Source organism: Platalea leucorodia (assembly GCF_965183815.1).
Source record: "Platalea leucorodia genome assembly, chromosome: 5".
Lineage (NCBI taxonomy): Eukaryota > Metazoa > Chordata > Aves > Pelecaniformes > Threskiornithidae > Platalea > Platalea leucorodia.
In genome coordinates, this window is record NC_138827.1 from 23,016,497 (window position 1) to 23,160,675 (window position 144,179).

The following is a 144,179-nucleotide window of genomic DNA, read 5'->3' on the forward strand; positions in this document are numbered from 1 at the left end:
ACCAAATCATCTCTGGCTCTTTTAAGCTCGCTCTCTCCTCTTGGCTCAGCATAACAGAGCTTCCAAAGCTTCAGCTGCTGTATAAACTTGCGTCCCTGTTTTTGGAGGTCTAACGTGCCTCCTGCTCCATTTTATTAAATGTTATGGCAGGTCCATTCATCAAACACATTTCCCTTCCATTTCAGAGCCAACCTTACATTTATAAAAATGTAAAGCTTTTATGCCTAACAGTTTACTCGGGAAGTTACTTAAGTCATTCCTGGTGAAAAGCACAGAAACAAAGCTGCCCGTTGCTGCATGGGTCATTGTTCACAAGTTATGTTTCTTTTGTCATTGTTCATTAGCACTCTGCATCCACAGTGTGTACCGTGACTGCAGCCTGTAAATGGTGGCTGTGGTGAAGAGTTGGGTGGTGCAACCGGTAGTGGTGAAATTTGTGACTCAACAGGGCAGCTGTCTGAGGTGGCGTGTCCAGGTCTAAGTCCTCATCGTGGTTTCCAACATCAACACCAGCCGACAACGGGTCGTTATTGCACGGAGGGTTTTCACTGTCTTCCTGAGGACTCATAGTGCTGTAGCCTAGAAAATAAATCAGCAGGACTAAGAATTAAAAGCAAGACTAAAAGGTCAATATTCCACAGTGCTGACCACTGTACCCTTCATGGAATCGGACACAGTCAGTGCTTTATAGAGAATAAAGCAATTTGTTTGTTTGTTTTTTCTATTAATTAAAGAAAATTAACAAAACCATCCTCTCCTGTAAGTTCATAATGGATCCCTTTCCCTGTCACCGTCTTTGTTTATAAACTTTGGGGACCTATGATCTGTACCACCCCAAAGAGTAAAAAACAATCATGCGTTCAACAGTTTGTTACGGTAGAATTGCTGGCACTGATTTTAAAAACAAAGCACAACAGAATTTTTTTTGGTGTGGTATCTTTTAAGATATTACTTGGATTTTTACAAACAGACAAGAAATAGGTGGGATCCACTACCATTACCTCTACTCCTATCAAACTACATCTTTCCTAGGAAGGATTGCCAGCTATTGCATCTGGAAGCAGCAAATCTTCACATCATCTTGTTGTATTATCACAGTATTGTATTTTTAAAAGGAAGAGAGCACTTTTCACCTGTGAGGGTCTATTTGCAAAAAACCAAGCACATGTTTTTAATGCTGGTGAGCTTTCCATGCAGTTAAAGCAATCTATTGCATCCACATGGGAAGTGTTTCACACAGCAGGTCCGTTAATAGTACCGACACTTCCAGCTAAGCACATGCACATAGTGCAATTAACTCGAGGCTCTCCTTTAGCTAAAATATCTGCTACTGGAGTCTGAGAAGTTAAAAAAAAAAAAGAACAACAGATCAGCCATCTACAGGAGTAACGAGAGGTTGCATTCACTGGGATATCCTAAGGAAATTATGTCACTGGAAAGCTAGCTAACAGCTAACCCTTGCAAGACAAGATTGTGCTTTCTCAGTGTGGAAGCTGTCTCATAACAGGTCCCTCGGAGATTTTCTGTCCCTTTCTTTTGAAGCAGGTGCTAGTAGTTACTATGAGATTTGGATTTACCACTGAAACCAGCTGTTACCACTCAAAATCAGTTTGCAGTACAAACAAAACCACCTCAGTATTTCTAAATGCAAAAACACAAACAAAATTTAAAAGGAAAAAGATCTTGCTTTAATTAGAAAAACAATCCTTCTCAGAAAACTTTGGCTAAGAGCTGAAAAACCACTAGTGCTTCTGAGCATCTCAGTCAGGTTTTCAGCTTGAGACACCTAAAAGAAGTGTGTTAAAAATATCAGGCTAAGTACCCAAAGCTGGTTCTCATTTCCCGTGGTCTGAGTCACGGTTTCTAGCTGGCAGAGAGGAATTGGGGGAGAAGACTGGGCAGCCCTTTGAAGAAGATAGAATTACAGAAACTAAAAATAGAAGCGCACATTTCAGAAATAGGTAGACAGTTACCCTGCTAACCTTGACATGTTGACTAAAAAGATGGGAAGGATTTGCTAGGACTACAAGAAATGGAGCAAAAGGAGCATTAGTCTAGCAAATCTGCCTCAGCACAGGTAATCTGGCCCCAAATCCAGGGTAATTCCTCCTAGAGCAAGATTGTCTCTCAGACATCTGTTCACCCACACTCCAAGCCTTTGGTCTTCAGATTTCCTGTCCCGCAGCAATTCCATTAGTGCAACCACTGTCTTAATAATTGAACACGTCTGCTGTAACATACCCAGCCACTACGACACACAGCTAGAGCTAACATCTGTGGCAGACTGCCTTGTCTAACCCTCCTCTTAATTTTTATTAAGCCTCCTCATGAGTCAACAGCATTACACCCTTCTAACAGCTTTCAAGATTTAAGAAGACTTAGTCTCAGGGCATGACAGACATATCAAAATTCCCTGAACCTAAACAGGGTTGAAGTGTGTGTGTGTGGCAAACACACATGGCTGAATACCCTTCGCTGCTATACATGTACACAGTTAATGGTGATCATTATTTGCTTAAAGGTGATGTAAGATGTCCTCTGCGGTGATGGTATGGACTGAATGTGCAACAGAAAGGCTAAGGAGGCACCTGACACATTGGTCTCTAAATCTGCACTTACTTACCCCAGCAAATGCAGGTGTCCAGCACATGCTGCTAGAATTTTATGAAAGATGTGCATGTCATGGCAAAGAGAAGAGCAGCAGAGAAGCTGGCCTCATCGCAAGGGATTTCCTTTCTCTCGTTAAGCAGGAGAGGTCCATTATCTCAACTGAACATCTAGATTGTTAGGGTTGGCGGTGGAATAAGGGTGTGGTAAACACAGTACCATTTCTGTTGGTCTGAATTCTAGTCACCCAGGAAGAACCCAAAAGCAGACAGGGGGAGCACGGCATTTAGCTGCTGCTATACTGCCACTCTGACAAAACCAGCTCCCTCGCTGGACGTTATCATCTGCTGAAGGGTGTCAAAACTGTGTAACTGTGAAGCAATAAGGAGCAAAGGTTTTTGTTTTGGTTTGGTTTTTGCAGCCTTATCTGCAACATGCCAGACACGTGAAGGAAACTGAGTAACCACAATCATTAACCTGGGGCCAGGGCAGTGATTCAAGGTCTTACCGTGGTCGCTCTCCGTTCCCGATCGCCCCCAGTACCGGCGTCTGCGTTCTGGGCTGTGGGCGTGCCGCTCTATTACTGCTGCTATAAATCGAGTGTTACTAACTGGGAGAGACAAAGAAACAGAACTGGTTTTAAAGAAAGTGCTTTTACTGAATTATACCAGTGGGACAAATCAGGCACAAGGGAATAGGCTTTCTGCAAACTGATTCTTCTCAAACACTCCTTCTTTTAAGAAGATTGTCAAGCAACAGAGGAGTAGGAGTAAAGAGACAGTGTTTAAATGTGGAATAGATCAAGATCCCGTCAAACTCATTCACCTCCTCTGCTTGGATTAATAAAGTTAGAGAATTACTCTGCCAATGCTAAAGAACCTGTGGCAGCACTGAAAGCCGACTCAAAATGAAACTAAAAAGGACTTGGAGAAGAAGTAGATGCAAGCCATGAAACTCAGATATGGTTATTTTTCAATCTTTGAGTGTTGACACAGTTTCAAATATTGGGTATTGTTTTAGTTCTGGTTTAGTGAGGGCCCAGAGACAGGGATCTGGTCTGACTCTGGAGTTCTCCCAGAGTTTAGGTGCACCGGCTGATCTTAGAGTACACCAGTATCATATGCAAAATGCCATTTTTACTGAGCGGTAAAGAAGTACAAGCATCCCAAATCAATGCAAATAAGATTTACTGCCACATTTGTTGAATGTACGTGCCAGACTTGGCCTCTCCTTTCCAAGGCTGAGCAAAGGTAGGCGTTTTCCATACCCTGTACTGTCACAATTCCAATTTTTAAGCTGATCAGAGCTATTTCTGGAAGTGGTATTGATGGGGGGGTGTAACAGGCAAACTTCCTCCACACATAATCGAGATTAGTCTTTTAAAAGTGAAAAATGTAATTTTTCAGCATGAGACTAAAGGTGCACTGGAAGATACAGTTTAAGTTAAAACACTGTTCTGTCATTTTCTACTGCTTATCAGCACAGGGCTTCCTCACGTATTTTTAATTCTAGCATATTAAGAAAACAAATGCCTCATTTAATGTAACATTTTTTTACAGCAAAGTGATTTGGTACTTACTGATTCCTCTGTCTTCATGGCTGTCATCGTCTCTCTCGTCCCTATCATTTTCCAGGTTCGACATACGCACTGACATTTCTACACACCATTACAAACAGAAAAATGCAACTGTTAAGAGAAAAATTTTGGATCATCTTACTAACGGCTGTCACCCTGGTAATATAGTGGAAGCACTCTGCGTTACTGTGTGAAGAGATGCAGTCTGAGCTTGGTGTACTCTTTTTCCAAGATAGATGGGGCTAGGGGTACTAAGAAAACGACACACCCCACCTCCCCCTGCAAGGAACAGGCTTTAGAGTTTTGAAGAAAGTGAAATAATTCAAAATAGAGCCAGGGTATAATAAAATATAGATGTAATTAGCCCTGATCACACTTCTCACCTCTGTATCTTTCTACCGGTATCCTTTTGCCCAAACACAGTTTTGTCTCTCAGCCTTCAGTCGTTTTATCTATGTAGATATTCCATGAACATCACATGGACCAGATGCAGGGAACACAAGTAAGAAAAGACATGTCCCATACAGCCCAAGCAGAAAGGGCGTGAAAACTGTAATACTCCCAAAAGCACCACTCTTGTGCAGAAATAAACATATGTGATCGGTGTGCTATGACAAGGTCCAGAAAGCTGTGAAGCTCGGCTTATCATTTTAGCTCTAGAAAAAGCGTAACTTCAGCTTCCTGACAAGAACTTCATGTTAAGGTTTTTGGGCAGACTCTCCTCGGGCGGCAGCAGGTCTGGCTGCACCCAGGAGAGGGCAGCAATACACAAGCACCCTGGGCGAGACCTGACTTTTATAAGGGTTGGCAAAATGGAAATAAAACGGGGTGAAGCATTGAAACAAAACCAAGGAGAGAGGTTTTGGATTTTTTTGTTTCGTTTTTGGTTTTTGTTTTGTTTTGTTTTTAATTCCCACCCTACTATTTCTCTCTCAAGAGTTATCAGCTCACCCTGCGCAGCCAAAGGTGACATGTGCTGGTGACTCCTCCGATGTATCTGGTGGCGATATGCATATACTGCTAGGACAAGCACCATAATGCAGCCCATAATGCCTCCAGCCACTGGGCCAACTGGTGCACTTTTGATCATGTTCAGAGTGATTACCTCATCTCCTAAATCAAAAGTGACAAAACAGAGGGGAAAAAAAACATAAATGCTCTGCAGAAAGGTTTAAATCAACATCTCTGAAGATTAGAGAAGATCTTGAAGGCTTTCTAGGTGCTTAACTGCGCACACACAGGACAGCACACTTTAAATAGAAGTTGTTCAGAGAGGGTACATCTTAAAGACAGGAATGTATAGCTACACTCAGCTACACATCAGTATTTTCAAAAATGTAATACACACAACAGGCCTGATGCTCCTTCTTTACTGCCTGATGTACTATTTGTGCTTACCACTAGCGTAAGAGAAACGTGGTATGTGAAGCATGCTCTGACACTGAAAGTGCATGTTATTGAACACAGTTAAATGCAGCATCTGTTCAGAAAGGCAGAGTTACCTATTGCTCCCAAGTCATCCACATAGGGGCTCTTCGCTCCCACAATGCCACCGAAGCATTCCTTCTGAGGGGCACAATAGGACTTATCCAGATGGGTCTTCCCATCACTGTCTACCATACACCACTCGCAGTCCAACACACCAAAGCAATCCCTGAAAATTAAAACCGAAAGAAGACCATGTTTACTTTTAAGTCCAACACTTCTTATTTGGCATAGCTCAGTCTATTTTAGAATCGCAGGACAGAGGGAGGCCAAAATCATCTGTAAAGCCTCACATACGTAACATTTGGCCACCCAAAAACTTCTCACTAAAATGCTCAAGTACCACAATGGAAGTTAGACAGGGAAGCTGCATCTTCAGCATGCATCTTCCAAGTCTGTTTGCTTTGTTTTTTTTCCTTCAGCACTCAGCCTGAGCAATGGAAGAACTTCCTACTTGTAACGCCTCCAATAAGGCATTTCTCAGCATGGTGAAGTCTGACTACAGTTCCACCCTTTTTCTGCAGTCCTTTGGAAGATGGAAGAAAGGATTTGGAAAGTCTGGTCAGAGCACAATATGTTCTAGCAATCTCAGTTCCCTGGAGATGGCTCATAACTAGCAAAAAAGAAATAAGCCCTCAAGCTTCTCTACGTAATGCCAGGAGTAGAACAGAGAAGCAGGAAACCAGAAGCTGACAGGCAGCTGCCATCTCTAATGTGCTCCAAAGCCACCACTGCAAAAGTACTGTCTACTTTCTGTGAACGCTTTAGTCCACACATTCCTCCAGAAGGCAGACAAACATAGCAGCACTATCCATTTTGCTAAAAGGAAGAACTTGTTGTCCTTTCAACAGCAAATCTTCCATTTGCACAACCCTCGGTTCTCCAAGTGTGATGGGAAAGCCATTCGTTTCCTATTAATGGTGTTATGTGACTCAAACGGGAATACTGAGGTCTTCTGTTTCTGCACTGCAGCATCATGTCATTGTCGGTGTGTGCTATAATATCTCGTTCTGGCATCACACCTGTCTTCCCTTCTCTCTTTTTTTTTTTTTTTTTTCTTCTTTAAAACATGTAAGGAAGAGCTACTTTTCACTTAAGTATTTCAAGAACACAAGATATTTTGAGGCATGGAAAACGCTTTACCCGCTTGCTGTTCTCTGATTGCACTGAGTGTTAATGCACTGCGGGAGAGCATCCTGCAGGCTCGGATCGATTGCTGTGAAAGTCATTGGCTCCTGATGAACTTCACAACTCGGATTCCTATATTGGGGCAAAAAGTAAAGCAAAAAGTATTATAAAAGCAGTCAAAGCACAATCAATGAAAAACATCATTTTTACCTATCGTCTGCTTAATTATGCTAAAAATACTGTCTATTCTATCCTGTATCACCTGTAAGTTAGCATGAACAAACAAGTAATTTTGTTAATTGACTTCTGTCACATGCTGTTCCATGAGAGGAGGGTCGTTCTTACCTGCTTTCGGCGTTAGTGAGGTTGCCAGTACATTCATTTACCTCCAGAGGGCACTCGCAAGGGCACTCGCATTCGTTCTGTTCCATTCTTCAGGGGCAGAGAACACAGAAAAAACGCATCAGACATTGTACCGTGATTTTAACCCCACAGTGCAGCTCCATACCAGCAGGTCACCATGGAGAACAGCATTCACATGGCTGTTCAGTAACCCTTCTCCTTCCCCCAGGAACACAGGGATTGCTCTATTCTGCACTGGGACTGAGAACAAGATAATAACAGAGCCTCTCTGATCTGTTACTCGCCCCCTGAAATTTAAAAAGCAGACAAGCCCTGGGTAAGTCTCAGATCTAGATCCAAGGATCCTTCTTGCCAGTGCAACAAACACGTAACGATGCTGGTGTAGACAAAACCTCCTGCAAGCACCAGGATCCCCTCAATGAAAAACTATGTCAAATCACATAAAATCATGGCTATTAATATGCCAGAACAAAGGGCCTGAACCACAGATAACTGCCCCTGAGAAACTGAATCTGTCGTGGTCTTTTAACTTTATCTACCCAAACATATCAAGAACAAACTACCCTGTGTTTTAATACACTGACAATATGGCAAAGGATTAGAGGTATGCTAAGTCACCATGCCTCTTACAGATAGCACAGGTAAAGTAACTATTTTGTTTTCACTTCAGATTTGCACTGCATGTTTTCATTTAGCTTATAAAAGAAATGTGTTTTTATAAACCTTGAATCAATAAAGAGGGAAGAAGTAAATGTCCAGAGCAGCCCGTTCATTTCCCATCTCCTGCTCACCTGTGGCAGTTGAGGCAGAGCCTGTCTACCATACTGCAGGCACAGAAAGCAAGTGAATCGCAGGTCTCATTGACGATTCCCACAAAGGCATTGGTGCCCGGGATTCTTGTCAGCCTGTACTTGGAGCAGTGACTGCCATGCACAAGGTTTGTCAGATCACCCTAGGAAAAAACCAAATAGTGTCAACGGTGTAGCAAGAAACCCATTGTTTTAGGGAGCTGAAGACTTTCCCCCTTCCAAGGAAACCTACAGAGCTGAGGGAACACAGATGCCTGGGAACGCCGCCTTCACAAATAAGAGGCTTATAAAACTGTTCATCAACCTGTTGAGTTTTGCTTCCAAGCTACTGCTGGGTGGAAAGACTTTGCTGAAGATAGAAAAAAACATGCTTAGCTTGTAAACATTACGAGATGTGGCAGCAGCATTGAGTCCAATATCCCACTGACAGCAGGTTACATTTCATTCCCTCACATCGCTCACCAAGCCATCCCCGCTGTGCCAACCATCGGTGACCTCCGCAAAGACGCTCTGCTCTGACGGGGAGGCACCAGCATGACTTGTTGAAAACTTCCTGGCACATGTACTATAAAAAAAAAAAATACACCACAGCACTGTACAGCTGTGATCTATTTGGTAGGCAGACTCATTCCTGATTCCTATTTGCATGCCACAATCTTAAGTTTTTGCTCTGTCCTATACAATTTCCTTTACAGTAATATGCTTTCTATTTTGCATTTCAAGTGTGGGGAAAATGTTTAAGCCTACCTGACATAAATCAACGTATTCTGACATAACTTTCAAATATTTTTGATGCTCACTTCCCAACTTCTCCTCCCAGTAATAATTGAAAAGTATTATTTAAATAGCGGCTTCTCCCACAGAGCTTAACATCTTTTGAATAATTCTGGAGTGATCTTGCAAGGACAGATCTGTGGCGCTGCAATTGGCATTCACGGCGCAGTGAGAGATGACAGCCCCTGGCTTAGACCTCTCGGCACAAGAGGAAGCTCAGAGATGACCCGCGGGGACCACAGAGCATTCACATCTCCAAAGACTGCAGTTTGACAAATGACACTCTGCAAATGCTCATGCAAGTTGCATCAGTAAATGCATTTATTTGGTCACCTAGCTAAAAGGTAATTTATTAGAGACCTTTACTACCGGTGTCACAGGAGGACATGACACTGGTCAGAGTTGGAAGCCAGAGGTCAGGAGACGATCCAAAACAAAAAATCCTAACTACTGCTGGAAACTCCTCACCCAGCGACCGAGAACTTATTTTCATGATGCTGGATGAGACTCTGCAGACATCAACCACAGTTGGCCAGCAATCACATCCATAATCCCTTGTATGTCAACTGACTCCTCATGCAAGCACAGTTTGTGCAGTCCAGATCACTGATTTTGTGTTTGGAGAGGGTAAACGGAGGCCAATCCACACGGAAGGTTGGCTTTGAGCCGCGTCTGCTGATCCTGGCAACAATTTGCGTTTCCACCAAAAGAAACCCAACCCAACCAAAGTACATTCAAAAGCAAAGTAAAACAGAAAAACACACTTACCACTAAGCTGGTATTAAATTTATAAAACCGCTGAACTGTTCTGTCACTGAAGCTGTTGCAGAGGTTTTTCTTGACGAAGTTTGGGTGGTTCAGAATGTCATTTGCTACCAAAGGCTCCTAAGTGAAAAATGGAGGATTTTATGCCTTTGAAATTGGACACAGACAGCAGCTTCTCTACAGTCCTTACCACCCCAGAAATTAGAAAAGGTAGGAATAAACCAAGAAAAAAGGAGCCAGACCTTGTGCGTGATGTGCTGTTGCTCCACCGGTGCATGTCCTTTGGGATCGATGAGGGTTGGGTGTGCCACAAGGTACCCTCTGTCCTCCATGATAAAGCACCTGCCCCACAACAAACAAAGCGCAGAGCCTCCCGTTAGACCTCCTCAGGCTTTAGAGAAATATGGTGAAGTAAAACATTAAATCTTAAATTTACAGTTAATTAAATTTAAATTTAAAATTTAAATTAAATCTTAGATTTACAGCTGGAGGAAGAATTTTTAAAGGCTTCCATTTATTAGAATAACAGGGCCGTTAAACAAATTCACTACAAAATGTCTTTAAAGAATATATCAGGTATTTCCCTGAAGCTTTTTAATCTGTTACTGTTACAGCCAGCCTGGACCATCAAGGACTTGAAAACGGAACTGATAGAAACAGAAAGAAAAACCCATCAGTGCGTTGTCTTGTCTGATCGGGGAAGATCCAGAAATAAATGAAGCATAATGAACTTGGAAAGCTTTAACAGTTTATTAATCTACTATGTTACTAATTAAACAGAGATTTCACACTCTCCTTTAATGACCTCCCGCTTTAGAATTCAATTTTAACTGGGAGATAAATTACTCCTGCTTCATTCTCAGCCTTCCCAACCTTTCCTCTCCCTTTTCAGCTCTTCCCATTAGCTTCCCGTGTGATCTCAGGGAAATGATGTCGGATCTGTGCCCCTATCTAGACAGGAGTGTGCTGGAAGGTTTTAATCCGTAACGTTTTCAGCATCTCCCGTTTCCATAGCCGCAGACAGCCGCGCTGGGGAAGGCGGAGGAGCAAGCGGCACCAGGGACGGCACAGCCTGTGCCAAGGTCAAGAGAATAGGTGGCCGCAGAAGGGAGACGGGAGGAGGTTAATGCGGCCACTCAATGCTCCCGAAGAGCTCAGCGGGGTAGCAGCCACGTCCCCCAGCGCAGCGGGGCTTTGGCTGGGCCCCGGCAGCTGCGCCGCTGCCCTGGCCTCCTGCCTGGGGCCGGCGGACACTTCGGGTGGCTTTAAAGTCTGCGATTCCCATGGCAGTCTGCTATGTAAAGCTCTACCTACATCAGCTCATGGAGGGAGAGAGCAGATATAATTTAAAGCAATCAGTATAGAATAGATAGGACTGTACACTTTAGGTATACAAAGGAGTCATGAAAACTTGGTTGGATTTTTTTTACTGCCCCAAACTGTTTGGGTTTTGCATTAGAAATTCATGTAGTGATGTTGCATTTTCTCTTTTTTCTGAAAGATGCTGTAGGAAACAGGAGAATGAGTAGGCTTGTGATTACCCAGAATGACCACAGAGAAAAAAAGCTTAGTAGAGAGACAGTAAAAAAACCAAATGGTTGCCAGATAGTTAGAATAGTTGTCTCTTAGTACCTGCGTGCATTTACGTGGAGGCTGTAAGCATTAGATCCGGCTTCTATGTTAGAATGGTCTAACAAACCATTTAACAACATGCTTGAAATTCCTCATTTAGGGAAGGTAGAAACAGAATAAAGCATCTGACCCCATTGATTATTAATAGTTTTTAACTGGGGTGAAGGAAGGCCAAACCAGAAATCCTGATTTTTTTTTTTTTTTTAATACACCATAAAATACATTAAAAAATACCCAAACCAAACCAGAAAAGAACTGGGATGATGACAGAAAACCACTTCCCTTCCCAAATTTAAGGTTTAAAAACAAACAAAGAAACAACAATGCCCAAACCATGTTATCAAGTTACTCCAGATCCAAACCAGCATCTACCCCTACCCCCCGCCCGCGTGATTTTTCAAAAAAGGGTAAAGGAAAGAGGAACAATTAAGATACACGTAGGTCTAAATAAAATTAGATACTCCAGATTGAATGAGACTTCTTCTGGCTAGTGCTGTGCTATGTATTTCTGAGAAAAAGATAACAAGTATATTTTAATAATGATAGTTAAAATAACTAGAGATAATACATCATTATTACATGCTCATAGTAACTAAATAGGTAAAATGAAAACAAAGAGAAGAGAATGGGAAGTATGTTCATTTAATAAAGAATGTTTTTTTGCCCAGGATTTCAGTGAAGTCTAAATACAACAACAACAAAAAAAAAATCAGTTATCTTCTGTTTTTTTTCTTATTCCTGCAGACTGTTTACTTAGCTGATGACAGTTTGGTTTTGAATAACAAAAAAGTCCACGTAATCTTTATAAGAAGAACAAGCACAAATTTTAGTGGAAATCAGAGAACGGACATTGAAAGTAACAGAATCCTAGAAAAGTTAAGTTGGAAAGTACCTCTGGGTCATCTGGTTAAAGATGGGGGTAGGGGAGAAGAAGTCTTTACATATTTATTGCCTGGAAGGAATGGCTTACCTTATTTTGTTTCCTCCGTCTTGGTTACAAACTGGCAGCAGGTCCATGAGAACTTTGTAGAAGTATCGCAGGGTGAAGTCAATGCCCATTACTGCCACCGAATGTCCTGAAGACATCTGCGCACTGCAAAGAGGGGAGGAGAAAAGGAAAAAGGCTTTCCTGGCTGTATTAATAATTAATATTTTAATTACTCAGTTCCCTACTTGAAAAGGGGACTGGCTTCCCTGGCATATAAGTGACCAGCTCAAATCCACACCTCCACACTGAAGCTCAGTTCATCCTGCTTGTGTTTAAATGAACAGTTATAGCAGCTGTAAACAGAGAGAACAGTGTCTTAACAGTGTTGGTTGGTTGCTGCAAATCCTGAAGTTGCTCCACATAAATTGCACCTCATACAACCACTACGTGGAAGAGAAAGGAGACAGCCCAGGACAGGATCACACCCAGCAACTGACCCTTCTCCCCATGGGCTGTTGTCCTTCGACGCTTACATATACCCCTACTACCTGTAGACATGTAATATTTAGCAACACAAATTAGGATTAAAAATTCCCTACCCATACAAATGAATGCAGGACACAGCTCCGGCATTTCTAGGACCCAAATTCCCACTGCCTTGTGGGGGGGTTACATTCTGCACTGCTCCTCTTTGCTCTCTCCCCAGCGTTAGGACCTGAATATGAAGCTGCCATAGAGATTTTGCTAAATCCCTAAAATTCCAAAGTGTAGGAGCAATTATGAATTTCAGCCAGAAAAAAAAGCTGGCCAAGGTACAGACATGAATAAGGTTACCTTGCACCGCATAACTAAGTGGTATTCAGGTGCTAGTTAGTGAGCACCGTGTTAAATGCTTCAAATCACATCCTACTAACAGGCCAGTTATCTGTGCTAGCTGGAATTAAACAGGAGCAATTCATGTTAACCTGACACTGCCTCCCACTGCCTACAGAGAGCCAAGTGACATTTAAAACCGTATCACTTAACAAATGTTCTGATTCAGTATCTTTCCCTAATGTAAGGCAACCATAAAATAAACGTTTAGGGAAAGGGCAGAACCCGGAGTCTCTGTGGATGCTCACCAGCAGTGGCAGCAAGAGCTGCTGTGAATTGCAATGTTTTGCCCACACTGAAAATGTGCTTGTGTTCCTATTTTTACACACCAGTTTGGGAATATACGCAGTTGCCTTAGCAACCGATACATCAAAGACCGACAAAACAGTCTCAGGCTAATGTATGGAAGTGTATTTTCTCACAGCTCTATAAAGGTAAAAAAATGCTACTTTTGCTCAGTTGTATCATTTTAACTTTCCTCACGATCAGTGAAGCAATTGCAAGAGGTCTCCTGGAAGAAGCACAGTCTTGACATTTGGCTGAGACCATTTGGATGCTGAAAGCTCCAAATAGAAATTATATTCTATTTATGTTATTATTTTCCCAAAACTTCCTGTCCTGGCAAATTCCCACCTTCCCCTCAGAAGAAACATCCAGATACACGAGATCTCCTGAATCAATGCACTTGAGCTAAGGCGCAAATCCCCACTGGGCAGCTGGGCATCAGAGCAGTGAGGTTCTGGAAAAAAAGCCTTCCAATATAATAATAAAGGAAAATAACTAATATTTATTATGGCAGGTTGTGAAAATTATTATATTATGTGGTGGTCTGCAGTAGCCTGAGGCTACTGAGCAATCCCTATCACTCCTACATTTCTAACACCCAAAGTCTCAAAGATTGCTTCCTGCAGCACTGAGATGGCACGGCCAGACAGTGTGACATCCCTGAAGGATGCAGAATGATCAGCTCATCCTCAAATCACAGGGCCTGCTATTTTGGACCTATGTGGGCCTTATGTTGATGACAAAGGAGACACCTTTGACTTACTATTTTTCAAAATTTACTCTTCTAAATAATTTTATCTCTGAAGATAGGAATAAAAATGTTTAGAAAAAGAAGATAACTGAACGGCACAGCTGGACTATACAAAGTAGAGGCTGCTGGCAGCTCCCCAATCCATGTAAAACCAACTCTGTTTACTGGACTGAAAAGTTTGTTTGCTTTTAAAGAGGTACAGTGAAGATGTAGTCAAATCTAATTTGCAGATTCATAAATATAGACTCTAAAAACCTGCATTTAATTTATTTTTAACATGACTCATTTCATGGAAAAGGAATGGGAAAAAGGATGACAGTGAAACAGCACAGATATGTTTAACTGTATGTGACAAGACATCAAGCTATGAAGTTACTGCTCTGTCCTAATAGACAAAAAGCCACTAGGAATGCTGTAAATATTTTAGCTTTGTTTTTAAGCATTAAATCCTTCTGGTTTGCTGATGCAAGCTGTATTAAATAACATCTTGCATGAATCTTCTATTCCCAGCCTCCAAAAAAGAAATGATATCTACACAAAAAGGGAATGAGAGGTAAGTGTAAGTTCCAGATAAACTCATGTTGTTATTTAAACCCACACAGCAGTTACTAATACCAGTATGCCTATTAACTCTACTGACTCCTCCCCCACCCCTCTGTTTTTTTTTAAACTAAGACCTCTTTGGGGATTATAACCGCATGTGACTATAAGCTTTAGAGGTCATATTTACCCAGGAATCACACTCACATCTGCCAAACTTTGTTTAACCATTCTTTAATCATGTTCTAATAACCCACATGAGCTTTAAGCTCTTAAAGCTAACTAAACCATCTCTTACTAGATAAAAATCAGAATTTTGATTAATTGCACTTCTCTTCTTACAGAAGTGCTTATTTCCCTTAAGTAAATTCCTCTGTGAGAAGCACCATGCAGGCGTTAGGCTTGATAATACTCCTGCCAAAAAAGACAGGCAGATGTCCTGTCGTGGGAAATCCCAAACAAAGCCGAGATGTCTCTGAGACGAGTAGAAAAGCAGTGTCCCAGGCTCTGCTGGCTTTGTGATCTGTATTTACCAGCGCAACGTTAGAAGTTACCTTTGTACTAGTGGGGTCTTAGATGGAGTGTGTGCAGAAGCCACATGCTCAGCGAAAGTCTCGGAAGAGATTCCGCGTAAAAAACAAAACGAGTAACTACCATTTCTGAAACTTGGGAGAGCTTATGCTAGAAAGGTTTAGTACATATTCTATAAACTGACCTCCTTTAAACGGCCTACATCTCACACCAAACCTCAGCCTTAGGCTGGGCCAGGAGGGAGCTGAAACGAAAAAAGTCTGGTCCTCAAGGAAAGGGTCATTCCAGTACTGACAAGATGTTCATAGAGAGACTGACTCCATTTCTCCTGGTGGTAATATTACACTGTACTGAGAATAAAGGAAATGCCAAGATTCTCTCGATCAACACTGAATGACAATACATTAGAATTTCCCCTTTCCTTTTTTTAAACCATAGAAGACTAATTAATAAAGAAAATGCTTCTTCCTACATGGCTATGATGTTTATTTTGGTTTTGATCCCAAAGGCACGGGCTACTGTTTCCACTCTGATTTTTTTCTGCAATCCTGTAAGGGCAGTTGAAGGTCTACAGGCTTCTCCTCAAGTTGTTCTTCCTCCCAAAAGCCCCTGTCCTTAAGTGCTGAATTTAAACAGCCCAGGCGAGGAGCTCCCCCAATTTCTTGAGTACGGACAGACAGACCTTTAATTAAAACTGCCTTGTGGACTGACCTCTATGTGCAGTTAAGCAGATCAGCTTTCACCTCTTATTCCCTTCCAAATATCACCCTGGTACATACAACTTCAGGAGTGTGAGTAACTTCAGGAAATTTAGAGATTAGCTGTCTTGATGAAAAAAAGTAGTCAGTCTGTTTGACTACTAGCAGAGAGGGAATATATCCCAAACTGCCTAATGAAAGCAATCCCTCTCCTCCTCCTAGGTCCCTGTCATGTTCATCCAGGAGCACATCCTCACCAATCAATTTTTTTTTCTATATGCTGTTATTATTTGTATATGAATAAAGCTACAGAATATAAACCTATTCACATACCATGGATTTTTCACAGTGTTTCAGTGTTTCCACTGAATCTACACAAGGTTATATCATGTTCTATCAAAAGCACTTTAAAACCAGGTTTGGTTTTCAGTTCTTGAACATGAAGGAGTTGCTAATTGAGAGTATTCTTGCTTGACATAAACCTCAAAACACCATTTACCTGGAAGAATGGACTGTGTGACTGATAGTAACGACGTAGCCTGCCCCTCCAACATCTAAGTAGGGACCAGTAAAGGTAATTAGTCCTGGATTAGCGACTGCATGCAAGTACCTAAGGGCAGCCAAAAGAAACACTCACAATTAGTAAAAAAAAAAAAAATTGGTTACTGCAAACTTTAAGACAGTATCCTTGATTTTGCAGAAACACAGACAAACATTGAATTCTGGACACTGTGAACAATGTGCTACCAAGTTAATGTTTCTTAATATTAAACAAGTATCTAAGTATGATTAGGACCCAAACCTAAACCAGACTTGCTCAATAAATGATTCCTCAGTACATACAACTGCATTAAAAAAGCTCAATTTACTTCTGCATAGAATACATTTAATGTCATTTTAGACCTTTTTCCCCAGAACAACTTATGACTTAGTGCCAGTGGTGTCTCAAACTCAAAGCAAACACTGGCAAAATTATTATGTTGCAAACACAGGAGAAAGGACGTCCTATGGGCAGAATTCACACATGAAAATCTGCGAAGATGTCAGAAAGTGATTACAAATTACACTCTCTTTTAAAACTTACTGTCAACATAACACGAACCACAATCATCTCAAGTATCTTTCTACTGTCATAAGAAAGTTTATAAAACATTCCAACTGTTGGAAACACTTTCGTGTATGAAAAACCTATTACTTTGCTTCCCAGTATACTAACCCATGAGTCTGGACTGCACTGTGAAAGTGACTGAATTCTACTCTATTCCTAGTGCTTGCACCTTCTTTCCAAAACACTGCCATTTGGCTCTATATAAAAAACAAGACACTATGGCATGCTGCATATGGAGGCTTTTTCAAAACCATGGTTTGAAAAAAATTAGTGGAGTGTAAAAGCAAAAAAACTCCCTCCCAAAAACAATAATGAAAATAATTTGAGAGCTTTTAAAATGGAGACAAGGGATTGTAAAAGCACATTCAGTTACAACATCAATGCACCCTGTTTATCTTACTACAAAAAGAGAGAGCAAAATTCCGTCATCTTATCTGGCAGCAAAAACATAAACAACAACAAAAAGGAAGAAACCCTGAAAAAAGCTAATCAGTAGCTATGGTAATGATTTTTTCAGGGAAAACATGGGTCAGGAGAGCTACAGCATGGCCAATGCCAGGAGCAATTCAGAGCCTTCCCGGTACAGCTGGAGGGTTGGGAGCCGGCGCTGGGTGGTGCCTTTCCCAGTGTCACTGTGCAGCAGCACCTGGCTGGCTCCTTTCAACAAAGCACACATGTCAAAACACACTCCAGAGCGCTCTCATGTCTCAGGCTCTCATTTGTAATGTATACAAATATTTTCCCAAATCAGATGCTGGTGCATAATTAATAGTGCACAGTCAAGCCAGCAAATTCCTCCTTTAAATTAGCAATGAAACCCGCTGTAAACAAACAAAAAGACTAAAATATTAACAACCAAAAATGGCACAAGGAGCTGAAAACTCTCCCGAATTAGCTAATCCCTAAAGGGGATGCTCATTTTCTGAATATTTATATTCCCATCTGCCATAGCAGGGACATGAAACAGAAACTATCACTTAAAATAAAAAGCATTGGAATTAGAACCGACAAAGGTTTTAACTAGCTGTATTTAAGTACCAAGCCTTTTACCCACGATGAAAACATTTCTAGTTAAATAGTTTATAGCTGGCTATAAAAAAAAAAAAAAAACAGGCTATGAAATCAGTACCAAATATTTTCCTTATTGCCCTCCAAGATTATCCAAAGCTTTGATAACGGGACCCTAAAAACTCACCATTGTCTCCTGGTGGGATCAAACGCTTTGTCCATGAGGGAACCGGGGTAAATTCGGAGCACCCCATTGGGGGTTGCTATGTAACGGCGCACAATAGAACTGTTCAGGCTACTCATTTCCATTTGTGTCATCCATTCATCTGTGACGTGACTGGTAGCCATTACTTCATTTCTGACAGAGAACTGCAAAACAAAGGCAGACCTAGCAGGGTTCCTCTAAGACTTGCATGAAAAGATAATAAGCTACTCGCAGGGTTTCCTAAAGAGCGATCGGAGATCATCTAAACTCAATTACTTGTTTAAAGTCTCCTCACACCAGATGGATCTGGCACATTCCAAGCAAAGGAAAAGCTTATTATAGTGAAATATTGTTGTCGTTATCTCTGAGGCTTTTAGCATTTGCGTTTTTACTTCACGTAAATATAAATACTGCTCCGCTTGCACACCAAATAGAAATTTCTCATTTATATGCCTAAGAACACAAAGATATTTCCGCTAAGAATTTACTGCAGCTTTAGTTTTTCTAGTGTTCATTTCAATAGCTGCTTATCAACTTTTTCCCCCCTTTTGGGGAGAAAGCCCTCTCCCTCCTCTCTCCACTCTTCGGGGCCTTCAAGCCCATGGCCATCTCTCCAGGCATGGGAACACCACTGTGAACCACCAATCCATAACCCTATGAGCATCAGGAGATCAATGTTTCGGGTACTCCCCTCCTAGATGAACTCGTGGGACGTGCAGAAACCAGGGTCTCCAGGGCTGACCAGAGCAGTCAGCATCGAGGACATACCTTAAGGCCAGGATTAGCAATCAGGCGCGTGTTGTCACTGAGGTATGCTGTGTAATGCTCCACCATCCGCTTTGTCTCGGGCTGGCTGAGATGTTCGTATGGAGAAGAGAAGCTGCCCGCAGAGAGCATTACCGTAGGGCTTTCTAAAAACAGAAAAATATGAGAAAGTTAAGGACAATGAATTGCACATATTGGATAGTAAATCCATTTGTACCACAAAAGGGTATCCCCTGCCTGTTCCTTCACTCTCCCACACTTCAGTACGCAAAGAACACAGCTCCCTCAGGTCACAGGTGGACTGTGAGCGAGAGTAGGAAACGTGAAGTTCTCCATCCAAACCAAAGCGCTTACCAGCACAACTTGCCTCCCCAGGCACTGACAAAACTTATGTTGCACGTGAACTACCTTTCTTGCTTCAAAATACAGAAGTCACAAAGTTAGTCCACTTACTCTGATCTCCATGTGTTATTTGGTAAACTTTCATGCCTTTGTTCTCAAAGTCTAAACAATTTCTAAATTACTACTTTTTGAAAGATTACAGAAGCTGTTTTCCCTTAAGAAAAGATTTCGTTCTAAAGAAGAAGATATTAATTGTCCATGTTTAGGTTAGATATGGCAGAGGAAAACGAAAACAAGCACTTTCAGTTACAGATAATGAACAAATGGAGAATTACAAGCACCGAAAAGGGAGCTTACCAATAAAAATGTAGTGTCGGGTGATTTTCAGAACGGACTAGAAAGTAAACTTTCGTTGTGCAGAAACTGCCATACCAGACAGCTTTTTCTTTTTAAAAAGAAAAACTATTATAATGATGCAGGGCTGAAGGTTGAGAAGAATGACTTTTCTGAATATTTGACCCACGGAACCTGATTTCCCTGTGTGTAATGGTCTCCAGAGGAAAAATTTCACTGGCGTATGTGAAGTGTTCTGCTTTTATTCACATTCCTCTAAAACACATCACCATACATCCAGCAACCATATGTACTGCAGTCATCACTTATGAACTTCTATTATAGTCCTTCATCTGCTTCCCAGACCAAATATTCTGATGTGATTGCGTTTTGCTTTGCATGAAGCTTCTCCACTTGTCAGCTTAGTACTGCGTTTTTTGGATATTTTCCATTTATATCTTGTCTTTCTGGATATAAGATAATCAAGACTAGGCACCACATTAAAGAAAGAAAAAACCCTGTATTTTAAACAATTGGCAAAGTAATTTCCATAGGTTTTGTCAAGTTCCTCCATAACTCCTCCAGTCTAATCTCACTTAGCTATTGTGGTACTGCAATATAGCTAAGAAAATATCACAAATGTGCCGCTAATCCACCATGAGACCTTCAAGCCTTGCTAAAAACAAAAGCAGTTAATTCAGAACTTCTTATAATACAGCACAGATTTTAGCAAAACCCCCCAAGATTAATACTTAAACATGAAAGCTTGCAACTTATGATGCTTATATAAAAAAATTCTATGTTCTTAGGATATATTATGTTTAAGTTCTCTATCCTTTCCAGACACTAGAACTTATACTGCCACGGAGACTCTCCCTCTTTCCAGTAATGTTTGAGCAACTACTGAAATTAGTCAGGTAGAGTAGAATCAGTTTAGCTTATCAAAAGCAGGAACACGTCAGTAACCTGAGCATTTTTAAGTAGGTAAGGAGGGTCTGCAAATGATCACACCACAGGAGTTCTCCGTTTCCCCCAACAGACATAACTTCTCAGTTCACATGGATCGATGGTATTAAATGCTTATGGTAATGAAAAACTTGCATAAATCCAAATTCAAAAAGTAATCCTGCACAGCTGGCTGGGACTTCATCCTACTTATGTTATTTGTCAATAACCTGCTTTACAGCCAAGAGAGGAGAACTTAAGCTTGGTGAGACATCTCTCACTCCCCCCACTCCACTTTCTGGGAACTTGATTGAGCAAGACTCACGGTGCATTTCTCTCGTACTCTGATGAGCAGTCTCACTGCCTTCACCCACGCAAGTGCTCCCCACTGAGCAGGGTAGCTATGATCAATGAAGAGGTATAAGAAGGTATGGCTGATTAGAGCAATCAGCCCTGGAAATAAAAGCATCTCAAAAGGAGAGTATTTCCAGTGTTTTGTGAGAAGAGTTTTACTTCCTACTGCCACACTCTACAGAAACATGCATGAGGTCAAGACGAACTGCAAGAAAGCTTTACCTAAGGTAGCCAGCTGCTTGAAGTGCAGGCAGGCGTTCGGCTGGCCCAGCAGATCCAGTCGATGATACAGGAGCTTGCTACTGGAGACAGTGTTGAGATTCTTCAGCTGTTTAACAGGTATTTCTGGCTGTATCACCACGACACACAGAATAAAGGATGTATCCTGGACCTGAAAAACAAGGGCAAGTCATCAAACTTAAACAAAATGGTGGAAGTGTTACAGAACTTATTTTCTATTTAGCATTCATTCTCTTTTCTTTAATTGCCCATCTCGTCCAGTTCTGGAAGGCGGCACCACACTTCACCATATTCTCAAGGATCACAGCTCCCACTCTCTCTGGAAACAGACAATTCCCTTTCAAAGTAGCTAATATGGACTCATTTGGCTGCTCATGGCTTGGACAGGTGCACTCTTTGCTGAGTAAAAAACTGGCTGGATGGCTGGGCCAAAGGAATTGCGGTAAATGGAGTTAAATCCGGTTGGCAGCTGGTCACAAGTGGTGTTCCCCAGCATTCAGTATTGGCACCAGTTCTGTTTAATATCTTTATCAATGATCTGGACAAGGGGATCGAGTGCACCCTCAGTAAGTTTGCAGATGACACCAAGTTGGGTGGAAATGTTGATCTGCTGCAGGGCAGGAAGGCCCTGCAGAGGGACCTGGACAGGCTGGATCGATGGGCCGAGGCCAACTGTATGAGGTTCAACAAGGCTCAGTGCCGGGTCCTGCACTTGGGTCACAACAACCCCATGCAATGCTACAGGCTGGGGGAGGAGTGGCTGGAGAGCTGCCCAGCTGAAGAAGGACCTGGGGGTGCTGGTCAACACCCAGCTGAACATGAGCCAGCAGTGTGCCCAGGTGGCCAAGAAGGCCAATAGCATCCTGGCTTGTATCAGAAATAAGTGTTGCCAGCAGAACTAGGGAAGTGATCGTCCCCCTGCACTTGGCACTGGTGAGGCTGCATCACGAATACTGTGTTCAGTTTTGGGCCCCTCACTACAAGAAGGACATCGAGGTGCTGGAGCGTGTCCAGAGAAGGGCAATGAGGCTGGTGAAGGGTCTAGAGCACAAGTCTTATGAGGAGCAGCTCAGGGAACTGGGGTTCTTTAGTATGGAGAAGAGGAGGCTGAGGGGAGACGTTATTGCTCTCTACAACTACCTGAAAGGAGGCTGTAGTGAGTTGGGGGTCAGTCTTTTCTCCCAAGGAACAAGTGATAGGACAAGAGGAAATGGTCTCAAGCTGCGCCAGGGCAGGTTTAGGGTGGATATTAGGAAAAGCTTCTTCACCAAAAGGGTAGTCAGGCACTGGAACAGGCTGCCCAGGGAAGTGGTTGAGTCCCCATCCCTGGAGGTCTTTAAAAGATAGGTAGATGTGATGCTTAGGGACATGGTTTAGTGGTGGACTTGGCAGTGCTAGGTTAATGGCTGGACTTGATGATCTTAAAGGTCTTTTCCAACCTAAGCGATTCTATGATTCTATGACTCGATCCTATAGAAAATAGAGTGCAGATAAAAACTTTCAAGCCGTATTGGTCTCCATGCAGGGTAGAGACTTTATCACAGCAACTGAGCTCCATACATGCACATTCCAGTCTGTAACTATTCTGTATGTACTGAAGCCACTAGGTTGTACAAAAAAAATACTTTTCCACAGTCTATGCACAAAAGAAAAATATTTAGTTTTCAGGAAAAAAGACTGCATTAAGACTTTCATTTTGTTCCTCAATTTGCAATAATTTCTAACACTGTTTCATGGGTACTTTTTGAAGTGTCATAAACAGAGGAGAGGCTTCAGGTTCACAGTTGATAAAAACACACTGGTATTCCCATTATGAAGAATACAGACAAATTAACTCTCAAAACCAAGATTTTATCGTTACCACTCTTAATTGTGTGCTGCATATGTCACATGCTTTACTGGTTTGTATATTTTTAAGTATCCTATAGTACATCAGACTAACAAAACTTGGAGTTGCCCAGCTGCTCTGCAAGGGTGTTTGATATTTAATGTAGCATTACAACATTAGAAAATTAGCTCCAGACACCCTCCTATGTGAATTTCTGTTACACAATGACAGACTTAATCTCTTAAAACTGCTCAGCTTGAACTTTTAGGTTGGATTTAACTTAATGCTGTGAAATGATCCACAAGTACCCTCCTAAGTTGGCTGGCACAAAGAAGTAGCCAATTATTTCTGGCATCAGAGAAATTCACCTGGATTATATTTAACCTTAGATTCCATCTTAATCCCTGGGTCAAGATTAGTGTTCAGATATGTTCAAAACTGAAGAAAGGAGGACAGCTGTCAGAAGCTCTCTTAAAGCTTTTACAACTACTAATATAGCCTGTTGCATACACATCGTACTCAGTTTCAATGAAAGCTTCGATAAAACTAATGTTTGTAAGAGAAGTGTTAAATTACAGCAAACATCAACACTGGCTACTGGTACAGTTCTGCAACAAGATAGTATCAGAATGAGAAGCTGACATTTTCTCAATTGTATTAATTAATGGATCATACTACTCTGCTGCAAACATAACAGCAGCATTAAGCAAAAGAATGACTTAATATTAAACTTTGCCTCAGCACTGTATTGAAATGTGGTCTCTGGTAGTTATTTGTGTCACCTGGCTTGCAGTACGACATCCAGAAGAGTATAGCTTTAATTCCATTGGGAAAGCACGAATATAATCTCTATGTAACTGTACATTACATATGTCTTATGAAATGAGTGCCTTCATGAAGAAAGAGCACACACGCATCCATACAGACACATCTCTGAAGATGACACGGTAACAAACCTGAAATGGTAATTTCATTGGTTCTTCACTGGAACAAAACACTCCCACCTTCATGCAGTTTCTGAGTAATTCAAACCTTTAATACTTTAATATGTAGCAATACTTCATGCTTCACTATATTCGATACATTAACGTACTCTTCAATATATTAACTTACTCTATGCCATCCTGCAACAGTCTCACTTTTACTCCTTACCATTTTCCAGGCATAGCTGACATTGTAGGCTTCTTTTCCAACTTCTCTCAGTTTGTTTACATGCCAAGACAGTGAGGAGTTCACAGGAACAGTAATGATCTGGCTGCCCAGGGGAATGCTAGATTGGCAAATATAACATACAGCATTTTATTAAACACTGAAAAGCTCTGATGCAAAACCCATCTACTGTACATTTATAAAAATATTTTAAGATATGAAGAGATTAACTGTTATCTGTCTTAGGTGAAGAAAAAGTGTTTGTATGCTGAAATTGCATTTGTGTACCACCACATTTTGGGTTAAAACACATACTCAGATAAGACAAAGGAAAAACCCAGACCAAATAGTGGAAAATCTTCCTGACATGGAAGAGAGACATTAGAAAGAGTATCCCCCAGATCAGCTGCGGAAACCACTGCTTAGCACACCAAATGATAAAATGAATAAAGTTGGAGGAAAAACCAAACCAGAACTGTTCTGCATTTGGGGCAGAGGGCAGGGGGAGGGGGAAAAAAAAAAATCCATCCGAGTACCCAGATATTGTAGGAAAAGGAACTTTACCTTATATTCTCTTAAAACTCCTCTAGAAATAATTCTGATGCCCTAAGGACTGCTAATGTTTGGACTTGCATCCCAGTCCCTTACCTAAGGATGTTCTGGCGCACCAGCTCAAATTTAGGAATGTTCTCATAATGGATAATATCTGTGTGGAGCGGTGGTTCAGACAACAGGTAGGGCCTGGTAAGGGATGGGTGCATAAGAGTGTATCCTAAAAAACACACAAAACCAGACATTGAATGCATTGTAACAACTGAGTCTAGGATGAATATTTACAGGAAAAAAAAAAAAAAAAAAAAAAAGAATACAGCAACTACATACAATTTTTACAAAGGTTTAACAAATGTGAACAAGTGAACAAGCAATATTATCATCAAAGAAGTTGCAAACTAACAACTTGGTAAGTTGCAAATGAAAGACAGCTCAATGAACCAAGCAATAAAAAGAGGCTGGGGTCAAAAGAGCTGAACACACATATACACCAGTTTTGCCTTTTGCCCCACACATACAGAAAACCTCTATGTTACACATGTAGAAAATCTCAACAGCAAGCAAGCATTTCCACATCGAAACTCCAGTACAGAAATTTCAAGTCATGAATCCACCTACAGTCTCCAGCTGTCTGGCAACTCTCAGGCAAAACTAACCAAACAACATTCAATTAATCTTTTAATAAATATTATCATTCGTTACTTATAGACTATTTAGAGACATGAGAATTTAGAGTTTCCTTTTGATGGTTAATCTCAGTGGGACTAGAAGAGATTATCTGAGCCAAAAAGTTACCTTTATTATCAATGAGGAAAGTGTAGGAACCCAAGGAGTCTTGGTAATAGGTGACATCTTCCAAGATATATGCGAGATTAACATCTACTCCAACAATCCCTAGCAGCAGGTTTCCAAAGTAACACGGTTTACTTACAGTCATTATCAGGCCTTAGAATGAGAGAAATAACATAAAACCATCCGCAATATCATCTAGTTAATTATTTTTAGAGGAAACAGAGCATGCGCTTTATCATTTCAAAATATTATACAGTTAAATTTTATATAGTATTCCTTGCTGGAATATGGACAAAAACTGGCACGCCTACAGAGAAGCTGAGGAGGTTATCTGTCATGTCTGGCTGTTTTTAGCCACTCTCCCTAATCAGTTAATTTCTGTGTTTCTGATAGTGACCTAAGGTACATTTAATCAATTTATTAAAATACACACCACAATTAATGTTTTGGGGTTTTTGTCAGTCTACAAGTGGATGCCTTACAGATAAGAAATGCATTTGCATGAAAAGCCAAGATAGTATTTTCTTCCTTTAACATCATTTAAGGCAATTCAAAAAATAGGGGGAGGAAGGAGGAAGAGAATTTGTACTTGTAAAGCAACAATAGGGATGAATTATTGCTCATCTAATTGCATATTCAGAATATTAAACCTCCTCTGCTTGACTAAATCCCTATACAGCCACTGTATTGTGAATCATACCCGTAATTACAAAATGGTTTGCGACGCATCTTGTGCCTGAGGTAAGAACTCGCAGTAATACCTTATTCCTCTTACTTTCTACACCACTGCTATTTGGAAACTCAGTGACTCTCTTCCTTCAAACCAATATAAAATTCATTTGCATGTACAAGCTTTTAAGTACACTTTGATATTTATGTAAGACAAACCTCCTCTATTGCACCATTTCTAATCCTTCTGTTGCTCAAATTTTCCATTATGCTTGGATATGGCTTTGTGAGAGAGTAATAATACAGCTTAATTACCAAGGTTAGGAAATGCAGAAAGCAGCAAGCATTCTGACTCAGAATGCTCAGGAATAGTCTTGAATTTGTTTTGGGACTCAACACACAAGGCAAACATAGAACCTAAACTCAGCAGCCCTTGAAAACTATTCAGCATAACCCTCAACTACTCCTACATACTAGCCGAGACAGAATACGCAAAGTCCTGAATGAAGAAATACAGAATTTGCTCAATTATCAATGCAATATAAAATCACTGATGTATTTCCTAACATCACTGTGATGGTCACATCTCTTTACAGAGCACTGGAACAGTGCTAGAGAAATGTCAGGTGAGCTGCCCAAGAGCTAGCAGGGGTAAACCCTACAGCTCCGACCTTCCAAGCATGTATGCTGAGCTTTAGGAAGGGCACAAGATCCCAAAGGTAAAACCAGCAGCAGCACTGCAGCTTACAATTGATGACACTTAAGCAAATGCTAGCTCAGGCAGTGGGACCCACGGCTGGGTGTGTGTCCAGCCGGCGGAGCTCTGCCAGCACTGTGGGAGCAGCCTAAGACCGCTCCCTACCTCCTGAACCTGCCCCTGGCAAGAACCCAAATAGGATCACCCTGCACTGCATGCTTATCCTCAGCACAAATTAAACCGCCTAATTTCTTCATTTCTTACACGTGCATCATCTTATACACATGCTGGTATGCTCCCAGAAGTCTCTCGGTATCTACACCTTCACTCTCTCCCATTACTGGATGTAGTGGTGAGATCAGATCAAGTTGAACACACAGTGTTTGGTAATGTGGCATCTAGTTTTAAGGGAAAAGCGCAGATCCACACACTTTCCCACCACATCAGCATAAATTAGAAACTGACGGGAGAACCAGACTACAGACATCTGCTGCGTTAAGATATTCTTCAGGATGCATCCAGAGTCTGTGGAAAAATTGTCATCAGGCTTCCACTAAATTCAGCGTATCCCTTGCTCCAGACTGTCTGAGCCATCACCAGCCAGCTCAGCCTTCCTGTCCTGTCTCGTGCTGGGGGCAGACCAAGTGTGCTGAAGCTAAAGGAAGAGCTAAGGATAGCACATTTGGGATAATTTGTGCCATTTGCTAAGCTGGTTGCCTTCCCCCTCTTACAGAGGTCTGACTGCCAGTGTCCGGCATCCCCACCTTTACAGCCCAGCAGTTGGGAACGGATGCTAAACTAGTTGTGAAGAGCCACTGCTTGGGGTGCAAAGACAGAAAAAACAGAACTCCAGCAGGAAGGATAACTCAAAAGTCACGTGCATGGCTCCACAGGAAAGGGAGGCTCAAACGATAATAACTTTTTTGCTCCTCCACTGTGGGGACCTATGCAATTCCCTGAGTCTACCTGTAAGACCTAAGAAGTACTGAAATAACGAACGCTGTGATGGTGCAGCATGGTCATGGCTGTCATTTCAACATGACAAGATTGCTTCCCTCAAGTACAAAGAATTTTTCTCCACAAATTAAATTATGGATGCTGTATACATACACATATATATGAACAAATTTCATCCCTGAGAATCCAACCTGAATTGATGTCTTATTATCACTTTTTTCATAACTAGATCTTCTGCAGATAAAACACCCTACTAGCATGAAAGGCTAATTTTACATTTGCCTTGGGAACACACCTAAAAGCATCACCTTATAAGACTACAGTATATTTAGGAATATGTAAGCAAAAAGGAACCTTATCTCTTACATTTCTATACCTACATTCAGTGTACGCACTTACCATCTCCCATTTCATCTGAGAAAGGCAGACTGAAGACTGCTTCATCGATCATTCGGTTGGGGAGGTTTGTGTAGAATCGGCCAACTGTAGTTTCCAGGTTACTCAGCTGGTTTAGGACCATCATGCTTCCCTTGATCACAGGTAGGGCTGTTCGGTCCGGCACCCCGTACTTCACTGAGTTCTGCTCTGCCAGGTCTCGCAGAAAGGCCAGTTCCTTCAAACCTGTCACTCCCTCTGAAACAGAGATGTGAGAAATAGAAGGAAGGAGATAGAAGCAGCTTACTTTCCATCAAGACTTCTGTATCTTACTCCAAAGTATTGTCAATAAAAGCAAAATGATACATATGCTATACTGTAGGACTGAATATACTATAGGCTTATTTAAGTGATAAAGTGCTGAAAGACTAGTACAGTTTTAGGAAAAGTAATTAGCTAGTACAAAATTTAATAAGACTGCATCTCACATACTATTGCACGGTTCAAAAATTTAACATGCTGTTCACATCACCACTTTAAACAAGACCTTTTAACAAAGACTTATGTGGCCCATAAATCCACAGGACAGCTCTTTGTTCTCCACCGGTGGCTAGTCCACATAAAGGACCGGGAGCATATTATACGCCCTTGGAGATAACAGGCTTTGTTCTTTAGCTTAAGCATTAAAGTTTCACATTTTACATAAGTCCCAGGCTCAATGCCTGCAGACAAATCAAAGACTTTTGTACATATTAGGTCTCAAATGAGTATTTAAATTTACAGTCAAATGATACATTAGCTTAAGTATTAGTTTCCTTGGCTAGAGTCCGTGTGCAATTTTTAGCAATACAACATAGAGCCTTCTTATTAAAAATGCTTTGCTGGAAAAAGCACAGGATCCCATATTACTGTGTGCATGATCTTCATATTTAACTTCACTTTTAAGTCAGGTCCTAAGTTATCAAAGCACTTCAGATAACGTTTGATGTTATATTCATGCTCCTTGGCTAATGACTGAAATAGAAGTCACATATACTCTCATTTTGCTGCACCAGGAAACACAGGCAGCGTCAGGAAGGTTTACAGTTGCAATAGTTATCAAATTTAATTCAGTCTGGTTGTCACTAGACAATTTAGGCAACAATATTTTATATCCTGAGCAGCTGCACTGTGATATATAAGCACATAGTGGCACACAGTTTTATACACCAAAGAGGTAACATCTGGATGCAGCCTCTGGATTACACAGGCCAAAACCCATTAACAAACTGCTCCCGATAAGGCATGGAATTACATTTGGATGAGCTTAATAAACTAGCTGCACAAGGAAAGAGAATTTTCATCCACTGGAAATACAAAAACATTTCTTACCATTCATAAGTGCGTAAGTAAGAATCATTACTGAGTTATTGAGGAAACTATTTTCTTCATTAATGACACGTAGAGTAGCTTTTTTATCATCTTCTGATGAATCTTTTGATGTAATCCCCGCTGAGAGATAAATTATGACCATATCGGTATCTAAAAGGAATTATATATATATATATATATATATATCAGAAAGTGCATTAGATTTTTAGCTCAGGAAAGTCATGTGGTAAGAGCCCTTACATCTGCGTACAACCTACATTGCTAACATCTTCATTTGTGAGATTCACAGGAATCTACAATGGATAAACACACTGCAGTCCTATGAATTATATCCTTTGTTAGTAAACTTCCATTCACAGCATTTAACAAACATCTGTTTGATTTGGTGCCTACCAGCTACCCAGAAGCACTGTGGCTTGTTTCTCCTGAGCAGACCTCACAGGCACCTTCTGGCCTGGCTGCAACCAGGCTGGAGTGCACAAGACCAGCATGCAGTGTCCTGCAGAAGCTGCTCTAACTCCACGGAGAGGGCTCAACAAAAGCAAAAAACCTGCAAGTTTTGTCTCCTGACCTGCTGTTCTTCTCCCATCCTGCAATTCTACAGAGCAGAGCTGCGCTGCATCCCAGGGGAGCATCTGATTGTATTTCCTACATGAGAAGTACACAGTGCTTTCCCAGCCATTCCTGCTGCAAAAGCTGTGCAGGGGGCTTGGCACCGCTGTTGTTGCTGATCACGGGGCCCTCCTCATCCTCCCTTCCAGTACGATTTGGCCGTGCAATCAGTCCCTGCTGTAGCACAGTGGTGAGCACCCCAATAGGCATACATGAGAAACAAAATCCTTGCAAAAGACCTTTTCACCCACTACTCCTCCTTTGCACCTGCATTAGCACTGCGGCAATTTAGTCCCTGACTTGCAACGCAATAGCTGGAAGACGCCACAGGATGAAAGGCACCCGGTGCTTTCGTATGGTGTAGGTTAGAGCGTAATGCTTGAGAAATGTGACAGAGCACACCGCCATTCATCATCGGCTTGTTTCGCATGAAGTTGAACACGTTTTTCAAGCTGAATATGTTCTCAGCGAACGGCCTGCCTCAAAGCCTTTGAACATGGAAATTCAAATCATTGCTCACACATCATCCTGTTTCATCATATTATATCTCAGTATTAAAAGTATTTTATGCATATAATTAAGACACTCGTAGGGATCATACACCACCATATAATCCGAAGCACATAAGGTTAGTTGGTTATGTCCCACCTTTGTTGTCTCATCTGGTTTGTTTTTTGTTTGGGTTTGCTGTTTTTGTGGGGTTTTTGTTTTGTTTTGTTTTGTGTGGTTTTTGGTTGTTGTTGGGTTTTTTTGTTTGGTTGTTTTTTTTTTTTAATAGGTATGAATGCTTTGACTTGTACATTTTGTCACCATGACTTGAAAAGCTTTTCAGCCAGAATTGGCTTTTCATACAAACAAGTCAAGGGGAGCTGTTAATTTTGGGGGAATTTCTGCCTTTTTTTTTTTTTTTTTTTAGAAGCTAAAACTAGGGAAAAAAACAAATCCAGGTTATTAATAGAGTTTTGGCTGTAGTTTAAGGAAAATTGTTAATGTGTTTCCTAGGCTACAGCATAGTTGTTATATACTGCAGCCAGGCATGATGCTGCAGTCTAAAACCCTTTGCTAGCAGGAGTAACATAAGACAGTCCTAAGTCTGCACTAGAGACCAGTGCTAAACAGGGCATCTTATCATTCAATAGCTGATCATCCTACACTATTTGATACACTACCCTTCTGATAGCTGGAAAAGGCCCTTATATTCAGGGTACCATTACCGCACCTATCTGTCTAGTGTGTGTGTGTATAATATACACATACACTGCAATTTTATACATATATATATGTGTGTGTGTGTATGTATATATATAGACACCCCCCCCCCCACCTACTTAACCACAGTGTTTTCAAGGAATGATGGTACTCAGTGGCAGAGCATCTTCTTATGCTTTGGGATGAAGGTCTGCTGAGCAGGACTGCAATAGGAACCGGCATAAGGCAGGAAATTCAGACGTGTTCAACGGCACAATTCTTCCATCTCATACCAGTAGTTCCCTTCTAACTTTTCCAGTGCGAATTCGGGAGCAAGGCTGTATCTCAATAGCTTCCCCGGCACACCCACACATTGTTCTCCCGGAACAGGATGTCAGAAAATTAACAGTGAAATGAATGATATTTTTTTCTAGGTTTATTTTTCTTTTTTAAAAAGATGAAAAGATTATTTACAAGAGAATGAGACATGTTTTGTAAACATCCTCTTCTCAAACCTATTGTGTTTCACCCTTTGAATTCTGAAATTTGCTATATACGCATTAGGTCTTCAAAGTCTTCCACACTCAGAGAAAACCTAAATCCAAGGCATTTGCCTTTTCTTTTAACTTTCTGTGCTTGTGCCCCAAAATAGTTGTTTGGTATGAAACTTATTAAAAGTATGTGTTTTCACATTAATGAAGAACATGCCAAAACTTTCTAATCCTAATATACAAACAGTGCCAAAGATAAAAGATATGCAGGAGGATGCCGCAAGACTCTACAGCTGATGTTCTTGGAATAACTACTGATGACTAATGCATCTTATTGCAGCCAGCTTCAGCAGCACTGGGTATTTTTTTTTTTTTTTTTTTTAGAATGTTGCAACCCTTTCATCATTTTGCCAGAGGATGCTAAAAACCTGCCCTTGACAACTCTATCTTTCAGCTAAGCAATGTACAGTCAGATAAATGTTTCACTGTATGTATACCCTAAAGTTCAGAAGTTGGCTGAACCTTTAATAGCAAAAGCACCATTTTATAAACCGAAGGAGTCACACGAAGTAGGAGCACATTCCTTAGTCTTTCCAAAGCACTTTCATTCTTGGACTTTACTTTTTCACTTTCACCTGTTCTGTACAGCATCTGAGCTGGTGCCCTTCAGGATACCGAAGAATCTGCACTCACTGGAGCAGGCACAGGGCCAAGCTATGGGATCTGCGTTACATAAATTGACTAAACTGATAGAGATCAGTCTGCTTTCTCCACCCTGCCGCGGTATTGGCAATGTTACTCGACTCCAATGAGCACTCAGAGCACAGCTTCAAGAATTTGCTTTCCACGGCTTCCTGGCAAGCAAATGTGCCACATCCATCTTTTCCACATCTTTTGCCACATCCTCATTACAAAAAACACACAAAAAAAACCCCAATCTTGGGAATGGGAAGGAGAAAGCCCATAATACATACACCAAAATTCAGGAGGATATTCTTAGATGAAGGAAAATTTAGCTAGGCTAACCTCACATTCCATAAAATATCACCCATAATTAGTATTCTCAAAACCCCTTTTTCCCTGAGAAGCAAGGCCACTTCCATAGGATTGCAGTTAGGTGGACTATCCATACACGTATGTTTTAGTAATAATTAAATGAACCTGCAGCAACAGGAATTTTCATTGAAAGGACCCCCCTGCACACATTTGGGAAATAATTCAGCTATTAGGCAATTCAATCCTGCAATTTCATATTACAGTTCAAAAGAAAGGAAAGTCAGCAAGTGAAATAAAGTTGAAAAAAGGTAATAGCCACATTCAACAGTCACTCATGCAGATTCCAGATCAAGTAAATGCTACTTAATAAAAACGTGTGCTCCCTCCCCCTTTTTTTGTTTTCAATATCCAAGACACTACACTCCTTTGGCCTCTGTCAAAGTGAGAATCTCAACTAAGAAAACATTTGCAAGCCTCAGAAACAATCAGGATTGCACAACAAGAGACTTACTTCCTTGGAGTTTTGTGCCATTGTTTGTATTTCTTATCAACTGGAAAGCCTTTTGAAATCCCACTGCATGCTGCGTAGGGCTGTCAGATGACTTTATACTGCTAACGAAGGTGGACATCTTCCTTTTTGTCTCACTAGTGGCAGGAGACAGAAACGTCTTATAACACTGATCCAGTGAGCAGGTTCTTACTGTGTCTGCCACGGTTAACACAGAGATCTTGAAAGAGAAGAAACTATATTGGATTACCTTACCATTTATAATTCTTCGTGCACCGATACAGAAAACACAATGATGAGCCAACTGAAGAGATTCCGTGGATTTAAAATTCAATTGTTAAAAAATAAATGCTTGAGGCATAAATCCATCAAATTTGAAAAGGATTAGACTTATGGTGATTTCAAGAGAGAGAGACTTCAGTCTTTGTTTCTCAGACGAAGTCAGCTTCACTCTGCTCATACATAATAGTTAATACACTGTTCTGGGCAGAAGCCTAAGTGAACTAGAGATAACTGAAAACAAAATCAGCAGAGAGCATTTTCAGGAAAGGCTTGAGTGCCTATAGAAAAGTGGAGTGCATACAGAAATGGGAAAAAAAACCCCAAACCTCTAGAACTCTTCACAGGCAAAGCATTATGTTGTTTTAATGTTTCAGTCAAAGCAAGCCAAATCTACCATCAATTTTTATCCTGTGAATAAGTTAAGGCATATAGTGCTAACACTTGCATTAATATACACATAACATACCAGTCTTATTAAATGAGTGGCATATTCTATTATAAATTATGACTGATGCAAGACAGTCATAGAATAAAGCAGTAATTATATACCTGTATAACAGGTTTCATAACCACTGAGCTACTGACCAATACATCTTAAATGTATTTTCTACATTGAGAACAAATATTTGCCTATATTAAGACAAATACTTTTGATGCTTAAATTTAAGCACTATTAATTCTGCTAAAGTATAAGCATTATTATACTGTATTACAACACTCTAAATGCACAGAAGTTAGAAGTGTTTTTCCCATACTATTAATGAGAAGACTTAAGGCAAAGATTATGATCAGCTGTCCTTCAACATGATTTGACTGAAACTCCCTTCCTATTACATAAAAAAACCCAAAAAACAAACAAACAAACAAAACAAAACAAAAACCCACAGCAGAAAGAATGATCAAGATCCTACTAACAGAGAATTCCTGAAAGTAAAGACCAAACTGGGAACTGCTTGTGGTCCTAAAGAAGCACCTTATCGGCCCCTGGTTGTAATCCATACTTAAAAAAATTACAGGTTAAGTCACTTTCTCATTGTCACGTAGTTTATCTATGGCAGAGCAAGAAATAAAATCTAGATTTCTTGGCCCTTTGCTTTAGCCTTTTCTTGCTGGTATCACGTTTGTCTGTGAATCTTCCAAACAGTAATTATGTTTCAGCTCATCCCAATATAGCAGTAGAATAAATCACTGCCATTTTCACAAGCAAGAAAGACAGCCTCAGAGGTAAAATTGTTCAAAATGTAAAAGTTGTTCAAAGCAACCTAGAACTTCAGAAGTCATCAGGCTCGGAGCATGGTTCTCCTAATTGCACACTGCATCACACCGCTGACCATCACCTAAAGTCTCCGCCAAGATGAAGAAGCCTTTAAACATTACTCAGAAACAAGATTTTGCCTTAGATCAGTGGTTTTCACTTCTTTTTCAGCCTGTGGATCCCCAAATGTTTCCCCTGCAGTAATACAGGCTTCCAAAAGTGAGTTCAAGTCTTCATCACTCATTAGAGGTCGACCACAGATCCCCATGAGTCCATGGACCACAAGTTAAAAACACTGCTTTGGATGAAAATTTAAAACATCGAGCATGGTTAAAACCAATGAAAACATGCTCATTGCTTGGAGAAAACTTACCTTATCATGTTCATCTATAGAGCTCAGAATAACCTGAGCAGCATCTTTGGCAATCTGAAGCTGCGTCTCTGTGACCGAAGCCCCATGGTCCACAATGACAACGATATGCTTGGACTGAGGTCGAACAGTAGAAACATAGACAGGCCTGAAGGAGAACAAAACCCAAACCACTGTCATGAGTCATCTTGTAATTTCCACTAAAAAGTTTACAAGTGAAAATAGTTGAGAATTAAAAACAAAAACACCCCACAAAGAAGCAGTGAATTATAACAGGAATTTTTGCTTGCCTTTATGAAAACTTCTACTAGGAAAGACCAGCTGAGAATCTGAACATACAGAAAAGGACCTCGCTTTCACTCTCTTTCTGATTTTTTTTAACCCAAATCAGGTGTCAGATCCTTCTCCCTCTGTCACAGCAACTACTTTCGTCAAGGAATAAACAATTTTGCTGATGCAGCAGCAGTGCCTGAGATTACTGTTTGCAGCAGCTCATATCAAGTTTTGGATTAAGCGTTGACAAGCAAGAAATGCCTCATGATAAATGTTGGGTGCCGGGAACCTTACTCACATGTAAAAGTAAGTGCAATAGTGGGTATTTGCTGGTTACATGACAAGTAAAAACCTGTGCAACTGTGCAGAGTTGCATTAGCATAGGGTGGTTGGTTTACTGTAATAAGGGAAGGCTTCTGGCCAAGAAAGGGTTTTCTCTTGGTGCCCTGGAATGCATTTCACATGGGTTGTGCTCCACAACCCCTTGGGTCTGCGGTTTTAAGCCCCATGGCCAATCTGAGTTAACTCTAGTGAAAGCTCTTGGTGCTGCCATGTGTTTGTGCTAACATCCGAAAACCTATTTTCAGTGAAGAGGTGCTCAGATCCAGTTCAATCTTGTGAGAGATGTGTGAAAGATTTCACAAGCTCTCATGCCAAGGTTTCAACCTGGAACAAATTAGGAAGATCTTCAGCAAGGAGGAAGAACTAAAAAAAGACAGGACTCTCTTCCCTCTTTAGTCCAGACCCAAAACTAGTTAGAGTCAAGTGTGAGTTTTGGAATCTACATTTTATTATATCAAAGGCAGCCACAGAAACCTTATTAAGAGTGAAGGAAATGCAAAAGATTTCAGACAAGGCACTGCAATAAACAACTGGCACAAATCAGTTCTTAATTGTAGAACAGCCTGCAGCTCTACACTGGTATTAATACCTAGAACTTAAATAGGGCCTTTGATCTTCAAAGCACTTAACTATTAACTAATTAATTCATCCAAACTACCCTCTGAAGTAAATATTAGCAAAAAGATATCCCTTATTTAGCCATGGAGAAACTGCGACCAAGACCAAGTGATTTGGATGAAATCACCAATGGTTTTAGTATCAAAATGCTGATCAAGACTGGGGTACCCCCAGTTCTCACGTCTTCAGACCGCACCTTTCCAAGACCACAGAAAACTTAATCAAGCCCAGACGCTTCATGCTTTGATGACGCATAGAAGACAACATCTGTAAACATTTGATTGCTCAACACTGACAGGTAACCAAAACACTTCTTAGTCTCTGTCCACTCAGCTACATAGAAACGTACCTGGATGGGCTGATACTTCCTCCGCATAGATTGATTAACTGGTACAATTAGGTAATGTGTGACCAGAGATACTAAAGCCACTGCACTTTCTTAGAGGATTCCACCCTTGAGTCTTTATCAGTCCCGCAGTATTGACAGCAAAAGCTAGGGAAAAAATACTGCACTGTAACTGCTTCACTTTACGCCTACAGAACAGGAATATTCCTCTGCGCAGGAATATTTAATCCTTTTTTCCACAGTTTTTTTTAGTAGAAACAGAAAGTTTCCACTATTGCTGCTTCCCTACTATCCATGACACGACACTTGAACCTTGGGTGGAGACTGGAAAAATGTTCCTACCTATGCCCTTTCCAGTCTCTAATCCTTCCACTCCCCTCCCCAAAGCAGTGCACCTGCGAAAGCAGTAGAATACATGTTCACTACTTCATTAACAGGGGTCAAGTATGAGTCAAATACAAGACAAATTTTGCCTATGGTCTGACCTACAATTTACAAGTTACTGCTCTTTATAGCTTATTTGATTTGGGAGAGGTGAGGAACTTGTACGTAACTTTACTTTACACCTAAGCTTCTTAAAAGCAAAAACTCATGCTTTAAAAAACAAACCTAAGAAAACCCAAGGGACCCCATTAAAGTTACTCGCAAATGTTGTTGTCTTGGCAAAGCATAACGCTGAAAGGAAATCAGTGCTTGAGGAATCCAATTTTAGTGCTTTGCCCGCTAAACTGTAAGGAGACAAATCATACCTGCTGCGGTGTTCATAACTGCCTTTGCACCGGAACTTGTGGGCTGGGAAAACGGTGAAAATGCCTTCTTCCGAGCTGAAATACTGCCATTTAATTCCCGGGTTAGACTTCAGATTATCGGCAAGAACTGAAGATTGGAGAGGAAAAAATGAAAAATGAAGTAGAGTCACAAAGGGAGGTCAAACTTGGAGGTATGTTTACTCAAGGCATCTCTCATGTGTGCTTGGAGAAGAATAACCAAGGTCCCAAAACGAACTACAAGTAGCTCTGTTTGAGGACTGATAGATCTTCATGTCTGATTTGCAAACAGTTAAAGTCTTTTGGAAACTTAACACTGGACTTGACAGATTTTGTTTAACATGTGATGACAATTCCTGAATCTCTGAAGTGTAACTGCAACCCAAGAAGCCAAGGCAGGAGCAAGAAGGAAGAGATTAAAGCAATTATACATTTACATGTAATGATAAACACATTGTCCACATAGTTTTCATGAAGAAAAAAAACTCAATGTTAAAAAAAAAAAAATCTTGTGTTCTTTATACTGAAATAACTCCAAAATATTAAGTAGGTTTGCAGCTTACAGCTCTGTAACCCAATCTGTTAACATTACCTGTTCTGACATCTGTTTAAAAACATCTACATGAACATTTAGCAATAATAGTTTTACACAGAAATGTGGGTCGAGGAAAAATTCACAGCACAGAAATTGTTGAAAAGGTTAAAAAAAAGGGAGAATTTTTCCTCTTTGTTCATCGTTCTCTCTCCTGTTTGTGTAAGAGTAGATAGGTACAGCTCCCACTCTTGGGACTCAAGAATTTCCCCAGGTTTCTCATTATCCCTGTGCCATCATTAACAAGGCTGTGGGCTCCTCATGTATTGCTTGTTAGGAGAAATAGCCACTTTTCAGGGAAAACACAGCATCTTCCCTCAATGGGTTATGCTGTGGCCACACAAAAGCACTACCTGATGGGTGGTGGCTCCATGCTGGTTCCACCCATCCTCACTGTGAGCACCTCCACCAGGTTCCCATTTTCAAGATCATAAAATTCAGAAAGAATGATAATAACAGTTCTTAGCAGCTCTATCGCACCTTTCCTCCAAGTCTCTCAGAAATTCCTCTGTGGCAGGTGATTATTAGTTACTCATTGCATGGACAAAAAGTGAAGAACAAAGAAGGTAAATGACATGTTCCCAAGTCGTGTAGTCAAGCAGGAACTGAGCTCAGAATATAACTGTAGGGTACAGATCTCAAACCCTCCTGTAGTTTATAGGCCACATTAATTCTCTTTAAAATGTGCTTACTTTCCTATTAAAATAATCTTTAAGGAAGTGCTACTTAACACTAACAATAAAAGTCTTTCAAAACCTATAGCGTAGTGGTACTAACAAAACGGATTACATTAGTAAAAACACAAAACACCATGAAAACCAGCAACCAAATAAAGCAGCTACCCCAGGGCCGAGACCGTCTGCACTAGTAACTTGTAAAGATATTTAATACACCAAGCTAAACCAACAGAGTGTATGGATATTGCGGAAATCCCGAGCACTCAGAGCCCAGGTGGGGACAATCATGTTTGAATCACCCAAGGCAGAGGAGGCATTGGGATTTCTGCCTCGTAGTGCGATGGATGTCCTAGCTGCAACCCAGCATGTGCACTTCAACTGCTCTCCCTGAAAGCCTGGCAAGGTGAAGGAATCAGCATTCATCCCATGCATTTGCCAGCTTTGCCACATCGGTGACAGTAGGCAGCAGTAGGCTTGCTGAGTCTCTTAAAGCAAGAGGAAAGCCACTCCCAGGAGAAAGGGAACAGAAAGTCATTAGCATTGGAGGCACAAACCCTCTCATCATCACAGCAGTAACAGGATTATATTCCACTTGGGGCAATTCATCATCTCTGCTTGCAGCAAACTGAAAATAAAACTTGAATGTTTGAATTCTTTAGTTTTTACCTAACAGTTAAAATGGATCATATCAGCTTAAAATGCATTTAAAAAAAAACAAACCAAGCCAAACTTATTTTCTTGCCATTTCTCCTTTCATGTTCTTTGATTATAAAACTTGCCAGAACTGGCAGAGGGCAGCTCTGATTTACGGTGCTTCACCTTTTGCTGAGCATTTACTTTTGGCATTTCCCTTAGGATTGACAGCGAAAATAGGCCAGACAGTTTCATCTCCCAAATCTCACGCATTATCAAATACACCAATATTTGGGTTGGAAATCACTGCAAGGCACATTTCAAGCCTTAGCCAGACGTTCTATGACAAAATACCAACGTAAAGTACAGTTTAAGTTCAACATCCTCAACAGTTTAGCACTTTCTCGAGTTTCCCAGACTGGCTGTGGCTACGATGTTCTCTCCACATTCAGCTCAGCGTAATTACCCTGTAAAAACCACTGTCTTGGGGGTTTTTTCCCCCCCTTTTTGCCACAGTTTTTTATATTTCCACAGTGCCTAAAAGTCCCAGGGGAAGTCCTGATTGCACCCTGCTGGACTCTGTACAAAGATTCAGCTTTGCACGATTGTGGCTTTGAAGAATTTGGTGCCTCAATGGACGAGATGAGGAGGAGGACTGAGGAAGAAACAGCAACAAGACATGAAATAGTTGATGAGGGTTTTCCCAGTGCATTAATGACTGAGTCGGAGACCAGAACTACACTCTGCTCACACCTCTTATTTTCTCATCCTTTTCCAAAAAATACCAATTCAACCCCAACAAGGATGCCAAAGCTTGTTTCTCCCTCCCCCCTGTGCCTAGGTAAAATCAACCTGGTAATGCTCTTGGGAGCAGGAATCTTTTTGTCAGGAACTTTCACACTTTCAAAGAAACTACCCATGACCTTGCAACCGAAAGTCAAACAAATTTGTGAATATTGTTTGTTTCACTCAGGTTCTCCCTAAATTTCTCTGAAGTCCTTGTTTTGGTTTTATACCTGGTGTGATACCAGTTTAGCAGTGCCATTTCCGATTTGTACAAAGAGCACATTTCTGTGGTCACAGACAATGGTTTCTGTGTAGCAGGGACACAAAGCAATGTGAAATTTTAATATTGCCAAATTTAGGCACCACAGAAAACTTTAGGCAAAAATCAGTTTTAATTAAAACCAAAATAAACCTAACCCACACGCAGTTTCTAGCTTTTATAGCCAGGACTACCAGAAATTCCTCTCCTCATCCCCCTCCAAAGCACCCATCCTCTTTTCCTCTCTGAAATCTTGTCTGGGAAAACCCAGATTCATTCTGAACTCATTGAGGGTTTGGCAGCCTGACCCTTCAGAGAAGGTGCAGCACCAGTGCTCACAGCCCACACAAGCTCTCCTGCATGGGAGCATGTTGCATGGCCACAGCTGTGGGAATCCAGAAAAGTATTTGATAATGCTTTATTAAGCTGCAAAGAGAAGTCTGGAAAAAATCCTTTAGAAGTATCAAAACCTTGGAAGAAGAAGAAAAAAAAAAAAAGGAGAAAATCATAACTATTTAAAAATATGTTTTTTTAAACAACACTGTCTTTCAGCAGTGTATGACAATCAACATTATCCATTCTACTGCAATACAAAAACTTACGAAAAGCTAATACAATTACACTTTGACATAAATAGGGCCATCAAAATCCAGGCACACTGCCACTACAGCTGAACTGCTGCTTCACGTGATTGTACTGCCTTGCAGGCAGGGAGCGTGAAGAGAGTATCGAACATTTAAATCCTTCTTTTTATGTCTAGCCACCAGAATTTCATAGTTCTGGGGGAGAAGTATGGCAATTGTTTTGTATAAAGAGGCTGAATTTCTGGTATTTAAGCTTTTGTTATGGGTTACAGAACTTGAAAAATGTATTTTCAAATCAGACATGTGAATGCTCAGTCAAAGCCTGGATGAAATAACTTGTCCAGTTTAATTTCACCAACAGCATTAAAATAAAGGAGTTTATAATTAAAAGGGTTTTCTTTTTAATCATTCATATATTAAAGATAAACTTCTCATTCCCACATGGCCATGATTTGTATTTATTTCCCCACAAGAATATCTGGATTTAAAAATGTTCATTTTCCCCATAAAACAATTAGTTTTGAACCTCAAACAAACTCCTTACAGCCTCGATGCCTCTCTCTGCTGTTCTGCCTTTGCACAAAGTTCTGCTCACGTTTTCCTTCAGCTAGTATGTTAGTTCAATAATGCCCTCCCCAGAGACTACCAACTTTATCGTAACTCTGCCTGTTTTTTTCTTCCTATGACCACAGTAGACAATCTCTCAGCAGATAAGCCATAGCTGAAAAATACATACTTTTTCTCTTTAAGTGCACCTTTATTTTCCATCCACTAAAGCTGTAAGAACTCCCTGCAGATATTTCCTCATTTCTTGGTCCCTGCCAGGACACCCAGCAGATGCTCTTTTTTAGCCTAACCTCACTCACCCTACACTTTCCACTCCCTCAGCTGTTTGCCTCTACTTTATTCTTACCTCCTCCTTCCAGAAAAGTCAGCCTCTGGACAGGTTACACAATCAGAAGACCCCAAAAGATACTGTAAGGCAAGTTGCCTGTCTAGCTTATAGCTAAAGGCTAAATTTGACAAAATTACACCCTTGGCAGCACTAGCAGAAATGTGTGCAGGGCATCTCACTGGTACTCACTTTCTAGGCATCTATATGCTTGACCAAGACCTGTGGTTTCCATTTTAACTCAAAAGCAATTTATTTTTCATTTTCTGGTCAGGTTCAAGTAATTTTTGTAAGTACATAAGGTACCCATTTCCCTCTTCTAACACAAATCACAAAGTACTTTGCATTACTGAGTATATGTAAAGATTTTGCTTTTCTAAAATGAACATCACCACCAAATAAAGACCCAGCCTCGATATCATGCTACTTGGAGGAAGCCAAGAGTCCAAGTCTTATAAATGCAGAAATCTTAGTGGTAGCTCTTAATTCCAGACACAGACTGGGGATATAAATGGCCAACTGGGAGCTGCCCAGGAGCTGGCATTGCCAAGTCACTCCAAAACCTCTGTCCCCTCCACTTACAATGCAGCACTATCTGACCCCAAATACTGCTGCAGACAGAAAAAGTTGGAAAGTATTAACATGAGAGTATTTGAAATGATCATTCTCTCCAATTATAAATATCTCACAAGGCAAAAAGGACTTTTAGAAAGAAAGCCCTATGTGATAGAGTTTATAAAACTTCAAAGGGAATGCGATATGATAACACTTAGCACTTCTAGATACCACTTTACATCTTCAAAGCATAGTCAAATCATTAACTAATTAATCTTCAAAGAACAGCACAAACAGTCAGTGGAAAAAAAAAAAAAGGAACTACTGAACATAATTGCTCATTATAAAAGAGTTTCTTTCAGTCCTCTTCTTTAGCATTACATTTATTGAGCTGCAGACCTCACAGTTCTCACCCCATGAAAGAAGACAAGTTTCATTTTCTGTGCAACACACATACTGCAGTTCTTCTCTGACAAGTACCTCCATTAAAAATAATCATTGTGAAGCCCAGAAAGTGTTCCCCAGAAACAACAGCAAAAAGCGAATATGGTTATTTTACAAGTAAAGACATTCTCTAACTCTCCAGACCTACAAATCTGATCCAGGATTTTCTGAGTCAAACTGTATTCTGGCTCACGCGTTTTCCCCAGAAATAAAAGGCTCTGCAGCTCAAATGCAATTAAAATTCTGCTGATGGCATGAGCCAGGACAGAGCCCAGCTTGCTCACTGGGAGCTCTTTTGACGCTGAAGGGCAAAGAAGTAAAAAAACCTTTCATTTTAAGGAATGAGCCCAGCTCCTTTGATTAAAAGGATTTGGAGAGGGGGGTATTAGCTCATCTGCTCGAATACTTCCCAACTATTTTAACTCACCTGAGCTATCAATTTCAAGTATAGCAATGTAAGGAATATGACCAAGGCACTCAACATTTTAAATAATCAACACCCCGAATAAGGCCCAGACAAAATTTACCAGGCAGCTTGGTACCATCTCTGCATATTGCTGGGGAAGAGCACTCTGCTAAAGCTGCCTGACTTGAAACAGACATTTTGGTGCTTTGAAGGATGAGAAGGAGAAAGATTTACTGGTTCCTTGTTTATTCAAAAAAGAAAAACCCTGAAGGAATCCGATAACATAATGCACTGGCTCTGGGTAAGATTTTGTCATCTAATAAATAAAGGACTATTCATACCAGTGAGGACAGATCTCTTAATCTAACTAACTGAAGCCTGTGATTCTATCTGAAGAATAAAGACTCTCTCCTTATCTATTTTGTAGTAATGGCTAACAGTAATCCAATTGGAAAACTCAAGCCAAGATAAAGCAAAACCTTTTCATGACATTAAAAAAAGTCACCTAATATCAAGTGGCAAAAGCATTATTTTGAAGGGTTGAGAAAAGAGACGTATATCCTCCTTCTTTCCTTCCCCAAGATTAGTGTTTATTTTCTCTTTATATTATAAAAATCCAATAGAAAACTGGGGAAAAAAAAAAAAAAGTTCTTTATTTTTGAAAGTTTCATCAGCTACACTTACCCTTCTTAACACATTGTTCAGACTAGAGGCTGAGGTGGTTGTCTGCATCGAGGGCTCTCCCAGGCTCTGCTCCTGTGGCTCGCCCAGAGTCTGCGGTACAAATTCCATTCCCTTCCAACACCTACAACTTTGCCACTCTCATCCCACTTTCTTATGCTGTGCACAGAGCAGGCCAAGATTAACATTTAAAGAATTGAGATCGATGCCCAACACAGCAGAGTTTAAATTTATGTTTTGCTGAGAGCTTTTTATAGGCCACATTTTTTAAACTGCAAAACTCATGCCAGAAAAGAGAGATACTCATGGGAATTTTTTTTCTTTTTTTTTTTACTTTAAGAATGAAATTACCAACCCATTTGGGAGACAACCTGGTTGACGGGCAGGCCAGGCTGGTTTTGGAAACTGTGGGCAAACTAGAGAAGAGTATGGGAGGTCCTCTTTCTGGGCTGGAGGAGCAGTGGGCTTTCAAACCCTTTCTCTAGGAAGCTGATCCACTTGGGGTCCTTCCCATCACACTGTATCCAGTGGGAAAGACAGTATAACATGATTTTTAGGAAGCTGTGGCTTCCTATGCTGCCTTTAAGTCTAAACAAGCAAAGCAAGGCAGGAGAGAAAAAACACAATCAAAATACCGAGATGTACCAACAACTCTTAGGCTTTTTAGAGCAGAAAAATAATTCAGGCTGAGGTAGAGTCTGAATCGAAAGTGCAACAGATATTCCTCAGTAGGTCTACATGAGGACATTTAGAAGAGAAGCAGGAAAAATATGAGATTAGAGAAGCTTTTTTCTTGTTTGATCTTCATCCTCTTTCAAAGGCGGTTTTACTTTAGGGGAAAGGGGAAAGTACATATGTAGAGCAGGGGAAAGTGGGAACCATCATCTCACAGACTTTCAAACACCTTCGCACAAGGAGGCAAGGACTACAGTTACTCCTTGTAGCTTGCCTACAGAAAACTTATCTTCTTATTTCACTAGGTGTGTACCCAGTATCAACTTCTGTTTCTCAAATAAACCTGTTTCCATCTCATTTTTCTGCACCAATCCCCCCTTTCCATTCCATTTCTCTCTTACAGGCATTTTCTCACTAATAAAAAACCTCCGCCCAAAGGCTGTGTTTCTGAGAGCTGCTAACAGGAAAGCCAGAGGAGAGTCCGCTGTCAATAAATCCTGAAGAACTTCCCTGTTCTTACTATCACTCCACTTCCCTCTTCTCTTCTGCTGCCCTTTTCCACCAGTGCCATTTTTTGAAGGTACTCCTTTCATCAGGAGGCTTTCAAGCCAGAGGCAAGAGAAGAGGAGGCATTGCAGTCTTACTGTCGAGCCAGGACAGCAAGAAGCTTGAAGACGCGCTCACTTTGTTTCTGTGAGAATTCAAACGAGAAATTTAAAAAATGTTTAAGGGAAACTATAGCTTATTTGTCTTCCACCACTCCAGAAGAAGGAATTTCTTTAATACTTTTTTTACATTCATCTTCTACTGTAGAAAAAGAATGGGTTTTTTTACTTAAATAAAAAACATTAAGTGATTCATTCAATGGTTTGCCTTTATAATAGTGCCTGAAAACTTCCTTTCAAAAATTATTTTGATTAATCAACAACAGCACAAGATTTTAAACATTATTCTTATTAAAATAAGTTGTTTGCTTGTTTGTTTGTTTTGTTTGTTTTTTTTGTTTGTTTGTTTGTTTTTTTTTTAATAAAGGGATAGCTTATGTGTAAAACAAAGCCCAGCAAATCATGGTAAGTGAACAAAGACTGCCTGTCTTTAGGATGGAAAACACTACACAAATTATGGTGATGAGACGTATGTCAGGAAATTAGCTTGTCTGGCCAGCACCTGTATTCAAGATGTGGTATACAGTGGATGAGATGGAAAGGAACCTATGGGGACTGTTCATTTTGCTTTTGGTTCGTTTTGACTTTTTCTTTTTAGATTTCATTAGAAATCCAGAAAGCAAAGCTATAAGAAGAGACAAAGTAAGACAGGCTAGCGAGAAATTTGGGGTTCTTTCATCCTGTTTGTTGCAAGATACACAAATGCTCTCTGCATGGTGAAGGTGAAATGGCAGGTCTGCCACTTTAGCAGTCAAGTTAAAAAATAAATCAGTATTTCATTCCAAAAGACACATGAAAATTAAAATTAAAAAAAACCCAAACCCAAACCCCAAAACATTCTCAAGTCTGCATTACTTGTCGTCCCCCCCCCCCCCCCCCAAATCAACAAACAAAAACCCCCAAAACTTACACTAAATGAAATCCACAACCAAAGCCTATAGTGTTCTCTAATTTACAACACTAAGGCATTGTAAAAGGCTGAAAAGTAAGATGGAACAGCTGGACAAAACTATGACTAAAAAAAAGTTAAATCCATGTATTAATTCAAGTTGACTAGAATGCAAAAATAATAAAACCTAAAAAAAATAAAACCTTTCTGCATTGAAGGACCAAAAGCTGAATTTTTCAGGGATAAGTCATATGTATTTTGGTTCTAAGCATATTTCTAGCTCTTCAAGTGTGTCAAGCAGATGCACTGACTGTCAAGATGGAAATGCCCTGACAAGACAAAGAAAAAACATATTTTAGGATGTCCTTATATTTTGTAGGTTTTGCATATCGCTGCAAACACAGCCTCACATTAGCTGAACTCGGCTAAGAAGATCAGAGAAACTTCTTTGCATGGCCCCTTCAGCAGCTGACACTACTGATGCCAAAGCAGACAGGCCTAGGAAGGAAAGTGGCTTAGGGGAAAAAAAAAAAAAAAGAAAGAAGAAATAAAAAGTGCATAAACTACAACAAAATTATCCATGGTAGGCTGGAATAAAATCTTCATGACATTTTTTATAAAGTACTTTAGTCTAAGGGCATTACTTTAGGTATCATCTTTCAATCATGAAATCTCAAATTAAGAGCAGTGTGACAGTTTCAAGGAGAAATAAAAGCTTGTTGCTATGGCAATCAATGCTAATTCTCTATGCCAAGGAAATGTTAAACTCTAATGGAAAAAACCCCACCCTACAACCAAGGAAAAAAAGCCAAAACTATACTACTTACCAGAATTTAAGTCACGTCCAGGATTGAAGGCTCTACTATTGACAGTGGTAGACAGTCTATCACAGCTAATAGTTCTAGAAACGTTGGTGTTAAAATTTCCATCAAATCTGAAATGACAACAACAGGATTGGCAATCTAACATTATCTATTAAACCTACACAGCATTTACAATGGAAATGCATCTTTTTGAAATGTCAATGAAAAATAATTATTTTGGAAACTCCAACATTATTCATATTTTAAGGGTCCAGGAAAAATTGTGAAACCCAAAACTAGGGGGGATAAGCTCATCATGGCTGGATTGCATCTGCTCTCTGCAATGATCTGTTGCATTTTCCTCCACAATATTCCTTGAAAGACAGGATCTTAAGAGAGTGTGCTCTTTCATCTAGATTTAAAGAGTAGAGGTTCCAGCTTGGGATATGTGCGTAGCATCCAGGCATGCCATCAGAAAGTCTCTCCTCCTGTTGTTGAACCAAACTTTTTCTTGCTACAGACTCTTTCACCGGTACTATTATTTAGTCTTTTACTTTTAAAAAAAATTATTCCAAGTGTCTTGCATGAAGAGGATTTCCTCTTTATGTCTTTACAAAAAAGATCTAATAGAGCAAATGTAAACCTGTTTTCTGTAGCAAAACTTGAGGATTTATATTCCAAATAGTGGAAGGAACTTGACAGTCTGAAGTTTTGTTACATTTTGGTTAGGTTAAATAATTCAAATACATTCATAATTCTAATGCAAAAAGTATTCTAGTGCATAGTTCTAATGACAATAAAATGTAATTAAACCAATGCCTTAACAAAATTTAAATAAAAAGGGTTTTTAAGGGTTATAACGAACTGGAAACTCTTCTGAAGCTTTCAAGGACTTAAATGCAGTTTTGTATCATGTACATAGCCAATTTTATTTGTTAACATCTTTGTGACCTTTAACATTTTGATGACATTTGACTTACGGTCTGATTATTTTAGTACTTCAAAAAATGATTTATTTCCTATCAAAGAATTTTTCTACGATCAACCCGTTCCTAAGAAATTACAAACTGCAAGCGAGGTCTGCATAAAACCCTGTCGTGGAAGAAGAGCCTTAGTAGCCTTTCTGGCATGAAAGCTGATAGGAAACCAGTCTTGGAGAGAAACTGGGCGGAGTAGGGGTTTGTTCAATACTGTCAAAACTAAAACAGCAAATTACACAAAAATGAGCTACATCAAAAGATACTGACCAACTTACTTAATGGCACATCAATCACTGGCTTACTTCTATACAGCATTCACCCAGTGCCCTTCTAAAGCTTTCCATTTACCTCAATGCACACATATATTACGTATGTGCTTAAGGTTCTTTATTTAGTTGCTTATTGTCAACTGCACTTTGTTGCTTAAACTGCTTAAACATAGATGTATATGTACACATACAAACACACCCACATATATATGCTATCACATAGCGGAGGCCCAAAATATTGCAAGCAAAAGCAGTATGAAAAACGAGCACCATTGTTCTGGTTGAAGATTTTAATTAAGAAATTGAAATCCAGTAACTTGCAAATACTTCAACAAACATGGTGCCCAGTAAGAATGGAAAGACACCGATTTTCTGGTTCTGTCCTTACAGAGTGCGTGCTGTAAGGGCTGGGGTTCATAGACACAAGCAGACAATAAAACAATGCACTTCTAAATCATCCCCTTAAACCAACAATTAACAGAAACAAAAACCACAGACAGATGGAATTGGTTACCACAAGGAAATTTCAAGTCATGACCACAGGAAGCAAGCCTTTATAAGCAAACTGAAACTCTCCTAATCCAATATATTTTCTTTCAGGCCAATTCAAAATAATTTCATCCTATGCGGAGGTAGCTGCAGCTGCCCCAAGCCACCCAGATGCAGGATTTGCTGAGAGCCTCCATCTCTTGGTTTATGGGGTCCTTGCACGTGGGATGCAGGAGAACCTTTTATGTAGGAGAACCTTTTATGACTTAGAAGAGACCTGTGAAAACTAACTAAGAAAAATATTTGTCCATAGGCTTAAGATCATCACTTCTGTAGGCGACTGGATCCACTTTCAGAAATTTTAGCATTACAAAACCAGACAAATGCTCCTGAGAGGAGTGCTGGAGCTCAATTCGAGCAGCACTGCTGTTGCATACACAAGCCAGGAGTTTGCCTTTTGTTCATGATTCACGCCAGTATAACCATATTTAAGGTTGGGCTGGTTTTTTGTTTTGTTGTTGGTTTTTTTTGTTTGTTTGTTGGGGTTTTTTTGGTTGTTTTTTTTTTCCTTAAAGCAGAGGTTTAACTTCTGTTATCGGTGAAGAGTATAGCATAGCCTTCTCACAAGTTTAGAAATTTGCCCTTCAAGTATAGGAGTCATTCCCTTACTATTAAACTCCTTAATGATTTTCTCAATTACAAATAAGTAAAATAGTCTTTTATACAAACGCATAACAAAACCTCAGACACTGACTTCTTTGGTCTTAACATCAGATTAGATTTTATGATTCTTGTAGAGTCGTAAGAAGTCTCATTTTACATAGCTAGAGCCCATCAGACTAGAGCTCTATTTGAAGAAGCTCTAATCAAATTGAATGTTTGAATATGTAAAAAGCAATCATTATCGATTACTAACTGCCTAATTTTAATATCTTCACTGCCACATAGAAATATCAATGAAAACAACGTCTCCTTAAACTGGCATGCTTTAAAATTAATGTATATCCATAAACACTACATGCATCTTAAACTAACTGCGTTATTCTTAAAGGAGATGAATGAGACTACCAGTGAACAGTTAGAGTTACTGAGGCACCAACATTTTTTGATCCCTTCTCAAACCTAGACTTAAAGGGAAAAAAAAAAAGAAAGAGAGTCACGTATATTTGGAAATAAATAACTGCCCTCCATACACTTTAAAAATTATGTTTAATAAATGCAGTTTAAACACAGCTCTATCAATTTTGGACAATATTTTTAATATACATATATCAATACTGGGGGGGGGGGGATTTTTAAGTTGCAAACCTTCTACCGTATAGATGCAAATGTACATGGAGAGTGCAAGTTTTTGCATCAGGGAGTCCCAGAGCAGTCTGTACACAAATTCTCCCATCTCTTTACAAATATTTTACACACCTCAGTCTTTTGACACAGTCAGGTTACCAAACAAACACAAGCGTTTAACTCCGCTTGCCCTCTTCCTAATGGTGGAGGGCAAGCCGAACACAGGCAATTGCCAAACACAGGCAATTAGGAACTTGCTCATCACTGGAGAAACATCTTTAATCATGGCAGCTGCTCAACGCATCAAAACCACTCAGCGATGAGCAAGGTGAAAAATGCCGTATACAGCAGGAACAAGAACAGGCAGCTAAATTCCTTGCTCTACAGAAAGTACTGTGGGTTCCTTATTGGACGCAGATGCTTGGTGCTTTTGGTATTTTATCCAAAACAGCATAATCAACAGCACTCCATTGGTACTGGTGTCTTGATTCAAGACTCAGATAGGGGCAAAGAGCTTTTGATGATCTTCTGCATTAGCCTCACTCTTCATAGCAAGGGAGAAACAGACAGACAGACGGATAGAAAGGTCTCCTGTCCTCTTGATCAGACCCCACCACCATCAGGTTGTAAGATCAGGAAGGGATGCTATGTCAGACACTGAAAGCAGCCAAACCGTGATGGCGTGGAGCTCTGCATGGGCTCATCCACTCTGCTGGGAGCTGCTTGTTGAAATTATTGGCAACCTGCTCTCTGAAAACTCCACAAAGTCCTCTCCATCAAGGAAAAGGCTTGACATTTCACAGGAACGTAGTTCTCAGATCAAGGCTGTGGCTTTTCCTATCCCCATTAAAACGTAACCACTTCAAAAAACTACAGCTCCTACCAAGCAAGTAAAAATGTTGTTGATTTTTTGTTGGCTAAAGAATCTGAAGACTAAGATTGATTGATAAAGGATGGGTTCCACAAAAAGCATATTTATCTTTGGGCAAAACCAGATGGAGAGGAGCTAGAGACTGCAAATTAAACATCTCCATGCTAAAGAAATATTTCCGAGGAATACTAAAGAACAACCTCTTAGGGAAAAATAATGACTTTTCAGGATGTTAACTAATTGTCCCAGTGCTCCCATCAAAATCTATTAGTGATGGCAACAGGATACCCTGTTAGCAACTAACATTATTCAAGTCTCAGAACACGGGCAGTAAATGCTAGGGTTTAATTCAAAATCATCTGGAATCTTCCTCTTCTCTGATTTTATTTGATGCCAAAAGTCACCGCTCACACTCACTCAAAGTGACATGTGCATCCTGACATGCAGTTCTCACACTACTCAAACTACTCACTTCAAATGACCTGGCAGAGAAGTTGTATGTACCTTGATTCAAAATGTTGAGTGTATTGCTACAGCACTTCTTCGTACACACAAAGCTGCCAGACTGAATTTCAGGTGTCTCAGTCATGATAGATATTAACATGGGGTTTCAAGCAGATGAACACCAGGTCCAATTCCAACATGCCTTCTAGGAAGGCAAAAATAAAGTTATCACCCTCAACTGCCCCACCACGGGCGCTCCTGCAGCCCCAAACCGATCACTGTGGGGCAAGGGGATCAATGTTGCAGCTATAAACACCCTGTTTACATTGCACTTTCTACTGGAGCATGTTGAAGCCCTTTAATACAAAAATTAACAAAGTCTGTCAGCTTTTCTCGGTAAGAAAGTATTATGTTACCCATGAGGAAAATGAAGACATAGATGCCTGAACAATCTGCAGCAGAGCTGAAAAAGGAAAGCAAGAAATTACTGCAGCCCACCCCACCCCTCTTTTCTCTTGCTACAGCACGAGTAGCAAAAAGAGAATACAGTTAATGGGAAAATGATATAAATAAAATATGCAGAAGAATAATTGTTTTAAACGCCATAAATTAAAGACCAGCCCTCAGACAGACCTGTCATCCTAGAGCAAGGGCTGCTCCAGACTAAGCTATGTGGGATATCGACCTCAAATCTCTTTTCAGGTGCAGCTTGCCTTAAAACTGACTTTTTGCACCTTGCAATGGACTGTTTTTAAATCATGACTGGTTCCATGATACAAAGACCCTGAGAAGAGACCAGCTCCCATCGCAAATGTACGTCCTCAGAAAACCAAGATCAGAAACTGGACAAAGACAGTACTGTGGCAAATTTACATTGCAATATTTGCAATCATTTTAATCACACTGGAGAATTTTCCATGTGCTTCTTTTGGGTGCCTCTAAGTCATTTCAATTAAGAATGCTCTATTAACCTATTTGGCAATCTTCACTACTAAAGCAACAATTAAAAGTAAAGCCTCAACACTGCCATGTGGCATTTGCAGTAAATGCTTATATTCTTGGTTGTAATCACTGGTTTTACCTTTCCTACGGTGTATTTATACCTTCCACGTTTTCCACACAAGTTTCAAACCGTACAAATCTTCCCATCACTTGCTTTGGAAGAAGTTAAAAACCCAAAAACTTTAATATTTTAAGATTTGCAGACAAGCATTGATCACCACCCTTTCTCTGCACAAAGGCAACTTGATTTTTACCAGTTTCTCCCACTTCTGCAGCAGCAAGACTATGAGGTGGACGGTAACAGCAATGGCTGACTGAGGTCTCCTCTGAGATTTGGCCCAAAATGTTCTAGGTGGTAACACCACAGCCAATACCTAGAAGTCCTCCAAAATCCTTACCAGAAAAACAACAAAATCTGTATTTAGATGTAATTAGCTTTTGTACTTACTTATATGAGAGCAAAACACATTGGCTCAAATTCAGTTTCAAGACAGGCCCGCTCACCCCATCCCCCTTTCCCTGCCTCTCTCCAAAAAGCCCTTCCTTCTGGATTCACTTTAATGAACAACTGATCGAAACTGCATCCCGAGGGAGCAAACAGAGCTGCGACTCCCACTTTGATCTCTTCCCCATGGAGAAACGCACTCCCTGCCTAGCTTGCAAGATGTTCATTTGATTGACGTTTGCTCTGATGTGCAAACTGCTTTGAACTTCAGACATTAAATTCCCATCAGGCTGCACTCATTTTTATTCTCCTTCAACAGGATTTACAAGCAGGAGATCAGCAAGTGTAGAAGATAAAATAAATTTGCAGAAGCTTTGAATCTTACATCAAAACAGTGCTCAAGTGAGTTCCAATTGGATTTTGTTCGGCCTGAATTTACAGTGTAAATCAACCTCTTTTGTACAGTTTCAGTTTAGGGAAAAATGAGGGAGCTGCGTATAAAAATGACGCTTGAGCAGCTACTGAGGGGTTCTCATTGTTTTAAGACTCATTTATTTCCCTGCCTTTCCATTCATACAAATTTAAAGCTAATTTTAGTATGCAAATGAAATTACATAAGTTCATTGAAAATTCAGCATTTCCTTTGAAATTCACAACTGGGCATGTTTTCTTGATTGTAAGGCAAGATTTTAACTCATATTTTGCATACTTAAATAAATCCTTAAATATATGGTTCCCACTGCTTCTAAACAGAATGCTGGAAAACAATGTTTTTATGAAAAAGTTCAACAAAAAAAAGCTACTGATGATTCAGTTAACCACTTTCTTCTGGCAAGGCACAGAAGTTGTTCCAATTATTTCAACTACTGCTTGAAAAAGTCAAAGTATACTTGCTCTCAGGTGTAAAGAAAGTGTATTACTGGAAAGAGGACTGCAACCCAGTAACACAAACTATTCCAAAACCCACTTTTTCATGAAGGGCTCGGCCACATTTACGAAGTAAAAGCAACAGGCCAAGAGAGCAATTTCCTAAATACCTGCTACAGTTTATGGACAAAACTCGGTCATGCCAAGACTAGCACTATGCATGCTCCCTACATTTTCTAGAAACCCACATGCATTAGTGTAGTCTGATACTCTGCAAGAACAGCAAATACGTCTTAAATTTCATTTAGTGTGGCCCACCCACTTCTCCTCTGGAAGTGCAGCTCTTCAGATATTGCGGCAACTGAAGGAACTGAATGGGATTCCCGTTATCGTCCACTTAACTGCTCCAGAGAGGAAAGATAAACACAGAAAGAGCTGCGATAAAATTGAACTGCATTAGCAAATATTTAACCATTGGTTAAAAAAAAAAAAGAAAAAACCAGACCACTTCTGAAGAAAGTATCACAGTCAGGGAGTAAATGATTTTCAAAAATAGGTTTGTAAACTCACTTATTCAAACAGCTCTATTAATGTTTGTAATGCAACACTGCCAAGTAGTATGTTTTACCAACAAATATTTCTCCATTCCATCTCCTTTCACAAATTCAGATAAATGCATTCCCTAAGCTCTTATCAGCATAGTTAAATAAAGAACAAAAATATATTTCCAGCCACCTTGAAACATATATGTTAGCAGCAGAAGCAAGAGCATTAATGGATGGCAATGCACCTCTAAACACATGTTTTTTGGAGACCTGTGACAACTCTCCATAAAAACCAGCAGTGAAATTCATGTCTGTTCTCCAGGGTAGAAGCAAAGAGAAAGGGGGATGTTTCCACCGGCATACATGTATATTCATGTCCCATCTGCAGGTGTAGGGTTATCGGGGTACCACGGTTGGCCACACCACCCCTCCCAGCAGCAAGGCACCATGTGGGGCAGCTTCCCAGCACTGCGACTCTGCCTTTTCTCTCCCCACTCAGGTCCCAGCCGCAGGCAACTCAAGGAAACTGTTTCCTACCTTTTCTCACAGACACACGAGGACACGAAATGCTGTAGCACATCAGAGTGTGATGGGTCTTAAAACTGGGCAGGAGAGGAGGAGGATCAAGACTGGGTTAGGGAAGATTTTTTTGTCTCCCTTAAAAGCATCACCTCTGTTTTTTTGTTGGAAAAGCTGCACAGGCAGCTGCGTGTTTCCTCACAAATGCATCTGAATAAGAAGTTATAGCCTCTTTTTTTTTTTTTTTGTGGAAGGTAATCTTACTGCAGATATATAGGGCTTTGCTATGTCGAGAAAATCACTGGAGTGTACTCCACCAATTCTGCAAAGTACCTACTCTGTAAGGTGGCACCAATTCGGTAAAGTATGTACTTGCAACTGTGCCTTCATGTGTACTTACTGTGCGAACATACTTATCTGGCAAAACTAGAACTACATAAAGCTACTTCTGAAAGTCTTGTACAAAAGGCATTTTGTATACCAGGTAGATGACAAATACTCAAACATAACACACATTATCAAACTACTTCTTTCTGTTTGTGTGGAAAGAGTTTTTCTTTCATCTGCAAATATTCAATATAAAACACCTAGTTGATCTACATGTTGCCATCCAGTCCAACACCAGCTTTATGAAGAAAGCTATTTCAGTTGTCATTCACAAGTTAGACTATGCAGACCTGCAAAGTTGCAACCCCATGCAAAGCTAATGCTTCCAAACCAATGCTTCCAAAACTCATTTCTTAAGTCCCTATTTAGACACTTTTCACAACTGACACGTATCCTGTAAGTTCCCACTGAAGGTGCAGGGAAGCTGCAGGTGCTCAGTACTTCTGATAAATAAACGCTGTTTTTTCTTTCCCTTACCCTCTTGCTGACACTGCTATAGCCCCATCTGCGCCCCACGCACATCAGGCCATTTCAGTTCCAAGACTTCCTAAAGACCTACCGAGGGCTTTCTCAGGAATGAAGCACCCCAGGCATCACAAACAGGAGACACCGTCTTGTACACAGAGGTATTTATCCTCTTAAGAAGCAAGACTTTAATTAAAAAATTGTCTTGTAAATAACTACCCAATTCAATCATGATAGCGAATGTCTGGAGACAGTATGAAATCTGCTTCTCATGGCTTCTTCAGCTGCCTTTATTAGCGAGGAAACACAAAGCCTTATTTTTCCAGCAGGGATTTCTTCAAGGATTAGAAGATGCATGTCACTTGACATCCATTTTCCTTATCTCCCATCAGTTTACCCATCCGTTTTGCTAAGAGCCTGGAGCACTTCATCCGTATTAACTCTGTCTGGTTGGAGCAACGCCTCTTCTCAACTGCTATAGGCGCTTCCTCGATGTGGCACAGAGCCCTGGGAAAAAGAACAAGTCTCCAGGCTCTGACCCCACAGACACAAATACAGCCCAGATGGTAGGGCAGATACCGGATCTTCATACCATCCGCTTCTAAGCTTGTCTGAAAGCTACGCTCTCTGGTTGCTCTTCTCAACTGTTGTCTCGCCCTCCATTGCCATCATGGTTTTTTCCATCCCCAAACCTTGATTAAGTAGAACTGAAAAGGCAAACAGCTACATCTGAAGCAAGGAACAGCAAAAACGAAAGAAAAACAGATAGCCCCTGCTCTGTTGCTCCAATTTAGCAACCCACCTCTACTTAGCAGTACTTGCATATATACTTAAGCGTGTGATTAATTTCCATTTACACGGGCACATGCTTAAATGCTTTGGTAAACTGGGTGAGCGTAAGTGTATGATTAAATGTTTGTTGAATTAAGGCCGATGGAAAAAGTCCTTGTCAAAACCACTCAATGACCACCAACTGCACTGCCTCATCAAGTTGATTTTGCATATTCTAATTTATTTATTTTCAGCAGTTTCCAAAACAAGGTCCTTCCATTGCACAAACCTACCTTGGTGCGCAGAAAAAATATGCGATTGCTAGTACTTAGACTAGTTAGGCCAGTATATGTTGGGTACAATATAGCAACCGAAAGCACAGTCAGGCTGTTAATTTTAATTCAGAACTAGTCACTCTGGACAGGAATCAGAGTCACATGGAAACTTACTCATCTGGGCTCTTCACTGTAGAAGCCAACACCACACAATGGCAATAAAATAAATATTGTTCTCCTTGTCATATCTCACTACCCAACTAAATGAGCAATTTAAATGCCAGGTTCATTTTATGTCCCAGTTCGTGCTTTGTTAGTCCTATTTTGTATCATTTATTTCTAGTCACCAGGTGTGGTATTCTCACAGTTTCTCTTGAGCAACATGGCAAACTCTCTTCTAAGCCAATGCTCAGATTTTCAAGATAAATACAAGCAAATACAAGGCCACACATGGATAATTTTGTTAAGGCTAACAACAAATATAAACTAAATAAAGATATCAAGCCATTGAAATGCCCTCAAAATAAATCCTCTCTCTACACAATAGTTCATCATCTCTACTTTACACAGTGTAAATACCTTCCCACGTAATTTTTCCAAAACAAACCCAAACTTGCTGCATTCCTAAAGCGATGTCACTAAGCTAGACAGAGGTGTAAAAGGCTGATGGAGGAATTGCCTGACAACATGAAGTGCCCTCAGATTTACAAATGTCATTGTGTGATTAGAAGCTGAACACTGTGTGATAAACAACCTTAAATATTGTGGGACAAGCCTTCAAATCTACCTTAAAAATACAGCCTGAAGATAACGTGCTTCTGCCGCTGTTCTTGTACCAAATGTTTACTCAAGTAAAGAGGCCACATGATGAAAACACCTCTCTACACCAAGAAAAAGAATACACAGAGTTGAGCAGTTGTAACACGAATATTTCACAACCCTCCTGAAGAAAAAACACAGCCCTAAGAACACACACATTTTTAAGTTACTATCTAAAGCCAAGTATCTCCTGAAAACAGCAAATAGCACAGACAAATCTGTGTCTTTTTCAGTATGACTTCTTCTATAGCAGCAGCTAATAAATGCTTTAAACCAAACTATTATAATTATTGTTGCTCTAACTCCAGCACTCTTCTGCCCAACACTAACACACATCTTTTAAAAGTCAAGGATAAGCTGTCACCAGCAGAAGTACACCTAATTTAACTTCTCACAAGTGCAGGACTCTTCATAGCCGGACCAAGTTACTTCAAAAATTAAAGGTGGAAGAGTTCAAGTAAATCAGTAGCCTTCAAAATATGATCACAATATCCAGGTGGGAGATATTTGTGTCCGTGTTTTAAAAATAATTCGTAAATCAACATTCAAACACTCATAGGTGTGTTCCAGTTCCCCAAAATCTGACCATTAAGGCAGGTATCTTAACTTTTAGTATTTTCTGTCAAAAATCTCAGTCTATGTATTTCTCTGGACAAAAAGAAAAAAAAAAAAAAAAGCTATTTCCAATACACCTGCCTGCAGACACACTCACCCCGCTGGTCATTTCATCCCTTTTAACCAGCCCTAGAGGTGACCAAGGGAGAGAAACAGGGATCCTAACAAGCAAGTAATCTTTTAATTTTTATGGAAAGCTTCTGCTTAAAAAGAAAGTTATCATCTCATTTTGGCATTTATATTAAAAATTAATCTCTTTTCTGGAGAGGCAGGGAGACAAGGTCAGGTTTTGAGGCAGCTGACAACACTGAGCAGCGGAACGGCATGAGGTGCCCTCCTGGCATTTCAGGAACAACCACCTCCTGCCCATGTGAACCGTTTTACTTTCCCCTTTAGCAGGCCTGTGTCAAACATAAGACCTAATAATGCCACCTCGGATATCAACATTAGCTTTTTTCCTGACATTTTTAACAAAAGCAGGGAATCTCCCAGAAGGGAGATGCCACAGAGAAGGAAAATAAAAGGAAGTGCAGCAGGCAGGAGAGGCAGAAGGGGGACAAATGACAAATGAAATGATGGCAGAAGTACATAGACAATCGGGCAATTAACAAAACACGGCACCAATAACAACTTCAAAGTTAAGTTTCACACAAAAAACGTGTTTTTGCATTCTTTCTTTGTATGACTTACAGACAATTTCCTAAAGACAGCAGCAGGTATATTTTGGATGGTCTGATAAGCCACTGTTCTTCAACCATCCATACTCAACCAGGTCTTGCCAAAGTGCTGTCTGGAAGATCCCACAGACTTATAGACTGGTCTGGTAACCACTTCAGCAGATTTAGTATTATCAAGCCAAGTAACTAAATAATGAGAATCGTATTGTAGAGCCTGAATGAGGAGCTCTGCAAATAGAAAATTCACCTCTCTGCCAGCCGTGACCTCCGGTTCATTTTTTGAACCACTTACTTTGAAGGATCCTTATGCAAGTCCACCATGGGTAAAGAAATTTCTAAAGGACTTCCAAGCTACATAATTTTGGAGGAGAAAGTGAAAAAAAATTCATGAAAGTTTCCAGACTAAGAGCAGACCTCTCTTTTTTTATGAGAAATTATGCAATACTGACAAGGGGGTTATAAATCTCCTCATTCCTCCTTCTCTCACTTGGAAGGTGTTACTGCCGGCTGGCAGTTCCTGCGTGGAGAGATCAGAGGGCAGAAAGGTTTTCATCCTCAACTAGTTCTTGACCTTTCTACTAATGCTGCCAACAGTCTGGCCATTGAGCACCCGATGTCCCAGCATTTTACGTACGCACCTTGTCCAGTAGGAACTGCACCAAGACCACTAAATCTATGCACAATCCAACAGCAAGGTACCCCTTTCTCTGGAGCCACCTGAGGCTTAACCCTATCAAGGTTTCTTACTTTCAAGCCAATCAAAACAAACACAAAACAAGCAAGTGGCCTTTCTCTCCAGACACAGATTCATACCATGTATTTGAATGCAGTCAATATTTTAAATCCTTATATAAACAAAGGTTAATGCCATAGTTCAGAAAAGAGAAAAGCACGCTGTCATTAAGAGCTGTCATATAGAGTAGGATTGCAGAAAGTGCTTTTAATATTTATTACCTAAATTACCTTCCTCTCTCTAAAATGTTTTTAAATCAGACTGAGATATAAACAATGAAAATATACTCTGTACTCAAAGTTTGCATAAACTGAAAGTTACTCTTGTTCTTTTCTAGCACATATGGAAGTAAATGTTTAAAATGTTGAGGACTTAAAAGAAATTGTTACACTTTTATTGGAAAAATCAGACTTTCTATCACACCTTCCTACAGCTGGGAAACCCAAAGAAGTTTCTGCAAATATGCAGCATAAGAAAACATGATTAAAGACAACCAACTGCCTGGATTTAGACTATTCAAAACTCCTGTCTTTAAAAACAAAACAAATTGAAAATGAACAAACTCCATTTTCAAGTAAGGTACTCCATTTCGGTAAACCTCTGTGTGTCAAACAGCAGCATGTCAACTTGATTAACTGTAATGCAATATTTTTAGCATGTGATGTACTGACCAACTCGTGATTTTGGTTACTGCGCTTCAAAGCTGGGGGGGGGTGGGGTGGGAAGAGTCCCATGACCAGCTTCGGAAGAGTTATTCAGAGTAAGCACTGTCCCACTGCAAAAACAGTATCTTGGATATAGACAGACTCATTTTGTATAAAAGACTATGCCATGCGATTGAGGGTTGAACAAGCTTTTTTCCTTTTTGTTTCATTTTACAATCCATCACAGCTGAGTCCCAGTTCTTGCTTGGAGCACCTCATTAGACGTGTGTATAGTAGAAATGTAAAAGAATATGAGGACAAGATAAGGAGTGCCTTTGGAGTATTGTCTTCCCCCTTTTTCAGAGTTATCAGGAGTAGAAGAAAATACAGACTGTTTTGTAAAGAAATGATCTTTTTTCTTCACATATTAAATGACAGCATAAGTAATTTCAGAATTTAATACTTACTCCATCATAGATGGTGGAATAGTACAGCAGTCTTGGATTGCAGTCAAGGGCGATGTGAGATGAGCAGTATATGATGCTTCCACTACTTGCTTGTTACGATTCACAACATCCAAGTAACGGTTAAATTTCTCACGAATTTTTTTTGCCAACTGAAAAAAAAAATAAGAAGAAAGATTAAAATTAAGCCAGTTTCTCTGTATTACCCTGTTCTTTATTAACCAACCTAAATGGAAAGTAAAAACTGCATACATTAAAGATAATAGTTGTCTGCTTTGCTTATTGTACTTCTATTTTGGTGCCTTAAGCACTGTGAAGTCAAGTAATTAATAATATTGGCCACAGAAAGCAGTCTATACAAAAAGATAAAATACATTTACCATCTAGCTATGGGTACTTGAACATAGAGTTTTGCATGTATGAAAAGTGAAATTTCCATTACATCAAACTTCCCTTTCATTAAGAACTGACACCTGGATGTGACTCCACCTATGCTACTGGCTTACCACTGAAGCTCTCCAATATGATTCTCTTGCAAGGGCTGACAAGGACACGATGGAGACTAAAATAAACAGGCTACAAGTCAATTTAAAGAAGCTCTATAACAGGACACCTAAGGAAAGCCCAAATAATAGTATTGCAGAAGATCTCACCTACAGAGAAATCTCTTACTGCTTCAGGAGCAAACAGCCAACAGTACATCTGCCAGTGCACTGAATCTATTTAAGGGAACAAGCTCAGGATGCGGGCAACCCCAAATACTGCCATGCATATTTCTCTGTTCATCAACAGCCTCCTCAGTCAGGTGGATCTGCACAGAAGTATTTCACAACCCCTTCCATGTAGGTCTCCTCATCGCAATCTGGGCAAAATAAGCCATCCCAGTTCTTGCTTTTTTCTTTGTATCCCCTGCTGCTTTCCTGGGGGGCACCGCAGGCTCTTAGCTGAGCATCTTCTGAGTGATTTCGCTCGATGATCTAGCGGCTCACTGTGGCTAGTCATAAACTACAACAGTTTTAACTACAAACTTCAATGACAAAATGAGAAATCTGTAATTGAAATTGTATTATAACAGAAAGAAAATAATGACAACCACCTCTCACAGGTGAAATTCTTCCACAAGCCTTTTGTTGTCAGAGGTCCCTCTGATGAAGGCAGCCACTTACAAATCAGGACAAGGTTTAGAGGTTACACTATTACTTGTAAGAGCGCATGATCATATTTCTCTCCTTTCAGAAAGTGAAAACAAACAGACTGTCATCCCTCCCCAGCAATTCGGAGGCCTTTAAAAAAATTAGTGTGCCTAACTTTAGAAATAGCAAATTGGGTACTTCAGCCCTCCTCTTTAAATATTTCTTAAAAAAAAAAAAAAAAATCAAGTCAACAAATTTTTGCAAACAAATACTTCTGAGTTCTGCATCAGGGCTTGCTGGCATGCGATTCAAAGGCATGGTCATGCCCCTGCCTTTTGCAGGCAGAGCCCCATGCTCTCTCCATGCCAGGCAGATTCAAAGCAGTCCGAAGGCACACGGTGTTAACAAGGGCAGGGCCTGCTGGGACACATCACAGGCCTATTGAAGCTCCTGTGCTGTCGGGTAAGAGCTCACTTGTGTCTAGTTCATTAGGCACTTCACAATGAGTCTGACTAATGACTTTCCAGGGGAAAATTGGAAGGGAAAGTTTGAGGCTGTTATTTAAGTAAACGTGATAGTAAACACAGTTACTAGGAAGCATCAGGTTTTACAAGAAACATTTACTGACACTTTTGCTCCTAGTCTTTCATTCAAAGTGAGAAATTAATGAAATGGATCAGGCACGTACAAAATTTGCTCTGGCACATTCGGTATCCTTTTCACACCAACATATCTATTACACTTAATCATCCGCCAGATGCATCCTAAATGAAAGAGAATAATCTCTAAGCAATATACTGCGGTGTTGGATACTCAGAAATATTGCATTTTGCATTTCTGCAAACTTTTTTCAGAGCTACAGTTAGCTCATTAATTCATAACACTCATCTCTCCTGCTCCCTGTACACTCCAAACTCTGTGGGGATGATTTAACAGTGCCGCTGCATTTGTGTGCTGAGAAACACAGTCGGTTGTTCCAGATCCCCTGGACTGACAAATGTCTTTCCTAACTATTATTAACAGGACATTTCATCATGATTTACTCCGTTATGCAAATAATGAGGCCCACACTGATAACAGCATTGCCTTTGCCTCCATTGTTCTAGAAAATGCTGCAGCTCAACGACAGGTCTCCTAGGAGCACAGGTTTTAATAGGACCTTGCTCAAATGACTTGCAGAATTATACATAATTAGTTTTGTAGAATGATTTATTGCCAAGGCACCAGAGGACTACTAATGGTCTCCTCCATGTTAGGCATCCAACACTATTAAATTGTTCCCAGTTGTTCGATAATAAGCTGCTGGGTAGTTCCTTTTCTATTTTGCGGACAAGTTTCTTTTTGTCCGACTGTACTCCTCAAATGTGTCCTTGAGAAGTGTATTTTTCTGGAGGGTCTCAAACATACACAAGTCAAATTTCCTAAATCAAAGCATTTAAGTTTCATGGTTACAAAGTTCCTCTCTCAGTCTGGGCAAATGAAATACCTGGGCTTAAGCACTACATAAACCAGATACTTGAATCTATACACTTGTTTCTTGGTTTCCCTACCAGAAATCATAAAAAGGGGAGAGAGCCTAAGTTTGCTGAAAAAAAGGACCATGCGACCATCGTTAGCAGTAACAAAACTAACACGGAGCATCAGAGCAAAAGGACTCTCATTTGGAATCACTGCTTTTCTCTGATAAATGAATGCTGTACAAGATGAGGTTTTGGTGTTGGTAAGTTTTCACCTTCCAGGTTGAACGATAAAAGCACCCCACAGCCTTTGAATTTTACCCTGCTGTGCGGAGTCTGAAGATCTGACAGATCTGTTTTACAGAAGAGCCCATACCTCAGAAGGTGATAAAAAGTAAATACTTAGTACCTAAACTGCATCTCCCATCAAAAAACATCTGAAGGGCTCAAAGTCATTACGTTACTTTTATTAAATGGGATTCAACACTTTGGTCGGGGCAGAGACTCAAGTGCATGTCAGCAACAAGGGACCCGAAGCCTCCCAGGGCTACACAGACATCTATTCCCTGCCCACGGACATAAGCACAGTTGGAAGAACTGAATTGTCTAATCTGAAGAACCCTAAAAATACTGCCCTCTGATAGCAAGAGAATACTCCCAACAATCAAAACCATTTTAAAAACAGCTAACTCAAAAAAGTCACCAATGGCAAGATGATCCAAAAGCAATTTTCCATTGCAAATTGATTACAATGAATAAACCATTTTAAGAACCTAAGGGTAACACACCAATCAGCTGAAAAATTACTAAAAACAAATGGTTCTAATTCATCAAATCGAGAAGTATAATCCAGATGAAGCCTAACAAAACTAAATTAATTTTTCCTCCATAGTTGGGCTTCACCGGAGCACAAAAACCCACAACAGTGAACAGGCATTCCAGCTCTCAGTGATTAAAACAACAGAGGAAAAAAGAAAAAAAAAAAAAAAAACCAAAAAAACACCATACTTCCTAGCTCCTCATCTATGCCTTGCATGCTCATGCATGCATGCACACTCACATCATTAGCCCAGAAACATTATTCAGTTTGGAAAATGATGCACTCAGTTGCTAGAGCCTGTCAGAATAAAAGCTGCAGGCTTAAATCAGCTTCTCGTTTTTCTAAATAAAAACCTAAAGTCTTTAACAGAAGATCACTATTTTTTTCAACATATGCTTTTTTTAACCTGCTCAGAGCTGAATAGCCATTGCATACTGATGGATGCAAGACCCACACCACACTGGTTAAAAAACCTCAAAGGCAGACAAAGAAAGAGAAAACAAATAATGAAAGGACAGAGCATTGAACTATGAAACCATCCTAACATAATTGTTTAAAACATTTTTAAGGCGAAATGGAAAATTGTGTCCCAAATCAGGCCCATAAAAGGGGCAGGTAGCTTACATCCCACGCTTGGGTATACCCCTGGGTAGGTACCAAGTGTGACAGACATTTCCTGCTCCCACAGAAATGCTCAAATTCACCCATTTTAATGGAGACTAAAATAAATCTGGATACCTTGAGATTGACACAAAATGCTATTATCCTCGGGTCAATTCTCAAAGTGCTCTTCACCTCATTTTAAAAACAAAAGAGGGAGAAAAAAGCCTTGCTCAGCATTGCTCTCATCTTTTTCAGATTTCTGTATTTTCTCCTTAATTTTCAGGAACCAAACAATAAGAAATGAGTGCTCGCTCCAAACAATGCAGCCATTAGCTCTATTTTTTTATATATATATATATTTTTGGCAGCTGGCATGCAGCCAAAGCATTTCAGTTTGCAGACAGGTTGGACGGTAACACCTGTTTCTATTACCGCAGAACCCATGGGTAATGCACTTCAATTGTCACCATCTCCACTGACAACCTTTCATCACAACATCAGTGAGTTTCTCTAATTTTCCCAGAGACATTTTCCTCATTTGCATAGTTCCCTCGAGCTTTTTTTTAAAGCTTCATTCCCCTCAAAGCTCCACAGCTCTGAAGTCTTCCCTTTTCAGGGAGCACTGAGGGAAAGCAGAGCTCCAAGGTTAGGCTTTATTTCTGGCTGTATCTTGAAAGCCAAGGTATTTTTAATGTTTTCAAGGCTGTTTATAAAATATGTATCAATGAGGTTGACAGGCATGGATGCCACAACAGACTCACAGCCAGGGATTTAACACTGCCGGGCTCCTCAAAAAGTATTGGTTACACATTGAAGAGTTTAGTTAGTATTTTTATTTTTAAATCCCCTCTGTGAACCAGAAGAACTTGGAACAAAAGTACCTCTCTCCAACCTCCACCAGGCACTCCGCCCACTGTATCACAACTTAACGCTACTGTGCATTCCCAGATTCCCATTCTAGAAAATTTTTAACATATTTATTCCTAACCTGCTTGGGTCTTGAAGAAACCACTGCTTCCGTACAAACCCAGAAGAGCACAGAGGTCAGCAGGGACATGGCTTGAGAAAGGATCATAGAATCGCCACCAGCTTCTTCCCACACCTCTGCTTTAACAGATTCAAACCATTCCTACTCCCCTGGATGACACTGGAAATACACTCTTGAGCATTCAATCAGGATGCAGGAAACTACTTTCCAATGTGCATTTCTTCAAAGAGACCAGCACTCATTTGAGGTTTTCCACTGGCCAGTAACTTTGGCAAGGCTTCCCAACACTTACTCCAAGGAAGGTGTCAAACATGGTGCACAACAAAAACTAGAGGAAGGGCCACAATTCCTGGAAGTCATTCTGGAAATACGTTAAACACAGTATTCATCGCTTATCACGAGGCTCACAATTAATCAACATAGTAGCCTCCTGTAGCCAGGGAGATACCATGCTCAACAGCAAAATCTAGATTTTTCAGCACACTGATATATATCCTCTCAAAAGAGTTCAAAAGCTCTTTACCCAGTCCAAAAACAAACAAACAAGATGCCCAGCCCAACCTAAAGCACAGCACACCGACATGCCAGCTAGGTCTTAATCACCCTACACCTCGCCAGCCAAGAGGAGAGCAATTATTCAAGTGCAGAGCTTTCTCTTACTGCTTCTACAAAACCTGAGCAGGCAGAGCAGCACCCAGGGCAGACAGTCAGGACCCTGTCTCTACTACGAATGTTGCTCATGAGAGCGACGTTTGGTTTCTCTGAGGCTGCCGTGCTGTTTTTGCAGGAGTGAGGCGCTGGATTGGTGTGACTGTCAAAGCTGTCAGCCGTGGGCACCAACTGCTGACGTGAGACACCGTGAGGCAGCGGGACGGTAGCCAAAAGCATCCCTCCTCCCACCACAGGGAAGCTTTCTTCTAGTTTGGTGACAGAGGGAGCAAATGCCTTCATCTGCTTCACAGGTACTGGCACTGTTAAGCCAGGCGGGCTTTTGATGGCCCATGTCCTTCACTAGCACAAGGATTTCTGCAGCAAGCCTGTCCTTCCAGACTGAGGCACAGCTTACTTTTAGAAAGACATCCCATTCTGGTAAAAAATAAAAAAGTAAAAGAAATCAGGTGATGAGGAGTCCTTTCATTAGCACAACAGCAAAGGAGCTCCTTAAATTCACATATCATTAAGTATTCTTTTAACAAATACATTCCCTGAAGACACAGAGAACATCTTGTGCGTAGCTGGTGTCTGACGTGATGCTGGCCTTAGCAAGGAATACGTAGAGAACAAAACATGGTAGAGATAGCTGTGTCCTGTACCACAACTTATTAAAAACCCCACAACTAATAGAATACAAATCAACTGGCAAAGAGAAACAAGAACGAACAAGGAATGGCTATGGCTCTGAATGTAATCCCATCACCTGGCGGCGGGTAACAGAGGAAGCAAAAAACTGAAAACCAAACCAAGAGAGGTCTGGCTCTGAAGTAGGCTTAGAAAAAGTGGTGCATTATCTAATGAGTTTCACACAGGCTGTGTGGAAGTCCTCCAGAAACCCAGAAGATGACAGCAGCCTAACAGCATAAGGATCCACTGAAAGAAACCCATAGTAATAATACCACTTGGGATTTTTATTTGCCTTAGTCTTATTGCTTTCCATGTGCCACAAAGTCAAAAGAGTTTGCAAAACAGCTATTTAATCTTTAAAGAGAGCTCTCCCAAATTCAGTGAGTGCCTGTGTCCGATTCAGTTTGGAGGGCACAACTTCCACTCTTTACCATATTTTCAGAACTAAAGCTGATGTTGTCTATAAACACTACTTCCATAACAGTCATCAGAGAAGAGCCCTTCACAAGCAAATGAACATGTGCACTTCACTCATACAGTGCTATGTATTGAAAAGTATCTCAAAAAATGAGTCCTGCCAGAGTGAAAAATCCTCAGCAGCTGTATCCCACTTGTGCAAAATTTCTAATTATTCTGATGCCAATGAATAACACACACTTCACTGAACTTGCCCAAGTATGACAGCAAAGTCAATGTATGAAATAATTTTTGTCCATCAGGAGTATAAGAGCAATGCAAAGCAAAACTCTGAACAGTGGATCTTTCAGCCTGTAGTCAGACATGGGGAAAAAAAATCCCCAAATTCAGATCAAAAGTTCTCTAGCAGACTGACAACAAATATGTGTAGGTGTTCTTTGTAGCAAAGTTAAGGAGAAAAAAAAGAAAAAAAAGGAAGTTTCACTTTAGATTAGGGAATGTATCATTTGATTTCTGTTTTTTTTTTTTTTTAACCATTTGATTTAGAATCATAGAATTATTTAGGTTGGAAAAGACCCTTAAGATCATTGAGTCTTAGCTTTTATAACTCTGAAATATCATAGAATGGTTTGAGTCGGAAGGGACCTTAAAGATCATCTAGTTGCAACCCCACTGCCATGGGCAGGGACACCTTCCACTAGACCAGGTTGATCAAAGCCCCATCCAACCTGGCCTTGAACAGTTCCAGGGATGGGGCATCCACCACTTCTCTGGGCAACCTGTTCCAGTGCCTCACCACCCTCGTAGTGAAGAGTTTCTTCTTTATACCTAATCTAAACCTACCCTCTTTCAGTTTAAAGCCATTACCCCTTGTCCTATCACTCCATGCCCTCGTAAATAGTCTGCTATAAGGTCTCCCCAGAGCCTTCTCTTCTCCAGGCTGAACAACCTCAACTTTCTCAACTGGTCTTCACAGGAGAGGTGCTCCAGCCCTCTGATCATCTTTGTGGCCCTCCTCTGGACTTGCTCCAACAAGTCCATGTCCTTCTTATGTTGGAGGACCCAGAGCTGAACGCAGTACTCCAGGTGGGGCCTCACAAGAGAGGAGTAGAGGGGGAGAATCACCTCCCTCGACCTGCTGGTCACACTTCTTTTGATGCAGCCCAGGATATGGTTGGCTTTCTGGGCTACAAGCGCAGAATTAAGCATTTCTGAATTAAAAATATATTGTATTGCAAGAAGAATCCTTGTATTACTCCAAAAGACATTTTTGTGACAGACACAATTTACTCAACCCCAAATCATTAAAGATTTCAGCTTTCAGGGATTTTGTTTTTAATATACCATTTCTCAAAAAAATACTTTTGTTAGCCTGGTTCTATTAGAAGCAAAATTGCATACCTGTAAAAATTAGTGTTTTGCCTCACAATTCTGTTCCTGAACCTCCCAACTAACTTCCTTCGATTTCTTAGCAGCTGCTAGCAGATTTATACAAAACTGATTCTCTAGGTTATTATTGCTATTTTGTGGAAGAAGGAAAAGGAATGACAGTCTTCTAGCTCTAAACACAGGAGTTCAATGGAGAGCAGGATACATTAAACAAGGAAAAAACTAATGACAAAAGGCATATCTCTCTGCTTGTGCATTCACTTATTCTAAATTAAAATCCTCCCTCTGTCCCTGTCCTTCCCAGACTTCAAACAGGAGTGAATATTCCCAGGAATATTCCAGCAAGGTGATTTTCAGCTGACATATGCATATTTACAATTGACCATCTCAAGTAATTTAATTACTTTATTTGCTACTGCTTCTTTCACCAGGATGCATGGACAGACAGAAATAGAAGAAATTATGAATTTCTCTCTGCAGAGATGTCATTGCTGCTGTGCTCCAACTTCTCTGCCAGAGTTCAATGCACCAAGACTTTTCTGCGTGAAGCTGGTAAATATGCTCCTGCTCAAGACTGTGTCACTGTCCTCTCTCCTCTTTGGAGCCCAGTTTCATATTCTCTATACTGCAGAAACCAGTTGTCTGGCAGGATGCTGAACACACACTGACTTCCTTGAAAATGGCTAATCTAGATTTTCCACTAATAAAATTAACCATTTTCCACTTCTATATCACTAGTTCACACCACTAAATTTTCATATTGTATGTGAGTTCTCTGATATTGAAATAACTTACAGGAAAGGAATCCAAGTTATTTTTGGCAATCGCCATCCAATTTTTAATAAACTATTCAAAGCAAAAAAGGTTTCATCTGTTACGTGCAATAGTAATTCTATAACTGTAGACCTTAAAAGTGTAAGCAGTTTAACGTCAAAAGGTAAACCACTCCTTGTGTGGCATGAAACAAGCCAAGCGTATTAAATAGTTAGGCCTGAAGGCCAACAGCTGTAGTTTTTCACTTTCTCAATAAACTGAAAGTCATTATTTACACAGTTTGGTATTAAAAAAAAAAAAAAAAACCAAAACACCCCCCACAACAATTCAGTGGTCTGCCAGGAAAAAATCCCAGCTGACATAAAACGGTAATTAATTGCCTTCGGGTATCAGTTGCTAAGAAAATGTTAATGAATGACAAAACCAGGAATGAGCGACAGGGGATTTAATTTGCTTACATTTGTTTGCATTTGCTCAAGACGATCCTGTTCGATGTACTAGTCTTACTCATAAAACTCTGGTTATATTGCTTGTGATTCATTAGGGCTAAAAGACCTGGTTATTAATGAAACAGAAGTGCTCAATTATTCTCCTATCCACTTCACTGTTGAGCTTTTAACCACAGTAATTATGCTTCATCGGGGCCTCGTTTTTCTCCTCTGACAGCTCTGAATTCATCACACTACCTACAGTGCTTAGACTGTTATTTATATCTACTTAGGGTGAATATGTACATCTGCAGCTGGGAAAAAAAGCAGCGTCTTTTCCTAAGTGGAGAATCGATAGTCGAGACTTCAAAGAAGTTTTAATCCAGTTTCTTCGTTTCCCAAAAACACTTTTGGCTTTCAAAAGCCATCTGATATGTATAATCTAGCCCACATGGCCCTTTCGTGGTGTGCAGACCACCCAGAAATACTCAAGAAGAACGTTACCCTAACACAGCGTCAAAGCCAGAGAACCCGTCTTTTAAGATGTCGGGATGGTTTCAGATTTAAACTTTTAAACTCGGGCAACAATTACCCTTTCATGGTCCCTCTGCATGCAAGCACCCACCTGTGCATGCTCAGAGGGAAGCCAAAGCCTCCCAAGGGTAGACAGTGGGCTCCAGCATCACGCCACGCGTCTCCTGTCTGTACCGCTAAACCATCACCATTCATGCACATCCGACCTTGGGCACCACATAAACCACCTAGCATCACCAATAGCATGATGCCTTTCCAAGCAGCAAATTTATTCTATGGGATTGTAATTTGGGCATCCTTTTTTTTTTTTTTTAATAGAATATTTCACTGATACATCAACAAAAAAAATTGATGCCCAAATTAGTAATAGGAACACACATCAGAATTGTATAAGCTAATAACAATGATACCAAATGAACTACTCGAATACACAGCCATATGTATCTGGACCCCCCAGATCCAGATGATGAGAACAGGATGTCGTTATACTCAGTTCCATATAAACTCTTCTTAATTATGTGTTCTCCAATTAGAGGTTGTCAAAAAAGAAAAATAATTTGGGGGGTTTCTTGGAAGAGAGGAGATTTAAAAAAATAATTGAAGGGTTCTAATACAACATTAATGGTACATCTGCTGCCCCCCATGTTATGACATTCATACTGGTGACTGCTTAACAAAAACAAACAAACAAAAACCCCAAAAAACAAAGCAGAAGCCAAGCAAACCCAGGAGAGAATAAGGATAATTATTAGGGCTATGGAAAGTCTTCTGCACAATTCACTTGAGAAGCAAAGTGCGAAAGGTGGCATAGCAAAGGCAGGCAGTGGAATCAAAAACAAAGGAGGGAATGTCCTCCTGGCTTATTTACCCTTCCCCATATTTTTTTAACTCTTGTATTATAGGTGATGAGCTCAACTGTGATGACTGAAAATCAGAAATGTGTTTCTACAGCCAAATTGACTATGTAGGACAGACTCCCACAAAACGATCAAGCTTCAGGAAAAACTTGCATCAGATGTCTTCTAACTAGCCAGAGCTAGGAAAAACCTCCTGTAAAGCATAACATCTATTACTAGGGTTGAGACAGTAGTGCCTCCAGGGCCAAGCAATTGTTAATACCAAAATTGGTGTAATTTACCAGGATTAGTACGTTGTTCTGGTTTCTTCTGTTGCTTCCCACACCCATCTGTATCTCACCAAATAAACGTCTAAGACAGACACAAGCAGTACCAAAGGTGAACTTGGTTGTTTTTTTCCTAAACATAAACATTGCCATTTTTATGATAGCACTCACAGGAGATTCATCTTAAAATCTGTATGATGCCAATCTAACAGTCTAATTTAAATATGAGATCATTAGTCACATGCTCTTATATTTATCAAAGTGATCTGTTAATATAGTTACACACCTCAATTTAATGCCAGTGTGGGACAAGGCTTGTACACTAAAGACTTGGTTTTTCTTTGACAGAAATCCAGTGTTCTTGGAACTTTTCCTGAACTATTCAATTTTCTGAAAATTAATTTAGTTCCCACATTGACCAGAATCCCATCAAAAGCCACCATATTTGTTCTGAAATAGGAGAGAAGTTGAGCCCTGCTTTCCAACCCAAACTCTCCCAAAGTTTAAATACAGTGTGCAGGGATTCAAAATCCCATTTGATCCATCTCTGCTTTGACTTTTTCCTTGGGGGGGGGGGGGGGAAGTCTTGGAATTTTACTATTTAGAGTAAACACAACTTAGAGTGTTAATTTGTTTATATTACACGACCAGTTTTAATGCACATGAGCATGCAATGTACTGATGTGCTCTTGGAAACCACCAACAGCAGCTCATGTGGTAATCAGGCTACCTGCGTGGCTGGGGAGCAATTCCCTGTTCCCTGTGGAAAGCTCCTCTGAGGCCCTTTTGTTTTTACTGAACATTAAAACTGGCTTGATAGGGGTCTAGGAAGGTCAGGTTACTCACTGAAGGTTGTGCAACTGAGTCCATGGTTAAACTGGAAGGAAAAGCCAGTTCTTTGTTTGGGTGCCCAGGCTGCCCAAGCAGGGCAGCAGCTGCCTCTTCTACCAAAACTCATCACATTTAGCTCGAAGGCACAGTTGTGAGCATATAGAATTGGTACCTTAATTTTTTTAAAGAAGAAGGCAAGATCTATTTGATCTGTTTTAAAATTGAGCCAAAATTAATTTCCCAAATGTATGCATGTATTAAACTGCAAACAGCCCATGTGTTGAGATATATTATCTCAATGTTAAATTGAAGAGTTAAATGTTCAATGTGTTCCCATAAGAAAAACGCACACAAAATTACAGAAAAAACTCAACCACAACTGTTATGCATAAGGCTGTAGCTGTCCCATATTTACACAAAGCAACTGATACCATTTCCACATTCATAAACAATATTAGTGTTTCTGCTTTGAATTAAAACGATTTTAAAAGAGACACTTCCAACACGAGAACTAGTCAATTAACGTTAGATACTACACGAGGGCCCCAGCTCTGCCTCTGCTCTTTTGTTTCTAAGGGAAGAACCCACCCAAAGCAGATGGAAAGCCTTTTCATGGCAATGCAAAACTCTCAAATACATTATCAGCCCATATAACAATAAATGGAATAGAATATAAATGGAGATGGGCTATCTGATGTGTTGGACACTAGGAAAGTGGCCACAATAGATCCAGATAAACTGTAATTCCTAAGTTGCCTCTGCCTTTGTAATGCTGCCAGTAGACAGCAGAAGGTAGGAAGGGGCTTTCGGACTCACCTGTTGAACTTCACTTTCTCCATTCGATATTTTCTCTGTGTACACAAAGGAGTTGAATATCCTCTGCAAGAAAAATCAGAAATTATGCATAAGAGACCTTTTGTCATAAATATCACATCAAAGCAGCTCCAAAAGGCGCATGGGTCACAACAACCCCATGCAACGCTACACGCTTAGGGAAGAGTAGCTGGAGAGCTGCCCAGCTGAAAAGGACCTGGGGGTGCTGGTCAACACCCAGCTGAACACGAGCCAGCAGTGTGCCCAGGTGGCCAAGAAGGCCAACAACATCCTGGCCTGTATCAAGAATAGCGTGGCCAGCAGGACCAGGGAGGTGATAGTGCCCCTGTACTCGGCACTGGTGAGGCTGCACCTCGAGTACTGTGTTCAGTTTTGGGCCCCTCACTACAAGAAGGACATTGAGGTGCTGGAGCGTGTCCAAAGAAGGGCAACGAAGCTGGTGAAGGGTCTGGAGCACAAGTGTTATGAGGAGCGGCTGAGGGAGCTGGGGTTCTTTAGTTTGGAGAAAAGGAGGCTGAGGGAGACCTTATCACCCTCTACAACTACCTGAAAGGAGGCTGTAAGTGAGGTGGGGGTCAGCCTCTTCTGCCAAGGAACAAGCGATAGGACAAGAGGAAACGGCCTCAAGTTGCTCCAGGGGAGGTTTAGGGTGGATATTAGGAAAAACTTCTTCACCAAAAGGGTAGCCAGGCACTGGAACAGGCTGCCCAGGGAAGCGGTTGAGTCCCCATCCCTGGACGTATTTAAAAGATCGGCAGATGTGGTGCTTAGGGACATGGTTCAGTGGTGGACTTGGCAGTGCTAGGTTAATGGTTGGACTCGATGATCTTAAGGGTCTTTTCCAGCCTAAATGATTCTATGATTCTATGAAATCTGTGTCAGAAAAGGACCACTTCACCTGGGGAGCCTATTGCCAAGCTTACCCAAGGGGAATCACGTCTCTATATACCCGTTTCTGGATCTGCCTGAAGAGGCTGGTTTTGCTTTTAAGGCAAACATGTAACAGTTTTTTTCAAAACATGTGTTAATTTACCAAACTGACATAAGGTGCTAAAAAAAAAAATAAAAAATATTTTGCATTTGAAAGCTACTGCCCACGCAAACTGTGACTGTTCTCTAGTGCTAAACATTTAACCCAACATAACTATTTTTAAAAGTACTTGTTTTTTCCAACTAACACGCAAGAGGCTGTGAGCCGCATTTAGGCATATTTGGTATCTGGAAAAGAGAAAAATGAGACCCACTTTTGAACACAACCAAATGGGGCTCACTAACGGCAAAAAAAGGACATGTCAGAAGTGAGAGAGCTCTGTCCTCCCCCGGGAAAGCTTCCCTTCTGCTCCCAGAGGGACACAAGTCCCTTCACCCACTGTGCCTCCGCAGGCGAGAGCCACACTGCCGTCACCATTTACTTACAGTCATTACATGGAGGAAAAAACACACAACACCTTGTTAATATTCTGCTTCCAGACTGAAAAGTAAGGTTGGAAGGATTCTGGGTTACACCGGTGGCATTCCTGAAAAGTTTGTCTGATACACCTAAGTTTCTCTTCCAAGATTTCTCATTTCCAAGGGCAGCTTTCCCCTTAGGGACAGTGGGGCCATCCCCACTGGAAAACCTACAAGTGCCCCTAAAATATTCCTTTGCTATCTGTCTTAATAGCAATATGCAGTAGTTGCATAATGCAGCGGAGGTTTGAGAGGACAGTACCATGCAAAACAAGAATAGTGTTGGTTATTCATTAGCAAGAAACATAAAAGTAATACGTAGAGGTTATTTAGGTCGTCATACATTGAAAAACAGAAGAAAAAAATGCCTCTTATTTTATGAAGGATCTTCTAACTTTCTCCTGTCCTCCTGCTCAGGTGCATGCCAATCCCTGCAAGCTTGGGGTAACAAAAGGGCAGGGAGGGTTTGCAGGTTTCATAAGAAAATAACTGGCCAGTTCCCCACCATGTATCAAACATCCTCTACAAAAGCAAGATACCCAATATAGAAGCTGAAATAATTTTACAAGCAGATCCTTATTAAAATGCTGACACTTCCTTGCAAACACGGGTGTTTACAGCCAGAACTACACTATGCGCTTTTTTACAAAAACGCAGCCCAAACCTAAGAGATGTTGCTAGTGCCTGCCACAGAAACAACTGCCCGGGGAGCCCGAGTCAGAAAGGAGCTGCGCTGGCTGCTCCACGGGAGCGGGCGGTCCAAGAGGGCATTTTCACATTGCACCCTGCGCGACACTTACTGGAGCTTCTGTGCATCATGTAGGGAAGAGAGTGAACTACTGGGAAATAGATGTTACGACTTCAAATATACCAAAAATCGGTGATATAAGCAGGAAGAACACAGAGGGTGAGCTCCTTCCTAGATTGTGGAGGAGGCATAAAAAGTAAAAAAAAACCCCAGTCAACAGGATTTTTCCTCTACCAGTCTCAAGGGGAGCTGGGATTTCACTGACAGAGTGGATTCCACGTCTATCAGCGTGAAGTCAAACACATGACAATACATCAGCAAGAACATCTGTAGGCACAGCCACATCTGGTGAAGGACAGTGATTCAAAAAGACCCTGTTGAGTCCCTCCCTTGATGTGATAATTGTGAAATTACTAAGACTCATGTTTACAGCAACACAATAAGCCAGAGTCAGCTCTCCAAATTATTAGCAATAACAATTGCAATTACTAAAGAAGTCTAAATTTCATCCAAATCCAGTGTAATCATTGGCCTACGATTCCAAGAGTTTTCTTGATGCAGGTTTAGCTGATTTCCTCCTGGTAAGGCTATATGCAGCTATAACTGGCAAAACCAGCCTGGAAAACCCTTTGGTGTGCTCTGCTCCACTTAAGATCATCACTTTCCCTTATCCCTCTCCCTCCTGAGGACTTCAGGAATTTCAGAAATTTGAACTCTTAATTCTAAAGAAGCATTTGGAAGGGCAGCAATAAATCTCCTTGGTTTACAACTCTCAGAGAGCCAAGCAGGGGAAAGAAAAAAAAAGGGGGGGGGGGAGAGAGAAAAAAAAAAAAAGGCATCTACTCTTAAAAGCCGCCCGTACATTGAGACTTCCTCTTCTTCCAGACCTTTGTTTAAAGTTCTGCTTGGGTACTTTAACTACAAACATGTTGGCTTTCCCCCCATCCTCCCCATGAGATGAAAAGATAATTTAAACATCAGAAGAAAATACATTAAAGCATGCCATTTTGATGCAAAATGTTTTAAATGAATTGAATTTTTCTCTCCACGCAGCATTTAGTCTCCAGACATCAAAAGGAGCAAGAAGGAAATAGACTGTCAGCTACCGAGAATGGAGCTTTCTGTCCTTAACACAAAGCTGACCCCTTCCTCCACCCCTTTAACACGTAGCCGTGTTTATGAACTTTCAAAATAATGCCAGAGAACGTTATACATGGTAATAAGAGTCACAGTGCCAGCGGGAATTTATTTGGCCACTAGGCTAGGTTTTTAACCTATTTTTGCTTGATGTATAATTTAACCAATTTCTTGAAAACATTATGGTGTCTTCTACTTTTTTAATTAAAAGCTCTGTGCATGTCGGAGAGGGTGTAGCAGCAGCCTGTTAGTCAAACTGCCATCACAGACAGTGAGCCTAAACCAACAGTAAAAACTAAATAAGGATTGAGAAACCACCCAGGAAAATGCGAGCCGTCGCACACCAAGCTCCCCCGAGGCTACGTGTTAACTGCCCGGCCCCTATCTGGGTACAGTCCCGTTACTCCTACGCAATTTCACCCACAGCCAAAAACATCTCCCTGTTGTATTTAAGCTAATTTCACTAACTTAAAAAGTGATCTAACTTTAAGTAGAAAACCAGAGCTAAATAGCAACCTCCAAATGAAGTTAAGGGAACTTCACAGACCCACGAGTAAGTCAGCTCCACAAACTTACAAAAAATAGTCTAAATATTTAGGAGAATTTACCCATCATAGTTTACACAGCGCATTAGCATCTGTACCTTATTCTTCCCACCCCTCATTGTTTAATTGAATCTGCTTAGCAGATGGCAGCAGGCTAACTTCACTCCAACAGGAACAATTACACACGTTTTTAATGAGATGCTCACCCGGGATTATTTGCCATAACCCATAACCGCTCACTCTCACAACGCACGAAGGCTGCAACCGCTGCGCTGGTTCGGCCTCCAGCCTTTCCCCCCACGGAGCTGGTGCTCCACCAGACACGGAGCTATCTGCATCCCCGCCACTGCTCCCAATGCCTCCTCATCACACACTGCCGCAAGCCCTGAAACAGCATTTGAGTTTTTTTTTCTCCATTTGCCCCCCTCTTTTTACTATCATCAGCTATTTTAAGTTTATTATAATCTTTATAAATATTCAGGGTCTTGCTGAACATTGGTCAACTATGTGAAAAAGATTCATTTTCTCAGGAATTCTGAAATTCCTTTAAACCCGAGATCTTTAAAAGACAACGGCTTTGTTCTTGTGGCACATGGCAGAGGGCAAAACTTCATGCTCTACGCCATCCGCTACGTATCCTAGGTACTGGGCTGAGAACAGTCGCTTCACAGTCGTGCACCAACCCCGCATGGGCTGCAACACACCTGCACACGCACACAGCGCACTTCAGCTATTCCAACGGCTTGGTTTCATCAAGCAGATTTCTGCAAAGGTTTTTGACTCAAGAAAATTACTGGAAACAAAAGCAACTTTTGTTTTTCAATCCAAACTCTGAATTGATCTAAGATTTGGTTTAGAAAATAGCATTTTGTGCTGCCACGGCCTACCCAGCACAGCAAGCAAACTTTGTTTCATTCACTTCAGCTATTTCCACCACAAAGCATCGCTTTTCAAACACAACATTCAGAAGTAAACAAAATGGAAAACTTTTTCAAAACTTATGAGTTTTGAAGCATCTACATTTTCCATACTTTGTTCCAAAAGTAGAGTTCAGAAATAACATTAATTCCAGATTTAGCCAGGTCTAAATTAGAAAGTCAGTGAAAGTGTAATTTTCTTTTCCAATTACTTAAACATTTGAGATGCTCAGAGAGAAATAACACTTGTCTGGCTGTCTGTATCTATCACCTGCTGTTTTATACTCACATTTAAACTCCATGGGGCAGGCGGGGGCTGAGCACAAAGCCCTGCACCATCCCTGGGGCCCCCGCGCCTCCAGCAACACCTGAATCCTGCAGTACGATGCTCAGCACATCACTCACACTTTTAATCCTCCCCCTCCCTTACTGAACGCGGCGCTCACTTTAGCTACACAAACAGAAGCCTAGAAAGAGAAAATCATGGTATTTGCAGGGACCACTGCAGGATTTCTGGCAATCTGTGACAGCTCCGAGACACACAGACTGCAGGAGAGCTGAGCGACGTGTCCCTACAAGCCTGCAGAGGACGGCCACAGCCTGGATGGAGTCCTGACAAAGCTAGGGTTTGTTGTACAAAAACACATTTTCAACACATTAGAGACTCTTGCTTTCCTAAGCTCTTCAATTACCTGTCTGGGTCAAAGAACTTGCAACTTCCTAGAAAATATTCTTCTGTGGTATCTAGATATATCCTTTAATGACTTTAACTGCAACCAAGTGCTTCTCGGTGCCACCAGCCTGCCCACTTTTAGCTTTGAAAAACAGGACGAATATTTGATAAGGGAGATAAATCAGGAAGCGATGAGAGGATCCAAGGGCAGGGGTCCTTGGGGTTGGGACAGGGAAGATTTGGGCCACCACCATCTAATGCCTCCCACAGGTGGGGTCTGACAGTGATGAATGGGCACCCAAACCCACCCCTCCGGGTAGGATGGAGTCAGTTTTCCCACCAAGCCAGAGATAAGGGGTAGCTCAGGTTTAGCTTAGTGGTGTGCTGAAACAAGGCTTAGGAGACTTTTAGTCATAATTTGAAGCCAAAAGAAACTCAGTTTTAAGTCTGGGAGATGACTCTAAACCAAGCTTAGCATAAAAAGTAAAATATTAACTGACTTGTTCGCTCAGTTCCTTCAGAAAAATAAACTCATCAGCAATGCACTGCAGTGAGAAAATAACTTCAAAAGCCCGCAGTTTGACTGTCAGCACTGCATCAAAATAAACAAAAAAAGCCACCACCCCCAAACCTCCAAGGTCCCCCACCAACTACAAGCGCCAACTGCTCCACAGAGCAGTCAACCATTTGCACATCACTTTATTTGCTAGACGAGATACCAATCCATCTCCCTACTGACAAAAATAACATTTTTAGAGACAAAGAGAATCAGGAAAAACAAATACAGGATTAGTAAAATATCCACTGAGCTGTAAATGTATTGAAGCTGTTTTAGCATCTATACCGCAAGACTTTAAAAAGAAAAAAACCCACAACTTTCAGCAGATTTAAGAGGTAGACTGCTGTTACCTGTCATATTTTGCTAATGACAGGATGAAAAAACTCAACAATATTAAAAAAGTATACAAAACAGTAGTAACAAAATGTACATGTGTCAAATATATGCAGTATTAGCTCAGCAGGGCTGCAATACTTTTTAAACTTCAAGCAGCAAGTAACCAGGGTCTGTTTCTTGTTTTACAGGTTAATGTTTTAAAAAGTGGTGAGCAAACAAATATATAACAAATCCTTTTTCTGATGAAACTCTGAGTAAGATTGTTTTGAGGGAAACCTGTGGCTTCTGTCTGGAGTTTATTTTTGCAGTGTCTGAAGCCATATCACGTTATGTTTTGTTACCATTTTCTAAAACCCGAGAAACATTAAATAGTGGGTTCCCATGAGATCAAGGACATTTCGTGTTTTTCTTTAAAAATGTACAATATACTTATAAGGAACTGAAGTAAATTGGAGGAAAACATAGCAAAAGGCAAACCCAGTTGGATGAGAGCAATGATGGCAGCAGCCCAGTATTACAGACCTGCTCAGCCCAGGGACAGACGCAGCAGCTACACGTCTAAAAGGAATATCCCAGCATCACACTGCAAATGCCTTTCTCTTTCTGTGGGTTTCAGAAAAGAACAAGTTTTTGGGAAGGATTTAACTAATTAATGGTTTTTTTTCATAACATTATTTGTCAAGCAGCAACAGATATCTTTATCAGACAGGTAGACAAAGAGAAATGTGATCCAGAGCTCACAAGCTGCAGGTCGGTGCTTTTGCAGGGGTCAGAGCGCAGGCAGCCTCTCCTCGGAGAGCAGGCACCATCAGCAGCATCTTCAATTAAAAAACTGAGCAAATGCAAAGACTCACACAGCTTGCGATTCTGCTGTCCTGGCCCAGCTTATCTCCTACCACCACCATTTTGCTCAGAGAAGCTCTAAATGTCACTAATGGGCAAAGTTGGTCAGTGCTCAATTATCTAAGTTGCTGGAGTTTTGTTAAATAACATCATCATTTGAAAGACTCTTTGGCAGCTTCATTTAAATGATTTTGCTTATTTTACATATGAAATTTTCACAAGATTACTTGAAATGAGGAGGAATTTGTGGGAAAAAAAAAAAAAAATCAATTGTGAGAAAAAGCTGAGACTATCAAATAGCTTTTCCGTAAGCAAAGTAAACACAGAACCTCCTGGCATTCAAGATATGTTTGCAGACATGTATCTCCATGTGCTCATACACACACCTTCATGGGTGCATACGTTCCCAAATATTTGAGAAGGTTTTAAGCAGGAAAACATCATCTCTCTTCCCAGTTTTTACCTTAATGAAGATTGCTTACCAATTCACTATTTATGAATCAAGCTACCATTATCTTCTGCCACGTGCTGAGTTGGCCCACGGTATCTCTGCTCCCCGCTCTGCGACCAGCACTGGAGCAAAACATTTTGTGCAACACAGAGGACAACAGAAGAACTGGTATTCAGGTTTGATCTTAATTTTGATGGTAGAAAGCATCACAGTTTGCATTTATAATTAATCTACTATCATTAGCCTGTGGGAGGTAAAAGCCTTTGGGATCAAGAGCCATATTCAGAAGGGGAGATGGTAAGTAGGTACCACATTGCTTGAAAAGAGTCAAAGTAGAGCACAATTCTCATAAACTTGTTTCCTTGGAAAACTTCAGGCATTTGCAAGGAGAGAAAACTATGGAAAACTGCCAAAAATGCAATCAAGAACCAGCAGATTTTTTGTCTTCTTTTTCAACGGACCAGAGAAGAGGGAGGAAAAAAAGAGTGAGGGGAAAATACCCTAAGAAAATTAGTTCCATATGTTAAAAAGGTTATTCGTTTAGCCAACGTAACTTGACTATGGTTATACTCATGACAATGTATATGGCAGTATTTCAGAAAAAGGAAAGTCATGCTACCCAACCTTAAAATATAAAGCAGATGGTCTTCTCAATAGGATTGGATTTTTTCTCCCTACTCTTATTCCTCATTCCAGCCTCTAGGATGTGAAACTTAAAATATTTATATGGGTTTTTTCAGGTTGAGAACTTTTTGATTACTGGACATTTTTCAACTTGCTGCATTCTGTTGGTCCTCTTCCCCTTAAAGAGAAAATAAATTTGAGCATTTATCAGGAGTAAAATCGACCTGAAACTTCATTCTATTGGGAGAACTCTGGGTTTCATTTTTTCTCGTTTGTTTTCAAGCTCATGTCAAAATGACTAACTAAAAATGGGGAAACATTTAAGCAGCAAACCAATGTAAAGAGATGCAATCCTATAGCCAAAAGAGCTTGATATCATTTTAGTATAATTACTGCACTTGTCCAATTTGGTCATGAATTCAATACACAGCAAGCATGCGGAAGAAACACAGTTCAATTTATGTAACATTTCAGCCAGGACTGTGTAATTTTACAGCAAAGTCAAAAAAAACCCCAAAAAACAAGGGACATACAGAGACACACTGAGAGCACGTGATATTGTTTCCTGATCTGTTTAACACAATCAAGGCAGAAGCTGTTGGCTTTTGTTTGGAGAAACGCTGCAGCACAGGAACACTAAGGCTGGAGCGAGGTACTACAGAGATCTACTTGAATCAGAAAAAAAAAAATAAAATCCAAGAACGACAAGCTTAAACATAGGAATTTATAGATCATAAATCACGACACTAAACTTCTGTGCATAAAATGAATGGGCTGATGCTAACATAATTACAGAACTGTTTTCTTTAAATGTCCAAGACTATCATTTTTCAGGATCTCTCAGCAGGAACCATCAACATACACACGATAAATATAATGATAACAGCCTTCCCCTGCAACTGCTGCTGCAGCGCTTCTTAACGATAACTAATATTGTCCGCACTCGGAAAGACACAAAAGTTTAAAACTTTAAACACACACTGCAGTCAGCTCTCAGCTGTTTCCACGCAAAGCACCAACACCTTTTTCGAGAGAAAAATAATAGATGAGTAACAACCTGAAAGGGAGGGTCTGTACGTAAGTACCTTCCTGTCTGAGCCAGTGTCTGTAATAAAAAGTACAAGAGTACTCTCATATGATAATATTTGTATTAATAAGTACAAGAGTTTTATAGCCACCTGTTTACATACCTCATTTGCATTGTTTCCCTTTGATATAATCCGCACCCTTTCTTTTTTTGAGCGGAAGGGAGCAGGAGCAATTCCTTACACTCCTAAATTCTCAGGAGGTTTAATTTCTCAATTAAATTTTAAAAGAAGTTAAAAAATTAACTCAAGAAGATAAGTACTTTGCATCAATTATTATCTTAATCATTCTCTCCAACCTGGATGTAAAGTTATTTGAAAATAACTGTTACATTTCAAATTGACTTAAACTTGATCCCCTCGTGCTGCCCATGCAGAGGCGAGTTCAGTGATACCAACTCTCAGGTGCAAGACCTCACCAAACCCGACGAAGTGCTTTCAGACCTGCGCACCCAACGAAGGCGCGTGGCCCAGAGCAGCGATGCCTGCAGAGGGTGATAACTCCAGCTGCTGAGCTGCGCGGGTTAACTCATTCCCCCATTTTCACCCGGCTGGTTTTGGCATGCCAGCTCATATAGGTGCTGTGGCTAGAAAATCGAGCTCTTGACAGAGATTTACAGAATGGCATATATATTAAAAAATCTTCCAGCTTAACATCAGAATATTTTATGGGCTAGAACGAAATAATTGCTGCACGTACTGGGGCTATATCCCACCTGCAGACGTAGCCTCCCAAAACATTTCTCAAACCAAACTTGGTTTATGCAGCGGCTGTGGGAGCCGAAGAGGTACAGATGGGGAAAGAATACACATTTGCCTATGAACCGTAAGTGGAAACGGCATCCAGGGCAGCAGCAGCCAGAGCACAGTGCAGGAACAGGCTCTCGTAGCAGCACACGTTACATGTGCAAAGCTCTTCTTACGCCTGCACGCTCCCGTTCCAGGGAACGCTGTGTGCTCCTGAAAGAGCTGCCCAAGGGCTTGTGGAGTCCCATCCTCGGGGGTATCCAAACCCAGTGGGACAGGTGCCTCAGAGGAGCAGGGCACGAGGACCTCATGAGGTCCCATCCCACCTCAGCCACTCTCTGATTCTCTGAGGACATGGTGGCAAGTCCTAGAGCTGTGACACCCCCACACACACACCCACACACACCCCCGCTAAAACTGTGGGTCAATCACCAGATTTTTACAAAAGCAGGGAAGAGTTGGTTTAGCTTGCACTCTTTCCGACCTTGAAATTTGAAATCCCCTGGTACTCTGTGTGAGCTTTAGGAAATGACATTTCACTTTACTTTGCTGCTAATGAAAAGAGAATTACCCATCAACCAGCACTGGAAATAGGATATTTCTCCTCTTGCTTCCAAAACAGGGGTGGACTGAACTCAGGGAGCAAGAACATTAACGGACTAAATTATCTGACAACTTCTCCCCATTATGTTTTGTGAGCCAGATGACCACCTGACACTATCAACAAGATTAAACAGATCCACAACAGAAGTGAACACTTTATCCTGGATGCCAAAACATAATGTACAAATGCAAAGAAGCAAATAATTGCTAGGCCAGTAAAGCAAAGATGATCTCCAGAAGAAACTGCTAAACCACTTTTCCAGGTGAATCGCTAGCGCTCATCCAAGGTCAGCGATAACCCCCACGCTCTGCAGGACAATGGCCGGAGGAGCAGAGCTGGCCCACAGCATCCAGCAACCCACCTTCAGCTAGCTCCTTCTGAACGGAGGTCACTTAGTCCCTAGGACCATTTTTCCCCTCATTCTTTCATAGAGCTGTGGCCCAGCATGAGTCACCCCTCCGTGAAACAAAACCATGCAGGAACGCTCAATGGGAGCTGGCCGATTAACCGTTCTTCCTCGTGTTTAACTTGTTATCTCGGGACACAGGAGGAGGTAGAGCAACCCGCAGAAAACAAATGTAATCTTCTAGAAAGAGCAGAACCATTAGATGTTATCGGTTATAAAAAAAAAAAAAAAAAAATTAACGATTGAGACTAAGGAGAGGCTCATGAATTGAATTCTTACAGCACTTCAAAGCAATTTGTGCATGAATGCAAGCAGTTATTCTTCTAATTAAAAGAAGAAAAAAAGCAAGCAAAATAGCAAGACATCATTTACATGAAAGAGGGGGGAGTAAAAAAAAAAAAAAAAAAAAGAACAACAAACCAACCAAAACTCAAACAAAACCTCCAGTGTTAATCAAGAGGGGAGTACACTCCAACCCAGAAAAGGGAGAGAAAGCTCCAGATTTAATGAGGAAAGGTACTGAAGAAGAGGAAAACTCGCCTCAGCATTTTCTGTAGCACTCCTGCCAAGGCATTCCATGAGAATTTCTACATCCAGCCTTCGGAGTGAAAAATTATCAGACGTTTTGCAAAGATGAGTCCTTTATCTTGCACCCTCATTATTTTACAAACTGAAGAGGCTGCAAGCCAAGGGTGGTGCTGCGGGGTCCTTGACTGTGGATCCCAGAAGATGGGACAGTTCCACCAAGGCAGCTGCTGAGATGGGAGAAGGCTCAGGTCAGAGGGACCTGCTGCAAACTGAGCTGTGCCTGGCACCAAGCAAAAAAGCTTTTTCCTATTTCACTTTTTTGTGGTCTCACTTTGTTTTTACAAAGAAAGTAATCCTAATAAAAAAGGAGAGAGATGGCTCTCTGGCATACCTCCCTTTTCCATATCTTTACTGGGTCTCCCCAATACACCTATAGACTTACATATCACCTACGTGTCCGTTTCTTACATGAAAAACACTAGAAAGTTCAAGTTTGCTTAACATTAGCAGCGTTCAGGCAGGGACTATTCAGGCATGTCCAATTATTTCAGTTAAACAGAGTCCATGACTTGACATTTAAGTACAAATTTTTGTACATACTATATTGGTCTCCAAGACTCCCTGACAAATGTTGTCATTATTCAGGGAGTCACTTAACCAGGGCTTCAAAACATAAAAATAACATCAGTTCTGCTTTTTTCTCTTGCCACAACAGCAACTTTAGCATAAATCATATTTGAAGAAGACTAAGTAACATAAAAGGCTTATGAAAAAAACAGAACACAAAACAGAATTTCTAATCTGCTGCTTGAATTATTTGAATATTGCCAAACCAGTATTTATAATCTTAAATAAATATAATAAATACATACCATGAAAACAATAGTGCCATTCACTATGGTTGAATGACCAGCCTACAGTATTTCTTAACTAAAAATTATTTTGGCCTTCTAAAGATTAGTTTTGCTGAATTTATTATAAATATATTTATCTTTCAAACACTAAGGAGTAAGAAATTAGACTGAACCTCAATTTAAAAATCAGAGTATGCACTCTTCTGATGAGCTGCTGATTAACAATACTGAGATGAACAACACCTGAATGATTTCTATGTTTGAAAATGGATGCTACAAATTAGCAGTTAAAATTTGTAAGAATTCCACCTCCCCCCCCCCCAAATCTCTAAAGGCATTTCACCTGTCCGAAGATGACACCTCAGATTACAACGCAGGATTTTTTTAAGTTTTCACACAGGCATTTTTTCCTTAGTCAGTGGAATATCTTTTTGCAGCTATTTCAAAGTATCGGATACTCTTCGCCATGTGGTCAGATTCCTGTGGTTTCACATTAAAGCCATACATCCTCAGAGTCACTGCAGGAGGAGTTTTCTGCTGGGGCTGTCCCAGATCTCCCACTGTTTACCCTGGAGCTTTCAAGAGAGAAACACGCTACTTCCAGCTCCAGCAGACCTGCAGTACTATGAGCTTCTGTAAGCTGTTATATTTAAGAAGCCTTTGCAAAATATACTCACTATAGCATAATGAAGGTTGACCATTTGCTGAGAGCACCAAATACATGCACACATAATATTGAACAAAAATATATAGGTATTGAAGGTAAATCAATTATTTCTCACTGTGATTCCTTTTTACTCACTGAAAAGAGACGTAATTATTTTAAAAGAAGATGTATAAAGAGTAATTCTTCTAATTTATACTTGAGTTTGCAGACACACATGCTGTAGATTGAGTAGCATCACCTGTTCTCCATTTCCTGAATTCCTCCTCTAATCTACAAGGTATGACAATATTCAATAACTGTGCTCCTTTGGCCCTTTGAAAATACTCTGATTTATTTCTGAAGTTCAATTTCTTTATGAAAATGCTAAGGAAAGGAGCAAGGGTTTTGTGGGGGTTTTTTTTTGGTTCATTGTTTTTTTAAGAGATTACCAAAAGAGAAGAAAGCATGTTCTTTTTCTAAGAAAACCTGGAATCCTTTAACTGAATATTCATCTGCTTCTGCAGATTATTAGAAAACAAACATGACAACAGAGGATTTAATCAGTTTAATGTGGACCCACTCAGGTGTCACCACAGCAGCGTAACACAGCACTGGGGGACAGAAGAGCCAAAGAGGCTCCAGAAGATGCTGCACAGGTGGCTCTCACACCTCTTCCCACCACCACCACGCTGCCCCATGCCACCACTCTGCAGACAAGTATCCTTAATGTTAGACTTAATCATTTGTCCAAACATAGAAATAAACCATCCACGACCCAAAGGGACCCTGCTCAATCACCTGCTGCAAGAAGTTACCTTTTGTAACTCACTGTTTTTGGCAGTCAAGATGGAAAAGCACAAGGTTAAAGGGACAAAACTGTAAAGCACCTTCACGTGCAGATCACTCATAGAATCATAGAATGCTTTGGGATGGAAGGGACCTTTAGAGGTCATCTAGTCCAACCCCCCTGCATTGGGCAGGGACATCTATAACTACATCAGGTTGCTCAGAGCCCCATCCAGCCTGGCCTTGAATGTTTCCAGGGATGGGGCATCTACCGCCTCTCTGGGCAACCTGTTCCAGTGTTTCACCATCCTCATCATGAAAATTTTTTTCCCTGTGTTTAGTCTGAATCTACCCTCCTTTAGTTTAAAATCATTACCCCTTGTCCTGTCGCAGCACGCCTTGCTAAAAAGTCTGTCCCCATCTTTCTTATAAGCTCCCTTTAAGTACTGAAAGGCCGCAATAAGGTCTCCCCGCAGCCTTCTCTTCTCCAGGCTGAACAACCCCAGCTCTTTCAGCCTTTCCTCACAGCAGAGGTGCTCCATCCCTCTGATCATTTTTGTGGCCCTCCTCTGGACCTGCTCCAACAGGTCCATGATACAAAAAGGATTGTTACCATACCTAGTCATGAAATAACGAGTCCGTGATCATCCTCGCCTGAACTATCCTTTTACACTCCCAGAGATGCAGGAAAACATACACCCCATCAACTACTTTAACCTAGTTATCCTCGACTGCCGGGGCTGTATAGTCATTCCACACTAGTTAAGGCAGAAGTTTATTTCTGGATGTTTAGAAAAAGTTCAAGTTTTTAAGGGACTGTATCAGTATGCAATCTTACGATTATCACCCAAGCCTTCAACTCTGGTTGGAACCTGGAAACCCTGCGCATCCACACCATCTTGTAATTTATGGTCAACATAGCATAACACTGGAAGGACAGGAGGAACAGAGCAGACAGCAGAATTTGGGAGCAGATTTCCACTGTAAAAAAGGAATTTAAACTGGAAGGAACGAACTTTTCAGTTGGTAGTATTAATTCCTTTTATGACGTGATGTCATTGCCAGTTGGGTTGTACCTATTAAAAAGATGAAAAAGGACTCATGCATACACACATTGTTAAAACAATGACAGAGGCAATTACTATTTTTCATTCCTTCTGTAAATATTATTACAAGCTGCTTTTTCACAAAACATTTACAAACTATGATGAGAGCTCCATTGCTCCTGGTAAATGAACACAATTAAAACAATTTCTGTTTCAAAACAGAAGAGAATTATTTGACTTTTTTTAATCTCAATTCATGTTTAACTTTGTCTAAATAAAACATTTTGGAACCTCTGGAGAAAAGGCTGCTCATTTATTCAAAATAAATCTCTACTGTGATTTCCTTCAGAAGATACTACTTAAATGAACTCTCGTATTTAAGAAGCACTCATGCTGATCATGTGTACAGTGTCATCTTCATTAAAAATAATCAAGAATCCCTAGCCAGATATTTGCATTTGAAATTTCCTAAAAAAAAAAAAAGTTTCCTATCATTCATTCATATTTAATTTTTGAGGATGCTTCAGTGCACATAAAATATTTATCAGTCAAAGGGGTTTTCAAATTAGAATCTTTAGTGTCTGCTTCTTCCTCAAAATAGTTTTTATTTCATTTTCAGTAAACCATCCAAACTTTCATTTGTTAAATTTTATCAAATTCAGAAATACAAGATGACAATGAAAAGCCTATACTTGCTACATGCTGTTGCATTAGAAAAAAAATGGTATTTTACCAAAACCTATAATTCTTTTAAAGCATTATATAATAATTCCACTCTTTATGAATGCATGATGAACTGTGCTGAACAGGCATCGAAACATTACTCTGGTGGAAGCACAGCTTCCAATGTTAAAACTGAGCGTGAAGCAAGGCCACAAGCTTGCCAAGCCTCATTCGGCGCATGAGCCCAACAGGACTGACTGGTAAACCTGAAATTGAATTAAGGATTTAAGGCTGTATAGAGACCACCTTCGGCTAGGCAACCTGAATAAATTCCCTTTCTTTTGCATTTTTGTGCAATTATCTATGTGTTGCACATCCATCTGAACATGTGGAAATGACACTGTAATCCACTTTGGTATCAGGATTAGTGAGTTCAGACACCAAGGAGAAATAAAGGCGTTAATGTTACTTTGAATGTAGACAGAATTGACGTAGATTAATGCTACTCAGGGAATAAATATTCCTGTTGTCAAACACAGTTACTACTACACTGGTATCAGTATTTAACAGTCAGAAAGTGGGGGGAAAAAAAATTATTGGACAGGAAATTTTTCGTTATGCTGATACTGATAATTTATCTTAATAAATTAATGAATAAATGTTAACTTTAATAAATTTATAAATTGCTGATACCAACAAATTAACTTTACCTCCCTGTTTCAGTATCCAATCTGTATTTTAATTTCCAAAAGCTTCCCATGACACAATTTAAATGTCTGTTTTAATAATATAGTTTTCGCTACACAGAACCAACAGACCTACACTGAAAACAGCTTCGCACTTCTGTCTGACCTCCCCAGCCTGACTTTAATTCTTTCTATGTCTTTTCACTCTTAAATATAACAAGGATACAAACACAAGGCTAAGGTTACAAAATCAAAAGCATCAGGCAATATGAAAGTTCAAAAGATTCCAAAAAGTAATGTCCATCCTAAAATAGATATGATAAAGCACAGTAAGACAAAGTAATGGCATGAATTTCAGGGTTAGGAAGAGTCACAGAACATCAAATTTCTTAAAAAGAAAAAATAAATCCTCTGAAAATTCTGAAGGCCCTATCTTCATGCAAGGCAAAGTCTTTTCTCTAGTGTCTCATAACACATTAACTCATGGTTTTAAACAATATGGTGTGCTCCTGCTTCTCCCTACACTTACAAATGAATGAATAATAAGTGGCAATATGAAGCAGCTGTATCTTACAGTGAAGGATCTGCAGACTTTCAAACACACACACTATATATATATATATAGAAAATTATGATGTGGCAATTATAACAATATCACTAAGTAAACACCACGAATTCACACCTGTGTCTTCTACATTTCCAGGCGACATCCCCGGCTTTCCAGCGTCTCTCGCCCCCAAGCGCTAGACTTGGCTCCCACCTGCTCCCTCCTCTGCTGCACTTCCACTGTCATCTACAAAGTGAAGTTTCCAGTACGAGCATTATCTAATAAAAACATAAATTATCCGGACAGAAAATGTACTGCAGTATGCGCTCTGTTCCACGTGTTAAGAATTACGAGGTGGCGACCTTTGCATCAAACTACAAAAAAGTGGAATGCTAACCAAATGCTCCCCGAGTATGCAGCAGACAGCCAAGAAATACCCAAGTGTATCATGTGAAGATGAATGATAATTACAGAAGTTTAAAACAATTTACAACGGCATTCTGTTCAATAAACATAGCAATCACTCGTTGCTTATGTTAATTCACTATTTTTTCATTTATTTGCATCCAACTTCCACCTATTCACAACCACGAGCTATTATTCACATAAAAGTGATTTGAAAAGCTGATGTCTTGCTGCAAGCTGCTTCTCTATTCAACCAAAGCAGCAAGGATACAGAGGTTTTCTTCAAAGCATGAAAATCAGAGCGAAACCTTTACAATCCTTTTCAAAGTCTAGAACACATTTGCATGACAAAATTTAACAATTACAAGGACTTGGATTTCTTTTTTTATTTCATTATACTAGCAATACGGAGAATGAAGCAGAGAATTATTTCCAGATGGTGTCCTGGTTTGGTTTGGTTTGTCAACTCTACAGGGTTTGGGAAGGTTTAGTTGCTTGATCCTGGAGTGCTAACAAAATTTGCTTTCCAAACCAAAATTAAATACATACATTCCTCCTACCCTCCCTAACCTTTTACCACATCACTTTACACACCTCTCCTTGCTTAGTCCCCCAAAAGTTACCAGGAAAGTTTCTGGTTTAGTTTTGCTTGTACAAAACGCATCCCCCTGCAAAGCAATGAAATAAGAAGCCATAAAGTGAATGATATATTGTATCTTTGGTTTTCATTTGCAAAGAGATGCAGTCATCTTTAATCTGGGTAATTAAAAAGGTAATTTCAGCTGCAACACCTGCTCCCTACTCTAATCTGTCATTTTATAGAGGAAATTTAGAGGTCATCTAGTCCAACCCCACCCCTGCAATGAGCAGGGACATCTTCAACTACATCAGGTTGCTCAGAGCCCCATCCAGCCTGACCTTGAATGTTTCCAGGGATGGGGCATCTACCGCCTCTCTGGGCAACCTGTTCCAGTGTTTCACCACCCTCAGTGTAAAAAATTTCTTCCTTATATCTAGTCTAAATCTACCTTCTTTCAGTTTAAAACCATTACCCCTTGTCCTATTGTCACAGGCCCTACTAAAAAGTTTGTCCCCATCTTTCTTGTAGGCCCCCTTTAAGTACTGAAAGGTTCTCCCTTACCTCTGCGGACCAAAGTCAATCGAAATGCCATCAGATTTACGGACTACTTTTTAGAAACACGAGTTTTGGGCACAAAGAAACCTCTGCTATCAGGCTTAAGGGTCTTTTTACATCTCTCTCTGTGTATTAAATGCTAATAAGCAAACCCTCCAATTCGTGTTTTGTGAACACAAATAGTTAAACAACAATTTTAGATCCGTTCTGTCACTGCACACGCTTCACTCTCGTATAACCCGGCCCACTCAATGATTATTGCTGGAGTTCAATCCCAGCTGCTCCAGCTGCAGCAGGGCAAGGAGGCATCTCTTGGCAACACGGTTTTCATAACAAAACAAGTGATTCTCACTTGTTAATTTTTAATTTAATATTGTTTAATATTAATTGTTAATATTGTTATTAATTGTTAACTTGTTAACAATTAACTTGTTAATAATTAATTGTTAACTTGTTTAATAATTAAATTGCTGCTTCTGGAACATCTTGCTACCATTTTTCGTTTTCAGGTTGATTTCATTTAATCTCAGATAAAATAGATTTGTTACAAGAAGGGGACAGGGAAAGAGGGATGATCCCCTGGGGTGGCAGGACCCACAGGACTGTCACAGCTGCACGGGAACACGCCACCCTCTGCCTCCCACGTACAACAGCAGATCGGCTTTATTTTATTTCAGCCTCTCACAATGCACATGTAATGACTATTTTCTGAGCAAAATAGTTCACGATATACTCTGGGGTCAATATTAAAATTTCAGCCTCTAAAGAAAAAAATAAAGAAGTGCCATAAGAAAGCTCCATACTGACAGCACGAGCACAAGATTGGATTTCAAAATTTCAAAGTGCACAGAAATTTCTGCCAGCTGCAGACACTGTTCCTGGGAAATGACACTCTTGACACTGCACCATCACACAGGAGTAGCAGCAAACACCACACTGTGTTCATAAATAAAGAAATATTTTCCAATTTCTGAAGGTAGGGAATACCTATCTATTTCTCAAAATTCTCAGAACTTACTCACCAAAATTCTCACATCAACCACAATATTAAAGGCTCTGTCAGTGGAGGGAGCTGGAAAGAGCTGGGGAAAACCCACGGGGATTATTATACCAGAAAATACTGAAATTGCACAGAGCAGCCAGCCTCCTGCGAGGAACACGATTAGCACATTAGTTTAATTCCCGCGCATCGCTCCAGTCCACCTGCATTCCCGCAGTGTCAGACCACGGCCCTTTCTTCGTGTATTAATTTCACATCCTCCTCTCTCGCAGGCAGGCAGGGAGCTAACGAGCAGTCCCCCAGGCTTATTCTGCAGAGGAAAACTGGCAGCAAGACCACAGCTGTTGCCTAACAAGATCTTCATATGAGAAGGCAGAGGAACTCCCCAACACTAGCAGTCAAGCTGGTTTTAGAGGGTTTTATTTATTTATGTTGAAGCAGCCCTTTCAGACAGTAAGCTGCTTCCTTACCATTGCAGAAGTTGTACATGCATGATGGTGTAGTGAAAAGGTCTTACATCAATCAGCCAGAGCTGTGCCAAATTCTTCCAGACATCTCCTGTTGGTTGTTTACCAATGGTGCAGCATTTTTAGGTTCACGAACCATTTAAGTCTTTACAGAAGACTAGCAACTGGTTGGCTTCCATAGCTTTCATTGGTGCGATCCTAATCTCCTGCATTCAAAAAAGGCTTGCTTTGATATTCAGGAGATAAAAACCAGACTATTTCACTTAGTTTGAAGTATGCCAACCTAGATGGCATATTCTGCATAAAAAGTTCAGAAGAGAAAACAATGCATGGAAATAGCACTAACCAGCTGGAAACACTTCCACGACCAACAGGGTACCACACGGCCATGGAGAGCACACAAGGTCCCAAGACAACAGTGACCTCAAAACATTCCTACAACAACTTTCCCTTCCAGGTATTCAAAACTTCATGGGAAAGCAAGTGCAACCCAGGCACAACGGCAAGAAACACATTAGATAAGGCAACTACCTGCCCCATCTGGACAGAAAAACACCTACTGAAGAAGGAACAAGCCATGAAAATCCATCCAACCATTCATGAAAGCCCAGGCTGATCTCAGGGTGGGGGAAGGAGTCATGTTTTACTGCACAGGTGGGTGCAGCCAGCTCAGCAAGCCCAAGGGATGGACCATGGGCCTGGTGGCCATGGAGGGGCAAGCAAGACCCTCTCCTCTCAACAAGCAGGATCAGCTCAACTGCTTTTGTAACCCTCCTGAATACATGGTTTGCTATTAGAACTAAGCCACTAAGCTGTAGGATGAGTCAGTTTGACAGATCCTCGCTGAAAATAAAGCAGGTTTTCATGAGCTTGCTCTGCAACCCCAGGCCTGATACAGCAGGAGCTTGTGCCCAGAGAAGGACCTCCTCCTTGCACAGCAGCCAGCCACAAGGTTGGATGTGCCGTCATCTGCCAACGCATCTAACCACAACCTGTGTCTGAATCCACAACTCAAAGTTACTTGCTCCCTATTTCACTGGAGTAAATCTGAAATTGTATTCGATATGCCTGGAAGTTAAGATGCCCTTGGCACCTTCTGTTTTCATGAAATTAAAACAAGAACTTTTAAAGCCGAATTTTTCACTTTGGTATCTGGATAGGACAATTTTACTAACAGTTTATAAACAAAAAAGTCATCAATTGTAGTGCACTGCCTACGTTTTAAGAGATATAAAATACAACAGCACTGTAACACCTACAGATGCTGTAGCAGAAGCAAACACTACCACTTAGAAATTGTACCCTCATCAGTCACATCTCGCTCTACAACTCAACTTATTAGGATTCCTTCAGGACTTGTTCCTCACATCAAAAAGATGCCAGACACCAATTAGTAACAGGCTCAGAAGTTTATCAACTTAAAACACCCACTTTTGGAAGAGAAATAATTTGTTCAGGCATCTGGAGTCCCCAAACTAAGTGGGACAGCAGAGGGAAAAACGAACAAGGCAGGTCTGTATGAACTGTACTCTTTTTTCCTATCCAGTTATATGGATATAGGGAACCTGAACCCACTTCATATTGCATCAAGTCCCAGAAAGCCAAATAAACTGCATTTAAAACTGTTTGAATATCTAGCATTTAATCTGCTTTATTACCTGAGATTCAAACTATTTATCAAAAAAAAAAGTCCTTGTGCTAAGGCTTTCACTTTATTTTAGATATTTATCATCTTTGCCATGTCTTGGAAGGTTATTATTCACTGCAGAGATTACATGTACATTAACACCTTGATCAGCATCCCCATTATCAGCAGAAGAGACTTCTCATTTAAATCTATATTCAAAGAAAGACACATTTCTGCATTGTACTTTTGCACTGTGACATTTTTAACACACACTATTAGAGGAGGAGCAAAAGCAATGATCAAAACTGAGGAAGTCCACAAACTGTCCTCAGATGAGCTGCAGTAACAGCAGACCTGGCTGCACGCTGCTCTAACCACACATCTTCCTGGGTAGGAACACACTGAGCAAAGGAAACAGCAAAAAAACCTCAGCATATTGCCATTTTCTTGGGATTTGCCTAGACAGAAACAAAAACCAACACCACATTTTGCACGGAGCAAGAGGTTCTGTTCTGATTTCACAAATCCATTATTTATTAACACCTTTGTTCCAGCAGATTTTTATTTTAAACACAACCTACCCCCAAAAAGCCACATTTATGCTTTCAAAGATTCTTAATTTTCCTTTCACTAAGGCACTACTGTATTTCCTTGTCCTTGGAGAGTTTCATCTGGGATTATACATATGTACCAAAACACAGCTGTTGCACTTCTTTTCTCCTTTATTTTTTTCCACATAGAAAAACCTGCCTCTGTCAGCCACCCAATTAGCTGCTCACTATCAAAAGACTGCTTTGGCCTTTCATCTTCTTGAAAACTGGATTCAAGTGAGAGGGTGTCATGGAAACTGTGTCTCGGGTCATTTCCTGTTTCAGTGTTTAGTCACCAAAAATAAAATAGGAATAACAATAATATTGGTTTATTTCTGGTTTAAAAAAATGAATACTGTTATCCCAGTCTAAAAAGCATTCAGTAGCTATAAAAAAAAAATTATTCTTTATGAGAAATCTTCATCTGACAAACTAGGAACCTGATTTTCAATTCGATGTTCAACTAACTCTCCCCTAAAGAAACTGAAGATCAAACGTGAAGAACACAAAACCTGCAGCAAATATGCAATGAAATTAATGAAAATTTAAAAAAAAAAAACCAAAAAACAACCAAACCTCTAGCTTTCAGAACATACATGCCTTTTATAGTTCACAGTACTACCATGCAGCATACACTGTATGTGTTTCTTTAAGTATTTCACTAAACAAGTAGGATAGAAAAGTATTAGATAATTATATAGGGGATTGCTATCAAATCACAGAAGTTTCAGGTGCTTTATCTACTCCAAATACCTCCTTCTAGAAACTAACAATCTCAATTACCTCTTCCTTTTACAAAAACAGTTCAAAGCTTGCTGAATTTCATTATTACAAGAGTTGCACTTGACTGGTAAAGCCACAAAACACGCTTATGAAAGACACCAAATTCACAAACATGACAAATTTCAACCAGCTGCTTGAGGTTACAGGTAACATCACATTTGTGTAACAAGCCCACGTGCACGGGAAGCCTAGTGAAAGGCGAGATTTGCAGTGATACAGCATGTATTTCTGTTCATTCATCTGAAACTAGCAAGATGCTATCACGAACCTTTAGCCTGAGCCCACATGCAATGTGCTAAAATAGACTCCTTGGGTGATTGCTGGCAATTCCCTGCTCTGCGCTCCTGACAAAGTTCCTGCCAACATTAATCAGAAATTACTTAATTCCCACAAGTTCTGAACATAAAACTTTCACACCACCTTGCAACTTACAGTTCTCATCTATGAGATCAATCTCAATCCGATTGATCATTTTAATAATGGCATGGTTTTGAGAACTGTAATCAGGAGAAATTTGGACCAGGGACACTCCATGGTAGAAAACTGCCAATTTATCTATATCCACATTATTGGGGGAATGGCTAATTTCCGATTCCAGCAATCGGTGCCGCCATCTCCAGTTTCTGAACCCTGCAGGACCCAACTCCTCATTTCCTTTTTAAATTAACACCGTACAACCACATGGTCTTAGAAATTCCAGGTTCATTCTACCTAATGAAGCAAGGCCGGTACTGAAAACTAAAAAATATGGGAAAGCTCATGAACTAGGAAGCTTTTATCCTTAAGATGGGTGGTAAATAAAGGTAATTAAAAAAAAAAAACAACACTCAATGACTTAGGGATGCCTTAGTCCTTTGCCAGATTTTCTTCTGTTTTGATGAAAAAAGAGGGAGAGATAAACAGATACCATAAGGTTCCACATAATGCACTTCGTTAAACACAGAGTTAAATGGGGGGCTAACAGGGAAAGACAGATAGCCTCGTCTTAGAGGAGGAATTAAATCAAGGATTTTGGAGCTTACCATCACTCGTGTGAGATCACACCTGGAAAGGGATTATGCCTTCATCCAAAAATTAACAGGCTGGTTGTTGGTTGTGGTTTTATACAGAGAAATGCTACATGCTTGTGCTGGGGCTGCTGGCAAAAAGGTGCTGAGTGATTTGTCTCAAAGCTTTTTTCAATTCTTAAGACAAAATTCTCAATCACAACAATGATGCCAATGCATAATATCTTGGTTTGTCCCACGACAAGAAGTGCATTCAAGTCATACAGGAACATGGAGAGAGCCCAGCCTGCTGCCTTTCACCCGATTCACTTTAACTTTGGCCACACATGTTCCTCTTGCAACATTTTCCAATTTAATACCTTCATATCTCTTTGAAGGTATTGGGTGTAACCCAGTCCTCAACTTTCGCTCTCAGCCACCGCACAACCAACTGCTTTACCCTGTGGAGGAACCTGCAGACACTCAACTCAAGCCAGACACAGACCTACTTTTGCTCTTTCTTGATATGATGGAGTCTCCAGCTGTGACTACAGCTGAAAAACCATGGGCAAATATGAGGAATTGGATGAAGACAGGTGGCTGGGGTCCAAGGCAAGAAGCAGAGGTGAGGTACACCGCAAGAGTTACTGCTATTAACACACATCTGTTTGGAGGTGCCCAACCACCAGCAGCCCTCAGCTCTTCCTCATCTGGCTGTTTTCTTAGAAATGTGTGAGCAGCATTTGCACAGCAACCAGCAAGAAATAACTCGGAACAAAGAGCACACCTACCTTTCCCACCAGGGACAGACCATCTGACCAAATTAGAAACCCTACTCCAAAGGACCCCAATCACATCTGTCCAGCTTTATCATCCTAATTAAAAGTGTGTGGCTTTTTTTTTGCCCCCCCTTTTTTTAAATAATATTCTTTGTGAATCTTCACTCAGATGTTTCCAAACTGGAATATGTTTTCTGGGGTCCTAGCAACAGGACTAAGGTGAAGCTCTCTCCGCTTGTAACCCCACAGAGCATGTGAATTAGCAGCAACTGCAAAAGGAAATGTCTTTATCGGAGAACTTCAGGATTTTTTTTTTGTTGAAATTTAGTTCTTTTTGCGAGTGGAAACTTAATTAGATGTCCACTAGATTGTTGTCATGAAGATGTTTGCGAGGTCAAACTGAACATACCCATGACCTTGCAGTCTTATTTTTTGAGAAAGAAAACCTTTTGCTCGCCAAGAATCTGTGGTGCACCACAGACAAAAAAAAAAAAAAAAAAAAAAAAAAAAAAAAATCCAGCTGAGGGATTAAAGAAAAGATGAAAGATAACATCAGATCTCAATTTAAAAAAAAGAAAATTAAATGCTATTCTGGTAAGTGGCCATTACAGACAAACTCGATCTGTGGACCAAACCAGAAATAAAGGGACTACCTGGGCTGAGAAAAGCTGTCTCAATTTCACCGGGCTGGGAAGCCGCTATTGTTGATGCAGACCCACTTGTGCTGCCAGGGTAGCAGAGAGCTCATTGCAAATGCAAAGCCCCAGCTGGGGGTAGGAAGAACTAAACGCGTTAAATGCTGGGCTGGTGAGTGCCCATACCAATCGCCCTGCTTCGGGGAGCGGGGTTCCCTCCCCCACTCCCATCTCGCTCCCCATTATTCTCCATTCAAGCTGAAAGCGAGAAGGTCTTTTCCTCTGCCGCTCCGTGTCAGCCAGACTTGGGAAGCTCCGCAGGAACTGCTGAGAGATCCAGAAACGCACAAAAGCCTCCTTCCACAAAGCGCCCTTTCATCTAGGCAGTGTGTCTATTAAATACGTCCTGTTAATGTGCATACATTTTTATAAAGAGATTATGAAGTGAAGACTCAGTCACTAACTCAACTACACAATAAGATTTTTAACTCTGTTACTAGAAAACCGGGGTTTAAAATGAGTAGTTGGGAATGCTTCACAACTCCTCTGCAGTAATACTCAAATAGGTCTGGTACCCGCAACGACAGCTGATGGCATACTTTGTATGTTTTAATGCTTTAATTTCTTTATTTGGTGACACACAGGCACCTCAGACCACGACCACTCTGCATTCGGCACTCGTGGCATCAGGATGAACTGGTGAGCTGCCATTCCTGAGCATTTGCGCCTGCTCTCATCAAAACCAAAGCAGTAAACAGCCACTTTCTCCGTTATACCCCTTTCTACATCTTTTTCCTCCCTTTCCTTTGCTCACAGGGGCTCAGCATCTCCCAAGATTTTGAATAACTAACTCAGGTAGATATAAATTCCTGCCAGCCCTGCAAGAAACCAAGTTATTTTCTGTCCACCGAAAGGCGAAAAAAAAAAGAAAAGAATCTGCTTTTTTTTCTTTCTGCATCAAAGCAAGGCCACAAGTTGACAATCTTCACCCGCGTGGGTATGGCTGTACGCCAGCTTCACATACTGGCCTTTGCAGGATCTGCAGCTAGCCACACTGCCAGCCCACTGACTTGCTGTAGCAAGGTTTTAAGATTTTAAATATATTTTTGGACATGCAGGCAATCAGACTTGGGGCCTGAAGCTAACACTGGCCCTAACCTTACTTCAGAGGAAGAATCCCAAAAAGGCCATGAATCTGTTTTCAGTATTAAAATGAAATGTCATCTCCTAGCAGCAGTGGCAAAAACCCAGTCCAGCTCCTCGTTGCGGACACAGAGGAAGAGCGGATGGTTGCAAAACTGCTGGGTTTTGTCATGCAGACAGTGCCCTGAAGACCTTCAGGTCCACGCATTCACAGCCCTAGGCACCCATCCAGCTCCCTGCCAGTCCCTCAGGGATATCTTCTACCACGCGCAAAATTTCAGGGGATCTGTTACAATCGTGTTATTTCTTGTGCGGACCACAGAGGTATGTCCATACCAGCGCTGCAAACCAACCACCTCGGCCCCACACACGTCGTGCGGATGAGGGCTAAGTGCTTGTCCGATGCCAACGGGCAGGGAAATTGCTTCCAGCACACTGCTGGTACTGGAAAGCAAGGAGACAGGGAACAGCAAAAATGACAGAAAACAAGCAAACAAGAGCTCAGGAAATGGTGGAGCGATGCTGGAAGGCAGCAGAAACCCAGCTCTCCTGCACCTTCAGTCTGCACGAGAGATCCTAAAGTACAACTTCATGGAAACCCCCTACGTTTCCCAATGGGTCAAGGTTTGGGGTCAAAAGCCTTGAACACACAATAACATTTTTTTGTATCAAAGCTGCAAAGATATGAATTAATAAAAATAGGTGAGAGTCTGGAATAAGTCTGACCTGCGCTATATGTGCATCTAAGCAAAGCACCCCTCATCTAACTTGGCTCAGAAGAGACAACAGCTTTCATTACATTTTCAAAGAAGCCCAAACCAATCATTTCTCTAGTAAAATTTTTAATGACTGTGTTATCCCTTTCTAGCTGCTCAGTTTTCCTCTTCTTCTTTAGCAGGAATTTTCAGGCTCTAGTAAATCATCCAGATGACACGCTCGAAGCAGAGAGCACACTCAGCAGGTCTTACTTTTCAAACGAGCCTTCACATAGCAGGTCTGCATTCATTTCATCCCGACTCCAAGTCTTCTTCCCTTCCCAAAATAGCTGCTGCACCTCTGCTCCTCGAAGAGAAATCCTCTATTTCAAACACTCAAAACCATGGCAATGTATGTTGGGTTTCATTTATTTTTGGAGGCTGACTTTCTATTCTTGGACACATGAAAAAGCGGTGTTTGAAAGTCTGAGGTTGCAATTACCGGAATGTATTTTTTTAAATGTATTTCTAGACTTACAGTCAACAGCTTACTGAATAAATACATAAATACGAAGGGGGAGGGAAAATTACATTTACATGACATCATGATGAATCAGTATTTTAAGATTCATTAAATTCAATTTCTTACCAAACAGAAATAAATTATTAAATAAGCTAGTTATCTACTATTATGGCTATGTTGGGGCTATTTTGATTTTGGCTTTGCATGCAGTAGTTTTAATGGAAATACAGTATCATCAGTATGTAGATATCTAAAATGTTAAAAACTGAACACAACTTTTGGAATAAAAATCCTGCAGTCCCAGCAGTGAGCTCAGCACAGCACGGGTATCTCTGCCCATGGATCTTCAGCTAACTGATCTTAACAGCTTCAAGACCATCAAGCGTATCCCTCAGAGCAGCTACCGAAATCACCTAGGGATACGTAAAATACAACAGCAGCAAAATTCGAAAGGAAGGAATATTATAATTTAAAATGATAGTTTCATGTCAGTCAAAAATAAAAAACGAAAAATAGACTTAATTTTTTCCCAAATTACACTACTGAGCAGTAACTCACAAGAGAAGGTAGGCTACTTAAGTGACATTAGCTTTATATTTGCAACCTTGACATTGGTGAAGCTAATCTAAAGCTAAAAAAGTTTGAAAATTTTGCAATTTTCATCTTCCTCCTGCAACGTATTTGAGTATTAACTTTTTTCCATTTTTTTTTTTCTAAATCATGACCTCCTACAAGCAAGACACAAGAGACTGTATATCCAGGAATAACATTTTCTAATTTTAATCTAGCAGATCAAAAACTTCAAAATTTACAGTTTAAAAACAGATGCCTGACCGCTACTGGATAATGTGACAAATGAGCCGACCTCAGTGCTTATTCCTGCCGTCCTACCTGCACCAGAAAGTGCAGTTTTCCCTGCAAATTGTTTTCTGTAGCTGAACTCCACCAAGCCAGACCAAGGGAATAAATCCCACATCACACCTGGCAGTCCTGGGTAGCCACTAGCAAAATAAATGAAAGACAACTAAGAAATTCACATTACACACGAGTCCTTGGGCAAACAATATGCCCAAGGAAGTCTAACTACCCAGACCGCAGCTGTAGCGTATTTAAATTAAATATCCTTTCATTGTTAAAATTGTTAAATGTATTATCCTCAAATTAAATATCCTTTTATTTTATCCTTCGCATGCCTTCCACAAAACACAGAAATTCTGTCTCTAAAATGTTGATTTGGCCTCTCTCAAATACACCAGTCCACAAGGGCTTGACCGTGCCAGCTATTGTCAGTTGTTCAGACCACGTACCCGCTTCAGCCTCCACCGCTAACAAAATACCGAATTGCAATTTAGGATCCGCTGAGTTGAAGTGGCCTTTCCTCCTCTGTTTTACACTCCTTGCAATGATGAGAGATCCTGCTTCTTTCTCTTCCTCCAAATGGTGTTAAGGTCTCCAAAATCAAAAGTCAGAAACCCCATATGACTTCTCTATCGGAAAAAAACAAGGGGAAATAATGTGCTAGTTTACTGACCATGAACAAAACAATAAAAATATCCTGAAAACAACCTTCTTCTGTACCAGTCTTCCATCAGCATTTGCCCACGTGTTGATTTGCAATGGATAGGCTACCACTGAAAGACAACACTTCAGGCAAACTTAATTTTGCCCACAACGGCACACCTCTGTAGCCATACCAAGGCAGCTGTTGTAGAGTATTCCCAAAAAGCGCTCCTCACCTGATGCTTGCCAACGCATACAACATCTCAGCATCTACTTCACCCTGAAAAGCATCACGAGTGGTTTTTCTCTTCCTTGCTGTTTCAAGGCAAAATAGTACTAGTGCAAGTCAAACACAACCGGTCTCTGCTGAGGACTTGGGTTTTCTCCTGTTCCCACAGCAGCAGCCAGGTTTGGGATGGTGCATCACTGAGCTGAACCGTCCCATGCCATAGCACACGACCTGATACGCAGCAGACATGGAACAGTCCCTGGCCAGGAACAGCTCTACCGTCACCGCTGGCCACGCCGTCCTCTGGATGCGCTGAACACCTCTCCCTGCGGCTGTAGCGCTATTCAACTGGTTTTCACACTCAGTTGCCACCATGTGGTAAGGGGGAAGGAGAGGAAACAATGATCGGCCACAAGCATGCAGTGATCACACAGCCCATCTTCCTTACGCTGACATGGCTTCTGGGAAAGAACTGGTGAAGATTGCTGCTTATTTGGTTAAAACCAAGATATTTTGCTAACTTGCCATTCATTTTAGTATCAAATGCTACCCTCACACAAAAGGAAAGTCTGCTATGATAAAATCTTACACTCCTGACCCACACAATTTGGGGTTCCTTTATCTTCCAACAAATATAAGGCAAAGGGCCCTCCTGGCTCTCCACGCTATTTTCCCAAGGGCTGGTGAGCCCTTTCCAGCCTTGGCTCAGAGCCTGGACTTGCTCCAGCCAAACAGGCTCCCACTATAGCTATTTTGGGGAGTCCGTGCCTTCTCCCCTCTGCCCCATCACCACAAACACCTCCCCAGGTTCTGTTCAATATTACTTCTGAAGTGAAAGTATGGCCCAAGAGGCAATACTTCTAACGCTTCCTTTGCTGAAAGCAAGAGAAGCAGGGACTGAACCAGAGACAGGGAGGTCATGGGAGCACCCCAGCGCTTTGGTGTGGTACCATCCTATCATCACCGTCAAGCTGCACTCACCTTCAAATGCAATCTGGTCTGAAATCCACAATAAATGGCACAAAAACACTCTTATAACCCTACCAGGGTGAGCACACAAGAAATTCTGCTTAAGGTGTTCCAGCTTCTAGAAACCTTTATGGCAACTTCCAGATGTGTCTATTTTAAAGCCTTTTTCCCTGGCCTCATTCCCACCTGTGACCATCGTAAGTACAGCCAAAAAATCCTATTGCATCACAGGAGTATGTGCAAAGGATGGCCAAAACCAGACAGAGAGCACTGGCTAGAGAGCTCTGCAGAACTGCTGAAAGTAAAATTACAGCTTTTCTCGAAAAGGTGTTAGGGCTTTTCTGCTCTACTGTGGTAGCGGTTCCAGCCTCGAATCACATAGCCAAAGTCGAGCAAAACCGTGTGCTCTAAGGGATACAGCACTAGTGGAAAGCTGGTTTTATCAGCTGCTTCTGGCCGAGAAGCTGGTAATGGGAGACGTAATAGTTTGTTTTTACTAATGATTGTAATTGTGCAAATATACTTTTGCAAAATCACTTGGGAGACTCTACAGAGACCTTACAGGCAGTTGATAAAAGTGACTCCATTAAAATTTTTCATGGGATTGGATACGAGTATTATTGACTTGTGGCACCATGATTATTTGAAAAATTAACTCAGATTTTCCCTGCTAAATTAGACATGCAGTATCGTACAGAAATCTGTACCAGGGAGGAACACACATAATGCAAGATTCAAGCAACGACTTAGCATGCACTCTATTTTATATTAGAAAAGGCATGTCTTCGCAACAGACACTGGGTAAGTATCAATGTTATTAAACTCTGTCTTCCATGGGAAAGAGAGCACAAGGATAGCCTTTCAGATTTCATTAACATTGCACATTATTCAACAACAATAAACTACAGGAAAGCAATGTCTGCAGAATGCAGTCCCTCCGTACTTTGTAATTTTATACTTTATTCTGTATTAAGCTTATGATACAAGGAGAGGTAGTATAGCTATTAAATTTCAATTTTTAAGCTATATTATCCATGTACAGGAAAAAAGAAAAACAAAACCAAAAGTTAATACTTTCCTATTCAACTACATACAAATAAATCATTTTTTGATTTATGAGCAGGCTTCACAGAGAGCCAGGCCCACACTCAGGTAGCCCTGTACCCCAGCCCTGAGCAGTTCAAACTATGCAGTGTCCTGACAAAGGATATACAGAAACTTGGGGTACTTTCTTATAGCTGGGCACTTCCACACACGAACTGACAAGGCTCCAATCATTTCTTTGCCAATTTTTCACCAACAACTGATGAACAGAAAACAATAATTGCTAAACAAAAAAACCCTGTTAATACTTCCCTTTATGCATGGACATAAAATAATAACTGGTAAACACACAGAGAAAAAAATATCTTTTAATACTTCACATTTCCTTCCCTTCTCAAACATATCTTGCCTTTCTGTCTGAAAGAAGGTGAAGCACTCGATTTTATTTGACAGTAAGCATTACATTTTTTCTCACCGGTGCCTGACCAAGCTACTGGTGGCAGAGCAGCTTCTCTGCTACGTTCAGATCGTCAGGCGCTAACCATTCCTCCTCTGCTGAATTAAGCCAAGAAAAAAGTGGGCTAACACATGCTGTATTTACTTTTGCGCCTTCTTAACATACGTGTTATCAGTGCTGCCACAGCTGAGAGATTCCGTATCACTTCACGGCGTACTTGGATTTCTTGCTGCTAATAACCCCTCTGGTCCCCACCACGACTGGCGGGGTCCTTCGTCGCAGCAGTGCAGGGGACAGCTAATTATCTTCCAACCCACCTTGCTGCACCACGCTCGGCAACTTTTATCTGCACAGGACAGCTGCATTCTCCCCGTTTGAAGTGAAATGTCAGTCTTCGCTAATGCAACAAGACTTACATCACTAACGATGTCCTGACACTTTGAAGAAACAACTCAAAGCCTAATTAAAAATTCAGATTCCGTCTCCGACGTGCAGCCATTTACACTGCCCTTCCACCGGGACCTCTCTCTATCTTTTTGAAACGTTTCATGCGGGAAAAAAAAGAAACCGGGTGGAACAGGATGAAAAACGGCTGCAGCGCTGGGCTTTCAGAGCGCCTTGAAAAAGGCTGCTGTAGCTGGATTCAAACCAAGACATAATCATGTGAAACAGATGAGGTTTTACTTCACTGGTTTCTACTCTGTAATTATTACTAAGTGAGCAGTATTGCCAAATAATAATTAAAAAAAAAAATACAGTCAAACATTTATTGGCCTGCCTTCCTTACGTTTTTCTACCGTATTTCAGCTTCACAACCTGAAAATAAAAGGGGAAAAAAAAAAAAAAAAAAAAAAAGAGAGAAATGGTTTTCTGTGCTGTGGCTTGGCCAAGAGTCCACAGAGGTCCAGGTTTCAGACCCGGCACTGGAGGACTTGCGGTGCTTTACACCACTTGCTAAGCAAGTGCCTCGCAGTCACCAACAGATTTATTTGTAAATACCCACAGAAAGAAGTTGGGAAATATGTGAAATCCCGGATTTCAGAGATGGAGAACCACGGTTCTGGCATTTCAACTGGTCTGCAGTGCTGCTCAAAATGGGATTTATCCCTTCTAAGTCATAAATCCACTGTCATTAGCCGGAAGACCATCCCATTAGAAAAAAAATACTGTATTCTGTCAGTGTTCATTTTCAAAGAGATTAAATAAATGGACAGTTCTGGTGACTGCAACTCTTTGCCATCACTCAGAAATCTTCAAAGAACGTGGATTTTTCAGAACAACAGTGTCAGGGCATCCTCCTCATATAAACCCCCGAACATCTCCCCATCTCCATGTCGTTCTGGTCTGTGCACAATCTCTTCTTCTTGAAAAACATATGGCCAGACAAGTTATTAGTTAAATAAATAAATAAATAAATAATATGCTTGGCAATCAACCTGGAGAAGCTTGTACTATGCTCTTTATTATTTTACAGATCACTACATCACCTGAGCTAGTATTAATATAAAAAGAAAAGAAAAAAAAAAAAAAGAAAAAATTACCAGTAAACTGCTGTTTTCAGAGTCAAAATGCATTTTTTTTTCTTCCAACCTCCAAGATAGTAACAGACAATAAGAAAGGGCTGTTCTTCCTTCACGGAGTTAAGTGTAAAGGATTAAGATGGCAGAGCTGCCTTCAAATATATTCAAGGCCCTCTGGGCTTATAACTTTTGTTACTATCTGGCTAGAAACATCAACATGCATTCTGAAAGTTATAGAAGCACTTAACAATGCTTTTCATCTTCAAAGCACTGCTTAATCCTTTCAACTCTCACTGCAAGTATTATGGCCCCATTTTGGAGGCGGAGATATTACCTTGCCCCACACTATCAAAAAATAGTCCTCACCTTGGACGCCCTGCGCGGATTTAGAGGGTAAAACCTTGCCAAAACCAAACAAAACGCTCACTGATTTATTCTTATCCTGCCTTCACCTCCCAACCAAAAAAATTCCAGTTGTTTCAACCAACAACCTACTCTGTAATTTCAACCAGGTCAGACGAGCCAGGTAACAGGCAGGGAGAGTGAAACTCTACCAACAGACCAGGTCGTGACACAACCACCAATTTAGTTATAATTTCAGTATAAAGGGGCGCTTAGCTTTTAATTACTGCCAAGTGTCAGCTCTGCCCAGGAGAATATCTTACAGGACTGTCATGCGAGCTGCTCATTCACCAAGCTCCAGCCCTCTGCGAATTATGACATTAGGCTCTTTAAGATGTAGTCTACTGAGTAATGACAAGTAATAGGGCTGCTCAGACTGACAAGTGGAGATATGATTGCACACCGTCTTCCAAGGCGGCAGCCTGCTGCCAAAAGCTGTTCCCTGTAATGATACAGATGCTGTCAACGTGTGCTCTAGCTAACAAAAAAAGAAGATAACGGTTACAGGTGACTGTAGGTACAGTACCTGTGTCCTGCTGCAGGCAGGGCATCCCCGTGCAAACCAGCGGCTTCTCCTCCTGCCGCTGGCACAGCACAGCGCCCTCCGTCCCGCAGAAAGGTGAGGGAAGAGTAAGAGATCGCAATGCGGCTGTTTCTGGTAAATTTGAAAGAAGCATTGATGAACTTTGGGGAGAACCATAACCAGATCACCTCTATGGCTTAGGGAAAAAAAAAAAAAAATGCGCAAGGATGTGCACATACACACCACCCCATACCCCAACACATAAACAGAAATACGTGCGATATTAAGATACAGCAATGCCATTAACTGTGGTTTTGGTGGAACTGTCAAATGGAGTGGGAACGATAATTAATCAGTGCAATAGAGGAAGTCAGACAATCAATGAACTTTCTATATTTAACCACTCCTGGAGAAATAACACCCAGGACGGTAACAGACAGACGCCCAAGAACCCACACATCCTTCTGCACTGCAGCGCTCAACACGTGTTCTCACTAAGTGAATACTTCGTATGATACAAATGTGCATATTCTAATTTGAAACTTAAATAAGAAACCGTCAAACTGCTGTCCAATACGTTCAGTGAACGATGCATCTCACACGTCGTCACCTACATTACATTATCCTCAGCTGCTCTATGCAGTACCATTCAAGGAACAAATTTATATATGAAACCAGAGCACTTACACGGGTGAGAAAACAAAGCACGACCTAAAGGTAATAGTCAGATACTGCACTCATGCAAGTGTCTATAAATAGAAAGCAGTAGTGTGAGTGCCAAAAACAATTGTCAGACTGATGCTGGCATCAGAACTCTCTCTCGTCCTCATTCTTCCTGTAGCTTCAGCCTATATTACAACGCAGACGTACATGCACCTCATCCCTCTCAACAATGCAAAATAATGCGATTTGATTAAAACCACTAAGAACTTATTGCTGTTGGACTAAATACATGAAATACTGGTAGAAGAAGAACGTATCACAGGAAGTAGGTACTGCACAGAGGAGACGGATCTCATTTATAGCACTAACGGCTGCTCCAGCAGAAATCAAATTTATTTCCTATCTCACAACTTTCATATTCGTTACACAGGCATTTAAGGCTCAGAAATTCCATGGTTCTCCTCTTACCTCCGCCATTGCCCCTCTAGTGTCTGCTCTGGAGGCTCCACCTCATCCTCCCTTCCTGCATTTATGGAGGCTCCGTCTACATTTCCTCTTTTCCAGACTCAAAACACACCCAAACCAGCCTCTCACCTTCACTCCATTTAAGCATTCCCACCTGCTCCTTCACTCATTGGATGCTTCCTCCCCACCTCCAGCTGAGCCCTAGCCTTCCTCCAAAGCCCTCTCCCACAATCACATCCCGCTCCAGCGGCTGGTGACACCACCTCCTGCCTATTACCAGGACGTGCAGACGTGGGAGCCGCAACCGGCAAGGACCAAAACGCGAAGGGAGCGCGCAAGGGAAGCATTAAATCCTGCCGCTTCCTCCTCTACATTTTATGAAACTAAATAAAACCACAGCTCCTAAATGGTTGGATATTAAACCTTCCTCTCGCTACCGCAACTTCCTCTCACTAGGTCCTGATTTGGGGCCTGCCTCCACATCGCCCTCTAAACCCAGGGCAACACCCCTAGATTTATATCCAATTAAAGCCCAAAAGCACTCTCGCTCTTCTTCCGAAATCCCCCAGCCCTCCCTTCTGCCTGGGCACAGCCCTGCCATGGCACCTGTTTGCATCACCCGAGCATCCCTGCTGTGCCGACGGTCCTGCGGCACAGGCAACCCACCGCCTGGCACCGGGCACCTGCCGGCCCACCACCGCTCGCCAACAGCCCTGCACAAGTGGAGAAAAGGGTGATTTCGCGCCAGCTACACCCGGCATCGCCTGAGCAGGCTTAGGAAATTTCTGCCCTAAAATCAAGTGAGAAGCACGGGCTGCAGTGACACATGTCATAACATTTTTTTGTTCTACTGTAGAAGGTCAGCAAAGAAGCTTCTAAAATCAGGGGAGGTTTGTTCCCACCAGTTTTTAATCTTAAACAGCTGTAATAATGTTACAGGGGAGAGCAAAGAACAGGCTGCGCATTAGCTTGATGGGAGTTAAGGCAGCCAAGATATTAAGCATATAAAAATAGAGCTCAGTATGAAAAGGGTTTTCAGAGTTTAACTACCAGTTTCACCGCATTAAATTACTCTGGGGCCTTAAATATCCAACTAATAGTAAACACGGTTTTAACATTATTTGCACCCCTGTGCACCCGCATCCAGATTGTTCCCGAGTTCATATCATCGCTACAGTTCGCTACGGTTAGCTAGTGCATCACAGGAGATAACTGTGTATATTTTTATGAGTTGCTTTTTTAAAGACGATAGGTGTTGAGATGATCGTATTGGATTTTTTTTTTTTTAAACACCAGAGACAGATTTAACAATCCAATTATACTGACTTAATTTGCATTAACAAGAGACTCCACCATTTACAGGATTATGCTCCTATCTTTTGAGGGCAAATACATACATGTGTATGCACGGCACAGGAAAAAAAGTGACTTCCTTGAATTCAATACATCAATAATCTACCTTGTTAAGTGAAGTCATTTAAATCCACCTCTTCTTAGCATCAAGGACAAGAGACAGCTCAGTGTTTTCCCGGACAAAACGCAGCCCTAGGAGGCCGGCCAACACAATGGTGTTTCAGAGGTGAGAGAATGAAGCCAGTTTAGAGAAGATAAAAGGCCATTTGGGTAGAGACCCCTGCTGATCCTATGAAAGTGTCTCCTTTTCAGTTTGGGAGGCTTTTAAAACTGCATTTGCTACTGACCATACCTTCCCCTGAAAGCCGCTCGGGATCTGATTTCACTTTCCTCGCCCCCAGAGAGGGTCGGCAGCCGACAGCTGTAACGCAGGTACCAGCACACCCCGCAAGTCCGACCCGGCCCCGCACAGGGCGTGAAGGTGCAGCCTCTCAGGCCGAGATGCAAATCGCTCCTCACCGCCGCCGTCACCCGAAGTGAATTACAGCATCTGAATAAACTTGTCCAAACGCACGCTCGGGCCGGGAAGCATTTCTTTACCCCGATCTGAGCGTTTTCGGGCAGGACTCGACTCATTACAGCTCCCTGCCAGCAGGCAGAGGGATGCTCGGGCGGGAGGCAGGTTAGCACCGAGCCGCAAGCCCGACAACCGCCCCGGAGCGCGGCGGGCTCAGCCCCAGGCCGGGCTCGGACCCCTCGGCAAAAACCGGCCTTCGGGACTTCGGGGGGGGGGGGGGGCGGGGGGGGACGGGGGACGTTTTCTGCCCGCTTCCATTGTGTGAGTTGCAAGTACCACGGGAGTCCGCCGGTGCCCCCCAGCCCTCGGCCCGCCCCGCTCGCTCCCGCCGCCGAGCCGCCCGCCCGGGCCGGCCCGGGGCTGAGGGGAGCGGGGCCGGGGGAGCCGGGCGGCCCGCGCAGGGGGGAGGGAAAGTTTGCAAAGAAGAAAAGAACCGGGGAGGGGGAAGGAACGAAAGAAAGAAAGGAACGAAGAAAGAAAGGGCAAGACAGGAATCGGGAAGAGCGTGGGGAGGGGGCAGGGAGGGAGGGAAAACCAGGCGAGGCGCGGGCCGGGCCGGGCCGTACCTGCATGGTGACGACCCCCAGCTCCTCGGTGGCGAGTTTCCTCATCTGGGTGGCCAGAACTTGCGCCTCGTCCAGGATGGAGAACTCCGCCTCGGCGGCGCCCAGCCCGCAGAGCAGCGCCAGGCAGAGGAGGCCGAGCGGCCCCCGGCCCCGCGGGCGGCGGCCCCGGGCGCTGGCGGCGGCCTCCTGCCGCCCGCCGCCCCGCGCCATGCTGCCGCGGCGGGAGAGCCGCGGGCACCGCCTCCGGCCAACTTCCCCCCCGCCCCGCGACTCCCGCGCCGCCTTCCCCCGGGCCGCGGGGGCCGGCTAGGGCTGCGGGGCGGCCGCCATGCAGGGGGACGGCGGCGGCTCGGCGGGCGGCCGCTGCGCCCCGCGCTGCGCGCCCGGCTCCGGGGACACTGCGCGCCGCGGCCCCGCCGCTGACTGAGAGCGGCGGCGGCTGCAGAGAGACGCAAACTGCGGAGCGGAGGAGGAGCGGGAGCGGCGGGGCCGGGATCGGAGTCGCCGCGGGGAAAGGGAGGCGTCTGGTGCCGCCGCGCTGCGGGCGGGGGCAGCGCGGGGCCGGGCCGGGCCCCCCCGCTCCCCCCGCCGCCCGCCCCGCCCCGCCCCGCCCGCTGCCTGCGCGGAGGCCGCGCTGCCCCCCGCGGCGCGGGGCTGCTGCGGGGGGAGGCCGGGGGCACGGCGCGGCTGCAGAGCCGGCCCCCGCCCCGGGCCCGGGCCCGGCCGCGGCAGCGCGGGGCGTTCTGTCGGCAGCGAGCGTATTCCTAAAAAGCCAGCACGCTTCCTTCGTTTTTTTAAACTTTTTTTTACGTCTTTTTCTTTTCTGTTAAATCACAGCGCAGCGTGCCCGTCTCCTCTCACAACCCTCAGCACGAAGTCATCCATCCCCGGGCGGCACCGCGCAGCACGGACTTGGGTCAAGCAACGAGGGTTGAGAAAATGTTTAACGTGCAATAAGGGTGGAAAATAAACAAGCGAAAGGAACGCACGCAAAGCCTAAGCCACTCGGTGGCACACAAACGACACCTGTCCTCCCGGGTAGAGCGGCATGGGGAACAGATAACCAGCCGAGGCCCCCGGAGAAACGTCCCCTGTGAGGGACAGAGGGCTGGGGTAGGACCGAAGCCAGGCTAGGGGCGATGCAGAGGAACCCCTTTCCACAACCTCTGCTCCTAACCCCGTCCGCCCTGGAAGCCTCTTCCCCCTGCACCAGGTGATACGCAGCAGCACCTTGCTCAGTCCCTCGTCTTCCTCGCACCTTCCACCTTCCCTCCTCATCACGGACCTCATTAGGAACACGCCAGAAGCCTTGCGTGCACGTTGGGTTGCGTTAGGAAAGCGTGTGCAGAGGAATAAAATTTGCCAAAGGAAAGCAAAGAGTGCCTTTGTGCGGCACCCGGCAGCGGTTCCTGCCCAGCCATCAGCGAGCGCAAGAAGACAAATAGTAGGCACATCTGACATACCCTCTAGATTTACTCTTCGTTAATTAACGCTTTATGTCAAAACCCTGCAGGTGTATATAATTTTTAAATAAATCTTACCTGTAGTGACAAGATGGCTTCAATACCCACTTTACCAGGTAATTTTTTCAACAGAGTCCTACCAGAGTCACTCGTGTCCCGTAGCAGTAAATTCCACGAGTTAATAATTCATCCAAGAATTAATACAGCAACATATTATTTTCTATAATCATATTCTATTTTCTTGAAATGTGGTTTCTATCTGCTTTAACGGTTGATTTTTTGACTTCTCCCAGGCACTGGGTGCCAGCAGCGATTCCCCGTCCCACTTTGTCAAGAGCGGGGGCTGGATCAGACCTGAAACCCTTCTCCCGCAGGAGAGGGCTGTGGCCAGGCAGCATCCGCTGGCATCTCTCAGGATCAGGTTTTACCTGCCGCTGTTCTTGCAAGGGATGTCAGCAAAACTCTCTTTCATTTGGTTTTAATAAATGAAATTTAATTCTTACTATGCAAAAGCCGTATCGCTTTATCCGTGGCTTTTGTTCATTTAGGTGGTTCTGGGTCTAAAATGATACATTTTTTTTCAGTTTTCCTGAGGAGGACTTCTGGTTTAGCAAAAGCAATCTAAACCAAAACAATGCCTCTCAAAGCTGCCATAATCTGTATCTTGTATTTCCATTGCTAAAGCAGTATTTGCTACCTGAAAGACAAGGAGTTTTCTTTCCATCATGCTGAAGCTTTTGGACTTCTGTTGGAATATTTTCCCTGGGCCCGAGAGACAGAGAAAGCAGCAAAAGTGAGCCAAATTTGCTCTTAGCACTAGTCATTTTCGTATTACATTTTATGTTTTTTATTAGAGTCGCTAGTGTAGGATGCAAAGGTTTTAAATTATGGTGAAAAGCTGAGTGGTTTTCAAATATCTTGGCTAAACTACCCATATTTTTGTATTTTATTTCTGACCTTAGCTGCATGTTTGAAAATAAAACTCCATCTCTGTAAACTTTGTTACATAAATTATCAAATCAAGGTCACAGCTGGAGCTAAGTCAGTAGCTAGCTGCATCAACACCACCACTGAATTCCCAGCTATCCAAGTCATCCAATTCATGCACCCGATCATGAAATCACAAGTTTAATGCTACAAATAGCCTTTTTTTTTATTTTACAAACTAACCTCAGGAAATGAATGAGGCAATGGTCCTTCTGGTTCCAGAGCCCCAGGATCCTGCTTATGGCGAGGGAACCGACTGAACAGGTTTAACATTTTCATGTACAATCTAAACTCATTTACTCTACAGCCCTCGAGGCAAACCCGGACTCCTCCTGGAGTTCCCATATGCTTTGTGCCTACACCGTGCCTCCCCAGACGAGCTAGCCAGCTTCCACCACAGCAGCAGTTAGCAACCCTTCCTTCCACCCCGCAGCCTCATTGCCTCCTGTATTTACAGAGGAGCTGGTCCGTGATGTGGAAAGCAGACCCGATGCAGAATTGCAACCGAGGTAACCACCAGTGGTGCCATTTCTAAATTAGTTGTACACGTACTCACTTTCACACGTCAAAATAGTTAAAGAAAAATAGGGAACAACTCCCTCCAAAATGCCATGGGGAAAAAAGAATAGGATAGCTGAAAACCCCAAAAATTTAGATTGCATGATCTTTGGAGTCACAGGACATCAGTCAAAACAGCCAATTTAGACAATCTGATGTTTATCGCCCTCTCAAACCAGGCTGGTCTTTCACATGCTTAGGTGGTCAGCCTGACATAGCCGTGGATTAAATCTGTCTCCCCTTGCTTTAGAATAAGCCTTGGAGAAGAGGAGGATTGCCCTTGCTTGGTGCTGTAGGGTTGTGGCATCCCCAGAAGTGCAGTGTATACGTGCTGCAGGCTGGAGAGGGAAAGGACCAGTAAGATGCAAAGAAGAGAAGAGATGAAGTCTCTGCTATGCTAACAGCCTTCAGGCATAAATAATGCAGCCGTTAAGATTTGCAAAAATGAGGCCACACTAGAAATATGTCCCTTTTTTTTTAAAGAGCAAGAAAAGGATGAATCTGGAGTTAAAGTGCTGGAGTATGGGAAGAAGAGGAACATGTGTCAGATATAAATCCCAGCACCATGGTGGGAGTAAACATGCTTTTGACAGCAGCATACGCAGATGCCGAATGGGTCAGTATATGGCAACGCTGGGAAACAGAACAAGTGAGATGTCTCCAGAATAGCTGCTACATGTGACGGCACCAAAGAAAAGCACTATTTCTGTAGTGTATGATTCAACATGGTTTATTAATTGTGTATATCCCTCTGTAGAGATCACGATGTTATTGATATATCTTCTAAAGTTCCTTTACAGATAAATATTTAATTTATGTTTTAAAAACTGTAATCTCACTGTTTATACAAGTACAGATCCATATGAATACAGAGGTCTCTTTTATGGTACCTGTAGGCTGCTGCGCTTGCTTCACTTTGTAGCAAGTCCCTGCACTCTCCTAGCAAATCAGGAGCACCATATGCTGAAAAAATATGGTCCGACCTTTGGAAAATCTCCTTGAAAGTGGCACTTCTTTTATGATACTAATCTTCATGCCTGCAAGCAATACAATATACGCTCAAAAAAAACCTCCAAGGTAGACAGAATGTTTGTTTGGCAGCCTCATACTTTCTGTCTGATCCTCTCTCCTGGTCCGTAGCCCTTTTGCTAACTGCTCGTGTGCAAACTGTGCATCCAGTAACCGCTGTACAGGCAGAGTGATACTCGGTCACTCACCAAGAAAGGAACTGAGAAACTCTTTGTGGCTCTCACTTCTAACCTCAAAGCAAAGACTAAATTTAATCTTTTGGTATAAATCCAGATTGAAAATAGAGAAAATGGAAGTTTGCATGAGGCTACTACTTTTTGCTTTGCTGCAGTCTTCCTCCTGTATCTCCTAATTTATGTGCTTTGTTTTTACTTTCTCATCTGACTTCTTTTCTGTTTCTGAATTCTATTGTGGTCATCAGTAAGGTGAAATACACAGGCTAAGTCTGAAGATCTTAATTTCCCCATGTTGATTTTCATGTTTAGTTTTCCATCCCTCATTATATTTTTAAATGTTGTCTCTGGAAGTTACATCTTTGTGTTAGTTTTGGCTACAATTCTTGCTTTCTCAATAAGTTTGATCTTTGCTTACTCATGAGAGTTACATGTTGAACATACTGACATGTTAGGATTAAGCCAAGGGTAGCATCTCTTATTCTTTGATTTAGCATGGTGTATATTTCAAGTAGCAATTGATTAATGCATCTGGAAACTGCTTCTCTAAACCTTCTTTCCTTGTATGCAGATTACAAACTGTGTTATGTGTCGGAAATAACTGTCCCTTGAACATCCTTCATTAATTGCTGATGGGGAGAGCATTTGTATAACTCTGTTCTTAAGCCTGTACTCCGTATATGTGCCCATTTTCCCATGTATCACATGGTAGCGCCTATAAGACTAAACTCCAAGTTTTATCTCACAGTCAGTGCAATGTCTGCCCACCTAATCAGTCATTCCCCTATAGATTACAACCAGTAATGAAAATGGAAAAAATGCCTTGGTCTCCTCCCTCCCCAGCCAGGGTCTGTAAGTGTGCCTATGAGAGCGTTCTTTCCACAGCACCATCATCACCAGATAATATTTTAAATGAAAGCCATCACGTGTGTGGTGTGGGATTTCAAAGTGAGCATTGTGCCCAGCTGTACAGCACAGCACTGAAAAAGCCTGATGCTAGCAGCACAGCTATATCACAGCATTATTGGTGGGGTCTCCTTTCAGGTCAGCTAATTTTATACTGAATTCTAACTAAAAGATGGTCTAAGGAAGAAAACAAACTCATAGGCTTCAAGCTATCATCATTGCAGGGCTGAAATTTTTAAGCAAGTGCAAAAAATGCCTGAAAATGCATGTCAGGAGTGGGGCAGAAGCCAGATCAATACAGGTCTTGTAAAGTGAAATCAAAGGTGAATGACGGTAGGCAGAGCGAACTCAGCCCACCCGAGCAGCTCTGCTGAATGGGGGGAAAGGCAGAGGCATCCCTGCCGCGGGGAAGAGACGGCCACAGGAGAGGGTGGGTTGGGCACTGGAAGCCGATGGAAGGGCCCGAGGAGCTCGGTTTGCTGCTCCTGCTGGCCCCAGGGGGGAGAAAACAGGAGACAAAGGCAGAAACTTCCCCCTGCAGAGCTTTCTGGTACTCCAGCATTTTCTTACCATTCGCTAGAAAGAGTTATTTGGGGTCTGGGCACACGGGCATCTCAGCACACCTTGTTTCTCCTGAAACAAAACCACTGTGGGAGCATGATGTTACAACAGAAGTTCATGATATAGGAAAAATAACAGACACAACTTATCACAGTGTAGAAGAGAGTGATGACTAGACAGTGTAGGAAAGGTGCAGTCAAACAGTTTGAGATTAATATAACCATAAAAGCAGATGGCATGGCTTTTTTTTAACCAGTTGTCCAGCAGTCCATGGCAATTTATAAGTCATGACCTTTATATAACCACATAATTACCTGTAAGAGAACCAGCCTGTTAGGATGTTAATAGTTCACCAGCCACAGCAGATGTCGGAGTATTCATCCTGTTCTTGCTGTACCACACTTGAACATTACCACGGTTTCTGCCCTGCTTTCCCATACAGACTGACACTGGGCAGCAGGCAAGTATGCTGGAGCCTCTTCCAGACATAGGCTCGCAGCCTCATCCTAGCTCTAGGCTGATGAGTTTTCCTTACTTTGGCAACCTGATGCCTTCAGCATGTCTCCTTTGCCTATATGATACCTGGGATAACCTCTCTTAGCAGCATGGCATCCCATTCAGGGGGGAACTCCATTAAGGACTGACATGGTTCACCAGACGGTACCCAAGCAAATTGTGAAAGAGAAGCAAACTACATTTGAAACATGTTTAAAGAATTCTTTGAATACCCATGTTCTATCCTGAATCAAGACCATATGGATTATTAGCCATTTTTCATGCTTATGGATAAAAGGACATACCCATGCTGTGAAACAAAGGATACAAATTCCTAATTCACTTGATCTCTTCATTCTTCCATGGTTCTTCTCATTCTGTATTATATTTTAGCTACACACAGCTAATGGAAAGAGCAAACATGATTAGGAAGATACTATTCGTGAGATGATTGCTAAAATCAAAATGCTGTGTTACTTGCACTTTTTCTATAATTTTAGGATAATCTGAAAAATGTTTCTAAAAAAAGCATCAGATGCCTTCTCTTTTTTTTTTTAAAACTTGTTTTCAATTTCAATATCATCTTGCATCAGCAGTACCCTGCATTGGAGCGAGTGCACACTTGCCTCAACAGCAGATGCTAGATTCGACCTACAGGAACCTTCACAAGGCTAGAGCAGCTATTGACATCATGTATCTCGGGTGGCAAAGAGTACAGGACTGGACCTCTCATTACATTCAGCATCAAACTTTTTACTGCTCACATGAAAAATACATACCTCTACCTTAGTTATGAGAATCACTGGCTTTTTACAGTATGCTTCCACCCTTGGAGCTGCCAGACTCTAGCGAAGATTCACTGATTATATGCAAGCCATAGTTTTTCAGAGACTTATAATTTGGCTAAATTTGGCTGGATTTTCATAGGTGCATCAAAGGGCATACTCTTGGCCAGTGAGGCGAAACTTAAACAACCTCAGCTTTTCTCTTTTCTCAACAAAACAACTTTGTTTATAGTTTTCTATAACCTCATTTGGAGAAATGACTGAACCCTTCAGCATTAATATCTTGGAGTCTAAAGCAAAAAATAGCCAGGAGCTTTCCGACACAAATAGAAAAAGAAAACCACCAACCTGAAAACCTGGATCTTATCATTGAGAAATGGCAGGCAGCCTTGGGAACAGGCACTGCTACTGGCAATATTTGTAATAATTCTGATACTCTAATCTCTTTATCTTCCTTCTGCATCTCTTCTTTTATCTTCATATTGATGCCATGGAATTCATGGCATCAATTTTTTTTTTTTCCTTTTCTTTTTCCTTTGGCTTCATTCTCAAAATTAAAATAGCCTCATTTTTATTATTTGAAACAAGCAAAAGTTCTGGTGTACCTTCCACGCACTCCTGGACTCCCGTCTTGTGATGAGGTGCAGTTATCCTCTCTCTTGGGTGGGGGACCATGTCTCGCCACAGGATTGGACATAAACATAGCAGTGAGCACTTTTTAAGGGCATAAGAGGACGATCTCCCACGGGACCTAAAGAGTGTCACTTTGTCACAGCAAGATCGGTTGGATGGAAGTATTTGCAGTGGTGACAGGGAGAACATGAGAGCCACCCGTCTTTCTCCTCCCTCTTGGGAAACAGTATATATCTCAGCTGTCCCTGTCATGGGGATTCCTTGAGGTTCCTAAGCTGAATCTCCCTCTAAATGCTGAGCAGACACTTTAAACATGGTATTGCACTGCTATTAATATCACCGTCACCTAGGGCCCGGCCATGTGCGAGGCAAGGCTTGTAGGGCAAAGTAATAACTCCTGCTAGACCTTCTGATATGGTTTGTGGAGCACTTTGTAAACAGGCTGACAAGATCTTTGTCTCCAAGAACATGCTCTCTGATTAGGCAAAGGATGCAGCGTGCTCCTAGGAGTGGAGCGGTGTGCCCTGAGAGCTGCCTGCTGAAACGGCCATCCCCGTGCACATGAAATTTAAATCCCTCAACTCCGGCACATAACCAAAGCTTGAGAAGAGTTGTAAGCAAGCAGGAGGAGAGCCATGCAGTGAGAGCGTGCTGTCTAACAGGTTTCACCAGCCCGTCTGGATGAGGGATGCGGCCAGTCATGGAGGAGGTCACTAAAGAGCGTTTTTGTGATTCGGGATTGCGTGTTCAGCAGGACCCAGGTCCCTCTTTCTCCATCTCCGGCTGTTCTGGGAAGTCCTTTCTGAAGTTATAGCAGGGTGGAGCGCCACTCACCACACTGGGTGATAGTCGTCTCCGTGATGTGTCATCACCTTCTCGGGAGACAGCCCTATGGTGTCCACCTCAGTCAACAGCTTTGTCTGCTGGGTACGTCACTCAGCAGCCAGGTTTCCAAGCCTGGGCACCGGGCTCTGCTCCTCTCTTCTGTGTTTTACATTCAATAACCATTGATTCAAATATAATCCCAAGAATGAAGGCCAAAATCCAGGGCTCTTTCCTGCCTAATGAACACCCTCCTCTGTGCCTGGAGTCATACCTTCCCCATCCTCCTCCTCTGCCCTAGCACATCTGGAATTCTTTAGCCTTTAGCAGCTGGGCTGCAATGGGATCCTCACCATAGCCTGTGCTCCAGGAACACCTTGAGCTGGTTATGGTCTCTGAAATTAGGCAGTCAATAAGTGGAATTTTCTTTTATTACATTTTTAGGAATACCTAACATGCACCTAAATAAATGCTTAAATGACACCATCTGCAGGTACTTACATTTTCAGTGTATCCAGCTCAGTGGTTTGTAATTTGGCCACTGATTAGGACCTAGAGAAGTAAAGGAAATGCGTATTCTAATAGCTGAACAACACTGATCTGAGTGTTGCTGCCTTGCGAGATACGAATGAAAAGGTAGAAATTGCCTTCTTCAGGGGAATGCTATCAGTGAATCAGTGTCAGACTGTAAACAAGTACCAAAATTAAGAAAATCAATGTATCTGTCATCTGTCATCTTCTTGGTCATTATTTTTTTCAGAATACATTGCTATCTTTTGTTTTGTTACAGCTTTTACTACATTTTTATGATCTATACCTTTTCTTTAAACCCCTCCAAAAAGTATCCCCTATAATCTCATTGCACCACTGTGGCTATATATGACATCTACTTTTCGTAGTAGAATTTATTCCTGCAAAATCTTAGACTTGTGTTATCACTGCAAATTGTACGTATGCTGTGGACAGGATTGTAAACTCTACAGAGTCGGGATTGCATTTAAGCATAGTAGTTAATTTTCCTACCAGTAACAGTGAGAGAAATACAGGTCAGCCAAAAGAAAGGACGGAATGCACCTGAATCAATAATTTTTGTAATGTTACAAGATTTTTCTTTTACATTTTCTTAGAGAGAGAGATTTTCTAGTTTGATGGAAAATAGCAGATAACAATACACTCACTTTAGACTTAACATTTTTTTGATTGATCAACTAAATAAGTATGCCTGAACTGAAAAAAAATAAAGAAGCCATCGAAGAGAGCAGTTTTTAAGTCTGCATTCAGAATATAATTGTATATTCTAAACTACTTAGTCTACCTGTTAATTAAGCAGCTCATTTATAGGCTAGTTAAATAGCAGTCAACACATGCACTTCTGGTATGAATACAGAGGATCCAGTCACTTACCTGCTCTTAAAAGATTTTTCTTGAAAAAACAATAAATGTCACTGTCAACTTTGATGACAGATCGTACCTACAGACACGCTCCTCCAAAATTTGACTTGTGATTAGGTGAGGTGTTGTTTTAAGTACTGAAGCTAATGAAGAACCAGAGAAGAGTGATCTCTGCATATCTGATTAACATTATGTGTTACTCCATACCTCCACAGTTTTTTTTTTTTGGCTTATTCTTTGTCCATTGCTATTTCTTCTTTGTTACAGCAAGTACCAACAGAAAACTCCAATCCTGCCACTATTTTACCATATTTAGAGTACACAGATGATACTCATCTGAAATTCTCCTCTAACTTGAAGTTAAACACATACATAAGTCATTATAGGTTTGAACCCTTAGTTATTTTATTAAAGATAGGCTTTTAAATGAAAATATATAGGAATAGATTGAAACTGTGTACAATCTGTGAAGACTAAAACCTCAGACTAGAGATCATAAAACTCTGTAGTTGCTTTTTTCTTATACTATTTGAGATTTGCTGAAGAAATCCTTTTGAAGGCTGAAACGGGTATTCTATTTTTTAAATGGAAAGCCAAGAGGGCAAGAAGTGAAATCTTCTCATCCGCATCATTTCTCTGGTGTTAGTAATGTAAAATTCTAGTTTCATGGGAACCAGAAGTGCTGGCTAGAATAAATTTTACAAACAGGGAAGAAAGAACATTTCAGTCTTTGAAGTTCAGTGATGTTCTGTTAACCAACGTGGATCTGCAAATCAGATATTCCTTTTCTTTCCTAAATCCATCCTCTGCTCATTCTTTTAATTTGATTATTGACATCATAATCAGAATGCAATTTGGTAAATATTTCCAGATATTTCCAAGCTGCACAACACATATAGTCTAGACTTAATTCAAGAAACAAATTGTGAAAAATCCCAGCTGGTTTTCTTTTTCTTCTTCCATCAACAGGATTACAATACTTATCAGTTTGGCTCTGACTTCTGATTCTTATCGCAGATTTTAGCTCCACCACCTAATGAACAGCTGAGATGCGGTAAAGAAACAGACCTTTATTTTCTGGTTATTCATGCCCTTAATCGTGAAGGTTGAACCTAACACATATGAAACAGCTCTTGTTAGGGAATTGCATTTAAATGTCACAGGGCAATATTTGCAGTTCTTCTCAGGAGTGAAGACAGAAGTAGGGGGTATACAAGAAGGATAACATTTTAAAAGGCTCCTTTAGTAGATTGGCTGGTGACAGCAAACGCAATACATAATGTAATCATAGCTTGACTTTGCTTATAATTTCTCACTACGCTGGCAGATTTTGGAAGTGCAGTCAAGACAGCATGTTCACTCTGGAGGTGTTTGAAGGCCCTGGAGGACATCCTATTCAAGAAGAAGATGGAAGTTCACCTTTAAAGACCAAAAACATAGTAAAAATACAGAGGTCCTCCATGGTGTTAAGGAGAAAACCAAACAATTGTAATGAATCCTTTGTTAATATGTGACTGAACTCATCTAAAGTTTTTCCATGTCTTCATTGCAGCAGGAGGAAGTTCAAAGTAATGTCATACAATGATAGCTACGTACTAATGAGATCACAACCCCACAGGAAATATTACAGTGATTTGGCTAGCATGTATGAGCACCGTTAGCCCTCCCGGCAAGGAACCTTTATGTATATATAGGCTCAGCGTGGCCAGCAATCAGCAGGGCATCCTCTTTAACACAAGTGGCAAGACTGTATTTTGCAGTCTAGAGGGTCCGTTTTGTAGAGTGCTGCTGCCACAGATGTTGAGTTGCCTTATGGCAACCATGAGGTCTAGATCAGTTGTGGGTTTGTCTCAATCCCCACTTGAAACACTGCCTCATTTCATGATGTGAACGTTTGATGAATGCTAAATAACGCAGGGTCCTCTGTGCATTGATGGAGATGATCAATATGAAATGTCTAACACATGCGATTGCTTTAGTAGGAGTCGTTACAGAGTGGGCAGTTTCCAGGTGCCTACCTCTACCTACCTACCTCTATAACAAACGTATAGGAAATGAATGTTACTGCATTGTGAAAATTCTTGGGGACTTTCCACAAAGCCTCTTGCAAATTTACTGCTAATGATTCATCAAAGATAGAGGAATACTTACAATTTATAAAATGCTCCTGATACCCTTCTTGGTTAATTATCCACTCAACAACACTGCACAGCCACTGTATATATTCTGCAGCATATGTTCGTACCCAACAGCCTTATTGGAAATGACTGTATATTTAAAGTGAGAGAAAAGTAGAATAATGCATTTGTCGTACTGGATATATACAGCTTGTTGGACTCAAGTGGTTGCAAGGAGTCTGCGTTCCTTTGATCATCTTATCACCAATGGCCCTTTAAAATATGACAGACATGTGCAGCCGTACCTCCTGCTGTTATAAACAAGGCAGAGACAAATGGCTTGCAAAGAAAACGGTCTTTTTTAACAGCAGCAATGAAAAGATCTCCCAGCAGACCCTTTAGCTGCTTTCCAGTGTGAATGACAAATTAAGATGGGGCCATGGATACAACAGCCTCGGATGCATCAGAGCAAAGCCACAGATAACAGTCCATCTTTTAGGTGGCACTTGTTTGGGTCTGAGTCTGTAAAGGCATTAATTCTTTCACTTCTCTTATGTATTATTTAGCAACTAAGCAAATTTCAATTGCATTTCTCTTACAGAAAGAGTATCTGTTAAAATAGAACATCAAGTCAAAGCTGCTCAGATAGCAACATTGAAATACTCTCCTTAAGTACAAACAGACAGAAATTATCCCAGGTTAAAATGCCATTTCTGCGGCAGAAAATTTTAGCTTGTGCAAAGTAAGTATATTTTAAAGAATTATACAAAAAAAAGACAGTTCAAATGCATCTTTACCTAGTGTAACTAGCTCCGTATTAAGGATTTGCCATCGTGACACCAAATTTATTTTAAATTGTCCAAATTATGCCAGTGCAAACTCATTAATATTCATACATATCAAGAGGCAAACTGTTTTCTTCCTCCTTGCACATCATTAATCTCAAAAAACCCCTCACAAGCCTGTGAACCAGATTAACAACTCAAAGGTACCTTTGCACTCACTTTCAAATTACAGTAAATTACCCCAGTATTATGATTTGCTTGAATTACGTTTGACTTATTAGTCAAATTATTTTGAACTTATCAGTAGAGCAGTTTCTCTCTTTTTTTGTTGGAGATATTAGAATAATTTGCTTACTTTTCATTTCTCGTTTGGATTGTCCATGGAAAATAAATTTAGAAAAATAACAGAAAACTGAATTGTTGAGAGCAAATCCAGCATAATCTGTTAAATTAAGTGACTGTGGTTATATAGGACCATTGCCTGGCATTTGGAGGTGCTGAGAAATGACAATACAATGGTACCACCAGTACCTCAAATACTCTTCATCAGCAGGAGTAGTTTTCATTTATTCCTACATGCAGGCTATCCTTAGCTTTACCTCGAAAGACTAAAGTATGCAGAGATGACATTGGAAATATTGAAAACGTGGGTAGAAACACTCAAAAGAGTCTTCACAATTTTTTTTTCTAGCCATTGAAGATGAAAAATAACAAACTGGAACAAACAATAAAAATAATTTTTGCTTTAAAGTAGGCGGTGTTGGGAGACAGAGGTGTATCTACGCAATTAAACGCTGTCCTGACTTGCTAAGCAGAAACAATTTAGAAATTTTAAATGTATTTTTTGGCACACTCAGCACTATGCAACTGCAGGAGTCAACCTGGAAGAGAGGTTGGGTGTACATGCAAACAGATGATTCACTTGAAAAAGATGCTTAACAAAAGTATGTACCAAAATGTATATTAAAGGGATGGTCTCAGTCCGGCCCTCCTGGGCGGCTGCAGAGGTTTAGGGGATGGGAATTTGTCCCCCTGATGTTGAAGAGACACTTTATGTAACTGGGATGACAGACAACAGGATATCACATCCGTCTGGTTTTGCTTTTAATGTTGAAATAAGGGTTTGGAGAAGGAATGGAAACAACAGGGCAGGTGGAAACATGCCAGCCTGGGTCAAGGAGGATATTGTGTCTGAAGAAGGAAAGAATGTGATACAATATATAGTTTGGCAAGAAGCGCAGAAATTGTTTGGATTGAAATAAAAGATAAAAAGGCCAAAGAAGGAAGATAGGAAACCATTGTAACCCATCTGGAGCAAATAAAAACGCAGCCTGGAATATTGATGCAGATAAAGAGCCATGGAAAAGCCTCACGTTGGCAAACTTCTGCTACCTGGGATGTGGCGAGGAGAGCAGGGATGCTGCACAACACGGGCTGGGAGCAGGCACAGGGCTCTCTCACCTGCTGCCTTTCAGTTATTTCACTTTTTTTAAAGCTTTTTGCACTGCAGCCAATGTTTCTCCTGCTTTATGCAGCTCTAGAGGCCATCAGCCCAGAGGACATCGGTCTGCACGCCTCCTCCTTGCCCCGCAGGTCCCTGCCATGGCCACCTCACCCTGAGCCATGGCTGCAGAGGTCATCTCAGCGATCCAGGTCCCAATTAAAACAACCTATCTGGGTTAAACTTAAACCACTGGGGGGAAAAAAGTTATTTAATTCCCGATCAGTTCTCCAAGATGGTTCAAAGGAGGTGGAAAGGGAAAGAGCAGCCAGGGATGGAGGCAGTAGGACCGCCTTTCTGATGGGGGCTGTGGATGGTGCTCATTTAAACTGATTAAAAATATACCATTAGCGAGAGGGGCCAGCAGCTTTGCCAGCTGAGCGGGGGGTTGAGGAGCTCGTGGGGATCACTCACCGTGCTATCTCCTTGACATCTGGAGGCAATATGGTAGGGGAGGTCAGCAGCTCCTACAGAGAGGGGAAAATGAATTTTAAAAGACATTAGTAAAGACACAACATTTGAAGGTATGTAGCACAGAAGATGATATAATTTCAGTAAAATGAAGACTGCATTTTGAGCTTTGGCAGCTTCAAAGGGCCCCCCCACCCCCCGCTCTCTTTTGTGGAGAGCAAAGCCCCCCTGGGAGCCACCGCTGTGCCGGGGCATCCTGCTGACTTCCACGATGCGATCAGGCTGGCCGGGCCTCCACCACAGCAGGTACCAGAGGTTTGCACACATTTCTGGCTCATCTGGTTTGACTGGAGTAGACCGGTTGGGAATATTTCTGAGTCCTGGAGCAAATGGAGCCATGGGACAGAGCAAGCCAAAGGCCACAAGCTGAGCAGGGATTAGGGACAAGGATGGGACTCAGGGCTCTCACGCCAATGGCAACAGACATCTTACCCGTCTGCTATGCACTGTCTCTGCAAAAAGCCACTGAATCAGAGTGTGGGATTATAACGAATTATGCAGACAGTCAGGAAGAAGGACAAGGCAGGAAGGTACAGGCAGCTAGCAGAGGTGATTCTGCCTGGAAGAAGAGGAGAGGCATTGTGCTGGCCCCAGGGACCCTGCAAGTAGCCAGCCTGGGCTTCCCGGGGCCATCCTGCGGGACCATGCAGGGGCTGTGGTGCTGAGCTGTGGTGCTGAGCTGCAGCTCTGCCCAGGGGCTGAACCAGGCTTTGAAGAAATCCAGGGGAGAGGCTGTGCTCCGCCTTGCTCCTCGCTGCAGATGGCTGCAGGGAAACCTTGCGTGACAGCTAGAACAAGGGATGATTGCAAAGTGCTTTCTAATTTTCTTTTATTTTTAGTTTCTATGATTTATTCTTAATATCATTTCTGATCATGTAATCAAGGCTTCAACCCTTTGCTCTACTGGAATAAATTGGCTATTTTTATTTTTAAAAAGTGGCTTGGTATTTGAAGCAAACTCATCGAGATCTAACAAATCCAGGATGCTTTTACTTCCCTGGATGAAAGCAATCCAGCTCAATCAATCCCCCCTGTGCCTCATACACATACACTATGGCTTTCCTATAAGACAAGACTGTCTTGGATAAAATTCCCAGGCTGAAAGGTAGAGTTCGGGCTGGGCAAGTGGCAGCATCCATAGCAAGAACCTGCCACTGGACACTCTGCAGTACTTGCTGCAACTGTTGTCAACAAAACCAGCTATCAGGGTTTTGTTGCCCCAGATAAGGTTTCATGACTCCCTGAAGTCATCCTCGTAATCATAAAATCATTTAGGTTGGAAAAGACCGTTAAGATCATCGAGTCCAACCATTAACCTAGCACTGCCAAGTCCACCACTAAACCATGTCCCTAAGCACCACATCTACCCATCTTTTAAATACCTCCAGGGATGGGGACTCAACCACTTCCCTGGGCAGCCTGTTCCAGTGCCTGACTGCCCTTTCGGTGAAGAAGTTTTTCCTAATATCCAACCTAAACCTCCCCTGGCGCAGCTTGAGGCCATTTCCTCTTGTCCTATCACTTGTTATTTGGGAAAAGAGACCAACACCCACCTTGCTGCAGCCTCCTTTCAGGCAGTTGTAGAGAGCAAGAAGGTGTCCCCTGAGCCTCCTTTTCTCCAGGCTAAGCAACCCCAGTTGCCTCAGCCGCTCCTCATAGGAGTTCCTCATAATCATCTTCATGGTTATAGAAAAATACATCCTGCAGAGACCATGAAAATGGGCAGGATCAAAAAAAAGGTGCTTGGTTCACCCACAGCACATCTACTGACTGAGACGGCAATGCTGCAATGAGATGGCAGTGTTGCAACGGGATTGCAAGCTGCAACGTGACGGCATGCTGGACACCTGGGCACTGAGGGGAACCTGTGGCATGACAGATGCAATGTGAGCAGGGAAGCCAGCATGTGTTAGAAAATGGCCCCATGAGGCATCCAAAGTGCAGTTCTGAGTGAATACAGACTTGGCACTTGTAAATTAGTTTGTCTGACTTTCAGACAAATTGTTTACATTTTCAAATGGAAAAAAAAAAACAGTGCAAACTTTAGAGTAAACAATGGAAATAAACTGAGTACTGCTTGGAGAAGTGTTGCTGTAGGACAGTGCACGTAACTATCGCTGTCAGAGCTCTGGACACAGATGTGACTGCATGAAGACAGCAAAGCTGCAGGCGTGCTTCATGGGGACATAATGTCAGGCCCTCTCCAAAAAAGCCTAGAAGTTCCCAAAACATCATAAGCAGGTACTGTAAGTGCATCAAAAATACTCAGCTCTAACTTGCACGAGGTCAACAGATAAAAATAGGAAGAGCATCCGGAAGGTGACACCCGAGGAAGGGAGTGGGAGCAGGAGAGAAGAGCTATTTGTGTTCGGGAACAATGCTGGCACAAAGAACATACAGGCAAAAATTGACCAAAGACGTTTGGACAGGAGGTTAGACTGTCTCCAGCCACCAGGACATAGTATTTTGGAACATCTACCCAAAAGGAAGAATAGTGGGAGAAAACCCCGCTCACTCAGTGCAGAACAGCAGCTGGATGAGGTGGTGCCTTGCAAAACCAGGGGCTTGGCTGCCCTGAGCAGAGGAGTCCCTCCCGGTGCCCAGTTCCTGTGTTTCTATGGTCCTAGCAACAAATAGCAGGACAAATAAAAAATGCTACACCACCACAAGGCAACCGCAGCGCAGAGCTGGTATGTGCTGCCTGGGGGGGTGTGGGGTACTTTGGGGAAGTTGAATCAAAGCGTGTGTGTGGAGGGAAACCAAATGCTGGGGCAGAGCAGTGGTTGGGGTGGGTTTTGGTACAGTTTATGATTATGGGTGAGGAGCATGGATTTTATTTCTGTTTTGTTTTCGCTATGTTTGGTGTTCTATATTTCAGACTGTCTTATTACAGAGAGCTACAAACTGCTTATTTGGGGTTTTGTAAGCTGGGACAACACCTTCTTTAAGAAGTGACTTTGAAAAGCAAAGTCAATCCTTATTAGTATGGCAAAGGGCCTGAATCTGAATTGAGCACCATGAAGACGGTATTGCTCCATAATATTCAAGGTTGTTCTCCCAGTGCAATGAGGAAAGGTCTGCTAGAGGTTTCCAAACTGGAGCTCAGCAAAAGCAGCCATGGTTCGCAGAGCCATGGCGGGGAGCGACCCCAGGCTCTCAGCATCTGTCAAGCTCACCTATCTCAGCCACACAGTGGGATGAGTGGAGTCAGCTCTTCTGTGCAAAGCACTGTAAAAATAACAGTTTTCCTTATGAAAGGAAGCTGAAGCTGTGAGCCCTCCTCTGGGACTGGGAGATGCCACGCTGCCATCTCTTTAGTTTCTTCCTTTTAGTTGGGGAAAAAAAAATAGTGTGGCAAATATGACGTTAAAGATGTCACAAAGCCACATGCCAGAGACCACCTGAAAAATCTCAGCAGGGGTAATCCCATGCAGCCCTCATAAACTCCACCTTCAGGAATTCACGTTTCCCATCGCGTTAGACACCCCGCTGCGTTCCCTTCCCTGAGCTGCTGTTTCCCCGGCTGGCAGCGGCAGTCACGCGCCAGCCAAAACACGTCACTATTCCAGCGCCGGGGGAAGTTTGCTGCTGCTTTATCCCCTCATCTACCTGTCTGACAGGTATGTTGTCATAAGTAATTAGCTAATGTTTTAAAAATACTTTAAGATCTTTAGACGAGAGATGCCGTAAAAGTGCAAAATGTTTTTACTAGCTGGCGGAAAGCTTGCAATTCCCATTTCATGGACAAACCATTATAAATAATGAGCAAAAAGTCTGCCTTTATCAAATGCACTAAAAAAACCCCACAACCTTAAAGTGTTTAAAAATTTTGGTGGACTCATTAGTCTTGTCAATTCTTGTTTGTTATTACGTGTTTGAATCTGGGAGCATTACAAGCCCTCTGCAGTGCATGGTATGCGAGTGATGCATGACCCTTCATTTCTGGCAAATAAGGGACTCATGGTTGGTGACATGAAAAGATTATATTTGTCTGAAAAAATGCTGATCTGGTGTTGGAACAGAAGAGGTGATTATGCTGGACATTTCCATAGTTATTTTCCATGGGGGGAGTTTACATACAAGTGTAGCATCGTGATGAAGAGCAATGGCTGCCGTGTGCAGTGGGAGGCAGGGACATCGCTCTCAGCCCAGGTAACCCCCCTCCACACCTTGCTTTCACAGATCTAACACACTTACCTGCACTACAGTTACAGCTTACTTTGGTGTGCAAATACACCCTGACTTTCTCTGCCGAGGGTGCAAACCACGTTGCAACTACTTGTGTCAGGGCAAAGCAAATGCACAGCAACAGTAGATCAAGCTGGTTGGGTTTTTGGGGTTCTCAGTGTAAAATGGAGGACAATAACGGGGTGAGTTCAGAGGTGAGAAGGACATCCTGCAGGGTGCCTGGGGAGAACTGTATTTGCCCAATAGCAGCTGCCTTGCTGTGGAAAAAATGTTGAGAGATGTGTTTCCATCATTTGGGTGTAAGACAAGATAAAGCATCCATGCTGCAAACTGCATTTGGTTTCTTGACTGCTTTTGAGCTCTCCTGGGGCAGGTGAGGATGGGGGCATTGGCACTGCGTTCTGGCTTGTCCTGAGGACTCACTTCTTGGTTTATGCTAAATCCCCTTTCGTTCAATGCCAAAGGTGGGACAAGTTGTTGTTTATTTTAAATCATCTCCATTAAAAGGAGTGCAGCTTCAAAACCAGGGAGGCGAAAGCTTTCACTGCCTGGTGAAGCATTTTCCTGTTTTTAATTGGGTCCCTGCAGAAGTCTTCAGCTTCTTGATGCTTGACTGCATGTAGAAGGGAAGAGCTGGACCCAACTTCCCAACCTCTGGCTGCTCCAGCCGGGCTGAGATACCGCACTGACAAGGAAGACTCAAGCCGCAATGTACAAATAGGTCTTGCCATAGTTTATAGCTGAGTGTTTCATGTTACACACACTTGCCTTTTCTAAAGCATCAGCTTGAGAAGCTATGCAGTCAGGCCACTTGTTATCTTAACTCTCCATTAAGAGGAACGGACAAAGGTCACATGTATCCCACTGTTACTTTAGCTCGTAGACTGCACACTTAACCGGGAAGCATCTCAAGGACTTAAGGGGCTCTGTCAATGTAGGCAAACTCCAGGTTTATCCAAATGATCAGTGATGATCCAAAGTGTCTTTTCATTTGCACCAGTAGATAACTTCACTGACGTGTGCCACTATATTCAGAGGACGATCCAGGTCTGTTTATGTTTCGTGATATTCTAGTAGTAACTGATTTGACTCTACCAAAGATTTTCTTTTTCAGTTCAGGGGGTATTTCCCTTGATAATTAATACTGTACCAGTTTCTGCCAGGCTCGCCATCACTGCATATATGTGGAAAAAGCAACCCTGAGGACTCTTTCTAGTAGTTACTTGTTTTCACTTGAGAGCCCGAACTCTATTGCTGCAAGTATTTCTCTGGGAGGAATGTATCCAAAACCTGAAATTACTTCCTGGCCTCTGGGAAAAGTTCAAAATCTCTTTTTGTCCCTCAGGCTCACCTCTGCTGTCAGCTTGCTTTATAAATTGCCGGGCTTTGACAGGGAATAAGAACCTGCCCTATCACTAGGCTGTTTTCCAAAGGCTGAATTTTGCAATTCTTGCTCAAGCAGCACTATCAGAGGTCACAGAGAATATTGCCTCATTAAGCACTGATTAAACATTGATGAAGGACCTCCGCTCCCCTGACTGTTTCCAAGTATCAGCAAAGCAAATATTTCAATCAACGTTCACATGGGTGACACTGGGTGACAGCAGCCATCCGGTCATGTGTACGGCTCCAGCATTACTTTATGAAGTGAAACTTTGGTGGTGCAAGAATACAAAGCAATTGATGTGTTTCAATGCAAATCATCTCTTAACCCTATTTTAAAAAGGAGATCTGCACCCCCTCTGCTGGGCTGCTTCTGATATGCAAAGATTTACCCAAAAGCAAATGCCGGACGAAGAGACCAGAAGCAACTATGAGTATCTTGGCAGAGGAGGAGGGAGCTTTGCAACAGAGATCAACTGCTCATTAGTTCTGCTTTTGAGCCAGGCACGAGCAGAGTATTGGTGTAATATTTACGGAAGAACTTGGCCTGCCAAGTATGAGGAGGAATGTCATACCTGTATGGATATAGTTATTCTGCACCTACACAATAGACAACTGGAAAAAGGTTCACAGAAATGCTAATAGATTTCTAAAATAAGACGTATGAGGAAAGTTGGGAAGTGTTGACTTTGCTTCGTACAAAAAATTGAAGACAGATAAAAGACAGTGACATAGGTTATTTTACATAAGACTATTATCAACTGTTTTCCATGTCCACTAAGAATAAAACTAGAAGAAATCAGCTCAATTCACAGAAAGAGGGATTTATGTTAGATACTTAGAAAAAACATAGTAAATATAGTACAACTGAAGTACGGCAGTAGATAATACGGAGCTTGTGGATCCCATCATGGGTATTTAAGAGTGGGTGAGACAGACATCTATTAAAGATGATCAATAGATATCAGTAGGTGTACCACTATCTTTTTTTCACTCAATAAAAAAGAAAAAAAGTGGAGAAGGAGAATGGCCAGACATACTGAGTCACTCCCCTCCTTGCTGTAGTGATTAACTGGGCCAATTTCTAGAACATAAACACTATGAAAAAGCTAATTGATCTATACATAACGAATCCATACATAGTTCATGCTTGTGCACATATGAATGTATGCACATCCCAAATACATGCAACATAGATTGAACTAAGATTGTAAAAATAAACATTCAAAATGAAGGAAATCCCAGAACTGAGACTGTGTGCAGTCTCAGCTGAGCCCTGCTGGAGGTAGTGATTATGGCAGTTAATTTATGTGACAGTATAATTTATATTTTCACTTCAAAATACCATTGACTCATTCACTACCTAGTTTAGTCCTCATTTAATGAGCACCCATTTAATACTTTATTCTATTCTTATTGTCAATCCATATTTACAGCCACAAACTCAACACTTCTCTGGTGTGAGAAGGAAGATTTTCCCCATGCATTTTCTTGTCGTGCTTGCCATCAGCTTCTCTGCATGCTTCAAAGTGGATACAGGCTCTTCTGCCTGTTCCCTTTGGACTTGCACCATCTGACAATTCCATCTCTGTCAAAAACCCACCTGGTCCTAACTTGTCCCCACACCCCACTGCCGTTTGCAGAGGCTTATTCATCCTGCGTATGCCCAGAACATCAGTAAATCACCTTCAAAGGGTTGACGTTCACCATCACCCCTACTCTCACTTTATTTTGTGCTGGGCTTTGTGCTCAGACTGCATCTGCTGTCAGGTACCCCAGTGTCTCCTCTCTGAAAAGCCACCAGTGCAGGATGGGGAAGACCAAACCAGGAGGACGGACGCAGGAAAGACAGCAGTTCCAGCTCCCAGAAGGGACTGGGGCAGCGTTTCCCAAACAAAACCTTCCCATTTTAATTGAAATTCAAACCCAAATTTTGATTTTGCTTTTAAAAATTAAGTATTACCAATGGGTAGAAAACAGGTTTTGCCGAACTGCTTACACAGGCAAAAATCTGATTTCCACTGGAAAATAGTCTATTGACTTTTTGCCAACCGTGGTAAAAAATATCACATGAATCCCATCCAGTAAGTCACACTCTACTCCCATCTACAATTAATTTCAATAAGAACAAAATTTAAACTCAGGCAACACTACCAGTCACTTGAGCATGTGAAAAAATCCTTAGATTGAACACAACCTATAGTATGCTGTAGGGAAAACCCTGCCCTGAGAGGCAGACGGTTGGGATGCAGCAGCACAGCTCGGTTTTTGCTCCTCTGGCTCCACTCTACTCATTTGCACGATGTCAAATTAATGTCCCTGGGGTGGCAGTGGCATCACCCTGGTGCAACCCACGCAGGACCCCGCTGCTACTGCTGTAACACAGACCCAGCATCTACTTGCTGGTGCCTCCCTATTGACTTTACTCCAAATGATTCAAGCCACAACACTTAAAGAGAAACTGTCAGCCTAATGGTGAATAAATTTGTGATCTCCAGTGTATTTATCATTATTTTTGCTCCTTGGCTGTATTTTACGTTTTAGTTCAGAAGATGGGAACCTTTGAAGTCAGCCTCATCTCAGATTTACTGGGCTGTAATAGCTAGTTTTTAAACAATGTGAGGGAGGAAAGTCATTATTTTGTGAAATGCATTTTTACTGTAATATGAAAAAAAGAGGGTACTGTAAGAATATAGCTCCTGATCACTGCCTATATTTTATAGGAATTTGGAATGAAGCTAATGGACAATTGATGATTTAAATAATCTATATCTGTTGAGTGCCATGGTGTTTTTAATTGGCAAATTTAAAGAAAGGAGAAATGAAAAATAACTGTTACATTACTTACTGTTGTAATGTGGTGCTAGTGTTCCCAGAATATACAAATAACCACATGTAAAGGGCCAGGCTTCAGTGAACAGTATATAGATCAAAGGATGTAGCAAAAGCCTGAATCCAAACCGGGTACTTAATTGCAGCCAAAGAGCTTCATGATCTGTAACAGCAGAGATGCTGTTGCCATTTATCTAGAGGTCAAAGATAAATGGCATTTGTGTTGGTACCTAAGCATAGTGTTTCATGTGTTTTGAATATTTGTGCTTTATTCTTCCTTGCTACAGTATCATGTTTAAATCCAATTACCATTTGGAGGTTTTTTTCCCAGTCCCCACATATTAAATCTTCCAAACCATGTGGGTGAGGGCATGCACCGCAGCTTGAGCACCGTGTGATGCGCTGGAGCAGAACCGTGCTGCATACCATCCCAAAGATGTGCTAGAGGAGGGAAAAGGGGCTCAGACTTGGCTGTGCCTGTCCTGAGACCTCAGCACACGCAGGGAAGGGACGTGGCATTAGCTGAAAACAATGTGGACTTGGCCAGCCAGGCCTTCATGAACTCCAGCTCATATAAAACAGCCCAGGCAACACACTGGGCTTTTTTAGATTATTTCTTTTCTGCGTTAAAATAGTTGTTTTTTATCTGAGTACATATACAGCAATTATAGTCAAGTTACAATAGTTTGACTTCTAAAGTGTGCTAAGAGCAATTACCCTATACATCCACAAAGGGCTTTGATGCTATTGTTTTCTCCTTTAATGGCACATGTAGCTTGTATTTCAATCCACTTCTCTAGTATAGATCATAATGACAGAAATATTTGGAGGCATATAAAGATCACAGAGCAATGCACTCATTCTAAATATTTACAGCACATTTTAGAAAACATCTTTGTTAGTAAGAATAAATGAAGTTATTTTGTTTACTTGGATAAGGAACCATGGTTTGCTGACAGATGTGCAGCTGAAGTATATTTCTGCTCCATAGAAGTTATAACGTGCAAGAAAATAAAACTAGATGATGAATCACAACTGTCATTGATGATGACAAAAATAATTGAGATCACATTTTGGGTTGACTGCATCTGCAGAAAAGCTGGAGAAAATAAATACAGTGTAACACCCTCAGATGTTTTCCTACGCTCAGGCAGTGGGGCTGAGAGACAGCCCACTGGGCAGGATACGACCCAGCTGATGTGCTGTGTCAGAGCAAGGATCAATCAGACTTCCTTAGTGGAAACAGGATTTCTCCACAAGAAGGGAATAACGGCAATCTGCAGCCCATGATCACAGTTATCAACAGCGAAACAATGCCTGTAGGATCAAATCAAACAACTTCTACTGGTATTTCGCTTTAATGACGCAGATATTTTGCTGGTGTAAAATAGCATCACTTTGTAAACGCAAAGGGAGCTCAGCTAATGTGCACTAACTAAGGATGCAGCCCCCAATCCCCACCGCACAGCTGGTAACATGCTCCCCAATATCAATCCACAGCTACGGGAGAGGAATGTCATGTGTGCCAGTAAATGCTTGTGTGACAGCATTTGAAATGCAGATGGCAAAATCGGGATGTCCCACCAGGCTGCAGGTCAGCTAGGGGCACAGGGGTGGGTTGGAGCTGAAGGGAAGCATCACTCAAAATTTAGTGATCGGAGAAAAGGAGGAAAATATTCATTCATCATGGATATAAGCCGAAAGCTACACTGGAGTGACTGTTTTCTTGGGGGAAAGAAAACAGCAGAGGACTTACCGGCATGGACAGTCCATGCGTCTAAGAGTTAGCATTGTTCTACCCAATGTGCAGATGGAAGTGCTCCTCCTGCCACACCTGGGTGGAGCGCTGGGGACCCAGGCACCTCTCAGCTCCCAGGGCAGCTCTGCTGCTGGCAGAAGCGACAAGAAAGATGAGGCTGAACGTGGCAGCAGGAAGCTTGAGGAGTTTTATTTCGCACGGGCCGAGCCCAAAAGATGCAGAGCTGAAGAACCCGTTGCTACACAGAGCCCTCATTTTCCTATGTCCCTTTGCTGTCTGCTCTCTGCCTGGACGAGCCTTACAAGAACTAGGGTTAGATATACAATACAGTTAGGGTTTGTATATGTAAACCGTATGGAAATATATGTGTGTGTGTACACACATACATGCTATACATAAGTATAGATGTACTGGTCTATAATATCATATAATACAGTAATGCAAAACCAATGTATTACATGATTAGCTACATATGCTTGCCTATATAATTCAATTTTCATCATTTATAAATACTGCCTTTTGTTCTAGCAACTTCTTCTGCATATGTTTTGAAAAAAACCATAAATGAATGAAATAATAGGATTGACTCTGATTCCAAGCTTTACTATTAAATCCTCACCAGGAGCTAAAGCCTGACAGCAGGTTTCTGAGAGGCTTAGGAGGCACATTGGCCAGTAAGCTTCTGCTTTAACATCTACAAGAGCAGTCCAAAATTAGAGGGCAATTTTAACTTCACACTACTGCACTGTCCAACCTGCTCAGAACATGCCAGCCAGTGTTGTTGTGCTAACCAGCTGCATAAACCTCTGATTATTATGTCTTCCAGATGCTCCCCTTGTGCAGAGGCTGTCTTGATGTCTTTGAACCATTAAACTTCCAGCTCAGGCCGTGGCTGTGGGCTGAATCTCTCCCTTTAGTGTTCAATTCACTGTCAACATCCATTATGCAAACTCGGAGAGACCAGCGCTCTTCTGACCATAGGCACCATCTTAAACACAGCAGCAGGATGAAAGGGTTGATGAATGCAAAGGACAAGAGACGGGGAAACTGGAAAGAATGGGAGAGCATGCGGGAAAAGTTAAGTTTTCATTCATCACGACTACTGCCTGCTGACAACAGCTGTATTTCTGACTCGTGTTCAGCTTTTCCCTTCCCAGGAACAACCATAGCTGAGAGGCTGCCTTTGGAAATAGCATTAACAGATGGATGTAGCCTGGATCAACCACGGCTGGAAAAGTCACCAGGGCAACAACAGCAAAGGGAGGGATGAGAAAAGGACCATGGAGGGGTGTGGGTGCAGCGCTGAAACACATTATTATTGATAATGACGGATTCCTACTGGATTCAGGCATTACAAATGGTGCCTCATGTCCCATGTAATCAATATTGCAAATGCATCACTTGCCTGTCTCTGGGGAGGAAGGAATAAAAGAAAGATGCAAGACTTCTGTCCACAGGAAAGAAGGGCGTTTTATTCCTGATGCTCAGACTTCTATTGCAAGCCATTCTCTTCCAGTATTTCTGTGCTTGGAGAGAAGCGTTCCCCCAGACTCCTGGTGAATATAATTGCAACGTGTATGTACTCCATAATGGAGCTCTTTAATTCAGCTGCATCTCATGCTCTTTTAATAAGACTTTTACTGACATACCTGCTCCTGCTAATTACTATGCAACGTCAATATAAAATCCTCATCCTGCTCCAAGCCTCATCCCACTGCTGGGCTGCAGGAGACTTTGTGCTGATAAAATAGCCTGGAGAAAGCTTTGGGAAGCCGAGGGGCAGCAGTCTGCTGTGCAGGCAGAGCATGCCTGAAAGAACAACGATGTTTGCAAAGCTATTTTCCAGGTATTTTGCTAATCCAAGACAAAGCAAGAAGATTTACTGGGTTTTAAACAGCGAGTTCCTTCAGATATTTTCTAAAAACAAGCAGTGCTTCAAAATTAGCAGAGACTCCTGGATTGCAGGTAGCTGTGATCCTCAAAAACTGCTTATATGTCTGGGAAGTGTCTTTCTGGAGAACAATCAAAAGATGAGAGAAAAATATTTCTCATCCTAGTTAGATCCCATAGGGGGATTATAAATAATACAGACATTTTTGGTATCTTTGGGCTCACAGAGAATTCATTGATAAAGTCAGTCGTTTATCTTCCCTTTTTCATCCCAAATTTAAGAAAAAAATCCTTCTGTCTCTGTGGCTCGTTTAATACAGACTGATTAAATTTGACTTCCACTCACCATGTCCATCAGATCAGGATGTTATCAGCAGCCATTAGAGGAAAAGGGAAGAATGCAACCCCTGTCCTGCACCCCACCTGTGCCCCCCACTACGCATGGTCCTGTGCCCCAAACCCATAGTAATCTGCAAGTGCTGGAGGAAGAGTTGAACAGCTTGACTGTCCCTTGCTTGAGCTTTGGGTTTCTTCTACCTGAGGATAAAAGATTAGTTGTTTGTCTGGGGTCAAACCTTCCACTGAACTCTTCCACCCAACAAACATCCCTGCTCGTCTCCCTCCCATGTTAACTCTTTCACTGTGGCATCCTCATTACACAGTAGGTCAGTCCAGCTCCAGAGGTAGCTTGGCAGAAACTTGGTTTCTCACAAAATATCTATGGCGGATTTTTCCAGCCTTGGCTCCATGCTTATACTCTGTTTTCTTGGAATAAACATACAGAGTCTTATTTAGAGCCTGCATGAATATCCACCAGGTTTCCCTGCACAGGAAGCCTGTTATGTCAGTCTGGGGTCACTGCAGACTTGTTTCCTTCAGCATAGCTTCCAGGGCTTTTAATTTTCAGACCTAATTGAAAGAATATTTGCTTTTTGCTTTCTTCCTCCTCCTCTTGTGAAAATTATGAAGAGAAACTCATAGACCTCACTGCCAGCCTGTGCTTTTTTTTCCTAATGATCACCCTTACCTGTGCATTTCCAGCTCTGATATTTCTGACTATTTACATTCCTACAGCCTCCAAAATCAGTTCCTTGCCCTCTTCGGCACACATACTCTGGCAGCATTTCTGGTTGTAATTATACTGGTAAGAAGAGATGGTGGGGAAGCTGGTTAATGTCAAGGTCTGCTGGAGGGCAGAGTCCCAATTTCAAGCCATCCCACTAAATTAAAGTTTGTGGGTTTTTATTCTGAGCCCAAGCCAAGATCCTTAAGCGTCAGAAAATGAACATGCCACTGAAATGTAAACCGATTTCCAGGCAAATTCCTCCGACACCGATGCTGGACGCAGAATAGATCCCAATTTATCTTCAAGAAAGTTGTGCCTTTAAAGAGCTGGAGCTCCCAGCTGTGCTCGGCAGTGGGTGCCACTCTGCACAGCAGCCTGGAGACACACACAAGCACTTTCTGCTCCACATCCAGCCTCTCCTGCTCTGGTATAATAATAAAATCCTGCCGGCAGAGGATATTGTGAAAAACAGCTCTCACTGCCCTGCTCTACACCTGTTGCTACTTCCCAGCTTGTAACAGAAAGTAAGTGTATTTTCCCCCCCTGGGATGCATGTAGTACATTCAGAAATTCTTGTTCTGCTAGAGATAGGAATGCACAGATTTTGTTTCCAAATATTAGCTGAATTAAATGTTTCACTCCTGGTTACAGGCTGGGTGATTAGAGGCACATGACGTAAGGAAAGGAAGAGATGCTACTGACAGCGAGGGGTTAGGGAGGGTTTGGAAGACAACTCTCGGGGGAAAAGACTTCATTGTATTTCAGAGTGCAACTGAACACATGATAGATTTAATACATGATTATTACAAATTAACCATAAATTGAAACCCAGACAGTTTCCTGTTCATGGGGGAGGAGATGGAATATTAAGTACTTCATACAATTATGAGGAATTGTTTCCATTTGGCATAAATCATTCTCCAGTCTCCATTATCTGCCTGTAAAAAGTGCAAGTGTCTTGGCTTCTCCATATAAATAACTTCCTTTAAAATTATTCTTGCAAGGTCTGTGAGTGATGGGCTAATCCTGTTATGAGATTTTAATGCCAAATTACATATTCAGACTGGAATGATACTATTTAAATTATTTTACAGATTAAGAGCATAATCATAGTTTTCATTTCATCCATTTTTTTCCCTGTTAGTGCCTAGTATCATTTACATAGACAAGGCTGTCAGTAATAGACAATGCCGAGAGTAATCCATGTACAATGCTTGAGATCCTGCAGTATCAAACTTTCCTCAGATATACCAGATTATATTTTAGTATCTATGCATATATGGAGCATGATCTGAAGCAGTGAGTAGGACACGAGATATGCCACGCTAACTAGGGGATCAGCTGCAAAACCAGCCAGTTTGTTGCACTGAGGCAAACTGTTGCTACAACCAACAGGGATATTTCTCCTTGACCTTTACCACTATTTTTCAGCTTATAAAAGCAGACCTCAAAGTAAAGGTGTCCTGTTAAGATGTGCTGGGCAGAAGAATCTATGAGTGACCAGTAGAAGAAAAAAGCTGTGATTTACAGTCAGAGGGATATCCCACGGAGTATGGTATTTCTGCGTTAAGGAGCAAAGACAATGGCATCAGGGCCAACCAGCAGAAGAGATGTCTCACCTGCCCTTTCCGCAAGTGGAGCACACCGTTATTAAAAACTAAAGCACTGCACTTTCTTTGAACTGGCCTTATTGGGTAGCTGTTCCTCCAGCTGCTGCGGGATACCATGACAACAGGCGATGCCACCAGTTGTGGTCCCCCCTTTCTCTGGGGCACTTAGTTTCATTAGATGCTGCACTAGGGTTTGTATTCAGTCCAAACTTCCTGATGGAGCCAGGACAATCTGCTGACAAAGTGTGAATTATTTATGAAGAGTATCTGGATCGCTTACGCAGTAGGTATGCAATTACAGCTGGGATTGGCTTGGAAGCCAGTGGCATGTTAAGAAATACAGAGGTAAGCTTGTGTTCACTAGTTACCCATTATTAGATAATTTTTGGAAAGAGAGAGCATTCAAAAATAAAATGCAAGATCAAGTTTTGCAGTTAATACTCATCTCTAATAATGATTTTTCTGCTGTTATAGCCATGCTGTTTATGTATTTCAAGCAGAATGTGCAGAGTAGCACATCCTGAAGTAAAGCAGTGTCTTCATTAAAGCATGTTTGTATATATTTCTTCTAGAATAGCAGAATTACTCTTCAATTTTCTGTCAGAGACATTCAGGAAATACAATGATTCAGAGCTAGAAACTTTAAAAAAAAAAAAGTAAGAAAGATAGCTACTCTTGGTTAAATGCTAGAAACAGTAAGATACAATTGATAGAGCTGAGTTGGTCCAACTATTATGGCATGACCTAATGTGCCATTAACTGCTAGCAAGTTATTTTTGTCATACTTGAATATTTATCAAAAGAAACTTTGATTTACAAGTGACAGAAAACCCACAGAAGTCAGTTTGTTCTACAGATAAATGTAACTAATTATACAGTGTACTAACAAATATGCTGCACGGCTAGAAGGCACGTCCCCTGGGTGGTGGATAGGGGATCCCTCTCTGGAGGGTGCACCGGATAAAACTGAAGAAGGTGCCGCGAACCAGCACAGCCTAAGGGAAGGCCACCCTGACAGAAAAACCACTGGCCCTCCAAGTCATGGGGGTTGGGCAGGAGGCCAACTACCTCCTCCCAGAAAAAAAAAAATAAAAAGTTGCAGAAACGACGAGCATCAACTTTTAAAAAAACAATGGAGAAAATCAGTAACGAAGTGAGGAGGAGGAGATGGAACTGGATCGGTCGTGTCCTGAGGAAAAAACCGACAGAAGACTGTGGCCCTTGGGTGGATTCCAGAGGGAAGAAGAAAGCGGGGTCACCCAAAAACAACCTGGCGTCGGATAGTGGAGGTTGAGAGGAACGGTGCAGGCTGGAACTCTTGGGAAGCGGCACGGCACGCAGCCGCAGACTGATCGAAGTGGAAGAACGATGTTCGCGCCTTGTGTGCCTCCTGGCACTGAGAGAATTCAGATCAGTTCAGATCAGACTAACAAATACACTCACAAAAGAGCCACTTAACTATCAGAATTTATAATGATGGGTTTTTTTAAATCTACAATTTAAAATAAAACACATCATTAAAATGTATAAAATGCTATATAGATTTCTCTATATGTAGCTTTATAATTAGTCTGACTAGCTAGTTAAACCTACTCCTAAATAGCATTAGCTAGTACAAGACGAATGGGAATTTCTCAGCTCCCTGGCTTGCCATGCTGAGTGACAATACAAAGATCACATCTCAGTTTTCACAGTAGATTATAAATCTCTCAACGAAGTCTGAAATGCTTTCAAATCTATTAATGAAACGTATAGCTAGATAAATCTAGGGGATCTTTGAAATGACAGGTGATAGACCATGACAAAGGGTTTCCTTTTCAAGGCTTTGGGTCCCAGACAGATGGAAAACTGGAAATTCTTCTTCTGATTGCTCTGCAAATTCCTGTTTCAGGAGAGAGGAGGAGAGGACTGCTGGCAACATGAGGTTTTAATCAAGAGACTAAGGTGGCCACGGCAGACTTGATCAAAATGTATAGATACTGAACGCAGACCTCAGCAATGCACAGAGGAGGCTTCAGGTTTGTGCCACCACCTCCACATCATCTCTGGCAGAATCCCTCCCGGTTTCTGCTGATGCAAGTTTCTGGCTTCCAAAATAATATTTTACTTGGCAAAGGTGGTTTGGGTGCTAAAGAGCTAGTGTTTTTAAAGCTTTCTGTCCTCGGACTGGTTTAAGTGCTAAGAATTGCTCTCATGGGTCTGGCAATCAGTACCTCGGGGTTTGAGGTTTACAAATGTACGTACCAGTTCTGGCATGTCCTCACAAATGAATATTTTCCTTGCCTGAACCTAGATCGCATTTGCGAAGAAAGCCCAGGCACAGCAGGCACGGGGAGTCCGTCCAGCAGCATTTCCAGGCTGGTACAGGGGGAGAGCTCTTCTACACTGAAACCATGAATTTCCCTTCTGTTCTCCCAAAAATATGTGAGTAGCAAAACATATGGCAAGACTCAGTTTGTGAATCACCGCAGTGGTAAAAGATGATTTTAGCAGAGGCAGATGTGCTCAGTGACGTTGTGCTATGAATAGAACCATAGAATCGTTAAGGTTGGAAAGGACGTCTGAGATCATCGAGTCCAACCTGTTAACCTAACTGCCTGGTCCACCTCTAAACCATGTCCTAAGCACCACATCCACACATTTTTTGAATACTTCCAGGGACTGTGATTGTACCACTTCCCTGGGCAGTCTGTTCCAATGCCTAACCACTCTCTCCGTGAAGAAATTTTTTCCTAATATCTAATCTAAATCTCCCCTGGCACAACTTGAGCCCATTTCCTCTTGTCCTATCACTTGTTACTTGGGAGAATAGATTGGCTTTAGAGGGGTGTCCCACAGCCACAGTGCAATCTGCACCAGAGAAGTGCATATAAAGACTTGTTTCCCTTCCCTGGTGCAGTTTTTGCAAGCTCTTACCAAAGCCAGCAAGCAATTTCTGGTAGCAATGCAGCATGTTGCCTACTTTTCAGAAAAATGTAAACTTTTACAAGTGATCTGGAAGGAAGCTCATCCTGTAAACTCATTTGTCAATCAGGCTTTCATCTAATGGTTTCAAAACTTCCTCCTCCTCCTTCCCTCTAATTGAATCATAGATATACTAGTTCAACAGGTTTAAGAACTACAGTCCCAGTTCTTCAGTCTTAATGCTAGGTTCATGTAAGTAAACTTTTCCAATACATCAGAAAAATAGGTGTATTTTCAAGTCACTGCTCTCATTCCAAGGCAAAGGAATAAAAGCCATTTACAATGATGTCCTTTGAATCCATTAGAGGTGCAAAAAGCACTTGAAGCAAAGTGACCAAAATCAGTATATTAAAAATTTGTACTGACAAGCCTGTCTTCATTACTGAAGGAATGAAAGCAACAGGGTGAAATTAGGTTATATTCTTTAAAATTTTAACAAAGTGCTTTATGCTATTGAAAGTTGGTCATGAGACATTTTTGTTGCAAGAGCTGGATCCACATCCTGACAGAGAAGCCTACTCCTCTCATTTAGCATCTCCGAGCATTCCCCCCAACTTATTTCAGTTGTTTCTCTACTGTCATTTGCAGATCCTTCTCTTTCTTACACTCATTGCCCCATGTACTCCCCA

The 144,179-nt window shown here is 41.6% G+C and overlaps 1 protein-coding gene across 1 annotated transcript; it reads right to left on the bottom strand.

The window, feature by feature from the left end:
- Positions 1-222: 222 nt before the first annotated feature.
- On the bottom strand, positions 223-111,390 carry CACHD1 (cache domain containing 1; the record flags this gene model as incomplete). Its single annotated transcript, XM_082311524.1, has 27 exons — positions 223-579; positions 3,116-3,217; positions 4,187-4,264; positions 5,135-5,296; positions 5,686-5,837; positions 6,812-6,928; positions 7,142-7,228; positions 7,951-8,111; positions 9,511-9,627; positions 9,750-9,849; positions 12,110-12,232; positions 16,245-16,355; positions 18,049-18,230; positions 18,835-18,977; positions 21,028-21,196; positions 24,026-24,143; positions 24,671-24,794; positions 25,370-25,519; positions 28,089-28,322; positions 29,436-29,585; positions 33,234-33,450; positions 35,141-35,285; positions 37,466-37,592; positions 47,049-47,155; positions 60,596-60,744; positions 73,247-73,309; positions 111,181-111,390. The coding sequence occupies 27 exons, from the start codon at positions 111,388-111,390 to the stop codon at positions 341-343; spliced, it is 3,837 nt and encodes a 1,278-aa protein (XP_082167650.1). The 3' UTR covers positions 223-340.
- Between the last annotated feature and the right edge of the window lie 32,789 nt (positions 111,391-144,179).